The following is a 144179-nucleotide window of genomic DNA, read 5'->3' as shown; positions in this document are numbered from 1 at the left end:
CTGTAATATAATTTATGCAACCCTTACTCTCAGCTTTACATCTGGCAAAGGTTGTCCAGTGATTATTGAGTAGTCTGATATTTATATTGGTGTGATTTATTATTGCCACATGTACCAAGATACAGTGAGGTCACCTTGCATACTGTTCATACAGATCAAATCATCATATAGTGCATAAGGTATAACAATAAAAATTTAGAATGAAGTGTAAAAGCTACCAAAAAAGTGCAGCTCAGGTAAATGATAAAATGTAAAATCATACTGAAGTAGGTGGTGAGGCCAAGAGTGCATCTTATCATTCTAGAGGTCCATCCAATAGCCTTATAACAGTGAGAGAGATGCTATTCTTGAACTTAGTGGTACACAAAGTTTCTCTATCTTCTGTCCGATGGAGAGAATTTCTGGGGTGGGTAGGGTCTTTAATAATACTGGCATCTTTGATTACATTTGGAATGATAGTATTGAAGGCAGATCTGTAGTCAATAAACAATTTTCCTGTAGTCAGGAAGATGAAGCCCATCATGGACTTGTTTTGGTGCTAGGCAAATTGCAGTGGATCGAGATTGTCTGGAAAGCGGGAGCTGATGTGTGCCGTGACCAACTTCTTGAAGGACTTCATGATGGTGGATTTTAGAGCCACTGGATGATAGTCATTAATTCATATTATTTTTCTTGAGTACTGGTATGATAGTGGCCTTCTTAAAGCAGATGGGAACCACATCCTGAAGCAGGGAAAGGTTAAAGATGACTGTGTGGTAAACTATGTATACCAGCCCCTCTGCTGACTGCTCCTGTGGCTCCTCCCACAGACCCCTGTATAAAGGCGATTGGGGCACTACTCCTCCCTCAGTCTCCGAGATGTCGTGCTCCCTTTTACTGCTAATAGAAGCCTATCGTTCACCTCCCGTCTCCGAGAGTTATTGATGGTGCATCAATCTGCAAATTCCCCTGCCAGGTCATCCACACAAGATCGAAAGGACATAATCCTGGGTGATTGATCTTACTTTGTAGATTCCGGTAGTTAGAATGTGTGGTGACATACCCACTTCCTCTGTTCAATATGTCCATAGAATGCATTAAGCTCATTGGGAGGGGATCTGCTGTTGTCAGCAATGCTACCTGACTTTGTTTTGTAATCTGATATTGCATGTAAACTGTGCCCCAGCTGACGTCAGGAGTGGGATTCAACTTTAGACTGGTACTGTCTCTTAGTACGTCATCCTCAGCATGCTTGCTGATGAAGTCCATGATGGTGGTCACTCTTTACCCATCTATCCTGGCAGCTAGCCTTTGAATATGGGTCGGTCTACTGATTCAAAGCAATCACCTGAAAGCACGTTTCCTCACAACAGCAATATGCGACTGACTGTTTGCATTCAGGGAGTAAGAGCACAGTCTGGTGGTCTAACTTATTAAATTGTGGATGGTTGGCTTGGTAGAAATCTTTGATGTTTGTGCAGCAAACGTCGAAGGTATTTGGGACAGGAGAAGTGCTGGTAGTATTATGTTAACGCTTGCTGGCCTGGTCAAAGGCAGCAGCAAAGATGAAAAATGCCCCTGGGTATCCCGTCTGAAGGTTGTTGACCACAGTTTACTTCAGCGAGTGCAGGCTTTCTGTCCATCTGAGGTGGGATGTTGACTGCTTTCAGGATAATTGAAGTGAACTCCATGGCAAATAGTATGGGCAACACTTTGCCACTAGATATTCCAACCTGGGTAAGCAGGAGCTCACCAGAACCATCATGACCAACTACCTCTGCCCAAAGATGCCATACTGTCCATCTGGTGAATTGAGAAGCCCCCAGGTTGAATGGCACAGTCAAGTGAAGCAGGTGTAAGCCACGTTTCAGTGAGACATGGCACGTAACAATCCTTCAGTTCTCTTGGGTAAGTCAGAATTGCCCTTAATTCATCAACTGGAGGTTATCTATTGATAACATTAATGCAATGGGTTTAGCTGGTATTCCAGTGCCAAATAATGGCATTAGTACAATCAAACTTCCCATCTCTGCTAGATTTTTACTCAATCTCATGGACCTCCTCTGTAACCAAATTGAACCAGAACCTCTGGTACTAATGTGGAAGGTATAACCATTCTGTCTACTGTATATATTTGTGATTAACATTCTGGGGTCACTAGATAATCCTCAGGCCAAAACCTAAATGGTCCAGTGCTAAGTAACACAAGAAGTCCAGTTTAAGACAACGCTATCGAACACTTGCAACAGCTCAATGGTATATCAAAAGGCAAAATCTTGATTAAAAACATTACTAATAACGCTTTTCCTGAAGTAAATTGCAGTTAATTATCACTGCAAACATGAGTGAAGGCAAAGTGAATTTGAGGGATAAAATCGTCCTGGTGCATTGCAGAATCAGCGCAAATGGAGTGAGCCATTTGGAGAGGAGTTGCAATGCCTCTACAACTGGCCCAGGTGCGAGCATGGATTGTTCTGGGAGCCAAACCGATTTGGAGAAATCCAGAGCGGCTTCAGGCTGCTTGGCAAAATTAGGCATGGAGCCTATCGCTGCAGTGGTGACCAGCTGCTCGTGCAAGGTACAGTTTGCTGTTTGGGCAAGTTACATCCTAGCCCAGACATATTGGACAGTATGTCAGGATCAGAGACGAGAGCCACTTTCACTCACTCCTCTTTCCATGGCGCTGAGGCTATAAAGACTGCCATCTGTGCCCGCTAATATGATGGGCTGATACTGAGGCTTTGGGCCTAATTAGGGCTGCTCTGAGGATCGGACCTAAGGACTCTTTTTGGTTTGGAATGTAGTTGATTCAGCAGCTGATGGTGGCATTCAGTGGGAGGTGTTCTTGTTATTGATTGATCTGATACCATTAATTCATGGAATACACTGTCATTGTTCCTTCCCAGTGGAGACTGTGTATCATTGTGCTCTATCACTGTTGGGTTCATACAGCTTTTGAAATGCTGGAGGAGTCCGTAAACATGCCTAAGACATATTTAAGGGATTGTTTAACCAGTGTTTCCTTAAAGCCCTAAAATCAATAATCAATCGGAAGTCCACATTGAATCCCAAAGGACTCTTGGAAGTGCGGATCGAAGCCTGGAAATTGATCAGAATTCTAGAAGTTGAGGCCCTATGACTGTAGCCTGGGTCTGCAAATCTCTGCATGTCTATTGGGGAAGTCAAGGCCCAGTGTCTGCAAAGACCAAAGAAGGCAGCCTCTCCTGGGGCTAGAGGACTGTGTTTGTGCATGGGTGGCTGGAAGGGAGGAACGAGGATTGTTTTGCCATTGTTACTATGATGCTCGGTATGTTTGGCTTTGTTGTGTTCTGTGTTGTTCATGGGGGTGTCATGCTATATTGGCATCAGAAGGTGTGACCTCAAGGTTGACCTTAGCACATGCTTGGGTGTGTTAGTCAATAATGCAAATGACACAATTCACTGTATATTTTGATGTATAGTAGGCCTCCGTTAGTCTCAATAGACCATGGATTTGTGGCACCAGTGTCATCACAGAGCAAAGTGTGGTTAAGTGCCTAGTTTAAGGACACACACGCAGCCTCAGCCAAGGCTCGAACTAGCAACCTTCAGATCACTAGACCGACGCCTTAACCACTTGGCTACATGCCAACACATTTTGATGTATATGTGATAAATGAAATAAATTTAAATCTGAATCTGAAAATTCAAAGCAGACAAATCATATCTGAGTTTGAGTCCAATGCTAGGTTGATACTTAGGTGCTCTGTTCAGTTCCATTCATCCTTATAGCTAGTCTTAGCCCTGGACCTGTACCCCGCCACCCAGCCCATGGTCATACTCAACCTGACTTTCTATTACTTATACACTATCTTACTGAGATAACATGACATGCACAACCTTTAATTTCGGCAGGCTGAGGGTAAGTATTTCTCACCTGTTTTTCTCAGCATGGAAAAAGCAAAACCAAAATCTTCCTCAGAAGCAATTCTTTATGGAAGATATTGCCAAACAAACACAAGGTGGTATTAAATAGTTTTGAAAACTACAATATTCTGCCAATCAGATACTGCTGTAGATATTTGTCAGAATGGGGAGAGAGCTGAAAGAGAAAGCTGAAACAGGGACACATAGGAAATTGAACCAAGAGTCAACTAATCAGCATTTGAGTGTGCTTCTCCACTCAATAGTGTTCCTCCATCTTCATACCAGAATCCTGATTTCTCCACACAAATTAATGCTTTTTGTACCCAGAAGCCTTTCTGTCTTTTTTCTAAATATATTCAATGATTTAAATTTTACTGCCTTCCTTGGTAGAAAATGGCATGGGATCATCACCTTCTGAGTGAAGAAATTTCTCATCATTTTAATTTTAAGTTTCTTATCTGCATCATAAGGCAGTGTCCCCTCCTTCTAGATATCCCACATTTCTCGAGTCTTCCAGAATATTGTGTATTTCAATGAGACCCCTTCCCATTCTCCTAAAATCTAATGACACATGGAAACAAATGTGAGCCAAGTGAGGGGTGGGATATGTGTGAAGAGCAAGAGAGCTTGAGGTCCCTTCTAAGTCAAAACACCTACCCTCTTAAAAGTGACTCCACAAAACCCCATTACACTGCATTGTGCCCAGGCAGCCTGCCAACCAATTGAAGTGGAATAACAGTTTGAGACACCCCAGCAAAAGGATGAATAAACCATCCCTGCATCTACTCTGTCAAGCCCCAGAGGGATTTGGTACATTAAGAGAGGATAGGCACAGTCTCTTCAGAGGGCAAGCCTGTCCTGTCAGGAATTGATCTGATTGCCCTATAAATTGTAATGGGAGACTTCAACATGCAAGGGGATTGGGAGCAATCAGGTTGGTGTCGGATCGCAAGAACTGGAATTTGTTGAATGCCTACAAGATAGCTTTTTAGAGCAGCTTGTGCTTGAGCCTTGATGCACCGTCAATAACTCTCTGAGTCGTGAGGCGAGATATCGGCTTTTATCGACTGGAAGAAAGAACAAGCAGCAATTGACTACCATGCTACATCCTGGAGACTGAGGGCAGGGCTCAGGCCTCAATTGCTTTTATACTGGGGTCAGTGGGAGGAGCCACAGGAGCAGTCAGCGGGGGGGCGTGTCCAGACAGGTATATGTAGTTCACCACAAGCCTACTCGGAGAAAGGCTAACCTTAGATTGGGTGTTGTGTAATAACCTAGATCTTATTAGGGAGCTTAACATAAAGGAACCCTTAGGAGGCAATGATCATTATCAATGATCATTCTGCAATTTGAGACGGAGAAGCATAACTCATATGCATCAGTATCACAACGGAATAAAGGGAATTACAGAGGCGTGAGAGAGGGGCTTGCCCAGGTGGATTGGAGGAGGATACTGGTGGGGATGACGGAAGAGCAGAGGTGGCAGAAGTTTCTGGGAATTGTTCACAAGGCACAGGATAAATATGTCCCACAGAAGAAGAAGTTCTCAAATGAAAGGGGTAGGCAACCATGGCTGACAAAGGAAGTTAAGGACGACATAAAAAACCAAAGAAAGGGCATATAAGGTAGCAAAAATGAGTGACAAGTTGGATGATTGGGAAGCTTTTAACATCCAACAAAAGGCAACTAGAAAAGCGATAAGAAAGGAAAAGATGAAATATAAGGGCAGACTAGCTAATAATATAAAACAGGATACCAGAAGTTTGTTTCAGTTACATGAAGAGTAAAAGGGAGGTGAAAGTTGATATTGGACAAAAGGAAAATAATGCTGGTGAGGTAGTAATGAGGGACAAAGAAATGGCAGATGAACTTATTGAGTATTTTGAATCTGTCTTCACTGTGGAAGACACTAGAAGTGTGCCAGATGTCTGTGAGTGTCAGGGAGCAGGAGGGAGTGCCATTTTTATTACAAAGGGAAAAGTGCTAGGCAAACTCAAAGGTCCTAAGGTGGATAAGTCACCAAAGCCAGATGGACTACATCCCAGAGTCCTGAGAGAGGTTGCAAAAGAGATAGCAGATGCATTGGTCATGATCTTTCAAGAATCCCTTGATTCTGGCATGATCCCAGAGGAGTGGAAAATTGTCACCCCACTCTTTAAGAAGGGAGGAAGGCAAAAGAAAGGAAATTATAAGCCAATTAGCCTAACCTCAGTTGGGAAAGTGTTGGAGTCTATTATTAAAGATGAGCTTTTAGATACTTGGAGACTAATGATGAAATAAATTAAAGTCTGCATGGTTTCTGTAAAGTGAAATCTTGCCTGACAAATCTGCTAAAGTTTTTCGAAGAAGTAACAAGCAGGATGGACAAAGAAGAGGCAGTGGATGTCATTTACTTAGATTTTCAGAAGCATTTGGTAAGGGGCCACATATGAGGCTGGTTAACAAGATAAAATCTTATGGTGTTACATGAAAGATACTGGCATGGATAGCAGAATGGCTGACAGGCAGGAGGCAGTGAGTGGAAATAAAAGGGGCCTTTTCTGTTTGGCCTCCGGTGAGTAGTGGTGGTCCTCACGGGTCAGTATTGGAACTGCTGCTTTTCACATTGTTTGCCAATGATTTAGATAATGGAATTGGTGGCTTTGTGGCAAAGTTTGCAGATGATATGCAGACAGGTGGGGGGGGGGGGAGAGTAGGTAGTGCTGAGGAAGCAATGTGATTGCAACAGAACTTGGATAAGTTGGAGGAGTGGGCAAAAAAATAGCAAATGGAATACCGTGTTGGGAAATGTATGATAATGCATTTTGGTAAAAGGAACAATCGTATGGACCATTATCTAAATCGGGAGAAGGTTCAAATATCAGAGGTGCAGAGGAACTTGGGAGTCCTCGTGCAAGACTCCAAGAAGGTTAATTTACAGGTTGAGTCTATGGTAAAAAAGACAAATTCAATGTTGGCATTTATTTCAAGGGGAATAGAATATAAAACAAGGAGATAATGCTGAGCCTATAAAAGACACTAGCCAGGCCACACTTGGAGTATTGTCAACAGTTTTGGGCCTAGTATCTCAGAAAGATTGGAGAGAGTCCAGAGGAGGATCACAAGGATGATTCCAAGAATAAAGGAGCTAACATATTAAGAGCATTTGGAAGCTTTGGGCCTGTACTCACTGGAATTTAGAAGAATGCGGGGTAGCTCATTGAAACCTACTAAATGTTGAAAGGTCTAGATAGGGTGGATGTGGAGAGGATGTTTCCTATAGTGGGGCAATCCAGAACTAGAGGGCATAGCCTCAAAATTGAAGGGCAACCCTTTAGAACAGATGTAAGTAGGATTTTTTTTTAACCAGAGAGTAGTAAATCTGTGGAATGTTCTGCCACAGACTAGGTGGAGGCCAAGTTCATGTGTATACTTAAGGCAGAAGTTAATTGTTTCCTGATCGGTCAGGGCATCAAAGGATATGGCGAGAAGTCAGGTGTATGGGTTTGAGTGGGATTTGGGATCAGCCATGATGGAATGGCTGACCAGACTTGATGGGCTGAATGGTCTAATTCTGCTCCTATATCTTATGACTTATGATCTCACCTTCACTGCACTCCCTCAGACCTTGCCTTAGACCTGCACAAATCTTCTAGTTGCAGCCCCTCTGGGAGATAATTTCAGGAAGACATCTTCACTATTGTATTCAAAGACATTTGTCTTTCTCATTACTTGCTGAATATGCACATTAACTTCTAGTGATTTATGTGCAATGACGTACAGGTCCCTCTCAACACCAACAAATTTCAATATCTCATCATTTTCAAAAATTTCCAGACTTTTTATTTTTTCTGTCAGTTGGGATGACTTCACATTTTTTGAGATTATATTTCACCTGCCATACCCTCATTGATTCATTAGTCCGTCCCTGTCCCGCTGAAAACTATTTCCATGCTGCACTCAGCAAAGATTCAGAAAGGAAAAAAGCACAGCTGGAAATAGAAGTTGGGAAGTTAGAATAAGAGACGCTGCAGATGCTGGAAATCCAAATCAGTCCATCCAAAATGTCAGAGTAACTCAGCAGGTCAGGTGACATCTATGGAGAGAAATAAACAGTCTATATTTCAGGGCAACACTCTTCATCAAGAATGGAAAGGAAGGCAGAAGAAGCCAGAATAAGAAGGTGGAGGGAGGCAAAGGAGTATAAGCTAACAAATGATAGATGAGACCAGGTGAGGAAGAAGGTGGGTAGGTTGAGGAGGGATGATGAAGTGAGAAGTTGGTTGGAAGAGGTAAAGGGCTGAAAGAAAAGAAATCTGATAGGAGAGGACAGAGGACCATAGGAGAAAGGAAAGGAGGAAGGGCACGAGAGGGATATGATGTGCAGGTGAGAAAAGAAGGGTTAAGTGAGAAGCCAGCATGGGGAATGAAGAAAGAGAGAAGAGGGAAGTAGGATAAATCACAGTAAATTAGAGAAAGCAATGTTCATGCCGTCAGGCTTAAGGCTACCCAAACAGAGAATGAGATGTTGTTCCTTCAGTCTGAGAGTGGCCTCTTCATGGCAGTAGAGGAGACCATGGGCTGACATGTTGGAATGGGAATGGGAAGTAGAATTAAAATAGTTTGTCATTTTAGTAATGAGTAGTCAAGTAGTAAGAGATTTGGAATATAATGAAAACAAAGAGTGGAAGAGAAGCAGAGTTGGCATGTAATGGTATATGATTAGATACAAGATGTACAGTATATAGTGGGTGATAGGTGGAGCTACATCCCTACCAAAGGAGGTGTATGGCACTCCTTCCTTCCACTAGCCTGCAGATTACCCTTGGGTGAGGTGAAACACCTGCTTAGCCCCCTGATCAGGGTCATATGAAGCGATGGGAGCAGGAGGTGGATGGTCATATGGGCAACTGGTGCATTTCACAAGTCCTGGTTATGCCATCATTGATCTTAGGCAGACAAACTCTGAAGAGTACTGATCATGGCTAGGGTCACCCGTCTTGTAAAGACACTGCCCAGAAGGAGAGCAAACCACCAGAAAAATTTGCCAAGAATAGTCATGGTCATGAAACCACGATTGCCTACGTCATATAACATGGCACATAATGATGATGAAGAAGAAGAAGAAATCCCTTAACTCTGAGTGGAGTCATCAGGATGCCGTCATTACGGCATTTTTTTTTAAGCAGGCTTTCTTGTTTTTACAAGGCCAAGTTGCAAGCTCGACACTCGACCCAGTACAGATGGAAAGCATGCAAGGGAGCCAGCTGAATTCGAACTCGGGAGCCTTTGCTCCAAAGTCCGGCACTGATGCCACTACACTACCAGCCAGTGATGATGAGTGTATATAAAAAAAGGCATAAGAGCTGAGGCAGAGACAAGAACCCTGAAGAATGGGGATCCCTTAGCAATTACTGAAACTTGAAAGAGTGGCAGATTAACACTCCTGTCCACAGGGTTCTCCAAGCAGATTTGACGATAGATCAAAGAGGAGAGGAGGTTCAAAATTTTAAGTAAATTTATTATTAAAGTAGTTTATGGTAGGAAGTACTACCATCAGATTCATTGATTGTTGGTTAGAAAAATAATTAGAATTGTGAGAAAGAATGAATATTAGAAGGATCAGCAAATAAGACTTTAAGGGTTGAACTAAAGATGAAAAAAGAGGCAATCGCCTTTCTGGGAATAAGTTATATAGAATTATAAATAGTCTGTGAGAGAAAAGAGTGAACTTGCAGGCAAATTTTTTGGCAAATTCAGTATTACCCAGGTAGTCATGCCTGGGGATTTCAATAATTCCTAAAATAATCTGAAAACAGTGTACACAAGATTTCTAAATAACATTCAAACAATTCTGGATTCAGTTTTTGAGAATGAAGCTGAAGAGGCAAAGTGTACGCATGTGAGAAAGCATTTTTGTGGTTGTAATCTAATTCAGTTAAATTTACAGCATTAATGGAAAAGGATTAAGACAAAAATGAATAAGACTAAGGTTTCCAAATCATCAGAAGGCAAATCAGTGTTGGTGATTTGTAGGTGTTATTCAAGAAAGAATTCAGGGGGAAATCTTCCCACTAACCAAAAGGGAGGGGGTACCAAATCTAGAGCCAGCTGGATGTGAAAGAGCATAGAGTAGGACAAGACAAGGAAAAGGAAATTCGTCTGCATCTTCTCAAGACTAATAGGATTAGAAAATAAATATGGGCCTTGACTGAGGTGCCCAGATTCCAGAACGTAAATAAATAATAAACCCCAATGCTTTTTAACTCTCTAACTTACAAACCTGCTTAAGTAAATACATGGAGTCAAAGAGTATCTGGATAACTTGGAGTAGATATGGTGCTCTAGGCATTTTTCGTTCTGCTTAAACCCCAGAATTCAATAGGAGTAAGGTTAAAATCAACTTACCATCTCTCTTTCTGTCAGGTCTTGTTTATTCACATACATAATTTATTATGAGACATTTTTCAAAATGCTGATCAGTCTATCCTAGAAAAAATGTTGTTTGAGGAAATGGAACCAAATAATAATATACTTCAGCACATTCTATTAATTATGCAAATTGGATTTCTGCAATTGCATTGCTTTTGATCAGAACAAGGGAATTGGACTGACTGCTTACAGCAGATAAACTGAAGGGAGAAGGAATATCTGTTTCAACTCACTGCATCCAGAGATGAGCACTTGCAAGCTGCTTAGCATTTGAAATACATTCCTATCCCCGCTGTCTTGGGGTTTTTACCTGTTCTTTCCCTCAGAAACTCTGTTGAAGCCAATCATAATTTAGAACTTCAAGGAGAATAAAAAAGAACTTTATTTTTAAACCTCTGAATATTAAGCTCTGGGTATGATGCCATACAGTATATGACCAATGGGCCATCAAATGTAATAATGGAACAATTTGGTTATTAAATAATTGAAAGATAATGTGACCTTTGTGCTTATTTTGGGAACGAGAAAAAAGGCCTTTTTTTCTAACAATATTGCTGTAAATGCATTTTCCAGAGTTCCATAAAATAGGTAACTTCAGGTCCTAAAGGAATGGAAAACCACAACTGTAACATCACCATTTAAGAAAGAAGAAAGAAACTAGGAATAATGGTCTAGTTAGCACGGAATCCTAATTGGGAAAATCTCTAGGGAGGTAATAGCTGGACATTTAGAAGATCATAAAATTTACAAAGCAGTGTTACCATTATTTTATGAAAGGAAGATAGAGATTTACTAATTTACTAGAGATCTTTAAGTAAAATAGGCCAGGTAAAGGCACTTTACTTTCAGATAAATTGCACTTGTTTCTTCTTAAGCTCTTAAATCCGAGTTTGATAAACTCTTGATTAGTAAGAGTGTGAAAGATGATGGGGGAGAAGGCATGAGAATGGGGGTCAAGGTAAAATGACAGAGCAGACAGGATGGGCTAAATGGCCTAATTCTGCTCCTATGTCCTATGGTGTTATGGTCTTAAATCCTTGAGTTCTTGCCCAGGTAAAGCTAAAGCATTGAAATGCAATATACAATAGCAGATAACTCTCAAGAAGTATTGCTTTTCATATCTCTGTATGGTACCACAATCTCAATTGCAAATCGCTCAAATATTCTTCATATCCCCACTTAAAACTCCTTGAAGTAGTCATCGGTGTTATTTGGTATAAGCTATAATACAATCCACTTTGTGTCTTACATGGAAATAATGCATTCAGTACAACCAGGAAATCTCAGTGCATTTCACTGGAACTGATCTCTACACCTAATACACAAATTCAACGTACATCTATTGGCAATGACCTCTTGCATTTGGCTCTCAAGTTATTGCTCTTTCTCGGTGAAGTAGCACAGTGGTGTAGCTAGTAGAATCCCACAGCTTCAGCAATCTAAGTACAATCCTGACCTTTGGTTCTGTTTGGAGTTTGTACTTTCTCCCTATACAATATCAATTTGTTCCAAGGCTCCGATTTTCTCCTACATCCCAGAGAGATGCAGATTGTTAGGTTAATTGGTCACTGTAATGTGAGAAGATGAGTGATAGAATCTGAAGGGAGCTGATAGAAATGTGCAATAATAAATAAAAATAAATTTAGTGTGTATAAATTCTTGATGGTCTGTATTTTTCTATTCACATTTCATTAATGTTCTTAATGAAATAAGTAATGAAGACCAGCAAAACAGTACAAGCAGCTTTTCAAACATGCATTACATCACAACTATTTAATTCTTCATCAGATCATTTTTCAAATGACTAAACATTAAGTTAAAAAGTTCTGTAAACCACCATTTTATCATCAAGTTTATTTTCTAAAATAAACATTAGCTCTCCATTGTGATTATATTTTTCACATTGATCCAAGTGTGTCAAATTCACTGGAAGAAAATGTAGTCTCTGATTCACTAGTGAAGAAAGGCAATCAGAAGGGAAATTTAATCAAGCACATTCACATGAAGGACCTGCAAAAAAAAAATCATTGTGCTTTTAAGAGTAATAACAAAACCAAGAATTTGCTTTCCCTCTCTATTAGTGGGTTTAAAATGTAAAATTTCTGATGTAGGTCTGACTCTCTGAGCTTCCTTTCTGACAGTTCTTGCTCTTCTTTAAAATGAAATATTATTCTAAATCCTTGTTTGGTTAGTATGCAATGATATTAAGGTATAATAATTAAAAGGCACGCAGATAAATATTAGAAGAACAGGCAGAAAGAAACAACATGTATAAGCCTCTTTCAAGACTACAGAATGATCTCTAGTATTCACTTTCAATTAACTATTTTTGATGAGTCCTTATTGCTTCAGAGTAAGAAATCACAGTAGCTAACTTGTGCGCAGCAGGGACCCAGAAATAGCAGAGAAGTACATGATCATCTAATCTGTTTCAGATATTCAGAGAATTCACTGCTGTGCTTTGAAAATATCTATCCAAAATGTTAACTCTCTATGCCAACATATCTAGCTTCATTTTAGCATCTCCACTATAAGCGGAATATGGCCTAGAAAAATAAGCGCGCTGTCAGGTTCACATTTGCATTGTGGAGGACGTAAGAAATCAGAGTAGAGGAGAGGTGCGGGGTGGGAGAGGGTACACAACCCTTGTGCTTGCTTCTTCATTCCGTCAGGTCATTCTGATCCAGTTATCACACAAAAGAGCAAAGCCTACATAGCCCCCAATGAGAGGATTCCAAAGAGTAAAAATAGAAAACTCTCCTCTCTGTCCTGATTGGCTGTCCATTATTCTGTAACTATGCCCCCCCCCCAACCACTATTTCTACTGTTTTAAGGAAACAATGGCCCATTATCTACCCTGCTAGTATATTTTTTCTGAAATCCAAACAGCATAGCGAATCAAAGGACATCTTCCTCATCTCAGGAATCATCCAAATGAATCAACACAGCACTGACTTCCACAGCACACAAAATGTGTTTTGCTCCAGTATCAGCTTCACCAAATCCCTGCACAACTTGAATGAGATTTTCTCAACTAGAAACTCCATTGAACATTGCAATGCCTATGTGTCTAAAACAGGGGTTTGAACCTTTTTTTTTATGCCATGGACCTCTACCAATAATAGCGTGCTCCGTGGAACCCAGGTTGGGAACTCCTGGTATATGTACTTGATTTGATTATCTTAAGTGATGGTGCTACCATCTTTTATTTGCAAACATTGAAAAGTGAATTATATTCTTCATTTCAAAGACATTCAGAAACATTCAGTAATCCTAAACTACTGATTTTAGGATAGATTAATATGGAGGCATGAATATGAAATAACTTCCATGATTAGGATTTGTTTGAGCCTGCCTGCCTATTCATATTTGGGACACTGTGTCACATAGTGCCTTACTGGCTTTGGTCAGAATGTTGTTTCGTGAAGATCTGATCTTAGTGTGGACCCAGTAGAAGGGAAACATTCCGATAATGGAGGCTTGCCACAGCCATGAAATTTTGGGGCAAAATTCCCCAAAATTCAAAAGTGTTTCAGCTTCTCTTTAAAAAAAAAGTGACAAATCTTTCCACGCTGTTAGTCTTTTCCCTTAAGCACTTAACTAAGGGAGGTCAAAGAACCGTGGAAGCTTGCCAGATCTCAGAACAGCTTCTTAGAAATGACTAGACTGCTAAACCACTCGTCAGCAACTAGCACAAGGAATGTATGATTTAACTACATTCATGCTTGACATTTATAAAATGATAATGACTTCCAGTCTCAAGATACACTATGGCTTACAAAGTTAAAAAAATATTTCCTAAACGTAAAATTGCTCAGAATGACATCATTACAGTAGATGCAATATATAATCTTTCTTTACCAAACCTAAGAAAAACAGGATATAACCTGTTGGTATTTTGCAAAATTGCACTTACTTTCTGACTTGAGTTAACAGAGGAAAGAATTCAGATTCATATCAAGGATTTCTTAAGCACATTACACAATTGAGAATCTGGCAGAGCGTGCTGACCTATAGACTTTCTGGATGATAGTAGTGAAAATTGTTGGAGGATTGTGGTGAACTACATATACCTGTCTGGACTGCTCCTGTGGCTTCTTCCACAGACCCCTGTATAAAGGCGATTGAGGCCTGATGCCCGGCCTCATTCTCCAGGATGTAGTGTTGTTCATTCTTCCAGTCAATAAAAGCCGATATCTCGCTTCTTACGTCTCAGAGTGAGTTATTGATGGTGCATCAAGGATAATTTGGGTTCATATTCCATGAATATAATTTATTGCAGGAACAGGTAAAAATATCATGAATTAGGGGAGTATTTTTGGAAGATGAGAGGATGCAATTCTCAGTCCTCAGCACTGTTGTCTGGGGCTAGGTAAACTTTATGAGCACCATTGGGTATCAGAAATACCATTAGATGTGGGTGTTAGAAAGTCATAGCTGAATTGATTGGGAAGTCTGGCAGAGGAGTTGGGGCAAATTCATATGTTTTGGAGCTGGAAGCTATGGTGGTAACACTTTCATTTTACCTAATGGGGCTTAGAGATTGCAAACGTTATAGGCATTAAGTGTCCAAAGGCAAACCAAAATGTCAGCAGGAACCAAAAGAAGGGAATATCTTGTCTTCCTCCAAGTACATCAAATGCACAATTTTAACCTTGGGCTTCAGTCAGGGCCAATTAGAACTGACCCTGGACCAATCCGTAGGTCTTGTCAAACCCCAAATGAACTGAATCATCATGAAGTAACTTCAACAAAATCCTCCAAAGCTTCTCAGGCAAAACTAACTGGGAAAGCCAAGGACTGTCTGGAGGAGACATGACCCTCTATAAAACCTGGTTCCTCAACTCCAGTTTGTTGCATACTCCCATCAGTAGGGGTATGGTAGGATGTTTCAACTTGAGCCATATCCTCTTCTGCAACAGATGACCAAGTGGCACCCGTACAGAGATTGTTTCACTGGGCTGCTGCCAATTCTGCAGGACTCAAGGCAGGCAACTGCTCCATATCCGGAACGGTCAAGTTACAATAAGCTTGTGGAATGACATAAACAGAAGCTCCCAAATGATCCACAGCTCTACCACACCATGGCTTTGTCTCCGATTTCCCCACTGCAGAAAACTGACACATTGCTTTAACACCAGAGGCAGGAATGCTCTTCCTCTCTTCCCACAACTGGCCTGCCAGTCCATATCCATTCACATAGACTAGACCCAGAAGAGCTGGCAACCGCGAAGGCTGAGTTTGCCAGCTTGGAAAGGTTCAGCATTGTACGGCAGTTGAGTAGCCCCTGGGCTTCACCCCTCCATATATAGTCCCAAAGTCTAATGGTGATTGCCGCTGTGGTGAACTAGATATACCTGTCTGACTGCTCCTGTGGCTCCTCCCAAGACCCTGCTGACTACCCCTGTGGCTCCTCCCACAGACCCCTGTATAAAGGCGACTGTGGCCTGCTGCTCTCCCTCATTTTCCCCAGGATGTAGTGTTGTCCTTCAGTCAATAAAAGCCGATAATCTCACTTCCTAAGTCTCGGCGTGAGTTATTGATGGTGTATCAGCCGCCCATGTGGTGATAACTAACAGCTTAACAAGGCTACTTCCCCGGATCGTTACCCAGTCCCACATAGCCAAGACTTTCCTGCGTGTTTAGCTGGAAAGCTAATTTTTTCCAAAGTCGATCTATTTACAGGTCAGGCATCTGTGTGCTCGGAGGACATTCCCAAAACAACTGTGATAAACCGGTTTGTCCTTTTTGAGTTTCTGTGCATGCCTTTTGAACTGAGAAATGCAGCACAGACCTTCCAACGGCTGATGAACTCTGTATTTAAAAAAAAATAATTTTTTTTTGCTTACCTGGAGAACGTGCTTGTCACCAGTGTATCCAGATCCAATCACGATCGCATCTTCACACACGCTTCGAGTGCTGAAGCCAAAACGGGTTGATTATTAATCCTGCTAAATGTCAGTTTGGGCTGTCAACCATTGACCTTCTTGGCCATTGCTTCTCCGCAGAAGGTGCGAACCCCTCCCATCGAAAGTAGCTGCTATTATGGATTTCCCACTGCCCCACACTAGTAAAAAACTACAGGAGTTTTTAGGCACAGTAAATTTTGATAACCACTTCATTCTGCAACCTGCTGAACTTATGCTCCCCCATATAATGTGCTTGAAGGCAACACCCCTAATCAAGTGCTTCACTGGTCAGTGGACAAAACCAGATCATTTGATAATACCAAACGAGCTCTTTCTAACATGATCCTACTGGTGCACCAGCTCCTCATAGCCATTACTACTGTTGTCTCAGACTAGGCTGTTATGCTGTGCACGAACAGTTGATCGGAGGCGTGTGGCAGCCGCTCATCTTCTTCAGCCGGCAGCTCTGTCCCCCAAAAGGAAATACAGTACGTTTGACCGTGAGCTTCTGGTCTCCATCTGGCTTTCTGCCATTTTCATTTTCTTCTGGAGGGTTGCCACTTTACAGCGTTCATTGACCACAAGTCCCTCATGCACAAGATGGGCAAAATGTCAGGCCCTTGGTCTACAGGTCACCTGGCCTACATATCCGAGTTCACAACCGATATACAACATACCAAGGGGAAAAATAATGCCTTGGCTGATTGCATCTCACGGCCAGCCGTTGAGGCCATACACATAGGGGTTGACTATACTGGCATGGCAGCCCGCCAAGCTACTGAGTCAAAGGTCCAGGCTTACAGAACAGCAGTCATGAGCCTGCAGTTGGCTGACCTTAATTTCAGGGAAGCTAGGGTTTCTCTCTGTGCGATGTCTCAACCGGTTCCCCTCGCCCCGTCATGCCCGCAAACTGGAGACAGACTGTTTTCCACTCTATACATGGTCTCTTGCATCTGGGCCAGAAGGCCTCGCAGAAACTGGTTGCACAAATGTTTGTTTGGCATGACCTCAGAAAGGACATGTGTGATTGGAGTGCAGGTAAAAATTAAGCATCATGTTCAGGCACCATTGGTACCTTTAAGGTTCCTGAATGACGGTTTGACCACATCAATATGAACCTTGATGGGCTTCTTAACCCCTCCCGCAGTTTCATGCACCTTCTTACGATGGTCTACCATACCACCAGGTGGCAAGATGTCATCCCTCTAGCATTGACGATGGACGCAGATATGGTGCAGGCGTTCATTAGCACCCGATTTGCCCAATTTTACACCCCATCTGATTTTCCTCTGACCACAGTCCCCAATTCATTTCGGACCTCTGGGCTGCGATGGTCCAGAACTCCGGCGTTAGGCTACGTCACACTATGGTGCATCGTGCACAGTCCAATGGCCTATGCAAGCAGCTTCTCTGCTCCTTAGAAGCTGCTCTGAGGGCTTCCCTGAATGATGAGTGTTGGCACGCTCATCTCCAATGGGTCCTGCTTGGGCTCAGAACTGCTCCAAAAGAGGACCTGCAGTTGTCCGTGGCAGAGTTGGTATATGGGCAACCATTACGAGTGCCAGGTGATCCCATTCCTGACACCACAACCACCTGGTTGGCCTCTGAACAGAATTCCACCCCCCGCCCCCTCAGTAATTTCAGTTCCTTTTTCAAGTCAAGTCAAGTCACTTTTATTGTCATTTCAACCATAACTGCTGGTACAGTACACAGTAAAAATGAGATGATTTTTCAGGACCATGGTGTTTCATGACACAGTACAAAAACTAGACTGAACTACGTAAAAAACAATACAGAAAAAAACTACACCAGACTACAGACCTACCCAGGACTCCATAAAGTACAGAAAACAGTGCAGGCATTACAATAAGTAATATACAAGACAATAGGGCAGTAAGGTGTCAGTCCAGGCTCTGGGTATTGAGGAGTCTGATAGCTTGGGGGAAGAAACTGTTACATAGTTTGGTCGTGAAAGCCCAAATGCTTTGGTGCCTTTTCCCAGACGGCAGGAGGGTGAAGAGTTTGTATGAGGGGTGCATGGGGTCCTTCATAATGCTGTTTGCTTTGCGGATGCAGCATGTAGTGTAAATGTCTGTAATGGTGGGAAGAGAGACCTCGATGATCTTCTCAGCTGACCTCACTATCCGCTGCAGGGTCTTGCGTTCCGAGATGGTGCAATTTCCGAACCAGGCAGTGATGCAGCTGCTCAGGATGCTCTCAATACAACCCCTATAGAATGTGATGAGGATGGCGGGTGGGAGATGGACTTTCCTCGGCCTTTGCAGAAAGTAGAGATGCTGCTGGGCTTTCTTTGCTATGGAGCTGGTGTTGAGGGACCAGGTGAGATTCTCCGCCAGGTGAACACCAAGAAATTTGGTGCTCTTAACGATCTCTACCGAGGAGCCGTCGATGTTCAGCGGGGAGTGGTCGCTCCGTGCCCTCCTGAAGTCAACAACCATCTCTTTTGTTTTGTTCACATTCAGAGACAGGTTGTTGGCTCTGCACCAGTCCGTTAGCCGCTGTATCTCCTCTCTGTAAGCTGACTCGTTGTTCTTGCTGATGAGACCCACCACGGTCATGTCATTGGTGAACTTGATGATGTGGTTTGAGCCGTGTGTTGCAGCACAGTCGTGGGTCAGCAGAGTGAACAGCAGTGAACTGAGCACGAAACCTTGGGGAGCCCCCGTGCTCAGTGTGATGGTGTTGGAGATGCTGCTCCCAATCTGGACTGACTGAAGTCTTCCAGAAGTCTAGGATCCAGTTGCAGAGGGAGGTGTTCAGGCCCAGTGGGCTCAGCTTTCCAATCAGTTTCTGAGGGATGATTGTGTTGAATGCTGAACTGAAGTCTATGAACAGCATCCGAACGTATGTGTCTTTTTTGTCCAGGTGGGTTAGGGCCAGGTGGAGGGTGGTGGCAATGGTGTCATCTGTTGCGTGATTGGGACGGTATGCAAACTGCAGGGGTTCCAGTGAGGGGGGCAGCAGGGTCTTGATATGCCTCATGACGAGCCTCTCGAAACACTTCATGATGATGGATGTAAGTGCAATGGGACAGTAGTCATTTAGGCAGGACACTGAAGACTTCTTCGGCACGGGGACAATGGTGGCGGCCTTGAAGCATGTTGGAACAGTGGCGCTGCTCAGGGAGATGTTGAAGATGTCAGTGAGAACATCTGCTAGCTAGTCTGGACATCCTCTGAGCACTCTACCAGGAATGTTGTCTGATACAGCAGCCTTCCGTGGGTTGACCCTGCACAGGGTTCTTCTCACATCGGCCACGGTGAGACACAGCCTTTGCAGGAGGGGTGGACTTCCTCGCCGCTATGTCATTTTCCACTTCAAAACAGGCATAGAAGTTATTCAGCGCATCTGGGAGGGAGGCATCACCCACACAGTCATGTGATGTTGTCCTGTAATTGGTGATGTCCTGAATGCCCTTCCACATGTGCCGTGTGTCACCGCTGTAGATTCACTGGGCACGTGCACTCTCTGATAGCCCGGGACAGTTTGGCCCTTGCTGTTGTTAGGGCTGCCTTGTCGCCTCTTCTGAAGGCGGAGTCACGGGTCCTCAGCAGCGCAAGCAGCTCCACGGTCATCCATGGCTCCTGGTTGGCCCATGTGGTGATGGTCTTGGACAGAGTAACATCATCAATGCACTTACTGATGTAGTTAGTCACTGATGTTGTAGGTAGGCCTCCGTTAGTCTTGATAGACCATGGATTTGCACCTTGGGAAGTTTCCACGGCGCAAGCCTGGGCAAGGCTTTTTTTTAATGGAAGACCGGCAGTTGCCCAAGCTGCAAGTCTTCTCTCTCCACGCCATCAATGTTGTCCAAGGGAAGGACATTAGGACCCATACAGCTTGGCACCGGTGTCGTCGCAGAGCAATGAGTGGTTAAGTGCCTTGCTCAAGGACACACATGCAAGCCTCAGCCAAGGCTTGAACTTGTGACCTTCAGATAACTAGACGAATGCTTTAACTACTTGGCCGCGCACCAACCCACTGATGCTGTGTACTCCTCTAAGTTGGTAGAGTCGCCATCGGTTGCAGCCTCCCTGAACATGTGCCAGTCACTGTGCTCAAAGCAGTCTTGAAGAGCAGAGATGGCTCCTGCTGGCCAGGTTTTCACCTGCTTCTGAACTGGTCTGGAGTGCCTATTTTTACCTATGGCTTCCTGTCATCATGGCGTACAACATTCTTGGATTCCTATGGAACCTACATTCCACCTCCTTTGTTTTCATCCATCATCCCCTTAGGCTCCATTACAATAGCCCGTTCCACGTTTTGGAACAGGGAGAGAAGATTTTGGTCATAAATAAGAAGGGTAAACTTGAATGTATTTGGGTAGATCACCTTAAAACGGCACACCAAGATCTGTGGAGTATTCTGCTGCCATGCCCCTGCCATCACAACATGACCATGAGCGTGTCAACACACCCCAGGACAAGCCAGAGGCATCTGCTGTTCCTCCACCCATGAAACACAGGACCCAAATTGGGCAGCTCTTCCGAGCTTCAGACAGACTTACAGTGCCGATTTTAGCAAATTCCAGGAGGGGCCTGTGTAGGGTAAGGCAACTGGGGAAATTGTACATAATTCACAACCACCGACATTGAGTTAGGCTTTCACTTTAAGAGACTGGTCTGATGTGAAGACGTGATTATGTAAAGATTTTTAGAGCACTTTTGTGTTTAGGCTTTGGAGTTCAATAAAAATATGCTACAGGTTTCATTAAACATAAAATGCCTCACTTTATTTTATTTACAAGAACATACAGTGTTATATGAGCAACACACTCAAAATGCTGGTGGAACGCCAGACAACATTTATAGGAAGAAGTACAGTCGACATTTCAGGCCGAGACCCTTCATCGGTTATAAGAATGAAGAACAAACCAAAAAAAAAACAAAGTGGTAGTTGTCTCAGACTAGAGGTAAACAAAATTCTAGTGGTAACAACTAATATATGAAATGACAGATCCAAGTGGCATAGCATTGCTGCTGCAGAAAAAACAAGAAACTTCTTGAATGATACAGAATCAGCTAAACTGCAATTACTGGAAAGTTTTACTAAACAATTGCTTGTACATAGGCAATTACAAAGCTCCACAATGGGTCATTAAAACTGCCCAACACATCAATGGCACCAGCCTACCTACCATCAGGGACAAATATACAGAAAGGCCATAAATTTCACAAAGGATCCCACCTGCCCTTTTACGGGTCTGTTTGTCCCATTCTCATCAGACAGGAGGCTATGCAGCTTCCATGCTAGGACTACTGACCTCAAAAACAATTATTTCCCCCAAGCCATCAGGCTGATAAACACCTCCAACCATTGACACACCTCACCACTACTACATACATTTCACCTAGCGTCACTTTATGTACATATATAATCAATCATTGTATAAGTAACAGTTACTTATGCATATGTTTTATAGGATAGCATTTATTTTTATATTTATTGTGTTCTTTATGCTTTTTTTGTGTTTTTAATGGAACAGCTGGACAGCAAAGATGCTCTTTATTGACTGCAGCTCAACATTCAATACCATCATCCCCTCAGAACTAATCAATAAACTTCAAGACCTTGGTCTGAATACCTCCTTCTGTAATTCGATCCTGGATTTTCTCACTTGCAGACCCCAGTCGGTTTGGACTGGCAACAGCATATTGTCCACAATCTGCTTAAGCACAGGTGCACCTCAAGGCTGTGTGCTTAGCCCCCTACTGTATTAACTTTATACTAATCATGTTTGTTGATGACGCCACTGTTGTTGGCCGAATTAAAGATGGTAATGAGTCGGCATATAGGAGGGAAATTGAAAATCTGGCTGAATGGTGTCATAGCGAAAACCTCTCAACCAGTTCCAAGGAGAAGGAAACTAGAGGTCTGTGAGCCAGTCCTCATTGGAGGATCAGAGGAGAGAGAGTTAGCAACTTTAACTTCCTGGGTGTTATTATTTCGGAGGAATTATCCTGGGCCCAGCACGTTAAGTGCAATTATGAAGAAAGCACAGCAGCATCTCCTGAGGGGTTTGCAAAAATTCAGCATGACATCTAAAACTTTGACAAACTTCTATAGACGTGTAGTGAAGAGTATACTGTCTGGATGCATCACAACCTGGTAAGGAAACACCAATACACTTGAATGGAAAATCCTACAAAAAGTGGATACAGCACAGTCCATCAAGGGTAAAGTCCTCCCAGCCAATGAATATATCTAGATGAAACACTGTCGTAGAAAAGCTACACCCATTATCAGGGACTTCCACCACCCAGGGCATGCTCTCTTCTTGATGCTGCCATCAGGAAGAAGCTCCAAGAGCCTCAGGACTCACACCAGTATGTTCAGGAAAAGTTATTACCTCTCAACCACCAGGCTCTTGAACCAAAGGGGATAACTTCACTCAAATGCACTTGCCTCATTATTGAAATGCTCCCACAACCAATAGACTCACTTTAATCTCACGGTCTCGATATTTATTACTTATTGTTTACTATTATTGTTTCACCTTTTTGTATTTGCACTGTTTTCTTCTGCACTCTGCTTGATCGTCCTAGTTGGGCGGTCTTTCCTTGATTCTGTTCTGGTTATTATTCTATAGATTTGAGGAGTATGCCCGTAAGAAAATGAATGTCAGGGTTGTATATGGTGACATATATGTACTTTACTAGTAAACTTACGTTGAACCTCTCCAGGTGCAATAGTTCGTCCATATCCCATGCATCTTTTCTCTGATCAGAAAGCGCTGCTGCCTTTTAAAAGGCAGCCCATGCTAGCTAGCAATTCCAGCTCGCTAGTGAACTGTTGGACTTCAGAGGAGCTCCGTTGCTTGGGCTTACCGCCCATGCCATTGGTTGCTACAGACATCCGCCGGTGACACCATCAGAAGCTAAAGAGGAGAAGGTGTTTTGGAATCCAGGAAAAACTCAAATCAAAACCCTACAGGCCAGCTCTCCTTTTGTTCTTACTGCTAAATGTCCATGCACTTGAAAGCATACTGGACCACCTGTGCCTGAGACTGAACCAGCAAGAGATGAATATCTGTGCACTCAGTCTCACAGAAACTTGGCTTCAAGACCCCATACCAGATGTAGCTATCTAGCTGGAGGTGTTCAGCACTTTGGATCTTTGAACTTCGAACTAACGCTGTATCAGTGTGAAGTAACAATTCTGTTCTTATTTACACTTGTATTTTGAAGAATGATATTAGAAATATAAGGAAGTTTAAACTACAGGGAGAATACAAGCATACAGCAGCCACCTCTTCTTGTTAATGGCTGTGCATGTATATATGCATCAGTTAGGTCTCCAAAATTGTTTCTGTAACACCTGAACAATGACTGTCACTGATTCCATTTTCACACTATGGCTTTACTAATATGCATTCTTGCTGCTAAATATAATTCTTGTTTACGGAAGAAGAGGATTGTCTGAATGCTTGTTTATTATTATGAGCTTATTCCTTTAGTCTGATAGCACACACTGAGAACCACATTAAAGGAACTTTATTCAAAGAATACATTTTTGTCAGTGCTCCATTTACATTTGCAGACGTGCTGCTTATTCAGTCCGAATAAGAATGAAGCTGCAATGTTAATCCAAAAGCCTTTGGAAGGAAAGAAGGGGAACATGTTTCTCTCCTAAATCAGGGATTTTGAAAGTAATGTTTACTTTACTGCCAAAAGCAGTAAAGAACAGTCATAGAGTCAGTAGCTAATGCTCAAATTAATTGTTTATTAATTCATAGGTGCTGGCATTCTGGTAGATTCATACAACATTTTGTAAAAATATGTTAACAACTTTTCACAAATACCATTCCCATTATAATGCATTCTAATCATACTTATTAACCTTGTAAAATAGATAAATCAATCCAAATTTCAAAAATTGGCTTCAAAATTAAAACATGATAAAGAAATTTATTGCTAAACCCAAATCTTGTCAATAAATATTGAAAGACTCCTCAAGCAATTTCTACTTTGTTTCTCTAACCTCAGCTATTGTGAATAATAAAATAATGTGTTGGTTTAGTTGAAGATAAATATAATGAGGATGTGATAAGGATTTAGGATATCAACATGCAAATAAATTTGGAACCAAATTACTTCAAGCTTCGAATATCTGCAGCCATTTGCTTTTGTACTTAATTATGAATGTCAAATTTTCATTATAATCTCATGTTAAACAAATCCCAGGTCTCAACAGTAAGGCACATCATTCTTATCTGGATAAATGTTCCCACATTACCTTTTGCCTTTTTAATTGCATATACAAAATGATTTTGCCATTGTACTTTGTAAAGAAGTTTATATTTTTGTACGTATAGTTGCTCAGATGCCCTTGCAGATGTTAATTAGATTTGCTGAAAATTTATTTAATTTGCTCAACAGAATTTAGACCATAAGACATAGAAGCAGAATTAGACCATTTGGCCCATCGAGTCTGCTCTGCCATTCTATCATGACTGATTTATTATCCTTCTCAACCTTATTCTCCTGCCTTTTCCTCACAACCTTTGACACCCTGACTACCCAAGTGCCTATCAACCTGTTTTCATAGCTATCTAGAGCAATGAATTCCACAGATTCACCACCTTCTGGCTAAAAAAAAATTCCTTCTCATCTCTGTTCTAAGTGGATGTCCTATTCTGAGACTGTACCCTCTGGTCCTGGTCCTAGACTCATCCACTACAGGAAACATCCTCTCCACATCCACTCTGTCTAGGCCTTCAAAAGCTTTCAATAAGATCTCTCTCATTCTTCTAAGCTCCAGCACAAACACGGCCAGGGCATCAAATGCTCCTCCTCTAACCCTTTCATTCCTGGAATCATTCTTGTGAACTTACTCTGGACTCTCTACAATGCCAGCACATCTTTTCTTAGATAAGGGGCCCAGAACTGCTCATAATACTCCAAGTGTGGTCTGACCAAAAGCTTATAGAGCCGCAGCATCACATCCTTGTTCTGATATTCTCGATCTCTCGAAATGAATGCTAATATTGCATTTGCCTTCCTTACCACCAACTCAATCTGCAAATTAACCTTCAGAGAATTCTGCACAAGGACTCTCAAGTCCTTTAGCACCTCTGATTTTCGTATGCTCTCCCCATTTAGAAAGTAGTCTGTTATGTCTGAGTGAGTGGGAAGCCAGGTGGCCATGAATAACACAAGAGATGCACAAACGAGGAAGAAACATGCAGTTGTTTATCGTGCTTGTCTGTCATCTACCCAAAATGTCCTCTGGCATTACATTTGACAGCAGTGACCTCTTTACACAGCAGTACACCGCCAGCATTGGAAGGGAACATAACAATAAATCTATCATGAGGACTTGTCACCTCGTCACCAGCTTCAGTACATTTGTGAAACTAGGAAGCAGGGTGGCAGTGAAAAACATTCACGAGAGAAGGAGAGGTGAGGAACTAATGTTCAGCTCTTTATTTTTCTAGTAAGTCATCTACCCAGAATTCCCTCTCATGTTCCGTTCAGTACATAACACACAGGGAAGCTTGACAGCAACCCATAAGGGTCAAAATATACATGAACAGTCAACAGCCTACGCCTTTATTCCATCTACCAAAGTGCATGACCATTCACTTCCCTACACTGTATTCCATCTGCCACAATTTATAAAGCATTTAGAGTACAAATCCTAATTGCTTTGAAATGCCATATGGGAGTGCACCATAACTAAAGGGATTTTAATGCCCTTACACAACGTACTGCAGCTGAATAAAATAGAAAAGTGATATGAAATTGCTGAGTGAAAACTAGTTAAAATACTCAGGCAGGGGCTTTTCTGTTAGTGATGAATTACAGAAGATGGAAGTGTGCAGGACTAAAATTTTGTAACTCTATTTGAGGTGCCAAAAGAGACTTACAGGGGATTGAGACATTAATGCACTTCAGACACTGTTGCCAGCAGTGCTTTGTTCTACTTCCCGTCGTTTGACTTAAGTTGTAAGGAGACATATACCATTTAATGTTGGTTGACATCACACAAATCAAATCTACTCACGCAGATCATGAAATGATACATTTCAGAATGTGCCCTTCTTGGCTGTCATACACCACTGAAAGAGTTATTTCATTCTCCTCACTTCCCTGCTTTTTCCCTTTTCACTCTAAATCCATTTTTATCCACTAAACCTTAATAAAGCTAAAAAAAAGTGCATTAATCTCACTTGCAGTAGTATTATTTCAGATCACATCAATTTGTTATGTATATTTTATTGCTTTTATATTTTATATTTTTATACGCTTGGTTCTTTCAATAATTATCTGAAGCATGTCCCCTCAGGTTATATAAGAAAATAGCAGGAGCAGGCTTCTTGGTCATGAGTTCGCTTCAAGAGTTTAAATGATATGGTTCATCTCCCTCAGGCCTCAAGTCCGCTGCCTTGCCAGTCTTCCAAAGCCCTCAGCTCTCCAATTTAAAAAAAAATGCATCTATTTCTGCTTCAAATTTCTCTAATAATCTCTTTTCTATCACTGCTCCAACATGGAGAATTCCAGAGATTCAACACTTTCAGTGAGATGATCCTATGCATCAGTTAAAAATACTGTCTCTTAATGTCCCATCATCAGAGATTTTCACACATTTGGAATCATTGACATTTACTCTGTCCTGCTCCCAAGGATAGTCAAGCATAGAACACAATTCAAATTTTTTTTTTTAATTATCAAAGTTCATATATGACACTATATATAACTCTGAGATTCATTTCTTGAGGACATACTCAATAAATCTGTAGAATAATAACCATTCCTATCTACTTCCTGTACCAGTTGATAACTTTTTTTCAGTTTGTGCACAATAACAACCAGATCTTGCTTATCTGCAATGAGGTAGGATGAAAAAAATACAATGTGGTTAAGGATTCGCAAGTACTGTTCAAAAAGTGGTAGAATTGTAGTCGTTTTGAAGGCAATAACTTGGGGTATTTAACTAATTACCTCAAATAAAGGCAATAACAATGGTAGGAAGGTTGAGCTGTCTGACGAAGTAGGCTTAGGGAAAATTCAGTTAATGAATAGTACAGATATCAACATAGACATAGGAGCAGAATTATACCATTTGGCCCATTGAGTCTGCTCCTGCATGGTTGATCCTTTCTTTTCCCCTCCTCATCCCTACTTCCAGGCCTTCTTCCCTTAACCTTTGATGCCATGGCCAAAGAAGAACCTATCATTCTCTGCCTTAAATACACCCAATGACCTGGCTTCCACAGCTGCCTGTGTTAACAAATTCCACAATTTCACCACCCTCTGGCTAAAGAAATTTCTCCGCATCCCTGTTTTAAATGGACGCCCCTCTATCCTGAGGCTGTGCCCTCTTGTACGAGACTCCCCCATCCTTTCCACATCTACTCTGTCTAGGACATTCAACATTCAAAAGGTTTCAATGTGATTCCCCCCTCATCCATCTAAATTCCATGAGTACAGGCCCAGAACCATCAAACATTCCTCATATGGAAACCACTTCATTCCTGGAATCAACCTTGTGAACATCCTCTGAACCTAACACATCTTTTCTGAGATGAGGAGCCAAGAACTGTTCGTAATACTCAAGGTGGGGCCTCACTAGTGCCTCATAAAGCCTCCACAACACATCCCTGCTTTTGCATTTTAGACCACTTGAAATGAATGCTAACACTGCATTTGCCTTCCTCAGCACCAACTTAACATGCAAGTTAACCTTTAGGGTGTTTTGCACAAGGACTCCCAAGTCCCTTTGCATCTCAGATCTTAGGATTTTTTCACCATTTAAAATATAGTCTGCACATTCTTCTATTGAAGTGCATGACCATGCATTTTCCAACATTGTATTTTATTTGCTACTTTTTTGTCCATTCTCCTAACCTGCCTAAGTTCTTCTGCAGCATTTCAGTTTCCTCAACACTACCTGCCCTTCCACCAACCATCATCTGCAAATTTGGCAACAAAGCCATCTATTCCATCATCTGAATTATTGATATACAGCATAAAAAGAAGCGGTCCCAACACTGACCTCTGTGGAACACCACTAATCACTGGCAGCCAACAGAAAAGGATCCTTTTATTCCCACTCACTGCCTCCTCCCAATCAGCCAGTGCTCTAACTATGCTAGTAACTTTACTGTAATACCATGTGCTCTTAACTTGGTAAGCAGCCTCATGTGTGGCACCTTGTCAAAGGCCTTCTGAAAATCAGCATATACAACATCCACTGCATCCCTTTTATCTATCCTACTTGTCATCTCCTCAGAGCAGTCGAACAGGTTCATCAGGCAAGAATTTTCCCTTAACAAAACCATGCTGACTTAGCCCTGTCTTGTCTTGAGTCACCAAGTACTCCATAACCTCATCCTTAACAACTAAATCCAACATCTTGCCAACCATTGAGTTTAGGCTGCCTGGTCTATAATTTGCTTCCTGCTTCCTCCCTCCTTTCTTAAAGAGTGGAGTGACATTTGCAATTTTCCAGTCCTCTGGAACCATGCCAGAGTACAATGATTCTTGAAAGATCATTTCTAATGCATCCACAATCTCTTTCAGAACCCTAGGGTGCAGTTCAACTGGTCCGGGTGACTTTTGTACTTATAGATCTATCAATTTTTGAGCACCTTCTACCTTGTAATAGTAACTGCACTCACTTCTCCTCCCTCACAGTTTTCAACATCTGGCATACTACTAGTGTCTTCCACAGTGAAGACTGATGCAAAATATTCATTTAGGTATCTGCCATCTCCTTGTTCCCAGTTATTATTTCTCCAGTCTCATTTTCTAGCATTCCTATATCCACTCTCAACTCTCTTTTATATTCTTGAGAAAGCTTTTCCTATCTACCTTGATATTGTTTGGTAGCTTGATTTCATATTTCATCTTTTCCCTCCTAATGATTCTTTTAGTTGCTTTCTGTAGGTTTTTAAAAGCTTTCCAATCCTCCATCTTCCCTCTAATTTTTGCTTTGTTGTATGCCCTCTCTTTTGCTTGACATTAGCTTTGACTTCCCTTGTCAGTCACAGTTGCACTATTTTGCCATTTGAGTATTTCTTTGTTTTTGGAATGCATCTATCCTGTTCCTTCCCAATTTTTCCCAGAATCTCAAGCCATTGCTGCTCTGTTGTCATCCCTGTTGTCATATTTAAACAACTGGTTTATAAAATTCAGCAGAAATTTATCCCAATTATAAAGAGGGGTCCCAAAACTAAGATGAATCATCTATGATTAAAAAAGGTCTAGAAAAATATTAAATTGGAGCATAAACATGGCAAGTGCTTGTGATAGACCAAAGAAATTTTAAAAGAAACAGTAATAAGAGACTAAAAATGAATAAAGTGGAAGAAAATTGATTATGAGAAGAACTGGCAAGTAATATCAAAACAAACAGGAACAATTTCTCTTGCTGTATAAAAAGGAAAAGTGTGAGATGCCATGAGAGTGAGATAAGAGAAATTAGTAACAGGTAACAAGGAAATGACAGATAAGTTAAATTAATATTTTATATCAGTATTCACAAAATATCTTAAAGATTTCTGAAAGACTAGTTTCAAACAATATGGAAATACCTATAACAATCACTATCTCAAAGGACAAAGTATTGTGTAAATTAGAGGGACTAAAGGCAGGTGAATTGTCAGAGCCTGGTGTCATGCATCAGAGGAGTATGAATATCGAATGAATGGTGATTATCTGTTTTAACGAAAGTTCTGCTGCCCGTACCATCCTGGTGGAATGGTGAAAACTTGGCAACATGGACCTCAATACTTGTGTATGGCTACACAACCTCATTATTATGGGTGTTCCAGCTTTGCCATCCATCAGAAGCAACTCTTAAGCAGGAGGAAGAAGATGGAGGAAGCAAGTGAGAAAGGAAAATTATAGGGGGAAAGAGGGTGACAAACCATGCAACCACCAACTTGGTTGACCAGTAAAGCATATAACCAGTTCCCTATTCATTGGCTTCTCCTTAGTCCTGAAAATCTACTTCCCATAGTGCTACAAATGTAACACCATGATCCTGAAAAAATGTTGTCTCATTTTTACCATGTACTGTACCAGCAGTTATGGTTGAAATGACAATAAAAGTGACTTGACATGACTTGAAAAAAGCCAACTCTAAAATAAACCAAATGGATTTTATTCAGTCTAAGTATGCCAAATAGAATGAAACAGAAAGTAATCATCCACACACATATGCTTACTGCCTGCCTTTCCAGTTACCTTTGCCAGTTCTAGAGCTCTTCTTCAGTGCTGTTCTAGTGGCTGCAATACTGGCAGATGAAAATTGCTGACTTTTAATGAGAAAGAGTCCTGAAGAACGGGAAATTCCTGTCTTCAGATTTTACCTTCTCAGAATAAACAGCAATAGTTTGATTTGGCTGACAGGAGGCAAGAAGGGCACTGATGGGGTGTCAGTGGTGAAATTATTGAAGTTGTCATCCTCAAAGTGGGTGGTGGATCCATGCTCCACAGCCAACCCCAGCAATCTTAGTAATGCATTGAAGCACGCATTGTAGGAATGTTGTGAGACATTGCAAGCACCTTTGAACACTGACACTAAAAACTATAATGAAGGATGCCTGATCTCTTACTGCAGCACACAGCTCTTGGGAATCCACTGCTAGGACTACTGAAAACAACAAAGCTTTGGCCACCGGGTGCTGCTCGATGTCTGGTCTGCTAGAATGCTATTTTTTTTTAGAGCCTAACTCCTGTTTTGGCTTCTCACTCACTCACCTGTAGAACTTGGATATTAATGTTCCATTTTCTACAATTTCACTGGGAAACCATGGAATGTGCTTGCTCCTACTGTGCCATTACTGATCTATTCCTGATTCCCTGGTCAGCTTCATTTGGAAGTTGCCCAGTGCCGCTACATTTTCCTGATAAGTTATGCAGATTTGCAACCTATTCACGGAAGTGGCCTGCTGCAGTAAAAAGTTGATTAAATAGTGTCTCAGCCCAAAATGTCAACTGTCTAGATGCTGCTTGACCTGCTGAGTTCCTCCATCCCTTTGTACGTGTTGAAGTGAAATCATTACTCTAAAAGCAGACAGCCCAAATTTGATTATCAGTGGCATCTGCTCATTAGTTGGGGTTTATCTGTGCTTCAGGGTGGCGCGAGAGCGCAGCATGTATCACAATCACTTTACAATGCCGGTGGTCACGGACCGGGATTCAACTCCTGTCACCGTCTATAATGAGTTTGTATGTTCTTCCTGTGACCATGTGGATATCCTCCAGTTGCTCCAGCTTCCTCCCCCCCCCCCCCCATATTCCCCAGATGTACGGTTAGGATTAGTCAGTTGTGGGCATGCTATGTTGGCACCAGAAGCATGGCAACACTTGCGGGCTGCCCCTGTACAATCCTTATACTGCTTTGGTTATTGACATAAACAAATGGATTTTTACTGTGTATTTCAACAGTTAAATGTACACGTGACAAACAAATCTAATCTTTAAACTTCAGAAGCTCTGCTTCAGTGACTTTCAAGGTATCTATAATACTGACACATTCAAGTTATTGGCTGGAGACATTTACTTAAGGTACAATTTATTAAGCTATATTTCTCATCCGGAGTCCACTGACATAATAGTTAGAGATCCAAATTGTTCAAACTGACCAAGACAATTGAAAATTTAAATTCAAGCTGTTTATCTGTTTTTTTAAGCTGGTCTCAATAGTAATAAACATTAAAATCTTAGCAACTGTCTTGCTATGCCACCTGCTATCCTTACACTACACATTACTTTAAGCCTTCTAATGTGGTTGACAGTCTGAAGTGGATAATAACTGCTGGCATTTCCTGTGATGCCTACTTTACATGAACAAGCTTTAAAAAACACACAAAAAAAAAGCTAGGCTGACACTGGGTGGATAACTAAGGGAGTATTGCTTGTTGAAGACTTATTCAATTGAGCACGTCTGTTCACAGATGGGCATAAAAATCCCACAGCACTAGTTTAGGAGCAGAATAATTCCTGATGCCAGGCCAATGGTTATCCTTAATTCAACATCATCAAAACACATCATTTGGCCATTATTGCGAAGCTGTTTGTGGGAACGTAGGCACAAATTGTCTGCTACATTTCCTGCATTAAAAGAGTGATTAAACATCAAAGATATGTCATTGGCTGTGAAGTCCTTGGGGCATCTTAGGCATGTAAAATGCTGCATTTAAGTTAAAGTCTTTTGTTAGAACTTCGATGAAATAATGGCAGCGCAGTTGACTGCCATAGGGGAAATGTGCACCACGGGTCACATTTGCATCATTTTAATCCTACAAATGAACCCTACCAGAAGCCAGCATGGCTTCTTTATGCTGTTGACATGATTCTCTGAGTTTTCACAATGTTTCATAAATTGCATCAATTAAACAGTAGTGAATGCTGGCTCCATTTTCAAGCTGTTTGTAACATCCAATAAAACTTCTTGAATATTAAACTTTCATTCTGTGTTCAATAGACACCATGTCAGCATTGGCAATCGCATTATGCTCAAAAGTACACTTTAAGTATAATGCAAATACTAATTACACTCAAACTAGGCACCCACTGAATGTTTTATCTATAAATGTATTTCCCCAAGGCCTAATGAGATAAAGAGCACCGCCACATGTGGGAATTAAGTTACTGCATAGTAATTTACTTACTGTACAATCTGTTTTAATTCCTCTGGTCCTTTACTGCTTATGTGCTTTAGTGTTAAATCTGTACTTTAAACAGAATGAAAAAGAATAGGAAAACACATTCATTTCTTCGCATTCAGTAAAATGATTCTTGTGTAGAAAACTTCACTTGTTAACAAATTGCAGCAAAACCATCAGTTCAAAAGATGAGTTTTTAAATTACTTAAGTTTCATTGTCCAACCTAACATTGTGTATACATATTCTCATCTAAATTTCGGCAGCCCAATCAGTGGAGGGAGCAGCACACAGCAAGGAGGGTGCAGTGAAGTAGTCACCCCTAAGTTGCAAGAGGTGGCTAGCTGGGTGACTGTCAAGAGAAGGAGTGAGAAGGTGAATAGGTTGTTAGTGCAGAGCACCCCTGTGGCCATTCTCCTGAATAATAAGTATACCATTTTGGATGCTTCTGTGGGGGATGACCTTCCAGGGGAATGCCACGGAGACCAGGTTACTGGCACTGAGCATGGGTCCATGGTGTAGAAGGGAAAGAGGGAGAAGAGGGGAATGGTAATGATAGGGGTCTCAATAGTCAGAGGAAAAGACAGGAGATTCTGTGGATGTGAACAGGATACCCAGATGGTATGTTACCTCCCAGATGCCAGGGTCAGGGACATCTTGGACTGCACCCACAGCATTTTGAAGGAGGAGGGAGAGCAGCCAGATGTTTTGGTAAATATTGGTACCAATGATGTAGGAAGGAAAAGCATAGAAGCCCTGAAGAGAGAATTTAGAGAGCTGGGCAGAATGCTGAGAAGCAGGACCTCCAGGGTAGTAAATTCTAGTTTGCTACCTGTGTCACGCACCAGAAAGGCAGAAACAGGATGATATGGGCAGATTAATGCATGGCTGAGAAGCTGTTGCAGGGAGCAGGGCTTCAGTTTCTTGAATCATTGGGATCTCTTCTGGGGAGGTATGACCTGTACAAAAGGAACGGGTTGCACCTGAACCAGAGGGGCACTAATATTCTCATAGGCAGATGTGTTAGAGCTGTTGGGGAGGGTTTAAACTAATTTGGCAGGGGGATGGAACTGGAGTGAAGGGACTCAGGATAGAATGGATGGTAGTATGTAATCAAACTGTCAGGAAGGGCAGGGCAATGATAGGACAGAATTGCAGCCAGCAGGGTAATTATCAATGGATTGGGGATGCAGAATCAACAAAGGGTAGCAAATACAGTACTCAAAATGTTACATCTCAATGCACAAGTACAAGAAATAAGGTGGATGATCTTATTGCACTTTCACAGATTGTCGGGTATGATGTTGTGGCCATCACTCAATCGTGGCTGAAGAATGGTTGTAGTTGAGAGCTGAAGTCCAAAGTTACATGTCCTATCAGAAGGAAGGTAGGCAGAGGGGGGTGGCATAGCTCTGCTGGGAAAGAATGGCATCAAGTCATTAGAAATATGTGACATAGGATTGGAAGATGTTGAATTCTTCTGGATTGAATGAAGAAACAGCAAGGATAAAAGGACCCTGATGGTGGTCAGATACAGACCTCCAAATAGTAGCTGGAAGATGGACTACAGATTACAATGGGACATTGAAGGGGTGTGTTAAAAGGGCAATGTCATAATAGTCTTGGGAGATTTTAACACACAGGTAGATTGGGGAAAATCAGGTTGGCAATGGATATGAAGAGAGTGAATTTGATGAATGTCTAAGAAATAGCTATTTAGAGCAGTTGGTCGTTGAGCCTACTAGAGGATCAGCTATATTGGATTGGATGTTATGTACTGAACTTAGGTGATTAAGGAGCTTAAGGTAAAGGAACCCTTAGGAGAAAGTGATCACAATATGATTGAGTTCAACATGAAATTTGATAAGGATAAAGTAAAGTCTGACAGCAGTATTTCAGTAAAGAAAATTACAGTGGTATGAGAGAGGAGTTGGCCAAAGTAAATTGGAAGGAGATGCTGGCAGGGATGACAGCAGAGCAGCAATGGCTTGAGATTCTGGGGGAAATTAGGAAGGTACAGGATAGATGTATTCCAAAAACAAAGAACTACTCAAATGGCAAAATAGTATAACCATGGCTGACAAGAGAAGTCAACGCTAATGAAAAAGCAAAAGGGAGGGCATACAATGAAGGAAAATTAGTGGAACTATAAGAGGATTGGAAAGCTTTTAAAAACCTACAGAAAGCAACTAAAAAAATCATTAGGAAGGAAAAGATGAAATATGAAAGCAAGTTACCAAACAACATCAAGGTGGGTAGGAAAAGTTTTCTCAAGTATATAAAAAAAAGCGAGACGAGAGTGGACATAGAATCACTAGAAGATGAGACCAAAGGAATAATAATGGGGGACAAGGGGTGGGCAGATGAACTAAATGAGTATTTTGAATCAGTCTTCAGACACTAGCAGTATGCAATATGTTGAAGGGTCTGAGGGAAGAGAAGTAAGTGCAGTTACTCTTACAAGGGAGAAGGTGCTCAAAAGCTGAAAGACCTGAAGTCACCTAGACCAGATGAACTGCACCCAAGAGTTCTGGAAGAGGTAGTGATAGAGAACGTAGAGGCATTTGCAATGATCTTTCAAGATTCATTGGACTCTGGCATGGTGCCGGAGGACCGGAAAATTGCAAATATCATTCCACTTTTTTAGGAAAGGAGGAAGCAGCAAAAAGGAAATTATTGGCCAGTTAGCCTGACTTCAGTGGTTGGGAAGATGTTGGAGTCAGTTGTTAAGGTTGAGCTTATGAAGTACTTGGTGATACAAGACAAAATAGGATAAAGTCAGCATGGTTCCCTTAAGGGAAATCTTGCCTGACTGACATGTTGGAATTCTTTGAAGAGATTATAAGTAGGATAGATAAAGGCAATACAGTGGATGTTGTATATGTGGATTTTCAGAAGGCCTTTGACAAGGTGCCACACATGAGGCTGTTTACCAAGTTAAGAGCCCATGGTATTACAGGAAAGTTACTAGCATGGTTAGAGCACTGGGTGATTGGGAGGAGGCAGTGAGTGGGAATAAGAGGATCCTTTTCTGTTGGCTGCCAGTAACTAGTGGTGCTCCGCAGTGGTCAATGTTGGGACCGCTTTTTTTATGCCATTTATCAATAATTTAGATGATGAAATAAATGGCTGTGTTGCCAAGTTTGCAGATGATATAAAGATTGGTAGAGGGGCAGGTAGTGTTGAGGAAACAGAAAGGCTGCAGAAGGACTTAGACAGATTAGGAGAATGGGCAAGAAAGTGGCAAATGAAATAAAATGTTGGAAAATGCATGGTCATGCACTTGGAAGAAGAAATAAATGTGCAGACTATCTTTTAAATAGGGAGAAAATCAAAAAATCTGAGATATAAAAGGATATGGGAGTCTTTGTACTAAACACTCTAAAGGTTAACTTGCAGGTTGAGACAGTGGTGAGGAAGGCAAATACAATGTTAGCATTCATTTCAAGAGGTCTAGAGTATAAGAACAGGGATGTGATGCGGAGGCTTTATAAGGCACTAGTGAGGCCTCACCTTGAGTATTGTGACCAGTTTTGGGCTGCTTATCTAAAAGATGTACCAACATTGAAGAGGGTTCAGAGGAGCTTCGTAAGATAGATACTGGGAATGAAATGATTATCAAATAAGGAACATTTGATAGCTCTGGGTATGTGCTAGCTGGAATTTAGAAGAATGAAGGGCCATCACTTTGAAAACTGTTGAATGTAGGAAGGTCTAGACAGAGTAGATGTGGAAAGGATGTTTCCCATGGTGGGGGAGTCTACGACAAGAGGGCACAGCCTCAGGATAGAGGGGCACACATTTACAACAGAGATTCAGAGAAATTTCTTTAGCCAGAAGGTGGTGAATTTGTGGAATTTGTTACCACATGCAGCTGTGGAGGCCAGGTTATTGGGTCTATTCAAGTCAGAGATTGACAGGTTCTTGATTGGGTATGGCATCAAAAGTTATGGGGAGAAGGCCGGGGAGTGGGGTTGAGGATGGGGGATAAAAAAGGATCAGCCATGATTGAATGGCAGAGCTGACTTGATGGGCCAAATGGCCCAATTCTGTTCCTATGTCATTTGGTCTGGTCTATATTTTATCCCAACATGATGGTAAAAATCTGTTAATACTGAGGGTCTATACACAATGTGGTGGTAACGTATCTAGACATACAAGAGCAAAGAAATCTCTTTTAAATAGAGAAAGCAAGGTTAGAAGCACTTGGTTCCTGCCAATATACAGAATAATACAAACCAATGACTTAAGATTAGTGAATACAACTGCATCTTGTAATTTTATCCATCTTTTGACGCTAAAGGTTAATTTATTTCATTGGTAACTGCCAGCACAATCTTTCACTGCATTTATATCTTGTACAGCCTTTAATTCTGCAAGCCAACTCTTTATCCACTTTGCCTTGTTCTAACTTTTATCTTTTACGTGGCATTACCATGAACATTCAAGAAGTTTCCACTTAACCTACCTTTAGAGAATGTTAATAAATTTGTCTAACACAAACTTCATTTTTAAAATCAAAAAGCAACAAACTGGAAACCCAAAATGTAAAAGAAAACAGAAAATGCTGCAATTATTATAAATTTAGGCCACATGCATAGACAAGGAAATGAGCTAATCATAATAAAACACTATCTTCCTTAAACATTTAACTATTGTTTCTCTCTCCACAGATATTGCTTGACCTGCTGAAGTTTTTGATTTTACTTCCTTTCCATGAAACTAGATTAACTTTGCTAAATTGCATGATTTTTTCTGTCTTCCTAATATTAGTCCCCCATTCAGTGTCAGGTTAACTGCCCTATTGTTTCTTCCATTCTCTGTCCCTCCTTTGTGAATAGATTCATGTTTACCATTTTCCAGTCCACTGGGATCATTTCATGGCCTTGAGGATTTTGAAAGAACACAAGCAATGCAGTCACTTATTTTAAGATGCAATTTAGTGAGACCTGACAAAATGTCAGCCTTTGGTCCAATTAATTTACATCATATTTTTCCCTCAAATGGCATTGTTTTAAGCTTTGCCCTCTTGATTTACTCCTGATTTTCTATTGAAAAGATTAAAAAACCGAGGAAGAAATTAAACAAAACAAACTCCAATAAGTGTGGAATGAAAACATTGGAAATAGGTATAACTGTGAGATTCTTTGGAGAGGCAGGGGTGGGCAGGGGTAAAAAGACAATTTTCTCTTCCTGCTGAAACAATCCTTTAGTGTATCTACATCTGTTAACAACATGCCACCTCTTTCACATAGCTGCTGTCTTATTGTAGAAAATCTCAATTACTATGGGCTGGTAGCTAGATTATCATTCTTGAAATAAAAATGTTACATGAATTTTTTTTAAATAAAAATCAAAACCTGCTTGATTGTCTAGCTCTTGTAGTGTGAACTATTACCTTTTCTAAAAAGATGTGAAAAGCTTGAACATCATGAAACCATGAACAGACAGCTGACCTTACCATGGAAGGAAGATTGTTAACGAAGCAGCTGAGGACAGCTGGTCCCACATTTTACTAAGAACTCTGTTCTGGGGCTAGATTTATCATCCTCCTACCTTGCTCTGTGCAAAACATGACTCCAATCAGTGAAATGTTTTTTCTTTGATACTCAGTTTTATCAGGCTATTTTGATGCTACAGTTGCAAATGCAATCTTGATATTAAGAGCATCCCCAGAATTCAGCTCTTCAGCCCACGTTTCGCCCAAGCCTCTGCTGTGTATAGAGTTGCTTGATTCAAGAAAAACATAACTGAGGATCATAGATCAAGTTTGATGTCACCTTCCAATAACAAGACCTGCATCGTGTGGTGAAGGCGGCCCAGTGAATTGTCAGGATGGAGCTCTCAAGACTGGACACCATCTATTCCAGCAGACTCAGGAGGAAAGTAATCAGCATAACTAGAGACACCACACACCCTGGCCACTCCCTGTTTGATCCATTGCTGTCCAGCACAAGGTTCAAGACACTAAAAGCCAGAACAAATAGACTGAGGAACAGCTTCTACCCCAGAGCTGTGGCCTCCATCACACCACTCCCACAGAACAATGACTGAAACTGTGAGCATACACATGCACACACAAGGACTCAAATACTTGCACTAATGGCATTTGGTGCACTACTGTGATATTCTGGTGCTGCTGCAATTTATTTTCTGCTACTTATCTATTTAATACTGTTTTTCTATTACTGTCTTGTTTTTATCTACCACTTTGTTTGATTGCCAGAGAGGAAGCCAAACAGAGTTTCATTGTACCTATGTATAATGACAATAAAGATCATTCAATTCAACAGAGATCATGATTGACAGTTAACAGATTGGGTAATAGTTAACTATGTTCATTTGTCAATCTACTTTTAGAGATAGAGCCCAGACAATTTTCCACTTCTCAGATAGACACTGTTGTTTCAATAGCAATGGAAAAATTGTTTGTGGAATACATACTGCTAGCTTACTAATCTTAACCATCTTCTCTATCCCTAAATCTCAAACCATCAAAATATGCTCAGTTTGTGCATTATTTCCCATTCTTGGCTCCCACTATTAGAGCTGCAAGTTCTCTACCTGTGTCTGGGGCAAAGCCTCTCTGCTGCATTCTGTATTAAAAGACAGGCAAATCTATCAACAAACATGGCTCTGAAGAGGGAAGTTAAAAATCTAAAGTATGCAGGACAATCTGGCCCAGAACAGCCTCCCTCATTCCCACTTGTGGAATTCAACCAACTGTCAGGGTTGCTATCTACTTTTAATCTAAGGCAGAAGTTCAATTTGTGTTACTCATGTTTACTCGATCAGAATATTATTTATCATGTTCCCACATTGGGGATTACATTACAATAAATACAGTTTTATATTTACACAAATGGAAATTGTGTATTTGGTCCTCAGTGTCTCCTTTATTTAGATTGCTTAGCATAGTTCATTTCTTCCAATTGAGCCAAATAGAGACAAACTTCAATTAGTGCATTCACAACAGTGAAACACAAACCCACCTATCTATATTACATTTCCATCACATTAAAATTAATATAAATATCGATTTTTTGGAAAAGATACACGTATGCAGTATCATTCACAATTCTTTTCATAAATTTTAATTGACAATTTATTCAGAATTAAAACTGTTAAACTGAAACAAAGGAAGGAAGGCATGTCAGCAGCAGCAAGTTACCTTTCCAATTTGAGGAAGTGTCTGAGAATATAAATACAACTGTTTAGTCAAAAATTGCTCCCTCTGAATGTTTTAAATCCAGCAGCCGCCTGAAGCAAGCACATAAGTGGATGCTCTCCCCAACTGTCTCCATTCCTCAAAAACAGTGACGTTTTGCAGAAAAAAATACAGAGCAATTTTTGTTCTGAACATTGTAAATAATACAAACACTAAGAAAATCAAGGCCATTACACAAAGTACAGAAATAATAGACAATTTATCTTCTGTGATTTAAAAATGATCCCCATCCTGCTACAACCTGAAGCAAACAAATGAATGAAAAGCAGAAAACTGTTAGCCAGTGAGTAATTTGGGAAAATTTACCATTTGAGGAGTTTCATTACTGTACTTCAAAGACAGAGGGACAGAAACATATTCTCAAAGTCATGATTTTCTTATAGTTTTGCATAATCTTTAAGGATCATTTCAAGCTTCTGGCTGTTCATGATGTTTCCTTTGATATTCAGCTTGCCAGAAAAGAAAGCCTGTTTAAAAAAAACACAATAACTCAAGTAGGTATCAAGATAATAGAGAAGGTAACATTGTTGTCCTAAAACTAAAAAAAGTTGGATTCTAATTTTCATTTTCCACATGCAAATAGCTAAAGAAAGAACATTATTTGAACCCCTTTGCCATTTTGTTTTTTTTTTTCCTGTGGGTGGAAATGGCAGCAGGAACGGGCAAAAATAATTGAACGGAATGCAAACTGCCAAAAACATCACATGCCTTCCACCTTATTTCCTGGGAAGCCTGTCACAGTTACCCTCCGAAGGCTACATCCAGTTTCAGCAGCAACAAGACCATTTTCTGAGAGGGCACAAAACCAGCCACTGTTCCTGACGCATGAGGTTATATAAAATTGACCATTTTTGTGTGGTTAAGTGAAAACTTATTTTAAGTCCAGTATTATACAATAAAACTGACATGAATCCACATACAAGAACAAGATCCGTTTGGCAAAAACATTTTTCAAATTTATTAAAGCTGGAGAGGATAGATAGATAGATAGATAGATACTTTATTCATCCCCATGGGGAAATTCAACTTTTTTTCCAATGTCCCATACACTTGCTGTAGCAAATCTAATTACATACAATACTTAACTCAGTAAAAAAATATGATATGCATCTAAATCACCGTCTCAAAAAGCATTAATAGCTTTTAAAAAGTTCTTAAGTCCTGGCGGTAGAATTGTAAAGCCTAATGGCATTGGGGAGTATTGACCTCTTCATCCTGTCTGAGGAGCATTGCATCGATAGTAACCTGTCGCTGAAACTGCTTCTCTGTCTCTGGATGGTGCTATGTAGAGGATGTTCAGAGTTTTCCATAATTGACCGTAGCCTACTCAGCGCCCTTCGCTCAGCTACCGATGTTAAACTCTCCAGTACTTTGCCCACGACAGAGCCCGCCTTCCTTACCAGCTTATTAAGACGTGAGGCGTCCCTCTTCTTAATGCTTCCTCCCCAACACGCCACCACAAAGAAGAGGGCGCTCTCCACAACTGACCTATAGAACATCTTCAGCATCTCACTACAGACATTGAATGACGCCAACCTTCTTAGGAAGTACATTCGACTCTGTGCCTTCCTGCACAAGGCATCTGTGTTGGCAGTCCAGTCAAGCTTCTCGTCTAACTGTACTCCCAGATACTTGTAGGTCTTAACCTGCTCCACACGTTCTCCATTAATGATCACTGGCTCCATATGGGGCCTAGATCTGCTAAAGTCCACCACCATCTCCTTGGTCTTGGTGATATTGAGACGCAGGTAGTTTGAGTTGCACCATATCACAAAGTCCTGTATCAGTTTCCTATACTCCTCCTCCTGTCCATTCCTGACACACCCCACTATGGCCGTGTCATCAGCGAACTTCTGCACATGGCAGGACTCTGAGTTATATTGGAAGTCTGATGTGTACAGGGTGAACAGGACCGGAGAGAGTGGTCTTAGATGGATATTGAAATCTGTTGTAAAAGTCTACAATATATATAACTTCTGACTAGTTACCTTGTACAATTTTTTAAAGCAGCACAGCAAAACTCCCCATAAACCTCTGATTATGTAGGACTCCTAATAATTCAGCATTTACATACTGGTTGATATGTCCCTTACTCCTTTTTAATGCACCAGAATGGCATTTCCCATGCTTCCCTGGAAACACTCCAGGGACCTATTTCTAGCATTCACTTTAAATTTACTGTGTTCACTAGAAAATGTATTGTACTGCAGTGCAACACTGTAAAACAAGGAGAAATAAAAGTATTACAAAAAGAAAAACATCCAAAGGATCAGGAAACCTGCCAGTTCAGCACCAAAGTACTAAGTCTGCAAAATTAACGGAATTTTTGTCCGTGCTTTATCCATTTGACCTCAGATCATACTGATGCATTCTCTCTTAATGGCATAGTAATGCTTTCCTGAATCATTTTGTGTTGTCATAATTTAAAGGTGTGTAATTTTTGTTTTAATCTACTCCTGTCAAATAGGTTTTAGCACCATCTAACAGAGAAATAAAGAATTTGCTGCTCAACCCTTAATGAATTTGAGATCTTAAAAGGACAAACCCTGCCACATCCAACCCTTGGTTTAAGAGGAGGAACTGGATTGGTTGAGTTTGTTGTCCTTTAACTGGAATAGGCTGAAGGGATACTCGATACAAAATCACGATAAGCTTACACGGGTAGCTAATAGTAAAGTTTTCTCATTGCAAAGCATCTAAATCTATGGGGCAAAGTATCTAAAACTATGGAATGAGAAAAATAGTGGGGATCTGTGAAAGAACTCCTCTACCCAAGAGATGTAATCGGAATGCATTTCCTGAATGGATAATGTAGCCAGGTACTCTCACAATATTGAAGTATCACCTAAATGAGCCCTTGGATCATCAAGGCATTGGAGGCTATGGACCAAGTTTTGGTCAATGCGATCAGCTAAGTCCCTCTCAGTTGGATAGTTATACAATATACAGTCGGCCCTCCTTATCCGCGGGGGATTGGTTCCGGGACCCCACGCGGATACTGAAATTTGCGGATGCTCAAGTCCCTTATTTAACATGGATCAGTGCAGTGGTCTTTAGGACCCAGCGGTGGACATTAGGACCTGGCGTCGCAGCTCTGAATCCGCAGTGTTTCTGTTCACAAAAATAAGGTGGAAGTAATAAAGCGATCGGAAAGAGGTGAAACGCTATCCATCATTGGAAAAGCGTTAGGTTACAATTGGTCAATGATCGGAACAATTTTAATGGAGCATGTGAAAGGCCCTGCCCCGATGAAAGCTACAATTATTACTAAGCAATGCAGTGGTTAAATTATTGAAATACGTATGTTTCTTAAGTGTTTTATATGCATATAAAGGTCAAATATGTACTATATACTAAGAACAACGTTTGACTAACTGACGCTAAATAATACCGGATGTATCTGTTCCGACTTCAAATCCGACTTAAAGATGGACTCAGGAATGGAACTCATTCATAACCTGGGGACTGCCTGTACTTTTAAGTCATTTTTAGATTGCTTATAATACCTAATACAATGTAAATGCTATGTAAATAGTTGTTATACTGTATTGTTTAGGGAATAATGACAAGAAAAAATAGTCTGTACATGCTCAAGCAACAAGTGCTGGAGAGAGAACTTCCGGGTTTTCCCGATCTGCGGTTGGTTGAATCCACGTATAAGGAGGGCCGACTGTATTGTCCAAACTACCATGACACAGATGAAGGAGGAACATTTAGACCATTTTGCGTTAACATATTGTCAAGACATTGTCTCTCTTTTTTAATTATATTTTTAAGTTCTACCTTTTGAGGATTAAGCTTTCCTGATATCACTTGCATGAAATCTTCATCTGATAACAGCAAGGTAGTGTCAGCCTGATGCCGTGCCGCTCCCTGGTACAATTCTCCAGAACCATTCTTAAGATCAATAGCTGAAAGACACAGATTATTAGAAGACACATTGGGGAAAAAGGCTATTAGATTAATATCAACATTTTAGGAATTATTTTTGTATTGATGTTTGAAAATTGCATTGTCAAATTAAACATGCAGAATCAAATCTAGGAAAGTTGTTAGAAATTAAAAACAGATATACAATAAAACAAGTGTAAAAACAAATTGTTTCTATTCTGCGTTAAAATCTAAGGGACAACAGAGCTTTGTTAATTTTATAAAATAGCTGTATTTTTGACAGTAATATGTGTTAAAATGCCATATACAACAAGAGTAGAGGATTCATTTATAATGCAAAAATAAGTAATTCTGCACATATTCTAGGTGAAATATTTTACAATACAAATTAGAAGCGCAATCCAACATTTTATAGTAAACAGAATGCTTCAACAGAATTCCATTCTACTTCAAGATTTCCAGACAATAGGGAAAAGTCAACTTTGACTGTAAATGAATCCAATTGAATGATAGAGTATAATAAAATGGAACAATTATTATGAAATTTGTTCAGTTCTCTGCTCACCAAGTAAATGAGGAAAAACAATGAGACTCTTTATCATCAAGTAATTTCTCTCTGCTATTTCCCTTATGCCAGATATACCCAAATAATTCAATATTTTTCAAACAATGTTTTATGTTTTGGTCTTTACTGAGATTTAAACTGTTCTATCCTTTGATCAAACAAGCAAGCTGTATCTTTTGATTTTTCCTTCATGTAGTGCAGGTTGGAGAGCCTTATTGTCAAACAAATGCATTAATAACCTGAAAATGTTTAAAATTGGAATGAAACAATGCAACATTGGAAATGAAAATCAAATACCAACCTTTTCTTTTAAATTCAGAGGCATCAAGTTGATGCCTAAATCACTTTGAGCTGGACTACTTTTATTGTTCTTTACACAAAATCTTGTCAATATTCTAGAAGTCAATTCAAAATTCCTAAGGAAAGAACTTCACAAGGAAAATTGCCTTAAAGTCTGCTTCTAGACTTTAGAGAAGAAACAATTTACTCTCCAGGAGAGAATCCTCATTGAGTAGATGGAACCAACTAGTAAATAGCAAATTGAAATTTAAAAAGGTTCTATAGTCCCAAAGAGCTTCAAAGTCATATTTTTCAATCAGAAGGAAATATTTTTCTATTAAGTGAAAATGCACCAATTTCATCTAACAGAAAAGGGGAATTCCAATATTTTATATTCTTTCACCCCTAGATACTGTAGATGCTTATGTATGATTGAAATTGTGCTGTTTTCTTTCTGCTATGGCCAAGTAAAACTTAAATCATCCTGAACCTGCCACATTCACTTTCCCTACCCTCAAGGACAATAACTGAAGATGCTTCAGTTCAACTTGTCGTATACGACAGTAATGAGCTAAAAGGATTCAAATTATTTCTATAGCTGTCATTTCTACAGCTCACTGGTGCCACAGTGCAGATAACAGATCTTACATTACATGTGTGACAACGGAACTGAACAACACATTTTGCATCAGGTACATTACAGGCAGAAAATATCGATGAACACAGTCAATATTTTGCAGCCTCTGGGAGTAAGTAATTGAAAAGTATGTTGCAGACCATTAAGGAAAATATAGCAAAACAATTAGAGTTAATAATTGTTAAATATTAACCAAAGAGAGTTCTCCATTTGTGTGTCAAGTCCCCTACACCAACCTCACTTAAGTTTCTCACTTAAGTCTATTTAAGTTGTGTAGCAGAAGGTGCCAGCAACACAAATGGCCACTTCTCAGTAAATGGTCTGCAGCAGCTGGCCAGGGAGAAGAAAGGGGGAAGGTGTGGGGGAGGGGGAGGGGTCACACATCTTGTAGATCCCTTCGAGGGTTAGCTTGTCAAATATCTGGGAAAACCAAGAGTGAAATTCTGAAACGGGCTTATTTTTGCCATGGTATGGTAATATGGTAATATGGTGCTTTGAGAAAAAACTTGAGTACTGAATGTTAACATCAGTGTCAACGGAGTTTTTAAAAATCTTCACTACATGTATTAATTAATACACCAGAAATTTTGCATAAACTCAAATAATCTTCAAACCAACTGCAAGTTCACATTACAGTAATAAGCGACTAAACTCATTTGTTGTTATATAGAACACAAGTAAAATTTAGGAATTCCAATGTCAGCATCTACATTTTAATGCAAAGCACAAAGTTACTTGAACATTAGTCTTAATTCTACTTGATCAATTACTGATTAATCCTTAGGTCAAAACATCCAGAAATATGTATTCTGCAGATCGTAGTTAGCTTCAATGGTTTCACTAATCTTCGGTTGGGAAATCAAATGCAGAAACAAATTGATTTTCTCCTAAAATTTAATTGTGTTATTTGTGTAGGTCAGACTGTCAAATAGATGCTAAATTAAAATAAATATTACAATTTTCATTCACTCCTTGCAACTAAAGCAGAAACTCTTCACTAACTTCATTAAAATAAAAATAACACTAAAGAGTTAACAAGAGAAAATCTGCAGATGCTGGAAATCCAAGCAAAATACACAAAATGTTGTAGAAACTCAGCAGGCCAGACAGCATCTATGGAAAAAAGTACAGTCGACGTTTCAGGCCGAGACCCTTCAGCAGGTCTTGAAACGTTGACTGTACTTTTTTCCATAGATACTGCCTGGCCTGCTGAGTTCCTCCAGCATTCCGTGTGTGTTACTAAAAAATCATTCCTTTTGAGTTGCAGTAAATGAATCTCCACTGTGGCAGGATGCAAAATAGCATCAGAAAAGATTCACTGAAGTCAACAGACAGGGAAATCGTGTGAATGTAACAAGCAGCCAATTAACTGCTGCTCACTTTATAGCTTCAAGTGAATGTCTCCTCCAGGTAATTCCATTCAACATGACATTCCCCTCAGTATTAGTCTTATGCAAAATCCCCACATACTTGTACACCCATTTCACAGGGAACAAATAAAAACAACTTGAAAGCATTATGTAAGAATAACAAATGGAAAGAGAAAGCTGGAAGGCCATGAGCCACATTCAACAGATCTGTTTCCTTAACCAGAGTTTTCTGCTAATCCCACATTTCTAGATTCAAGTGGATTCCAAAAATCTGTCACACTTGGTCTTGAATGAATACAATGACTGATCATCAACAAGCCACTGGAATAAAGAATTCCATACAAGCTCTTCTTGGGCTACCAGCCGGGTAAAGGTATCAATTTTAACCGAAGTTTCAATGACAAATTCTGCCATCTTCATCAGGGGTGCACGCTGTAAACGGAGCATAGGAGGTGTAGCTGTTTCAATTACCTAAAGAAATCAGCATTTGTACCAGACACAGGATTGACTTCGATGGCACAAAAACTACTGTGCCATGCCAATGGCTTTTGGGACCACCTGGTGAAGGAAGGCATTGAAATAAAACTAGAGGAAAACAATTTTAACAAAGATGAAGGTTTCACTCTCAGGAAAGATTGGAATTTGATTGTAAACAAGGTGGGACAGCGGAAACTGACTAGATGAGGACTAACCAATCAGGAGGGACAGATGACAGGGGTATATATACCACCGGACTAGACATTCCAGGCATCATCCTTGATGAAGGTGGCAGAGTTTGTAATCCAAACGTCAGTTACAATACCTGTAGCCAGCCGGCAGCCCGAAAAGAGTTTATTTGTCATATATGCCAGGAAAGCACTGGATCCTTTTTCAAGAACTCCTTATGTTCACTACCTTATTAAGAAATTAATCTTAATTTCAAACTCCTCATTCTGAAAAGGAGTACAACCAACCTTGTGTTTTAATGAGATCACCTGCCATTCTTCTAAATTCCAGAGGAAGTAGGGTCATTCCACCATTCCACTCAGTAAGAATGCCCTACGTTCCAGGTCTTAGGCATACCAAATCCATCGATTCTCCTTCACACAACTTCTAACTCTGTAATATCATAAGCTCTTATTTCAATCCAATCATTAACTTGTTTAGTCAGCCATAAAATAACACTTTTGCATGGAGCTTTAATTTCTCAGTAGATTCCAAATTTGTTGAGATTATATAATTTTTTTTTGAAATTACTTAAAGGTCCCAATTTTCATCTATCTTTACCAGAAGTGGGAATATTCTCTGCCTGGTATTTCAAATATAAAGATATTTTGTTAGAATTTATCTCTATTAGGTCAATCTCAACCTCTCTTTTCAAAATAAAAAATAGGCTCAGCCTGACTTAAAGATACTTGGCATCATTCTATAAATAATTTTTACACCCTCTCCAGTACCACTAAATTCAGAACTGCACTTCTAATCAGATCATATCTAAAAATTAGACTTCACCCTTTCTTGATGCACTGGAGGTTTTCTGTGTATAGCCCGAAAACCCATTTGTTTCCCATGCATAAATGAGGCAAAAACAAGACTGAACTTCTGCTTGGAGATGTGGCATTGCTAGCCAATCTGTATGACAGAAAGCACTTCTAAATATGAAACTGCAGGGTCAGAATTTCAATGTAATTCAGCTAAGAAGCAGTGTCCACTATTATCGGAAAATTGGAAATACATAAGCAAAACATTGGGAAAAGAATGTTCTCACAGTTTCCCTGCATGGAAAGTATGACACTCTCTTTCTCAGAGGGTGATTTGCAAGAGTACTAGTAACACCTGCAGTCACTAAAGAAGGATTTTCAGAATTGATTCAGGGATGTGAACAATCTGGAAATTCCGGAATCCATTTTCTAGCAAGGTGGAAGAACAGGAAGAGAGCTCGCAAGAAGAAATTACCGAAATTCAGAATGATGATTAAGCACAAATGCTATTCAAAAATGTCAGCTTTTGTGTTATGTGACTACCCTTTCATTTGATGTTTCCCGGTGTTTGGAAACTGCTCTTCATTGCATTTCCATCCTCCTACCTTGCTGAAAGAGGCTTCAGCGCAGTGAACCACATACTCACCAAAAACAAACCACATGGACATTGTTATGCGTGGGGATTTAAGGGTTTTGCTGCCAAAACTTGAACCAGATATTTCAGCTCTTGCTAAAAACCATCAAGCTCAAGGATCACATTGACATCAAAGCTGCTGTACAGTGCACAAATACTGAGTAAGCTAGGTTTAAAGACAAATAGAAATTTAAAGCAATATCATTTTTCTCATGTTAACATAAGGTAGACATGTTTTTACACTATGGGGATGCCAGAAAGTATATTGTGCCTAAGAGAGGTATTGGAAATCATGGAAGTGCTTTATGGGGGTGATGGGCTAAAAAAGGTTGGGAAACACTGTTCTATATCAACCTGTCAAGAGTGTTCTCTACCATACATCCATAAAAACATTCAAGTCTTTGGTGGGCATACCAAATCCCCTCACACTCTTAACACAGTACAGCTGATGGAATGCCTTCTCCATGATTGCATCAATAGGTTTGGCCCAAGATGCATTCTCCAAAACGCTGACACCCAGAAACTTGAACCTGTTCATCTCTTCTATCACTGATCCTTCAATGAAGACCAGTGTGTGTTCTCCCAACTTTCCCTTCCACAATCCACAATCAATTCCTTGTTCTTGCTGACATTGAATGAGAATGTCACTGTTGCAACACCATTCAACCAGCTGAGATCTAGTTATCTATTTTAGTACATGTTGCCCAATTTGACATATTTTGATTTTATTTGCATTACACAAGTTCAATCTAAATGTAATTCATTGATCTTATTACTCAAGGTCCATGGTTTTTGTTATACCAATGGTATAAAAAAAACAGGAAAATAGCTATTTTAACTCTTGTGCCTTCTCTGCTATTCAAAAGGTCAAAGCTGATCTGTGCCATCTGCACTTCTCACCTGGCATTTCTTGATTCTCTTAATATCTAAAAATTTGGGAACCATTTGTTTTAGTATACTAAACAGGGTCTCTTCGGCCCTCTAAGTTAAGTAATTCCAAAGATTCACTACGAGTGTCGTGAAGAAATTTATTTTCATCTCTGTAACTGAAACATCATGCTTGCAACTACTCTGGTAATTTATACGTTTTAGTAAGGTCAATTAGCCCCCATTCTTCCGAACTCAAGATTTTAAAAGTTTATTTAGCTCAATCTTTCCTCAAACAACAAAGCAACCGTGCCTGGAAACAATCTGTGGTGCACCCTACAATCACATTTGGGCTTTTTAAGGACAACCCATCCAGCCCATCCTGGTTTACTTCACTTGCCACAAATGCTGTAATCCCTGTAGTCAGGAAGGTCAAAAGAGGAGAACATTTGTTACATTGAAAATACATATCATCTTATGGAACTGTACAACTTACTCCACTGTCTTGCTGTCTTCCCATCTTTCGTGATATCCCATTGGAATACTGCATTCACTTTTTTAACCATCTCCCTGCCAACATGTTTAATGCGGCGACTAAGTTCTGCAAACACTACATCACTTTGCAGCTTTGCTCTCTGTTAAAAAAAATACAATTTTGAGCATATTCACAAGTTCACAAAAAAACTACTTGTAATAAATGAACACTACCATTGGAACAGCAATGGCAGCACAATTTATAATGGTACTGCTTAAACATGACAATTTTCAAAACATAATTCTATTAGAATTGATGAATATTTGGGAACACAAACAATGCCATAACTCGGGATTAAAAATATTTCTCACTCTATAGACACTGCCTAATATCTGACTTACTACTGTTAATCTTAGAAAAATGGGCAGAACTAAACTAGGTAAAAGATTAAATAACTTTATCAGCATGGTTGTCAAAGTGCAAGAATCTTGACAGCAAGGCTTTCCGGATATTCAGCAGAAATTCCAGTATTGCCTAACCCTCCAATAGAAGCACTTCAATTAGGCAAACTGAGTCAAAAAGCTTGCCAAAAACTATCAAAGATTGAACATGTTATTACATATTATCATTTTCAAACTGGTAATAACAAATAAAAACACTTTAAAATCAGATACTTAAAACAATGAAGTTACTTGATACAGTGGATTTTGCTTAACACATTAGGGCCAGTACATTTTGGCCCAATTAAGTGATTGCCCCAAATAGCCAAAGGTTCAAGGAAATAGTTTAAAAAGTACAAAAAAGACAAACATCCATTTAACTGAGTAACAAATTATGTATTTAATTGAAATACAGAACAAACTAGACCACTACTAATACTACTGATGTTGGGTGGTTCTTCACTTGTGAAGGTCGGAGGGAAGAAGAATCCTCAGAAGCAATGGCATGATTGTTGATGACAGTAGAGGCCATTTCTGAATCTGCAGACTGGAACAGTCGGGACACAGCAACAGCAGGGCTGTGGTCTCATGAGTAGTAGGATCCTTCCTGTGTCTCCTCTTCTTTTCAGGAATCACTTTCCTGGATTCCTCAAAATTCTTGTCTGCTCTGTGGATGAGCGTTCTCCAATGGTCTCTGTCACAAGTCAGCTGCTGACCTCAATATTTGCCTGAGAGAACTGCTACTTAAGTTGGTCTGTGTAACTTCTGCGCGGGACACCGCAATCTCTCTTGCTCTGAGAGAGTTCTCCATAGAGTACTGCTTTCAGTAACCTGGAGTTGCCCATGCAAGATGTGTGGCTTGACCAGCAAAGTGATTTCAGTGCTTGGAAGTTGAGCTTTCTCCAGGACCTCTTTGTTGGAGACACAATCCTGCCAGCTGATACACTTGATGGAGCAGAGGTAGCATTAAAGGAATCACTCAAGCAACTAGGTTTGCTTGTGGTACAAGACGCAGGCTTCGGAGCTGTATAGCACTGTTGTGATGATGGTAGCCCTGTAGAGCTGGATTTTTGTGGACAGACATAGCTGGTGGTTCTTCCACACACGTTTCTGGAGGTGCCCAAAGCATTGCTGGCTTAGGCAAGTTGAATGTCAATGTCCTTTACTACCATAGCATTGTTGGAGATGATGCTGCTCAGGTAAGTGAACTGATCAACTGTGGTGTGAGGATAGCTATCACTGGTGATCTGAGGTGAGTTGTAAATGCCATGAGGTGGCTTCTGATAAAGGATCGTTGTTTTCTTCAGACTGACTGTTAACCCAAAAGCCCCTCCAGCCTTGGTGAACTGAATAACTGCAGCCTGTTGCGAGTCCTCTGTGTGCTTGAGGACAGCACAGTCATCCGTATATAGTAGCTTGAGAATGGGGTCTTGCATGGTTTTTGGTCAGGCAAGAAGGCGGCAGATGGTGAAGATACTTCCGTCAGTGTGGAATCAAATGTAGATGCTCTCCAAGATGGTCTCTTTCCCTTCCTTGTTTCACGCTGGTACTGATGGGGAATGGGACAGACAGGTTGCCATTGTGTTAAACCTGATCACTTTGGCCTTCATGGAGCTGCTGTAGGATGGTGAAGGATTTTGGGGGATAGATGCACTTCAACAGGATCTTCCAAAGACCCACAAACCTGCTCCCATCAAGTGGTGCTACTTAGACCTGACGACCAAGCCATCTACAAATTGCTGTATGTAGTGTACTGTCCAATTCATCAGATTCAAGCCCCTCTATGCTCATCCGATGGCTCCAGCCTGCTGACAGACAAGGAAGCCATCATGAAGTGATGTACAGAGCACAAGAAGAGCCATTTTGGGGATAATCGTAAAACATGACCCCCAGGATGAGAATGAAGGGTTTCGGCTCGAAACATCGTCACTACCTCCTCCCATAGATGCTGTCTGGCCTGCTGAGTTCTGCCAGCATTTTGTGTTTTTTATTAACCAGCTTGTTTATTTTCTCTGTCATGACACTTAAATACATTTGCAGGGCAAAGATACCTACACACCTCAACTGACATTGCCAGCCACAGAACCTTTCGTATTTTCCTCATTTCACCTACTTTATAAAGGAAGATGTACAATTATAAGAGCTCCAAATAATTTCAGAATGTTTCACAAGTACTTTGGAATTACCTATGAAACAAAAAAAAGTCAAAATACAAAAATTTGAAATGGCACAGTAGCACAGATAGTGGAGCTACCCCCTCATAGCCCCAACAACATGACTTCAACTGTGACTCTTGGCACTGTCTGGTTCGAAGTTAACAGCTTCTTCCTGTGAGTGCAGGATTTCTTCAGGATGCTCCAGTTTCCTTCTTCATATTAAAGTACACGTGCAGGTTGGTAGGTTGGTTGACTACTGTAAATTAAGCCAATGCAAAGGTAGAATCTGTGATCTTGATGGGAATGTGGAGAGAATAAAATGAGTCACGTAGCATCATTATAATATTGGATGTGTGACAGCTTGCAGAGCCTTGCTGGGTCAAAGGGCTTGCTTCCATGTGTATCTCTCTCTGACTCTGTTTCTTACAAAACTTTGGATATTTTATTCATGAGCGCACAAGGACCTGTTTAAATAGATGTGAAAAAGATCATGCCCCTGTCCCACCCATAATTTATGGGAAGGGGCATGAACTAGCATTAGAAACCAGGACATATTTAGAGGGGATTTGAGGAAGAGTTTTTCCACACAGAGTGTGCTTGAAATCAGGAAGGCACTGCCTGAAGAGGTGGTTACACAGGAACTGTCTCAAAACGTAGTTTTCAAATGAGCATCTGAAACATGGTAGAAAAGAACAAGTGCTGAAAAGTTTAGTGTAGAACGAAACTTGAAGGTCTACAAAACAGTCGATTGAAGGGCCTGTTGCCATTCTCTATAAATCTGTATTAACTTCAGTCCAAACATGCAATCTAGTTGTCTGAGAAAAAAGTTTTAAAGGTGAACACTTTTTATAATACGTTCAATACAGAACATCTCAAAACACTGCAAAAGAATGATTAGTGATTTTTGTTATTGCATGTTCATTCAATTCATTGTCTTTACATTCAAATATTATGACTAAAGTATTCTTTGTTTTAATCATTTCTGAAATAATTCACTCACTGTATTAAAAATGAATTTTAAGCATAGTGAAGAAATTCTTCCAAATTTTTTTTGAAGTGGAAGTATCTACTATCACTCACACATCCCTTGCAGCACTAAGTAATGTACTACACAATTATCAATGGCATTTGAGAGCAGGGTATTTTCCCCCCCTTTGAATAATACAGCTTACCATGCCAGTATCATTAGCTCTGGACACAGTGTCTTCCAGATCCACATATGCTCCAGTAAGCACAGTCTCATTGTTTTCTTTTACCTGAGTAAAAGAGGGGAAAAACAAAGTATGAAAAACAAATTCAAAAGGGAAATACTAGCTTTAAAAACAAAAATCGCAAAGTTGAACGTTAAGCAGTACAATATGAGCCGCTAAGTGTAATAGTACAATCACTCAAGTCGGGTATGATGCTCTGTTAAGGCGTTAATCCAGAATGTTAGGACAGATTTCCTTAATGGAGAATGCCTGTGTGCAACTTGTTTAACATGGGGAGGCTAATGCACAGTAGCCACCACATGGTTCTTGACAGACTGGGGTCAGAGTCCAGTGGCATGGAATGCAAGATGATTGAGGAACTTTCACTGCTCCAGCCTTCTTCCATTTTCACTGCCATTGTTTTGAATCATCATCTCCTACCAGCTCCACCACTGGGTTCTTGGTTGGATCGCACCTCACTTGCAACCTCCCCCTTGACCATGGGTGACCCTACTAGGAGCTAAGTGCCTGATGGCTTAACTCCAGATGGCATCGCACTTGGGATCTCAGGAACTCGCAAGCCTCTTCACCACAAGGTAATGACCTTTGGAGGTAGGTATATGATGATGAGTAATCTTTAGCAAGATATATATAGATTACTAAAACTCTCATGCTCTGTCTGTCTGTTTGTGACCTCCAATTAGCACAAATGGTGCATTACAGTGGCACTTTTTTTTGGCTAAATCGACTTAAAATGCACTAACTTACAGAATGCAGGCAAAGTTCAGGGTTATATATTCGTATAAAATTGCTCATTTACAAAAATCAACAGCCCCGCTTTCACCCGAGAGTCGATGTCAGCCATGATGGAAACCGCGATGCCTCAACACGATGTATGCGTACAGCCAGCCTCAGCAGCACCTCAATATACTCACAGCAGCCACACAGACCACAGCAAAAGTGCAGGGCTATCATGTCCATTTAGGAGAGCGCCAATCACGTCATCAAGAAAAATCAGCATCCTGGTGGCTTTGCTGTTACTGCTTCATATCTTCTATCCAGCATTAGAGTAACAAAATATGGACAGCCTAATTATGCCGCGTGGAAAGAGAATGTGGACATTATGGTCATGATGCCAAACGTTGTCGGGAAGCGGCAAGGAGAGGGAGAGAATAAGAATCGGATGAGGCCAGGGCCGCATGACTCCAAGATCAAAGAGTCAGGACAAAAAAGATGAGAGAAGAGACAGAGGAGAAGAGGCATGCACGTCTCCAAAATGACAACAGTAAGCACAGAAGGAGGAGAGAACAAGAATCGGATCAGGCCAGGGCTGCACGATTCCAGGATCAGAGAGGGAAAACAAATGGTAGAACAGATGGAAGAGATGAAGGATGAAAAGGCTGCGCGACTCCAGAATGACAAAACAGGCAGAGGACAAGGAGAGAGGAAGAGACAGAGGAGAAACGATCACCTCGAGAATATGCGCCAAAGTGTAACTATTGCAAGAGCTGCTGAAGATGACAATGACCGCTTTTCAATGACAATACCTCCACGGAGAAAGAGCAAGGCAAAATGCACGACTCATGGAGATGAGAACTATCAATGATCCTAACATCATGATCGATGAGAGGCATCATGGACAAGCTCTTCTGTATTTTCAAGAGAAACTTCAGAACTTGGGCAAAACACTTGAAGAATATAACTTGCCAACACCAAAAACTGGAACAGTTACTCAAAATGCTGGCAATTTGGAATTATTGCGTGAACTGCAATACAACAGAGACAAATAGCAGGAATTTGTTGCACAGAAGGAGCCCCTATTGAATAATGAGCTAAGAGAAGTATATGAATATGTGTGCAACTGCTTGAAAAGGAATCTCTCTTCAATAATTTTCATTGATGCACCAAGAGAAACGGCAAAGACATTTATCATCAACTTGATCCTCGCTAAAGTTAGGGGTGATGGAAGTGTTGCTATTGCTGTAGCATCATCAGGTATTGCAGCAACATTGATGCCTGGTGGTAGGACAGCGCATTCAAGATTCAAAATACCCCTCAAAGTCAATGAAGATGCCCTTTGCAACATCGATAAAAACACCAGTACTGCAAATTTACTCCAAAACGCGAGGCTTATTTTCTGGGATGAGTGCCCCATGATTAAGAGGGAGAGCTTCGAAGCCGTAGACCGGACTCTTTGTGATGTTTGCGGCAAGAATGAGGCCTTCAGGGGTATTTTGACCATTTGCTGTGGCAATTTCCATCAGCTTTTTCCGTCAACATTTGCTTGCATCCGAACTGCCAGAGGTGTACAGATGGTTTTGAAGCTAGCTGATTGCAATTCGTTCAGCCATTGACTAAAGTGATTCTTGTGTCATTAGCAAATGCTGAGGCCTGTGCACTGAAATTGTAATAATGAGGTAGAAATACGTATCAACACATAATCTGCTGGAGAAATTCAGTAGGATTAGCAGCATCAGTGAGGAGAAATTATCGATGTTTTCGGTTGAAACTCTGCATCAGAAGCATGCTGATAATAGCAAGAATTTATTCATAGAGCAATGCTCATACAATGTAGTTCAAAGTGCTTTACAATGGGATAAGGTGTACCAAGAAAATAAAATAAAAATAAAGACAAAAAGGTGTTAGTTAAAAGCAGGTTAAATAAAAAAGTTTTGAGTTAGCATTTAAAAGTGTCAACTGAGTCTGCATCCCTTATGGTTTTAGGTATTGAGTTCCACAGTTTAGGAGCACAGTTCAGAAAAGCTAACCTGCCAACTATCTTTTGAGGGAGATTGTTTAAATTTAAGACACCTGCAGAAGAAGACCCAAGAGCTCAAGCAGGATAATAAGATGAAAATTATTCTGTGATGTAGTCCGGTCCCAGACCATTGAGAGCTTTAAAAACCAGTAAGAGAACTTTAAAATCAATTCTAAAAGTTAGCAGGAAGCCAATGCAGAATAGTTAGGGTGGGAGTGATATGCTCCCTCATCCAGATTTTATTTAAAAATCTAGCAGCAGTGTCCTGAATGATTTGAAATTTGTCAATAAATTGCTTTGGAAGGCTAATCGAAAACGCATTGTAGGAATCTATTCCATGCAATAAGAAAGCACAAATTAGATTTTTAGCATTGCATGACAAAAATGGATGTACCTTGGCAATAGTCCTATCACGTATTTGCTGCACAAATCACTCTCTCACCTAGAGGGGGTCAGTTGTGCTGTGAGGATTACATTCCTTGACTTCTCTAGTGCCTTTAACACCATCCAGCCCAAGATCTTAAGGCACAAACTAACGGAGATGGGAGTAGACTCTCACATGGTGGATTGGATAGTGGACTACTTGACAGATAGACCTCAGTATGTGCGGTTGGGAGACTGTAGGTCTGACACGGTGGTCAGCAGCACAGGGGCACTGCAGGGAACCATACTCTCTCCGGTCCTGTTCACCCTGTACACATCAGACTTCCAATATAACTCAGAGTCCTGCCATGTGCAGAAGTTCGCTGATGACACGGCCATAGTGGGGTGTGTCAGGAATGGACAGGAGGAGGAGTATAGGAAACTGATACAGGACTTTGTGATATGGTGCAACTCAAACTACCTGCGTCTCAATATCACCAAGACCAAGGAGATGGTGGTGGACTTTAGCAGATCTAGGCCCCATATGGAGCCAGTGATCATTAATGGAGAACGTGTGGAGCAGGTTAAGACCTACAAGTATCTGGGAGTACAGTTAGACGAGAAGCTTGACTGGACTGCCAACACAGATGCCTTGTGCAGGAAGGCACAGAGTCGAATGTACTTCCTAAGAAGGTTGGCGTCATTCAATGTCTGTAGTGAGATGCTGAAGATGTTCTATAGGTCAGTTGTGGAGAGCGCCCTCTTCTTTGTGGTGGCGTGTTGGGGAGGAAGCATTAAGAAGAGGGATGCCTCACGTCTTAATAAGCTGGTAAGGAAGGCGGGCTCTGTCGTGGGCAAAGTACTGGAGAGTTTAACATCGGTAGCTGAGCGAAGGGCGCTGAGTAGGCTACGGTCAATTACGGATAACTCTGAACATCCTCTACATAGCACCATCCAGAGACAGAGAAGCAGTTTCAGTGACAGGTTACTATCGATGCAATGCTCCTCAGACAGGATGAAGAGGTCAATACTCCCCAATGCCATTAGGCTTTACAATTCTACCTCCAGGACTTAAGAACTTTTTAAAAGCTATTAATGCTTTTTGAGACGGTGATTTAGATGCATATCATATTTTTTTACTGAGTTAAGTATTGTATGTAATTAGATTTGCTACAGCAAGTGTATGGGACATTGGAAAAAAAGTTGAATTTCCCCATGGGGATGAATAAAGTATCTATCTATCTATCTTAAGTTTCCACCCTCTAACCCTCCATGTCTCCAACAACCACTACTTTATCATTTCCTGTCAATCACCATATGTAGACACTCTTGTACCTAGTTCACTTTATTAACGTACATTGTACATAAGCTATCTAACGCATTTACAGTATATTTATTGTATTTTTATTAGTATTATTGCATTCTTTATCTTATAGCATATTTTTCTGTGCTCCATCAGATGTGGAGTAACAATTATTTCATTTTCCTTTAAACTTTATACAGGAAATGACATTAAACAATTTTGAATCTTGAAGTGTAGAAATACTGCAATGGTCATACTGATGTTTATGGTGGATTTAAAATTCAAATTCAAATCAAGGATAACACCCAAGCTTGTTACTTCTCATTTTACAAGGCAAGCCAAGTTCCCAAGTTTATCAAGAAATGTATCTCTTTTGGCTTTGGGACCAACCAAAAGTATTTCAGTTTTATCTTCATTTAGTTTTAGGAAATTATTGATCATCTATTCTTTATTGAAGCTGTACCAGAAGTCAGAAAAGATGAAGTGTTACCATCATTAGGCTCAACTGAAATATACAATTGTGTGTCATCTGCATAAATGTGGAAATCACGTTTATGCTCTTCAATGCTATCTCCGAAGGACAGCATGTACAAGGAGAAGAGTACAGGACCAAGACAACTTCCCTGAGCAACACCAAAAGGTGCATTGTATCTCTTCGAAAATTGGTCTCCAAGAATGACAAAAAAAATTTCTCTCTAAGATAAATGAATGAAACTGATTAAGGGCAGTACCAAAGAAGCCATTCCAGTTCTCAAGGCAATCTAAAAAAACATTGTGGTCAATTGTATCAAACGCAGCACATAGATCCAGAAGGACTAGAACTGAGAGTCTATTGGCATCAGTGCTGAGCTTAAGGTCACTGTCAACTTTGGTAAAGGCCGGCTCCATGCTGAGGTTTGCCACAAAACCTGACTGAATTTTTTCTCAAATATTATTCTCATTCAGAAAGGTGTTCAGTTCATTGAAAATAACTTTCTCAAGAAACTTGGCCAGGAAGGGAAGATTTGATATAGGCCTGTAGTTAGCCAGTACCTCACTGTCAAGGTTTGGCAACTTAAGTAGGGGTTTGACAGCAGCAATTTTAAAGGCATCTGGAAAAACTCCAGTTTCAAGGTAAGGGTTAATAATTTTCCTAATTGAAAACACTATTAAAAGAGTCATCAGAAAATGTGACGGGTGAGATAGCAAGTTGACTGGTTACACTTTGTTACAATCTTGTAGAGCTCTGTAATGGAAATAGTTGGTTAATTTTGACACAGTTGCCGATTCTTTACGAAGCTGGCTATAAAGGTTACCAGTATCGGTACCTATACTTTCCCTAGTAGAAATAATTTTGTTGAATAAAAAAAAAATCACAGATTTCTCACACTTTGTGGCATATACTCAACTGAGGACATTACAGAATGGAGCAGTAATCAATAGTAAGTATATAGTTGAAAAAAATATTCTTCAATTGCCACTATTCTCTGTAATAATCTTGGAAAAACCCACTCTTCTTACAGAGCGTATAGCAGCATTAAAGGAGACTAGTTTTTCATCAAAAATATTGTGGTGGACTTCTATCCTAATCCTCCTCCATTTTCTCAGTTACTCTGCATGATCGCTTGAGTTTGTGGACAGTATTATTTAATCAAGCCGATGTTTTACTGAGTGATTTTTTTTTTAACCCTAGGTGGGGCAATTGTGTTTAATATATTTATCAAGTTATTGTTGAAAGAATCAACCATTTCATTTACTGAACAATTTATGTCACATGGGTCAGATAAACAACCTAGCTCAAAGAACTCAGTTGTACTGCAGCATCAAGAAACTGTTTTTTAACTTTTTTTTCATGGTCATGGCTCTAGGTATGTTGGCCAAGGTGGATTTAAAATATGGAAGAAACTGTCAAACGAATGAGTCATGGACAGTGGAAGCAGACAGATCAATTTTCTTTGTTCCTGCCATGTGATTGGAGATGGAGGCTGATATTTTCTGGAACTGTTTTATGTCCTCCATTTTGTGAGATGAAGTTGCTTTGCTTTCTGTGGTTTAAAGAAGACACAATGATGTTTCAGGTAATCTGCTGAACTAGAGATAATTTCCAATGCAGATTTGATGCCTGCCTGGAGTGATCCAAACTGGTTACTGAACAAATAGCCATAAATTACCATGTGTCACTTGCTGGGATCAGGCAATAAATGGATGCTGGCCTGGAGTAGAGCCAATAAAAAAGTGTTAAAGGTCAATCAGACGACCTACAGACAATGGCACTGGAATGCTGGTGGTGGACCTGAGGAGGGCTAAGGCACCGGTGACCCCTGTTTCCATCCAAGGGGTCAATGTGGACATGGTGGAGGATTACAAATACCTGGAGATACGAATTGACAATAAACTGGACTGGTCAAAGAACACTGAGGCTGTCTACAAGGAGGGTCAGAGCCGTCTCTATTTCCTGAGGAGAGTGAGGTCCTTTAACATCTGCAGGACGATGCTGAGGATGTTTTATGAGTCTGTGGTGTCCAGTGCTATCATGTTTGCTGTTGTGTGCTGGGGCAGCAGGCTGAGGGTAGCAGACACCAACAGAATCAACAAACTCATTCGTAAGGCTAGTGATGTTGTTGGGGTGGAACTGGACTGTCTGACGGTGGTGTCTGAAAAGAGGATGCTGTCCAAGTTGCATGCCATCTCGGACAATGACTCCCATCCACTCCATAATGTACTGGTTAGGCACAGGAGTACATTCAGCCAGAGACTCATTCCACCGAGATGTAACACTGAGCGTCATAGGAAGTCATTCCTGCCTGTGGCCATCAAACTTTACAACTCCTCCCTCGGAGTGTCAGACACCCTGAGCCAATAGTCTGGTCCTGGACTTATTTCCATTTGGCATGACTAACTTAATATTATTTAATTGTTTATGGTTTTATAATGCTATATTTCTACACTATTCTTGGTTGGTGCAGCTGTAACAAATCCCAATTTCCCTCGGGATCAATAAAGTATGTCTGTCTGTCTGTCAATATTTGAATTGGTAAGGAAGGAGCACAGAAATGGATACTTCAAGAGTGCTTCAGCGATAACTCTCTCAAGCGACACATCATCGCAAGGAAGAACCCCCATGCCAAGTGCTGGGCGAAGAAAGGATTGATAATCCGGCCAATGGAGATCCTCATTTCGGTGTTATAAATTGGAAAAGTTGTCTGAGTGCGTACTGGTACAGGGGAACAGTAGAATTCATGTACTAAGTTGTTGGCCTGGGGCCAACACAGTTACATTGCTGTTTGTGCACAGGGCAGTTGCGTAGTGAGCTTCCTAGCCTAGTTCTGTTGACAAATGGTCAACAGGTATGAGGGCATCAAAAAGTACACAAAGATGATCAAAGATGGTGTTATCAGACAGCGAGAACCTTTTGTCATTATTAAGTCAAGTGAATTTCAAGTCAGCTGGTGAGCTCACTGACACGCAGGGTAAGATCTAGGCTATCTAGTAAGCTCATGAATTCAGCTGCTATACAGTTCATATTTGAAAGATCATTATGAATATTGAAATCACAAGTGATGACAATCCTGTCGTAGTTCAATACAGTAAATAATAAGAATCCTCAAAATTTTGAGAAAAAGCAGGCATGGATTTAGGAGGGTGGTAAATGAGATGGCCAATATGGAGAGAAGGAAAAGGGGAGTGGCAAGAAAGGATTCTGAGGCAATTGGTGGACTGAAGAGAAATGTAAGATGACAAGCAGATAGTGCCAGGTAGGGAGGTGAGCTGGGATGTACTTGGAAGCTTGTGGCAAGTGAATGATAGATGGAAGCAGAGAGAGAGAGAAATAAGGCGAAGGATGGACAAGTCAGTGTAGGAACAGGAGGGGGAGCTGATATGGTCTGCAACCAGGAGCTCAGACTGAGTATATGTATTCTATGCAACAATCGCTGAGTCTGCTTATGTATGCTTCCTTCAAAAACGGAAATGAAAACTTGTTTGAATGCTTGTGTCTGTTTTCTAGTACTGTCCCATTTAGGCCTTTTCAAGTTTAAGACAGATACAAAATGCATTCTAAACTATTTATTATTATTAAAACAGTTCAAGAATTTACACATTTATTTTCTGTTAGAAAATGTTTACAGCAAACACTAATCTCAGAAAGCTGCAAATATTAATCACCTGCTGCTTGATATTTTCCACCAAGTGGCAGAGAACTGATGACTGGCAGGCATCCAACTTCCATGCTACATAGAATGTGCCTCACAAAAATACATAAAGCAGCATTATAGATACTTAAGTTTCCAAAGATACTTAAATATGAGTGCAACAACAGGAAGTAAGAAACTGCCCACTTTGACAGAAAAATAATAAATGCATCTACCTTAATAATGAAAGATTACAGAGCATTAAATGCAGATGGATGCAAATGTCTTTGTGCACAATTCCCAAAAGATTCCTATGCAGCCATACAGAGCACTGGTGAGACCACATATGGTAGTGGTCCCATTATCAATGGTAGGATGCTAATGCATTGGAAGCAGTTCAAAGATCTAACAGACTGAAACCTGAAATGGATGGGCTGTCAAAGCTAAGTTTAGATTGGCCTGGTTTGCATCTGCACATTTTTAAAGCAGAGATATTACATTAACAATATGTTGAAGGTTAGTGAGGGAGGGTGGAAATATGGAGTCAAAGCGACAATCAAATCAGCTTAAACTTTTTACATGGCAGAGGAGACAAAAAGAAATAAATGGCTCACTCCTGCTTGTAATTTGCACCTTTGTACTGAAATCTATTCTCTTTACCCTTACACATTTATGTAAATTTCACTTAAATAAATTATTCACCCTATCTTTCCTGTAATAATAAATTCACATCTCATAAGAAATTGGAGCTTGATATCTTGGTGCTGTCACTTTGTATTCATAGCTTTTGCTTGTCTAAGCAAAACTCAACTTTTTCTTATTCTATTAATTGTTTCAAACCCTTAAAAATTTTTGAAGATGGCTTTTAGGTCACAATTCAACCATTTATTTTAAGAAGACATCCAGTCTGTGTACGATTTCTTAGTGGCTATGATCTTGCAATTTTGATACTCTTGTTGCTGAGCTTTCTATATGTTCGCTAATTCCTCCTTATCTTGTTAATAATATGGCAACCGGAACAATGTTGAAAACTCACTGAATGAATGTATGATGCAAGTTTTGCTTGGCTTATGCTTTATAATTCTATCCTTCAGAAAATAATCCTTGAGCTTGGTTTAACTTTTTAAAAAAGTGTTTTGTAGTGCTTTAACCTCTGGTATCTCTGTAATATGGGTTAAAATGTGCTCTGTGCTTTCAGGCATGAACACAATTTTTCAACCAGGACTTTGTGAATTAAAAATATAAAAGTTATTTTTTCTCTCTGTTGATGTAATGAAGTATTTTTTGATTTATTCTCAGATAAAACTGAGGAGTTCTAACTTTTCTTTCAGGATATCTTACAGGCAGAGAGAGAAAAAAATCCCTAAAATTCTGACCTCTACTACTGTTGCTATCTCACATCTTCAAAGACTGGGACGAAGAGTTTCCATACACATCAGCCCCTTAATAAAAAAGCTGATTCCAATCAGGTAAAACAAATAATTAGGCAATGGTTGAAGTTTGTTTACTACTTGTATTGTTTTCGCTAATGAGGATGAGAAAGTTCTGACCTTTGACCGAAGATGGATGCGGTTTCCTTCTTTCCACATTTCAGTTTCTATTGTTTGTCCAGGAGTGACTGGTTTTGCAAAACGAACCTGTTGAAAAGATTATTTCTAACAGTAACCATTCTAATATCATAAAGAATATACAGGCACCAAAAAGGTGCATTTAGTTTAACGTACAGGCTTCTAACAAATGTCGTCTATTGCATCATAAATTGATACATTTCCAAAAAACACCAAAATATATATAAATGTGTAGTCCTAAGTTACTGATAATACACACATCAACATGCCCACAGATTTATATGCAAGGACAGTTTTTCCCTGTTATTCTTACACATAATTTTGCACATTTTATTCAAATGTATTATGGATTTTGTAATTAATAACAACTTACCATATTTCACTTGCAAACGTGAAGTCTGCAAATTACTTTGAATTACAAACCACTGAAGCAGGAAATATATAAACCCAGTTTTAACTACTGAGGCAGACAGCAAAATTATTCCAGAAAAGCAAGACATTTAGGTCATATCACATTGCCCAGGATTTGGAAACTGGATTCAAAATTGTTCTGATAATTGGACGAAAAGGTTGACAATCAAGGGTGTGTTTTGTGACTAAAAATCTGTGACAAGTGGCATGTGGCAGAGAACATTTGCATTTTGTCACATTAACACTCCAAATCTGATATATGAGAGTAACATGAGTAAGTTTACAAATCATATTGTAAACTTAAAAATCTTATTAAAATTGGTGGTACAGTGGATAGTCAAAAGACTAACCCTCAGCTGGAGAACAACACTGGTGAGTTAGTAACTTAGGCAAAGCAATGGTACAAAGAGCTTAATCCTGAACAGTGTGAGATTTTACATTTTAGAAGGACTACTAATGGCAGGAACAAACTGATATGATTCCAGGAAGTACAAGAACAAAAGTATCTTGGTATTAGTATCCATGAATCCACCTAGTGAAGTAGCACAAGTAGCAAAGGTGGAATCGGCAGTATATAAGAACTATCCCTTTATTAGTCAGAATATCAGAGCAAGAGGTTATAGATCAACTTCGTAATACACAAGTTAGATTACAGAAGGAATACCTTACGGATTTCTAGTCACCACAGTGCAGGAAGGATATTATTGCACTAGGTAATGCTGAGGAAGTTTATCAGGATGTTGCCTGGATTGAATAATGGAATGAAGGGAGATTGGATACACTAGGCTTTTTTCCTGGAAATGGAGAAAGCTGAAGGGACCTGATAAGTGTACAATATTATGAGGGGCTTAGATAGGACTGATATAGAGGCATTCCTGCCCCAATCCCAACCCAAATGGTAGAGATGGCTGAATCAGAGGTGGGGAAGGTGTGACTAAAGGGGTTTAGAAAGGATTTCAGGTGGAAGTTTTTCTCTCAAAAGGTGGATGAAGTCTGGAACACACTGTCTGAAAGGTTGTTGGATCAGGTATTCTAAAAATATTTAAGAAAGTAAACGAGCACATGGAACTGGCTGAATTCTGGTAACTATGATTATTATACATGTGCACTTTACAGTAAGCATGGGTATAACTTGAAAATCAATCAAATAAACATGTTCAAACCCCACAGTCTGTCTATACTGTAATTGATAAATATAACACGTTTGCACGAAGAGCTGAACCAATCCAGTACTCAGTTAATAAGACAATCCAGATGCTACATCAGATATAAAATCTGAAGCTTTATACCTTAATTGCTTTGAATTTTGTCACATCATTATTTGCATACTGCTTTAAGACATGCCGTGCAGCAAACCCCAAGGAACACAATCCATGCAGAATAGGCTTTCTGAACCCTTTATAGGAGAAAAAAAAAAGTTTTATCAATCTGATATTTTTTCATAATTCTAATGGACTAAAATATTACATAATATATACATTCTCCTGCCACTGTTATAAGCTTCAGTGTTTCACTCCAAGTTTTGGCAAATCACTGTTTTTCGTTCGGCTCACTGCCTATGCTGTTTGCTATAATCCTTTACCAAAGGACTGCACATATTGCACAAGTGTAAGCAGAGATGGTGCTCGGTGCCGGAGGGCTGGTCGGCGGCTTGAAGTTTTCGGACGGACTCAGAGTTGGCTGTGGTCAGGTGCTTCCAGGGGCTGTATCGGCAAGGTTGCGGCGCTGAAGGATCATTGCAGGAAGAGTTTTTCTTCCTTCCACCATCTGTGTGAGATGATGGGCTGTCGGGACTTTGAGACTTTTTACCGTGCCATGGTCTGCTCTTTATCAGATTACGGTATTGCTTTGTACTGTTGGAACTATATATTATAATTATGTGGTTTTTATCAGTCTTTTATCAATTATGGTATTGTCTGCACTGTTGCAACTAAGTGTTAACTATAACTATGTGGTTTTGTGTAGGTTTTTGGTTTGTTGGGTGGTAATACTGGTCTCTTGACTTGGTGTGTCTGGGTAGTCTTTTTTTGTCTGATGGGTTTGGAGTTCCTTTCTGGGGAACATGCTAAGATGGTAGCGCAATATTGATACGCAGCAGCCTCTCTGGGCTCTGGATTGGGGATTACCAAACTTTATGTGGTTTTTCTTTTGTGGTCTGTTTTGTCTTGTGTTTTTTTGTGATATCATTCCCGGAGAACGTTGTCTCATTTTTTAACTGCATTGCATTTGTGGTTTCTAAATGACAATAAACTGAATCTGAATCTGAAGTGTTGCAATTTTCTCATTCTACAGAGGAATGTATGCTTCAGCTTCAGGTAAAGACACATTTTGTGGGATCCTACCATCAAACATGTTTTTACTTCCACCCATTCTCTGCTTTCTGCAGGGAACACTCACTCCTCGATTCACTTGTCCATTCAACCCTTTCCACCGATCTCCCTCCTGGCACTTATCCCTACAAGTGAAAGAAGTGCCACACCTGCCCATTCCACCACTTCCTTCACCTCCATTCTAGGTCCCAAACAGTCCATCCAGATGAGGCAACACTTCATGTTTAAGTCTGTCGAGGACATCAACTGTATCTGGTGCAGCCTTCTACATTGAGGCCCAATGTAGATTTGGAGGCTGCTTTGTCGAGCACCTTCGCTCCATCTGCAACGAGCATTTCCTAATGACCAACCAATTTGTGAATACATAGCTCCTCTGCAGAGAGAGTTAAGTGCACTAAGTTCCTGGGATTTCACATCACAGATTACATCTTCTGGTTCCTTAAAATCACCTCCCTGAACAAGAAGGCACAGCGACAGCTCCACTTTCTAAGGAGATTGAGGCAAGTGAGGCTCTCCTCCTCCCCACCTTAACTGCATTTTACAGGAGAACCATTGAGAGCATACTGACAAGTTGCATCTCCATCTGGTTTGGGAGCAGCCAAGCATCAGACCAGAAGTGCTACAAAGGACTGTGAGAACACCTGAGAGAACAATAGGATTCTCCCTACCATCCACTGGGGATATTTATCAGGAGTGCTGCTTACCTAGAGCCCTTAGTATTAAGGATCCTATTATCCAGCATCCTCTTTGAGTTTCTACCATGAGGCAGGAGACTCCAATGCATAAACACAAGAACAGTCATGGTGGGAAACAGTTTCTTTCCTCAGGCCATTAGGCTTCTGAAATCCCCCTGCCACATTGTATTTGAAGTGTTGCTGGTTAACCTGTTTCATACCTTACAATGTTTAATTTGCACACTTTAGTTTGTCATTATGTGAGATTAACCTATATATATATATATATGGTTATATACGTTATATATACAGTGCCTTTAAAAAGTATTCAACCCCCTCTTGAAAGTCTTCATGTTTATTGTTTTACAACATTGAATCACAGTGGATTTAATTTGGCCTTTTTTTAGACTGATCAACAGAAAAAGACTTGTGTCAAAGTGAAAACCGGTATCTACAAAGTGATGTGAATTAATTAGAAATATAAAACACAAAATAATTAATTGCAAAGGTATTTTCCCTCTTTAATATGACACACCAAATCATCACTGGTGCAGCCATTTGGTTTTGGGCTGAGACCCTTCGTCAGGACTAACCAAAAGGAGAGAAATGAAAGGTTAGTCCTGCCGAAGGGTCTCGGCCCGAAACGTCAACAGCGCTTCTCCCTACAGATGCTGCCTGGCCTACTGTATTCCACCAGCATTTTGTGTGTGTTGTTTGAATTTCCAGCATCTGCAGATTTCCTCGTGTTTGTTCCCAATGATGAAGCATGGTGGTGGCTGCATCATGCTGTGGGAATGCTTCATCACAGAAGGCCACGGAATGCTTGTGAAGGTAGAAGGTAAAATGAATGCAGCAAAATCCTGAAGGAAAACCTGATGCAGTCTGCAAGACAACTGCAACTTGGGAGATCTGTTTTCCAGCAAGACGGTAACCCCAAGCACAAAGCCAAAGTTACACAAGAATGGATTAAAAAGTTAATGTCCTGACGTGGCCAAGTCAGGGTCCAGACCTCAATCCAATTAAGAATTTGTGGCTGGACTTGAAAAGGGCTGTTCACACATGATCTTCATGCAATCTGACAGAGCTTGAGCAGTTTTGTAAAGAAGAATGGGGAAAAATTGCAGTATCCAGATGTGCAAAGCTGATTGAGATCTATCTATTCAGACTCAAGGGTATAATTGGTGCATCTACTGACTTGAAGGGGGTGAGTAATTATGCAATCAATAATTTTGTGTTTAATAATTGTAATAAATTTAGACTGGCTAGTAGATATTTGCTTTCACTTTGATACAAAAGAGTATTTTCTATTGATCAGTGTCAAAAAAGCCAAATTAAATCTACTGTGATTCAATGGTGTAAAAAAAAACATGAAAATTTCCAGGGACAGGCGTGGAGGGGATGCTGGCTGAATACTTTTAATAGGCACTGTATATATGTAGTTAAATGACAATAAACCTGGCTTGACTTGACAAGATTTAATTTCAATCCCGATTCTCATTCTGACGTGTCAGTCCATAGCTCCTTGACTACCTAGAAATTACCTCCAACCTGACTGCATGAATATCAATTTCTGCAGCTTCTGGTAATTTCTTTCCCTTCCCCCTTCTCTATGCTTCTATTCCCTATTCTGGCTCCCCTCTTACCTCTTCTGTTTACCTCCCCGCCTATCAAATTTCAAATTAAATATATCAATGTACTGTACATGTCATGATAGACTAGCCGGAGATTCATTTTCTTGCAGGCATTTACAGTAGATACAAAGAATCACAATAGAATCAATGAAAATCTAGAAAGATTGGCAATGTGCAAAAGATGATAAACTGTAAATGCAATAAGAGAAACATAGTAATAAAAATAAATATATTAAGCAATAATAATATTGAGAACATGAGTTCTAGAGTCCTTGAAAGTAAATCTAAAGGTTGTGGAATCAGTTCAGTGTTAAGGTGAGTGAAGTTATCCACACTAGTTAAGGAACCTGATGATTATTGGGACCTAAGGCTCCTGTATTTCCTTCCCGATGGCAGCTGCAAAAAAAACCAGCATTGCTTCGATTATGGGAGTCCTTGATGATAGATGCTGCTTTCTTGTAGCAGAAATCCGTGCTGAATTGTAGGGAGGGCTTTCCCTGTGATGGACTAGGCTGTACCACTATCTATACTGGGCTTTTCTGTACATGAGCATTGGCATTTCCACACCAGGCTGTGCTGCAGCTAGTCTAGATGCTCTCGACAGTGTATCTATCTATATACCTTCATAAAGTATTAGATGACATGCTGAATCTCTGCAAACTACTATTGTTACGAATGAGGAACAACTCTGATAGGCAGAAGGGTACAGAATCGCCAATGCCCGCCCACCCCCCCCCCCCCCACCTTTTTGAGAATCGCAAGATCGCTATTATTTCGGGTCTGATATCCAGGAAATGAGAGAGAGACAACGCCAGAATACACAAGGTGGAATGTCTCCTACTGACAAGGAGAGAGATTACTGCTATTGTCTCTTGAAGGAGGAATTGTGTATTGAGTACTGTACTATTCATTGAAACCCCTCAGGGGGCAGCCAGAGTGGTCTGGTTGAGGGATTGCATCATCCCAACCTGATTGACACCTGAGACCCCGTGAGTCAGGATAAAAGTAGGGTCTGGGGAACACCCCTCAGACACACCAGGAGAAATGCTATGAGACAGGTGGGGGCTTGTGTGTGTGTCCACCCTTGCCTGGGTGATGAGTCCTCCACGGGACGGTCTAGCTAAAGGACGGATACGGATCAAGATCGTAAAAAGGAAAGTCAGCAAGTTTTTCTCTCTCTCTCCAGCAATTGCAACACAGTGAGCAACAATGACTGCAGCCTGTATGAACTGAACTGAACTTTATATTTCCATCGGACAATTCATTATCCCCTAGACAACGATAGAGCTCATTTCTTATTGATGATTATTATACCCGCACTTTTAGGTTTAGTATTGATGACGTATATTATCTGTATATTTGCATTGATATTATTTTTGTGTATTTTTACTAATAAATACTGTTAAAAATAGTATCACCAGACTTCAACGGCTACTCCTATCTTTGCTGGTAAGACACCCAGTTACGGGGTTCGTAACACTATGAAAGTAAATGAGTTGCCATCTCTTCTTTGTAATGGCACTTCCATGCTGAACCTTAGACAGATCCTCTGAAATAATACTGAGGAATTTAATGTTACTGATTCTTTCGAACTCTGATCCCCTGATAAGGGCAGGCTCATGGACTTTCAATCTGCTCCCCAATAATCAGCCAATAATCAGCTCATCTATCATCTACTAGTTATCAGTTCACTCCTGTGTCCCCTTCCTTCCTTCTTAAGATCCACTCTCCTCTCCTTTGTTAGCCCTTTAGTTTTTCCACCTCTCACTTCATTCTCCTTCCACCATCCATGCACCTTCCCACCTGCTTCACCTTACCTTCTAGCTTGCACTTTATCCTCTCCCTCCACCTTGTTATTCAGTCTCCTTCCCCTTTATTTCGAGTCCTAATTATGGGTCTCAGCCCGAAACGTTGTCTCTGTATTCCTTTCCATAGATGCTGCCTGACCTGCCAACTTCCTCCAGCATTTTGTGTGTTACGCTGGATTTCTAGCATCTGATGACTTTTTTGGCTGAGTGTCAGAATTTCTTTTAAGGTGTGTAAATTTGCATCTTTATAATCTGTTCCATATCAGTTACTGTCCAACTTTTTTAAAAATGAATTAAACACCATTTAATTTACAGAAGGGTATCAACTAGTGCTGAAAGCAATCAATGCCAAAAATTGATATTTTGATGATTAGTACAAAGATTTCAATTTTTATTCCTTTTGATCAGTTAAAGAAATAGTTATAGAGTTTAAATCCTATGAACCAGCATGCCTGGGACTTTGAAGGTGCTAGATAAGTATATTTTCTGGACTGTTAGTTGTAATTCCATCAATATCCAAGTTACTTTTAATTGACTTTTTTTTTAAAGCTATTGCACTGTAGTACAACATGTTTTTCAGTGAACCTGGTAAGTTTATAAAGTGCACAGGGACCAAGGTTCCAGTCAGTTGGAAGACAAGTCAGCATTCAATATCTGGTCAGTCATATGCTCAACACTGAGGCTTCTAAATAGTGTTAGATATTTAAGGTAATTCTGAAGCTGCAGAAGAGTAACCTGATCTTTTTACTAGAACACAGCAGATCGAATTTAGAGAAAAATACATGCTAAACTATACCACAGAACCCAATCTATATTCTCAACTTTCCTGCTGAGACTTTAGACCATAAGACATAGGAGCAGATTTAGGCCATTCAGCCCATCTCTTCTGCTCCATCATTTCATTATGATTGATTATATTATCATTGTCAATCCCATTCTCCTGCTTCCTCCCCATAACGTTTGACACCTGACTAATCAAGAACCTCTCAACCTCCACTTTAAAAATATCCAAAGGCTTGGCCTCCATAACTACCTGTGGCAATGAATTCCAGATTTCAGTACATCCCTATTCTAAATGGACAACCCTCTATTATGAGGCTGTGCCCTCTGGACCTAGACTCCCCACTATAGGAAAAAATCTCGCCACCTTCATTCTACCTAGGCCATTCAATATTCGATAGGTGTCAATGAGATCCCTCTCAATCTCCAAATTCCAATGAGTACAGACCTAGAACCATCAAATGCTCTTCATACGTTAACTTTTTCATTCCCAGAACCATTCGTGTGAACCTCTGGATCTTCTCCAATGCCAGCACATCATCTCTTAGATAAAACTGCTCACAATACTCCGTGCAGTGTGACAAAAACCTTATAAAACCTCAGCATTACTACCTTGCTTTTATATTCTAGTCCTCTTGAAATGAATGCTAACAATGCATTTGTCTTCCTCACCACTAACTCAACCTGCAAGTTAACCTTTAGGGAATCCTACACAAGGAATTCCAAGTCCCATTCTACTCTGATTTTTGGAATTTCTCCCCATTTAGTAAGTACTCTGTGCCTTTATTCTTTCTACCAAAGTGAATGAACGTATATTTCCTTACATATATTCTATCTGCCACTTCTTTGCTCATTCTCCTTATTTAAGTCCTTCAGCAGACTCCCTGCTTCCTCAGCACTACCTGCCTCTCCATCCATGTATCACCCACAAACTTTGCCATAAAGCTGTCATCCAAATCATTGATATTAACATGAAAAGAAACAGTCTTAACACCGACACCTGCAGCACACCAGTAGCCACTGGCAGACAACCAGAAAAGGCCCTTTTTATTCCCACTCTGTCTCCTGCCAGTCTCGCAATCTTATATCCATACTATTATCTTTCCTGTAATATCATGGGTTCTTATCTAAAGCAGCTTTATGTGCAACACTTTCTTAAAGGTCTTCTGAAAATCCAAGTAAACATCTACTGACTCTCCTTTGTCTGTCCTGCTTGTTATTTCCTCAAAGAATTCCACAGATTTCTCAGGCAAAATTTCACCTCAAGGGAAACCATAGTGACTTTGGCCTATTTTATCATGTGCCCCGAAGTAACTCGAAACCTCATCCTTAATAATGGACTCCAACATCTTCCCAACCATTGAAGTCAGGCTAACTAGTTTATAATTTCTTTCTTCTGTCTTCCTCGCTTCTTATAGATGCGAGTGACATTTGCAATTTTCCAGTCGTCTGGAACCATTTCTGAATCTAGCAGTTCTTGAAAGATCATTACTACTGCCTCCACAATCTCTTCAGCCACTTCTTTCAGAATCCTGGATTGTAGTCCATCTGGTCTAGGTGACTTATCTACCTTCAGACCTTTCAGCTTCACAAGCACCTTCTCCTCAGTAATAGCAACTGCACTCACTTCTGCTCCCTGACAACTCTCACTTTTCTGGCATGCTACTAGTGTCTTCCACAGTGAAGACTGATGCAAAATATTTATTAAGTTCATCCACTGTTTCCTTGTCCTCCATTACTATCTCTCCAGCATCATGTTCCAGCAGTTTAATATCTACTCTCACCTCTCTTTTACTCTTCATGTATCTGAATTTTCCTATAGACGTATATTTTCCCAATACTCCTTTGAGGTTTAAAATAATGTTTGGAGTGAACACAAGTTACTACTATATACAAGATATAAAGTAACTGTTAAAATAAGATGGATGAATTATTTTCTCATATGCATCCAACAAATTCATGAATAATTCTATAGAGTATCTCATGGCTTGGCCTTGGTAAGATCCCAAATTGTGTATGACCATTTGCTAGCTGCAGCTTTAACATGAGGCTGTTCTGCTTCTTGCAACGCACATATTTGTTATTCTTGAACTTAATAAGAACTTAGCTTATTAAGGGAATGATGGCATTTGATAGCCTGGACCTGTTATCAACCTGACCTGATATCAAGCTGTAGTTGATAAAAAGCATCCTGATTCATGCATCTTGCTGTCCATATGTTCCAAACTGAATGAAGAGCCACTGAGACAGCATCTGCTGTGGACCTGTTGCGTCAGTAGGCAAAATGAAACAGACCTATGTTGCAGGCAGGAGTTGATATGTTTCATCACTAAACTCTCAAAACACTTAACTGTAAATGTAAGTGCTACCAGGCTCAGGTCTTTAGTACATGGTCGGGTACCCATCTCGGCCAATGCTTTTCATGGATTCATCCTGCTCTTCTACATCTTCTCCAATGCTTTGACACTGTCCCTATAACGGGGTGATCAGAAATGAAGGCAATACTCCAGATGCAAGTTGAGTCAGTGGAAAGGAAGATAGCTGCAAGTAGATTCATTTCAAGAGAACTAGAATACAAAAGCATGGATGCAATGCTGAGGCTTTATGAGGCAGTGGCAAGACCTCACTTGGAGTATTGTGAGCAGTTTGGGCCCCTTATCTAAGAAAGGATGGTACAGCCTCAGAATAGAAAGGAATCCCTTTAGAGCAGAGATAACGAGGAATTTCACTCGCCAGAGGGTGGTGCATCTGTGGAATTCTTTGTCAAAGATAGCTATGGAGGCCAAGTTATTGCATATGTTTAAAGCAGAGGTTGATAAGTTCTTGATTAGTAAGGGCATCAACGATAATGGCATGAACTCAGTTAGAGGCGGAGTTAAGATGGTGCTAAACGGCGACTCCTTTGCTTGCATCTTCGGAACCTGTTCTATTTCCATCTTTAATATATTTAATTTTCCCTTTCAGGGTTCTTTTGAAGACCCTACCTGGAGTTACACACAGACTTCGGTTCTTTGCAGGAATGGGACCTGTTCACAGGGTTTCAGAACTGGACGTTGTTGTTCCGAACACCAGGCTTCGGCCTGAGAGTCCAGCTTGTATTTGGAAGCCTAAGATCTCGGGGCTCTGGAGACTTGCGGATCGAGGGTTGGTGTCACGGCAGTAGACTCGTGTGTCATCCGGGAGGCCGGAAAATCTTTCGCTGTGGGCCTGAAGACCCAAGATCTTTGCAATCTTCAGGCACAGAGCTCATAAAAAGTGACAAAAAGGAATTTTTAACATCGTAAACCAGCAGGTTGTTGTTATGTCTCCCGCTCACTATGAAAATTACTGCCCAAAACCTAGTCAGATCATTATTTCAACATCATGGCTACAAGGACAGAAACAGAGACTGGTAGCTCAATTTGTAACCCATCGAAGTCTTTCCCCTATCTGCAAAGGTTATATTCATCCCCTGCCAGAAACAATACCACTGCAACAATAACGAAGTAATGACACCACCCAAGCAGAAGCAATTTGCTCATATCAATTCTCAAGCCATTGCTATTGATATCCTTCCCCTCCTCCTCTTCCAGCCCTTTATCTTACAACCCACCTGGCCCCACCTATCACCTTTGAGCTAGCCCTCCCCCCAGCTTCTTATTCTGGCATCTATTGCCTTCCTTTCCAGTCCTGAAGCAGGGTCTCAGCCCAAGATGTTGACTGTCCATTCATTTCCACAGATGATATCTGACCTGCTGAGTTCCTCCAGTGTTCAGTGTTCCTCTGGAATCTACAGAATCTCGTGTTTTTCACATTCTTTAGCCTATCACAGCTGTAGGATAACTACCACATGTATTATTCTCAAGCACCATTGCTAGCTCACCAGGTTTTTACTGACACACCATGTCTCTCTGATTTATATTGCTAAGAATAGTGGACACAGCCTTATATCCCAAAAACCCAAGAGGAAAAGTGAAACACAACTGACAAGAAGAATTAAAGTTGGTATTAAGTCAACAGTATAAACCTATAAAGTTGCCAGAAAGTGCAGTAGTGCTGAGGATTGAGACAGATTTATAACTTGGCAAAGCAAGAATGAAGGCAAGATGAGAGTACACAGTCAGAAAACCTAAATATTTAGTAGAGCAACACATAACAAAATGCCAGAGCAACACATACAAAATGCCAGAGCAACACATACAAAATGCCAGAGCAACTCAGGCCAGACAACATCTATGCTGAGGAATAGAGCTGACGTTTCGGGCTGAGATCCATCCTCAGGACTGGAAAGAAAGGAGGCCAAAGCCAGAATAAGAAGGTGGAGGGAAGAAGAGAGCACACGCTGGCAGGTGACATGTGAAACCATATGAGGGGGAAGGTGGGTAGGTAATGGGGGGGGAAGGGGGATGAAGTGAGAAGCTGGGAGGTGATAAGTGGAAAATGTAAAGACTGTTGAACAATTTCTTCTCCTCCTCCCCCTCCCTTAACTTTCTTATTCTGGCTGCCTTTCTAATCCTGATGAAGGGTCTTGGCCCGAAACATCACATTGACTGTTTATTCCCTCTATGGATGCTGCCTGACCTGCTGTGTTCCCCCAGCAATTTGTGGATGTTGCTCCGTATTTCCAGCATCTGCAGAATCTCGTTTTTCTAAAAAAATTTAGACATTTCTATATGTGAATTAAAAGCAGAAGTCTAGCATGGACAATTGTGGTCGCACTGCAGAGAGAGGCAGGAGTATTAATAATTTATAATTGGGAGTAAGGAATCTGTAGTGAGATTAATTAATTTGCATCTGTCTTTAAGAAGAAAATACACAAAATGTGCCAAGTTATGAACCTGAAGAAAGATGTAAAGAGGATTCAGCAGGCATGCAGATGACAAGCAAATGGATAAAGACATAAGTGGAATATAATGTGAGTGTCAGATCATCCATTTTAGTGCACCTACATAAAAGCACACAACTTGTTAAATGGTGAGAGATTGGGCAAGTTCAATATTCAAAGAGACGTGGGTGCACTGATTTACAAGCTCAATTCACAGGTACAGACAGCAATTTAGGAGGGCAAATGGTATGTTAGCCTTTACCAAAAGGTATTTGATTTCAGAGGCAAGGAAGTCTTTCAAAGATAAAGAACAGCTTTATTTGTCACATGTACATCAATACATACAGTAAATTGTGAAATCAGTCCAAGCAGCAACCTACTAGATAGATAGATAGATACTTTATTCATCCCCATGGGGAAATTCAACTTTTTTTCCAATGTCCCATACACTTGCTGTAGCAAAACTAATTACATACAATACTTAACTCAGTAAAAAAAAAATATGATATGCATCTAAATCACCGTCTCAAAAAGCATTAATAGCTTTTAAAAAGTTCTTAAGTCCTGGAGGTAGAATTGTAAAGCCTAATGGCATTGGGGAGTATTGACCTCTTCATCCTGTCTGAGGAGCATTGCATCGATAGTAACCTGTCACTGAAACTGCTTCTCTGTCTCTGGATGGTGCTATGTAGAGGATGTTCAGAGTTATCCATAATTGACCGTAGCCTACTCAGCGCCCTTCGCTCAGCTACCGATGTTAAACTCTCCAGTACTTTGCCCACGACAGAGCCCGCCTTCCTTACCAGCTTATTAAGACGTGAGGCATCCCTCTTCTTAATGCTTCCTCCCCAACACGCCACCACAAAGAAGAGGGCGCTCTCCACAACTGACCTATAGAACATCTTCAGCATCTCACTGCAGACATTGAATGACGCCAACCTTCTTAGGAAGTACATTCGACTCTGTGCCTTCCTGCACAAGGCATCTGTGTTGGCAGTCCAGTACGTCCACAACTTACTAACTCATACATTTTTGGAATGCTCAAAGAAATCGGTGCACCTGGAGGAAACCCTTTTGTCACAAGGAGAATGTACAAACACGTACAAACTTACAAACTCTCTACAGATTCTCACTGCACTTATATAGTCTGCCTTTGAGAACATACTGGACATAACTAAACCAAAAGCCATGGATGAACCAGGAGATTCATAGTCTGCTGAGGGTTAGGTATTAATGCTTTTTGAGATAGTGATTTAGATGCACATCATATTTTTTTTACTGAGTTAAGTATCGTATGTAATTAGTTTTGCTACAACAAGTGTATGGGACATTGGAAAAAAGTTGAATTTCCCCATGGGGATGAATAAAGTATCTATCTATCTATTCATAATTGATGATCCAGAACTATACAAAAAGTCCAAGTGCGACCTACAGAAGGCTACTTTAAGAGTGAAAAAGCAATTCCAACTGAAGTTAAAGACCGAATAGGATGCACATCAACTCTGGCAGGGTTTACAGGCCATTACATAGTAAAAGGAGAAACTTAATATCATGAATGGCTGTGATGTTTCCAGATGAACTCAGTGCCTTTTATGCAGGCTTTGAAACAGATAATGAAACTACATCTATGAAAATCCATGCAGTATTTGGTGACTCTGTAACTTCGTTTCAGAGTTTGACATCAGAACCTCTTTCTCTCACAAGACAGCAGGCTCTGATAGTGTACTTGGTAGGGTGCTGAAAACCTGTTCCAACCAACTGGTGGATGTGTTCAAGGACATATTCAGTCACCCACTACTGCAGTTGGAGGTTCCCATCTGCTTCATAAGGGTGAAAATCATACCAGTGCCCAAGAAGAGCAGGGTGAATTGCCTCAACCCCTTGCACTCATATCTACTGTGATGAAGTACTTTGATAGGTTGATCAACTAGAATCAATTCCTGCCTAAGCAAGGACCTGGACCCACTGCAATTTGCCTCTTGAGAGATAGGTCTACAGAGGATACAATATTACTGGCTCTCCACTCAGCCTACGATCACCTGGATAATAGCAATACCTACATCAACTGTGTTCAAAATCATCATACCCTCTGTAGTCATTTCATTTCATAGCTTGTCACACCACAGTCAGCCGTTCTTGTCTGGCGCGTAGTGTCAGGATTGGTCTCCTTTTGGATTAACTGGGTCACGGTATGAACGCTCCTGACTCGACCCTTGTTTTTTTACAAGGCCGAGTGGCTAGCTCGGCACTCAACCCAGCACAGATGGAAATCTACCCTCAGTAGTAATCAAAAAGCTCTAAAACTTGGGACTCTGTACCTCCCTTTGCAACTGTATCCTTGTTTTGCTCATCAGAAGAATAAGTGTCAGTACAGATCGGAAATAGCATCTCCTCCTCACTGACAATCAACCTGGCAGACCACAAGGATGTGTATAAGCCCATCGCTTTACTGTCACTACACCCACAACTATGTGGCTAGGCACAGTTCAAACGCCACCTATAAATTTGCCAATGACACAACTAAGCTGAAACTTACAAAATTCTGAAAAGTCGAGATAGGCTAGTTGAAAGGAAAGGAAACCAGAATCAGGGGATATTGTTTCAGAACAATGGGTAGGCACTTAAGACTAAGGTGAGGAAAAATATCTCATTCAGTGTCAAACTTTAGAATTCACTATCCTAGAAGGCCGTGCAAGCTTCAAAATAGTGTTCATTCAAAGCAGAAATCAATATGTATGGACATTAATAGAATGAAAGAACATCACCTCCAAAAGATGCAAAAGTTGGATCTATGTGCAGAGGGTTCCAATCTCCACTCAGTCGATACAAAGCAGCCTGTAACAAAGGAATTATTCCCTTCTTATTCAGTACAGTATTCCATAACATTCAAAAGTGCATGTCATGCATTACAAGTTTGCATATTTCAGCACATATTTCATATTCAATTAAATTTGTCACGCTTTTTACATTAGTCTGATTTACTCATGTAACCATTATAATTAAGAAGCAGGATCTGTGGAGATTAAGGTCATAGCCTGAGTGTTATTAAGAGCCTCTTAAATATCCCTATAGTATCTACCTCTACTCTTGGCAGTGTGTATCACACACCTATCACCCTGTGTAAAAAAACTTCTTCTGACATCCTCCCATACTTTCTTCCAATCACCTTAAAATTATGCCCCTCATATTAGTCATTGCCACCTTGGAGAAAAAGTCTCTAGTTTTTCACTTAATCTATGCCTCTTATCATCTTGTACACCTCTATCAAGTCACCTCTCATCCTCCTTCGCTCCTAGGAGAAAAGCCAAGATCAATCTGCTTCTCCACACACTGCCAAGAACCATGACATTAACCCTATATTCTGGCATCAAGTTTGACCTTCCAAAGTGACTGACTTCACACTTTTCAAACTTAACTCCATCTGCCACCTCTCAGCCCAGCACTGTGTCCTATCAATGTCCTGGTGTAAGGCTCAACAAGTTTCTATCCACAACACCATCAAACTTCGTGTCATGTACAAACTCACTAACCCACTCTCCCACTTCCACCTTCAAGTCATTTATAAAAATCACAAACAGCAGTCGGCCCACAACAGATCACCGCAGAACACCACTAGTCATCAACCTCCAAGCGGAATACACTCTATCCACAACCACACTCTGCCTTCCATGGGCAAGCCAATTCTGAATCTATGCACACAGGTTTCTCTGGGTATGCAGGCAAACATTGTTTCATTCATTGAGGAACAATGAATTTATGCAATCATCAACAAATATTCACATTTTTCTCTTATGATGGAAGGAATGTCATTGAAACAACTGAAGATGATGCAACCAAGGTCACTGTCAAGAGCAACTTCTGTAGTGTAGCCCTGGGGCTGAGATAATGACCTCCAAAAACCACAACCACCTTTCTTTAAGACAAGGTATGCCTCAAAACACTGAAATGCTTCCCCTTTGATATCCAATGATCTTAAGTTTCACCAGGGCTTCTTGATACCAAATATTGCTTTGATGTTAATGGCTGTTCTACATGCAGTCAGTATTGTACCATAGGAATACTTTAGGTTTAAAATAACATTTTAAGCACGTATACAAGTGGGATGAAAGACAATGAGTTATTCAACATATAATGCAAAAGGACTGAATTTCCTTTCATCCAATTAATTGAGGCAACCCTGTGTTCTTTTTATTTTCTAAATTACATCTAACTTATAGGAAAACAACATGTTGATCCATATTTTACTCCCATCAATGGCACACATCTCACAACATAACATTTAGCAGAATTCTTAATGTCGAAAACTGAATGCACTGCTCCATATTTATATAGTTTCCAACATCAATCTTCTGCTCCTATAATATGGCAGATCTATAATAAGTATATTACAAAACAAAAGAATTGAAAGCATATTGGCTATTGTTATTAAAACAAAGAAGCATTTTAAATTCATCCTCATTACAATGGATTTTCTACTGAAATAAAGCTTATAAAACCGGCATAAGCAAGAAAGATATACCTGGTCTATACTAGTCGTATCACTGACCACAGCATCAGGCGGTCTATTGGGAGGCTGCACAATAACCTGGACAAAACAAAGACTTATTTTATTAATGTTTTCACAAAATATACTGTTCAACTGCAAAACCAATGAATAATTGACTCACACAATATGTACTGGGTGATATGCATCAGGTGGCACAATGTTGCAGCAATTCAGCTGCCTCATGGCTCCAGCAATTTGCCTTCTATGCTGTCTATATAGAGTTTATACATTCTCTCTGTGTGCTCATCTTTCTTCCCACATCCAAGGATATATTGACTGACAGGTTAATAGGCTGCTGTAAACTACAGTGTATGTGGCGGCATGTAAGTGAGAACTGTTTACATGGAACTAAGTGGGGAAATGTAACCAATGGAAAAGGTAAAGCTATATTTAATTTGCCTTCTTAACACCCTATACATTTTTCTCACTACTTTCAGGGATCAGTTGAATGCATTCCAAATGCCTTTCATTTTCCTCCAAATGCTTTAGCTTCTGATACTTATCATTTACTTCCTCACCATGGTTACTCTACCAAAACACAAAACTTCACACTTCTTCAGAATTAATTTAGGTGTCCATTGAATGAGACAACAGGTGCTTTCCTGCAGCTGGGAAATTATTCCTTGCTGGCAGTTTAATTTGTTGTTGGCATCCGTCTGTGTTGAGGTCAGTGGATGATGATCATCATCATCACAAACCTAGGTGGAAGACATGGAGATCTCCCTCTCGGCCTCACCAGTGTAGACCAAAGGAAAACTTATGAAGCAATATGTTTGGCACCAGCTCGGCTGCAGGAGCTGCTGGGATGAAGTTCAATAATGTCCAGCCGCCTTAGGGGCTCCACTCCGGATTTACTGTTTGGATTTACCCCCCCCCCCCCACCACTCGCCCGATAGACTTCGTCTCTCCCAAGGCTGCCCACAAGGCACAATTTATATCCAGGAACCATGATTCCTATGAAAAAGATGGAGAAATCCCAACTTTTCAAATGATGATATATCGGAGGAGGTGACAGAAATAGGGACTGACTGAGCCCCTGGAGAATTCAGGCAATTAACACAGATGATCATGCACAAAAGTGATGAATGAACAGGAGTGGGTGTAACTAAGGAGTGGCAAAGTACTGGAGAGTTTAACATCGGTAGCTGAGCGAAGGGCGCTGAGTAGGCTACGGTCAATTATGGAAAACCCTGAACATCCTCTACATAGCACCATCCAGAGACAGAGAAGCAGTTTCAGCGACAGGTTACTGTCAATGCAATGCTCCTCAGACAGGATGAAGAGGTCAATACTCCCCAATGCCATTAGGCTTTACAATTCAACTGCCAGGACTTAAGAACTTTTTTTTTTAAAGCTATTATTAATGCTTTTTGAGTTAGTGATTTAGATGCATATCATATTATTACTGAGTTAAGTATTGTATGTAATGAGTTTTTGCTACAACAAGTGTATGGGACATTGGAAAAAAATGTTGAATTTCCCCATGGGGATGAATAAAGTATCTATCTATCTATCTATCTATCTAAGTACAGTGGATTTTGGTTAATTGGGCCATTGATTAATCAGGGCAGCTAATTATTTGGGGCAACTCTTAAAGAACAAAAATCAAATCAAGGAAATAGTTGGAATTCCCTTTGTTTACTTGGGACAATATGCCACTTAACTGGGGCAGAATATTGTTGCTGAACATATTCTAACTAGCACCAGTCATGTGCAAGCCAGATTAGAGTAGCTGGCAGTTCTCATACCCCGGTCAGATAGGGACATGCCTATCCTAGCATGTGAAGTCATTTCCGGTGGACCGAGCAGATGTCCAAAGATTCTGCAACACCACATGGAGAGCAAATGACACCACAAGGCACAGAAGAAGTCACGGTCATCCACTACAACCAGGCAAGACCACAGTTGTGATGTCCGCTTGTCCCACTGGACCCAGACTTCTGAGGTCGATAGTGTGGAACTGCCCCAGTGGCTTTTCTGCTTTATAAATTGACTTCCACAGATATCCTGTCACTGACAGATAGACGGACAACAACCAGTAGTACTGATAATGTTCTAATTTGTTCTGTATTTCATTTAAATACAAAATGTGTTACTCATTTAAAAGGTGGTTTGCCTTTTATTAATACATTTTTAACTAATTCGATGTAGCTTCGGCTAATTGGAGCAGCCACTTAATTGGACCAAAATGTACTATCTGATGTGTCCTCATTAGCAGGAATCCACTGCATTTTCAGAGTTTTGAATGGTAAGCAAGATACAAGATGACAGAAAGCCTGGAGAGAATAATCAAATCTGTGAGGTAACAAAAGCACAGATAAGATTACCTGCAAATGAGCCAGTGTCAGACACAGGTAATATAACAAAGTGAAATATAGCAACCTTGATAATGATATATATATTAGATTGGAATTACAGAGGTCAAAAAGATCCTAGTAATGTAAAAGTTCTGGTTCAGCCTGTGACAATGGCCATATATTTATGTCAGGATGGGGCCAAAGATGTCAGTTCTGGAGATAACTGCAGCTCATCTAAGACAAAATGAGGAAGGCAAAACTCAACAAAAAGCAGATTACAGGTTTGACCAAGTATGTATTCCCAGCACTTGTGACTGCAGTGATTTTAACTCATGACGATAAAATGATACTGCTAAAATTTAAGAAGTCAAAGATTTTGGTTTATAACCAGTTCAAGAATCTACAGGCTTACAAATTTTACTATAAAATATTCCATGCTTGGTAAGACCAGTTTTTAATTGAATCACATATGCATTGTGCTTGGGTTGGAAGTACATGCTTTGTACTCACATATACAATATTATGATTGAATTGTTTGAAATTAACATGACAGAAGAGATTTGTTTTAAATTCTTCAAGCATACTTACCTTAATTTTATCAGATGTCTTTTTTCCACCAAAGCCTCCAGCTCCAACAACAAATACAGAGAACTGGTTATAACAGACCAAGTCTCCTTCATTGTAAGTATGAACTGAAAGTAAATAGCATTACTGTCAGTTTTCTATATATTCAGTCCACTGGAAGCTTCAGTAAATGAACTGAGAATAAAAAAACTCACAAATTTAATGGCTGATCTAGGCACACAAAGGTTAATATTTGTTTAATTGGCAAAGCACTTTATAAACTCATATCCTTCGACTCTAGAATGTACGAAATCAAAAACCTGCAGCCTGCTGGTCTAATCCCATTTCTTCTTTTCAACTGCAGGATACTACAGATATTTTCTATACAAATGCTTTCCAAACAAGGTGACAGTATCTCAAAATTGGCTGTTGGTCTACCATAGCAAACCTCACTTCACATTTTCCTTTGCAGGTGCAAAAAGAAAGCTAGATCTCAAAAGCTGAAAAAGTGGAATAATAGTGAAACCCAGCAGTCAAAGAGCTATGGGAGAGCTAATGGTGGTGATTGTGATTGAGGAGCCTGGAGATTGATCCCAAGAGACTAGCATGTCAGCTACCTGGAGATCAAGATGTCTTGTATCTGGGGAGTGAAAGAAGGGAAAGGGCTATTGAAAGAAGGAAAATTCAGAGCTGCAGCCAGCAAGACGGCCAAGATGGCCCGTTTCCGTGCTGTAATTGTTACATGGTTATAAGACTGTAGTAGCAGGGGCGGAGAGCCTAAAGGTTGAACAAAATAACAGGGCTTGCAGTAGCAGGGTCCCATACCAGAGAAACAAATTAACACTCATTTGTCTTATGGTCTATGCCCTGGGAGTGATCAATGATCAACTCAACATGAACCAATGTCCTAAGCAATGATTGAAAGGGGAAATGATAACATTTGATGTAGAAAGTGTGAATCTCACAAGGAAGTGCTCAATGAATTTCCAGAGTGATGCAAATTGACCAAAATATGGTTGCTATTGCATCTTGCCCAATGAAAAAGACTATTTCAGTACAAAGATAAGCACTGAAATAAGTAGCCTTTAATGTGTAACTTTCTGGGCAAATATTCAAATTAGAAGTATTTAACAAAATTTTTATCCAATATCCCATTTTATTATAGGTAATACTATATTTTCCTTAAGACTGTCATAGCTGTGGTAGACAGGGTAGTGGGGATAAGCTCTCACTACCTATTAAAAACTCCCAATAGTGTGTCTCTCACAGAACCTCTGACAACCAAGTCCAGCTCTTGGCCTTCATATATGACTTAGCTACAAGCCCAGCAGAACTGCTTTTATCTACAGGAGGAGAAGCAAAGGCAGGCTACTGGTGCCTTAAAACCAGCTGATTTGGGCAGATGAGGCTTCTCAGCTATGGTTGGTAGCTTATTTAGGAGAAGGAAAACTCAGGTCTCAAACCTCCGCTGCCTTGCAGCTATACCCACTCACGGGGAACGCTTTGGGAGTAACACCCCCAAAAAAACTCCAGCTACTTGGAGGGGCAGCCTGCTGCATAGGCAACAGCTTGCTGTCTATATAATATGACCCTGGCTTGCATATCGTCTGAATGTAGACATCTAGGATGCAACAGCCAAGATTGATCTGAACCAACAGAATGGCCTATATTTTTGCATTTTGACAATAATTAAAAACACAGCAAACAATCTTAAAGAAAATGAAAAGATAATTACCAAAAGCAAACAGAAAGTGTAAAACTGGTTTGAGTAGTTAATATACACAATGATAATCACAAAATGAAAATATTAATGATATTAATATTAATGAAACTTGCCATCTAGAATTATAACAGCACCGGATCCTTTATCAAGAATATCTGCAACGGCACTCTCTGATTTCAGTGTCCCTATCAATTAGAACAAACATAGTTAGCCTTTAAAAAAAACTTCTTTTCTCTAAAATATTTAGGCTGCTTAAGAAAACAGCTTCACTTTCCAACAGATCAATAGTCAGAGCTTCAATAAGCACCAATGTGAATTACACAACTTTCAATCCATACATTTCTAAATACTGGGAAAAAATACACAAGTACCCAAGAGGTACAAAGAAAATGTTTGACCGAAAGCAATAAAGAACTTTGGAGTGCAGTGGGAGTAGGATGTGCACTGAGTTCCAATGGAAGAAATTGAGTTTCAAGCAAGAATCATGAACTTAGTTTTCAGGGACAATGAGAAGCCAGGAGAGCTTAGTGAGGAGGTTGGTGTTTGTAAAGGCGAAGTGTTCTGAACAGGCTGGAGATTATGGATTATGTAAGCAGCAAAGCTTGCATTTAAGTAAGATTGGATGACCTACAAGTATCAGATATTCAACCATGGAGAAATATCTGTGAAGGTAATGAGAAATGAGTGTGAAAGGACAATTTTCATTACACAAGAGACTGCAGATACTGGAATCTGGAGCACCAAACAAAATGCAACCTGAGCAGGAATTTTGGAGGGAAGGTGGTTGGGTGAATGAATTGTCAACATTTTAGGTCAAAACCCTGCATGTGGGCTAAATGTGAAGATGGAATATAGCCTGCATAAAACCAAAAGTGCAACAAGAGGGCAAGAGGGAGGTTGTTAAAAAGAGGCCAATCTGTGAGTGGTGGAGCAAATAGAATTGAAGGCAAGAAACAATCCGCTGGTGGAACTCAGAAGTATATGGCTGTGTCCATGTGTATGTGTGGTGGAACTGTCAATATATCTAATCTAAAGATTACACATTGATGAGAAAAAATTCAATTCTTTGTGTTTAGCCTAAAGCTCTGCTAAGAAATTTGGAAAATGTTTTGGTCAATTAGTAGCTTTAATTGATAGATTGTTAACTAAAGGTATGAAGTAGAAACTAAGCCATAATGTACAAGCATGAACTCAGATCACAAATTATACATATACTGCATAAAAGGCACTGCAATATGATCATATGATTTAATTGCTTAATTCTTTGCTTGAAAAGCATGTTCACTGAGAACCTAAATTGTTCAGCACTGAGAAAGAGGTTGGATGTGATCAGGTTTTCCAATTTCACTGCAGTGTTTAAGAATCATTCATGAAGTGCAAGATTCCCATCAAATGATGAGTGGCAGCTTCTCTACCATGAAAGGCAACAATTTTGCAATTTTCTTGGTTCTAAGAAACAAGTTAACAGATTTATAAAATCAGTTCTCTAGTTGCAAGGCAAGTACCATGACCACTATAATACTCAGATGATCACTGCCAAATACTTTGTGTTACTTGTTGCAATTGATCTTCTTAGCCATAGCATTTAACTGTAAGCTCATTTGGTCTTTTCAAGGTAATTTATGTTTCTTTCCTTCTTTAAGGATTTCACACTGTATTCAAGGAAATCAGACTGGAAAAACTGACTTTATACCATGTCAGAACAAAGATCATTCAGCTTACTGTGCATATCATTAATGGTTATAAGGAATATTTATAAGACATTTAAGACACAAGATATAAGAGCAGTATTAACTTTTGACACCCTTACTGATTTGGTCTCTACATCCATCTGTGACAATGAATCCCACAAATTCACAACCGTCTCGCTAAAGTAATTTCTCATCTCTGCTCTATAGGGGTGCCTTTCTATTCTGAGGTTGTACCCTCTGGTCCTAGACTCTTCCACAATTGGAAACATTCTCTCTATATCTACTCTATCCGGGCCTTACAATGTTTGAGAGGTTTCAATGAACTGCCTCCTCATTCTTCTACTTTACTTTCCAAGTATATAGTCAACTTAGTTCAAGTTCAATTTAGTTTTGACAGTCACTATCTTCATGTAATGACTGCAGATCGTTAACATTTGTTATGTAATTCATCTATTATTTAGTACCTCACTGAATAGTTTGAATCAGTTCCCTCTGGTTACTGGACCTCCTGATAGAGCAAACAGCTTCTCCTCATCTACCTTCATCAAAGCTATTGCATTGATATTAGTTTTTCACTGAAAAGTACTATATTGGGATCATTTCAATCAGGAACAGCACTGCAGTAGTTCAATGGAGTAGATTTCTTGTGTGATTTCCTAAAAATTGCTGTTACCTGAAGTTGGCAGAGGCTTGTATAGCTCCAGATAGTGTTCCCCTTGTAACACCTATAATAAATCAAGAAAATCCAACACACATTTGTGAATCCCTTGAAAAACAAGAATTTAAGTCTTAAACAGGCTTTTAAATTATAGTACAATCAAGGGATCAGGACATAGTTCATGACAAATGCAAACCATTAAGGCACAAAAAGTCACCAGCAAAAGTGATCTGTTAGTTAACAAGTTGAAGTAATATTAGGTCAGATGAAAGAACTCAAAAAAAAAGCAGCAAGAAAGGCAACTGGAAGTTTCAGAAGCCAGTAAAGGGCCATTGAAATTTTAATATTGAAAGGGACAGGTACAACACAAAAACAGACAGTAATAAATTCTACAGGCAAGTAAAAAGGAGAACATTAGAGAAAAGAAAAGTGACTTATTTACAGACCCATAATGAAGATATTGTTTTGAGGGTAAAGGAAATGGCAAAGAAATTAAACAAATATTCTAACTCTGCCTTCAGAAAAGACGTTAAAAAACACTTAGAAATAGTGTGTTAGAAATAGTGTACAGTGTGTTGAGGAGCTAAAGAGAAACATTACAATATAATATTGGAGAAATTAATGGATCTGAAAGCAAATAAATCCTCAGGGCTGATGAACTATAACTCAAGGTGTGGAGAGAGTTCGCTATGCAGACAGTAGAAGCAGAGATTGGAAACTAGCAAATATGATCCCATACCTTAAGAAGGGGGAGGAAGGTAAAACATGGATAAACAGACACTAGTTAGCCTAAGTAAGAAAAAGTTAAGAAGGAATTAAGAAAACAAGAAATAGCATGGTTAGTGTCATCTAACCATGTAACATGTTACTTAATAGCAAGGGTCGGAAATTTAAAAAAAGGGTAAAACCAAGCCAAAACGATGACTGGCAGAAATTACTGGTTCTGATACAAATGGAATGAAAGAACTGTGGCCTCTGTCGGTTGTGGTCGACCATGGGTACTGAGCCTCTGGTAGTCACTGGTTTGTCGAGCAGCATCGAATATGGCTATTGAGGTTGATCCTGGAACTACGGTAGGCTCTGCCACAGTTGCTGCATGTGTAGGGCATCGTGGAATTGTTGTCCGCTGTGCTCTCCGCTCCTCAAACAGACTTAGGATCACTCTTTCGCCTTGCTCTAGGTGTTGCTGAAGAGTACCTCACCATTTGTTGCAGTCATCTGTTGTATCCTCTCAGCACTCTGTGTTGATTTTTAAGGCTTTCATGTCGTGCTTGCAGAGGTCCTTGAAGCAAAGCTGGGGTCTACCAATGTTCCTCTTGCCTGTTGCTAGTTCTCCATAGAGGATGTCCTTTGGCAGTCTACCATCCTTCATACAATGGATGTGGCCCAGCCAACGCAGTCTGTGTTGTCTTAAAAGCGTGAACATTGTGGGAAGTCCAGAGCAGGAGAGGACCTCATAGTTTGGGACTTTGTCTCTCCAGGTGATGCCGAGGCTGCGCAGGTGAAAACTATTGCATTTCCTCTCCTGTTTGGAGTAGATGGTCCAAGTCTCACTAGAACACTACAATACTACAGAATAGTACAGGCCCTTCAGCCTTCGATGTTGTGCTGACCCATAAATTAATTACTAAACCCACACTACCCTGTAACCCTCTATTTTTCTTTCATTCATGTGCCTGTCCAAGAAGCTCTTAAATACCCCTAATGTTTTAGTCTCCACCACCATCCCTGGCAAGTCCAGGCACCCACAACCCTCTGTGTAAAAAAACTTACCCCTGATGTCTCCCCTAAGCTTCCCTCCTTAACTTTGTACATATGCCCTCTGGTGTTTGCTATTCGTGCCCTAGGAAACAGGTACTGGCTATCCACCCTATCTATGCATCTCATAATCTTGTAGACCTCTATCAAGTCCCCTCTCATTCTTCTACTCTCCAAAGAGAAAAGTCCCAGCTCTGCTAACCTTGCCTCATAAGACTTGTTTTCCAAACCAGGCAACATCCTGGTAAATCTCCTCTGCACCCTCTCCATAGCTTCCACATCCTTCCTATAATGAGGTGACCAGAACTGAATACAATACTCTAGTGTGGTCTCACCAGAGATTTGCAACATGACCTCTCTACTTTTGAAATCAATCCCCCTATTAATGAGCCTAGCATCCCATAGGCCTTCTTAACTATCCTATCAACCTGTGCAGTGACCTTGAGGGATGTATGGATTTGAACCACACTCTTAAGTAACCAACCATTAACCCTGTACTCCACCTTCTGGTTTGTCCTTCCAAAATGCATCAGCTCATACTTATCCGAACTGAACTCCATCTGTCACTTTTCTGCCTAACTCTGCATCCTGTCTATATCCTCTTGTAACCTTCGACAACCTACAACTCCATCCACAACTCCTCCAATCTTCGTGTCATCCGTAAACTTACTCACCCATCCTTCCGCCTCTTCATCCAGGTCATTTATAAAGATCACAAAAAGCAGAGATCCCAGGACAATCCCTGTGGCACTCCACTAGTCACTGACCTCCAGGCAGAATACTTTCCTTCCATTACTACCCTCTGCTTTCTTCCTGTAAGCCAATTTTTAATCCAAACATCAAGGTTCCACTGATCCCATGCCTCATGACTTTCTAGATAAGTCTCTCATGGGGGACCTTGTCAAATACCTTGCTAAAATCCATGTAGACCACATCTACTGCCTTACCCTCAATTTCTTTTGTTACCTCTTCAAAAAAAAACTCACTACCATACAGAAGGGTGCTGATTATGCATGCACTGTACACAGCAGTCTTGGTCTTTGTAGTGAGTTTCGATTCTCCCAGAACCACGAGGAGAGTCGAGCAAGGATCGACGTTGCTTTGCCGATAAGCCTGTTGATTTCAGCATCAAGGGAGAGAGTGTCGCTAATGGTCGACCCCTAGTATGTGAACTCGTGGACCACTTCTAGATCGTAATTGTCGATGTTAATGACTGGTGTCTCCACTACATTCTGGGCAAGGACATTTGTTTTCTTTAGACTAATGGTAAGCCCAAAGTCCTTGCATGTCATAAAAGAACAGTTTACTCAAATTTGAATAATTTGTTATCAAGTTCTGAAAACTACAATGTGCTCAAATGAAAGAAAGACGTTGTTTGTCAAGTTACATTGAGCCTTATTGTAATAGTGCAGGAAGCCACAGACTTGTGCAGTGGTTCAACTTTCTGGAATATTTCTCCTGTCCCCTCATATTAAGCCGAAGCCTATTGAAAACGAACAGTACACCACATCCTTCAACTCTGTTAGCTACTACCACTATCTTCATTTCTGGCCATTGCTAATCCCACCTTCTGACCTATAACCCCAAGTCAACATTGCACTTACCAAGTGCAACAACTGTTTACAAAATCATGCCGCATGACTACATTACAGGACAATCAAGATGTACCCTAAACGGAAATATTTCAAACATCAAAAAGTGACCTAAAATGTTAACCACATTCTATAAGCAATCTATCTGAAAATAACAATTCCTACATGAAACAAAAACCCTAAGATGCAATGGACAAGGCCTAAGGCAGCCAGGTTGAACTCGACATGATTATAAAGAATAACTGTAGTTCAGTCAGATGAACTGGGTGAGTGGGATGGACAAGGGCCAGTTCAATTTTTCAGAAAATGGATCCCTCTTTCAAAGGACAATCACCACCTTGTCTCAAGTGAAGGTTTTATAATCAGTTAAAAGTTTTCACCATTATGTGGTCACCATTCATCTCCCCACTGCCCAACCACCCCCCCCCCACAAAAATATTCCTTCTTAATTCTACAGAATGAAAATGCTACCTAGACAAAAACCTACAAGTTTGAGGCTGAGCTAAGCTGTTGACAGAGGATGGCTTCTTCGAGCTGATGTGCAAAACAACTTAATTTCTTATCCTTAATGTCTCTTATCAGGGTGGCTGCAATTCTATCAGAGTCCATGATCTACAGTTGTGGTTCTTCACGACGGATAAGTTTGCCAACCGACCATTTTTGATAGCTCCAGGAGTGGCCTGGAAGACATGCACCTTGGAGATGCAGTTCTGCAGCCTTGTGGACAAACCGATTCCATGCCGATGCACTGTCTGAGACATTGCAGGAAAACAGAACATCACAACAGAGGATGCAGCTGTTGGAAGCCTCTGTACGCGAGTGATTGCTCGCTCTCTCTTGATGACGGAGAAGAGCTTGCTGCCGATTCTCAAGACAAAGAAACTCGGTATAAAAGTGACGTGTTGTTTTGTTGGTCTCCTCTCTCGCTGTGGAAAGGGACCTCTCTGTCCCTTGTCAGTGAGAGAGACAGCCAGTGGCATGTTAAATTATCAGGTGAACAACAGATTTTGGTCCACAGACCACAGAATATGGTCTCACTTTGGGGGCTTGGCTATCACTTGCTTGGTGGCTGGTGGGTGCTGATGCTTTCTGTTGAATTAAGTGGGGGAGGGTTGATGCTTTGCTGCTGCTTGTGTGTGGGAGGGGGAAGAGGGGTTTCAGGTTCTAACTTTTTTTGTCATTCATTCTTGGGTTCTCTTTTGTTTTCATGGATGTCTGCGAAGAGTAAGAATTTCAGCTTGTATCTATATGCATTCTCTGATATTAAATGGAAACTGAAGTTTGTACATTTGTTGAAGAATGTTAAACTCACTGGAATTGAGAATCAATCTGTAGCTCTGGAGCTACAGATTGGATAAGTCAGTGTTTAGAATAATCATTCACTCCATGTTACGTAACTGGGCTTTACTGTATGAATCTGATGGTTAAAGATCAGCTAAATTTATATACGTTAATTTCTGGCTCCAAGCATTAAAGGATCTCCTACACAAAGTGTTGGTCAGACAAAACCATATGAAACATCTAGTGCAAAAATCATTACTGCAAACTTTAAGAAATACACTTAAGCTTAAACAATAAAACAAATATAGTCAAAAAAGTTAGCAAATTTATATTAACTTTTACATTCAAGGTTTCTAAGTGTCTGCCAAGTCTTTTGTGAATCTTCATTCTTATAATATTTAATATCACATTCTTTAAGTACATCATATTTTTACACAAGGTATCACTGGTTATCCCATTAGCAACTGCAAATCATCTCAATTTGAAAAACAGGTATGGTCACAGCTTTCAGTTATTCCAGAATCAGTGGAATAATCAATTAGTAAAAGGAGAAAATTGCTTCCCAATATTTAGATCCGATATCTAATGGGTTCCTAATGCAAATAAATTATTTCCTTCAAAATAACAATTTATGAATATACTCATTATTATACATGTCAGGATGCATATTTGTAGATGGATGAACTGTTAACTGAACAAACTGACCAATTCAGGTAAAGCATTACAATCTCCATTTCAGCCTCAGGCTATGTCATTAATGGAGTTCTATATCCTGCAGCCCCATAAAGGCACAAGCATATGGAATTGTACTTCAGTATTAATGTCAAACCTTAACAGCAATAGGAAATAACAGAAAATTATGTGGTGGGAAAAAGCTGGATAACTAGCAGCGTTTCCAAAATGACCTTAGGTACTGGGGTTGTTAGCAGTAAAATACAAATTTCATTTTGTTCCTTTCACACAAAAAGAACAATGCACCTAGAAACATTCAATAACCAATACATAACTAAAGTTTTACATATGTTATCATTAAAATATGCTTGATCTTGACAGCATCAAAAGCACACACTAGTTTGGCTAAGTTATATTAACACGGTGGAGTCTTAATACCATGAAGTCTTAAATCCCACAATTACCACGGATGACAAGATCCTACAACAAACTAACTGTAGGAAATTTACACATGAACAACAAAAATGTGAAAGATTATTCAAAATCAGCACCAAACTTGCCTTTGTGAAGTCGATATTCAGTCCAGGAAGTGATCCAAGACCATCAATAACGGAATCTTGGGCAGGAATTACTCCAAAAGTAGGCAAACAAGAGAACCCTTCATCTCTTTCATAAAGAAATTTCAAGTGATCTGGATCCTTTGTGGTCATGCCAACACCAAGGGCATAGAGAATAGGCTGACGATTGTTGTAGGTATATATATTCACAGGTGTTTTTTTCCCAATAGCTTCAATCTGCATTAAAAAGATGCTGAGGTTGATTAAATCTGCAGTTTTCAAACCAATTCCTTACAAAGATTGAGGGGTGAATAAAACACCTATAATTTTTGAAGCACACATGTATCACACTACTATTGGGTTCCTAGATCAGATTATGGCCCTTCAAACTACTGACTAGGGCAACAGACTACAAACATTTAAATACTAATGTCTTCAAATACAGAAAGCAGTCCTAGACACCAATGAAATACAAAGAAAGAGATAACACCAAGCTACTGGTCAGCGGTAGATGCCATAGTACTTATGTGATTGGCCGTGTTAAATGGCAAGTCAATGGTAACCACCCTAGGGGATCGAGGGCATAAGATTTGACAGTGGTTACTAACTATCAAGGAGAAGAGATGTTATTCACCACTTGATGTTCCATCTGCATTCACACATAGACAGATTCATATCTGAGGACCTGAGCAACCAAGATTGACTTCATGCTAGAGAATTTCCAGAATTACATAGCTGGCTGAAAGGAAGCTTTCCAACTTTGGGAAAAGCAGCATCCACAAGAGTTTCAAGTAATGAAATATCATGGGTATGGAGACCGTCCTGTACTCAAACAAGGATAAGAAACTGAAACATTAAGGTGTTTAAGTACTTGGAACTGAGAACAATGTTTGAAAAAAATGCAAATGAAAAGGGAGATGCAATTAATGAGTTTAATTCCTTAACAAGTTAAATCTAAATGAGTAGAACAAAGAAATTTAGGTAACCTATAAGGCAGAGATTCAAGATATATCTGATACATCTGAAGAGTCCATTATAGATTTGAAATACTTTCGGGTCACTATCTATACTGATTTACTTTAGGACACGAGTAATAGGATAATAATGAAGAGGTCAATACTCCCCAATGCCATTAGGCTTTACAATTCTACCTCCAGGACTTAAGAACTTTTTAAAGCTATTAATGCTTTTTGAGACGGTAATTTAGATGCATATCATATTTTTTTTACTGAGTTAAGTATTGTATGTAATTAGTTTTGCTACAGCAAGTGTATGGGACATTGGAAAAAAAGTTGAATTTCCCCATGGGGATGAATAAAGTATCTATCTATCTATCTATCTTTAGCTCTTCCTTGATAACTTGGTAGCAGAAGTAGCGTACATGAAGATAAAGCACCATCTAAACTTCTTTTTCCAATGAGCTAACTATTTCAAGAAGATCCACTTGGATTATTTGGCATTCTGTAGCAAAACCCTTAAAGACAAATTTAAGAACAAAATTGCATAGATCATATTCTAGACAAGTATTTGATATAGAAGGACTGTCTTTGTGATAATTATTTTGGCAACATATTTACACATGGCACTTACTGGATTGATGCTTGACGTGCTAGTCTGCACTGGGCTACTGGTCAGATTTGTGGAGATATCTTCTTCAGTGTAAATCCTGCTTATTATGTCCTGAATTGCATCTGCAACAAAATACAAGGGCATAACCTGGAACTCATACTTCACGTTTTTTTTTAAACCATTTATAAAGCTTGTGAGCCACATTTGGCTAGGCAATTTTAAAAAATAATAATATATATAGATCTGCTTTAGCGAGTAGCAAAATAAAGTAACATTATTCAAAGGTTTCAAAGTACATTTAACATCAGAGCATCAGATACAACCTGAAATTCATCCACTTCATAAAAGTCCACAAAATAAAGAAACCCAATAGAATGATAGAAACATCGAAGCTCCGAAGACCCCCTCCCTTTACACAAGCAGCAAACCCCCTCCACTCCCACCCACACCAGCAGAAGAACCAAACCCTCACCCTTTAGTTACACACGGTTGGGGGGGGGAGGGGGGGGATGGATGTCACTTAATTAACATCTGAACATCGACGCAAGAAAGTAGAATTGTCTGTGAGGTAATCCTGAGCATAGAATAAGCAGATTAACTATGTTCAAATACGCACAGGCGTCAAGTGCCAGAAAGGATAGTAGAACCAATTCAATGTTAACTTTGATACAAGATTTAAGTACATCTTAAAAAGAACTATAATCATGAAATATCCTAATTCCTTGCTTCCCCGAGGTTAGTAAACAAAATTTAGCAGTAGCCATATAAAGTTATTACTTCATGACTAACATTTGGAGACTTTCACAGAGCATCATAAAAAAAGGTAAAGAAATTCAGGACAGGATTATGGAACTTAAAACCTAGGCAACTGAAGGCACAGTCAGACAATTAAAACTCAGGACAAAGAACCAAGAATTGGAATAGCACAGTGATATTGGATGGTTTAAAGGCTAGATTGCACAGAAGATAACAGGCGCAGCAAAGCTAACGTGGGATTCAACATGTGTACATACATAGGCGGGGCTTAGGAGGGATAATGGTGCCAAATGGCGACTCCTTTGCTTCCATCTTTGAAAACAGCTCTATTTCCACCCTTAATATCTTAATTTTTCCCTTTCAGGGTTCTTTTAAAGACCCTGATCTGGAGTTACACGCAGACTTCGGTTCTTTGCGGGAGCGGGACCCGTTCTCGGGGTTCCACAACTGGCCGTTACTCGACCTGCCAAGAGTTTGGCCTCAGAGTCTCGATCGTGTCAGAAGCCTAAGATCTCAGGGCTCTGGAGACGGGTAGATCGAGGGTCAGTGTCATGGCAGGAGACTCATATGTCGTCAGGGAGGCCGGAAAATCTTTCGCTGTGGGCCCGAAGACCCGAGGTCTCTGCGAGATTCAGACACAGAGCTGAAAAAAAGCAATGAAACGGACTTCTAACATCATTATCCAGCGGGTTATTATTATGTCTCCCACTTGCTGTGAAAATGGGGAACACCTCCCTTTCCCTTGCCAGGGAGAGAGGGAGAACCTGTGTCTTGTCGAATGTCAGATCAAATGTGAAGCCTTTGGGGTAACTTTGGTCTGTGTCTTTGCTACTGCTTAGCACATGCTTGGGCTCGGTGATGGTATCAATGCGCTTTTTTTTTGGTGGTGGGAGTGGGGGGGGGATCGCTGTTTGCTGCACCTTATGCGCAGGAGGGGGGATTTTGGGGTTCTCACGTTTAACTGTTGCTCATTCTTTGGGGAACTTCTCTGTTTTTGTGGATGTTTGTGAAGAAAAAGCATTTCAAAATGTATTTTGTATACATTTCTCTGGCATTAAGTTCGACCTTTGAACATACAAAAGTGAGAACAGTTAAAAATCAAAACAATACAGGTCAATAAACTGGAATGATAGGTTAATCAGATGCTGCGGGCTGGTATTTGGGGATAGTGTTTTAATTTGAAGAAACATTGTCTATGGAGTTATGCAAAGGTCATATTTCAAGAAGCCAATACATGCATAATAGGTGTAATGACCTCCCTCTATGCAATTCTGTAAATGTTTCATGTTACATTCCAAAATTGTGTCAAAAATCACCAAATGCCTCATTTCAACTCCATTATTGGTTACAACAACAATATTAAGTATCACTTTTACTGTTGATGGTATCAATGCACAGTGTTATTTATTTTAATTAGCTCATTAAATGTGGCCCATTTCAGAGCTCTACCCCGAGCAGATACTTGGCTCTTGCATTTTCACAAACTCTTAATTTTTTTTTAATTTTCAAGAATTACCAGGAGTACTTTTGGGTCTGAATGCATTATCAAAGTTACAGATCTGTTCCCAGTTGTCACGCACTGCTTCAGGGGTCATTTGTTGATTCTTCTGTGTTACCTTAACACCTCGAGTTCGCTCCCAACGCACTTAAAAGAAAACAATTAAAAAGGTTGCTAAGTTAAACCAGACACAATATAAATTGTTTCTAAGATTCCGACTGCCTTTGTAGGAGAAAAACTTAAACTTTTATATAATTTGTTCAAAATTAAGAGAGATTTGTTTCATTTCTAAACATTTTTCAAAAGTTTGAACACAATTATGCAACTTAAAACAAATGGCTCAAAATAGAGAAATACTAATTTTAATTTCTAAGCAAATGGTGTGTTATGAGGATTCAAATAACACTTGTATTATATATGGAGTATCTCATATTTAAAATGCTTTTACCAAACCAAATTAGATTCTAGATTAAAGGAACTTGGCACATGTCAACATCTTCATAATTTTTTACTGGTCATAATACTGACAAACTAGCTACTTCTGTCTCCCGTCTCAGGTAGTAGCACTTACCTCAAAATTGGCACACTAGAGCCTCAACCTCATCACAGAGTTTCAGCACAGAACCTGACTGAACCTTTTATATTTCCATATAGTACAGAAGGAAATTTGCATCTTGATATTAAACCAAGGATCTGCTGATTCTAACAGACAATCGGCTGTTGACATCTTGGCAAAATAAGTTTCCTCAAAAATAACATGGCTGTTTATCTTATATAAAATGCAGACTGGAATCATTTGTTTACATTACAGTAACTACTATTCAAAAACAATTCACTGGATGAAAAATTATTTGAATTGTTAACAAGACATGATGGCTCAGATTCTGAGAAGAGCTTCCTAATCACCGCTACTTGCAGCATCTGCAACCATGTTCTAATTTCCACATATGTGTGCAAACATGCTGGTCACCCAACACCACCCTTTGCAAATTAAAGAACAATGCCGGGAATCTTGTAGAATGCAACAGCACAGCTTCAAAATTACAGCAATTCCCAATCACATCCATGGGGGGGAAATCAATCCAAAAATTTGCATTTGTTGCAATTATGTAACTAGCTGCAAGGACCTTTCCTTTAAAGTACAGGAATACAAGGAAAGATCAAGAATGTAGAACCAAGTGTTTTTTAATTAACGAGCAGCTGAACATGGGTTGAATGGCCTCCTTCTGTGCCCCGTGATTTATTACCCAAGAGTCAAATTCTAATTTCATAAGGACAATTCAAAAATCATAGGACAAAAGCATTTAAGCAGAATTTCAAAGTAATAGCAACTAAATGCATGTGGTTGCTATCACAAATAAAGTGACTGGGTTTGTAAGCAGTAAAAATGAAAAGAAAAGTCACAAAGTAACAGTATACAAGAAAAGAACCAGGACAAAAGTCTGACCAAAACTTAAAAGATCAAGAACAAATGAAAAGTCAAATCCTCAAAATTATAGGATCACAGGTCCACAGGAGAAAGATTAGGCCATTCACTCCTCAAGCCTACAGTACTTCCTCTTTCAAAATCAGCATTTTAGTGTCAGTAACCTGCCTTGGCTTCTTCATCCTTCACAGCTTTTTAGAAATAACTGAAAAACTTACTAAGCTGGAAACTACTGCTTTGTGAGTGAGCACTGCATACCTTATCAGCCTTCATAGGCAGAAATTCACCCAATACCTCTCGTGAATAAGTAATTACCAATTTATTGCATCTCACTAAGTTTCTTTCCAAGTACTCCTTCAATTTCATTCAAAGTTAAAAACCTGATCACCCAGGTCTTCATGGAGGGCAGTTGCTTATTTGGCTGAGGTGCAACAATATTGAAAAAGAGCTTTGAGCCTTTCCGGTCCTTACAGCGGGCTGCAATCATAACAATCTACTCAGCAAAGGCCAACAGAAGAAGCGAGGTATAAGTGAAGCAGCCATTGTTGGAGAGAATGGTATTAGAGTGCTTCAAGAGGCTTTAGGGACAACAAATGGAGGCTCAAAGTAAATTTCTAGTATCATTTTCCTCTCTATCAATTAGTAATTGTGTGGAGAGAATCGATCCAGGGTTAGACGCAAGTCATTTGTGTGAAATGCGGGAATTCTGGGAGATCTCCAGTCTCTCTGATAACTATATCTGTATGAAGTGCATTGAGCTGCAGTTCTTTACAGATCTGGAGTGCAGCTCAAAGACCTTCAGCTCATAATGGAGAACAGGAAGGTGACAGAGAGGAGCTACAGGGAGGTGGTCACCCAAAGTAACTGTCAGGAGAGGGAAAGGGAATAGGAAGCTCATGCTGAGTAGCTGTATTGGGGGGGGGGGGGAGAGAAGGGGAGTGCAGTAGTGATAGGGGATTCCAAAATTTAGAGAAGCAGAAGGAGATTCTGTGGATGTGAAAGAGACACCTGGATGGTATGTCACCTCCCAGATGCCAGGACTGGGTATGCCTCAGATTGGGTCCACAACATTTTAAAGGGAGAGAGTGAGTACTCAAAAGTCATAATACACATTTGCACCAGCAGGAAAAGGGAGGAGGTCCTGAAGAAGAATTATAGGAAGTTAAGGTAGGAAGCTGAAAGCAGGACCTCCAGAGTAGGAATCTCTGGACTGCTGTGTGCCATGCACCAGCAAGGGTAAGAACAGGGTGATTTGGCAGATGAATGCATGGCTGAGGAATTGGTGCAGGGGGCAGGGCTTTGGGTTTCTCGATCATTGGGATCTCTTCTGGTGAAGGTATGACTTATACAAGAAAGAGGGGGAACAACATCCTTGCGGGCAGGTTTGCTAGAATTGTTAGCAAGGGTTTAAACTAAGTTAGCAGGGGGATGGGAACCAACATGATAGCGGTGAGGATCGGGCAGTTGGCATACAAGTAGGTACAGTGGGTAGTAAGATTGTGAGGAAAGGCCAGCAAATGATAGGGCAAAACTGAAGCCAGTAGAATGATTTGAAGTGTAACATAGGGGCAAAATCTAAAAAGGGTGTTATACATGAATGCACACAGTATATGAAATAAGATCGATGATCTTGTAGTGCAGTTACAGATTGGAGGGTATGATGTTGGGGCATCACTGAACTGGGGCTGAGAGATGATCATAGTTGGAAACTTAACATCCAAGGATACACATTGTATCAAAAGCAGATAGGCAGAGTGTCTCTGATGGTAAAAAAAAAATCAAATCAAATCCTAAGCAAGAGGTAACATAGAGTCAGAAAATGTAGAATCCTTGTGGGTAAAGCTAACAAACTGCAAGAGTAAAAAATACACTGATGGGAGTTATATACAGGCTTTCATACAAATAGCCAGGTTGTGGAATACAAATTACAATGGGAGATAGAAAAGACATGTAAAAAGGGCAATGTTACAGTAGATATAGGGGTTTTCAATATTCAAGTAGATTGGGAAAATTGGGTTGATGCTCAATTCCAAAAGAGGGAATTTGTAGAAGGCCCATTAAGTTTGAGCCCAGTTCAGAAAAGGCAATTCTACATTTGGTGCTGTGTAATGTACCAGATTTGATTAGGAAGCTTAAAAGTAAAGGAACCCTTAGGAAGCAGTGATTATAATTTGATAGAATTTGCCCTGCAGTTTGAGAGAGTGAATCTAAAGTCAGATGCATTATGTTACAATGGTGATTACAGAGGCATGAGAGAGGAGCTGGCCAAAGTTGATTGGAAGGGAATACTACCAGGGATAATGGCAGACAGCAATAGCTGGAGTTTCTGGGAGCAATTCAGAATGTGCAAGATAGATATACACTAAAGAGGAAAAAGTACTCTAAAGGAGGATGATGCAACCATGGCTGACAAGGGAAATCAAAGAGTATAAAAGCAAAAGAGAGGGCATATAATATAGCAGATATTAGTGGGATGTTAGAGCGTTGGAAAGCTTTTAAAAACCAACAGAAGGTAACTCAAAAGCCATAAGGAAATATGAAGGTAAGTTAGAAAATAATATCAAAGAGTATACCAAAGGTATCACCGTGTGCAGTCGAGGTGTTTCAAATGATTGTAGTAAAAAATACACTTTTATGTGGAAGGTCGAACTGCTGATGAATCAGTATCTACACTATAAAATCAAACGAACACTCCAAGCAACTCTCCAAAAACGTTATTGGAAAGCAGGAGATGGGTACTGAGAATTGGAAGAGCACACCATCTGCAGCTTTATGGGAAAATGGCAAAGAGAAAGTCACTGTTGAAAAAAAAACTACATGAAATCTCGGCCAGTTTGATAGAAGGCATGTGGGACACGCTGAAGTTAGCTGGAAAAGGTTCTATAGTCTGATGAAACTAAAATTGAGTTTTTTGGCCATCAGATTAAATGCTATGTCTAGTTGAAAGTAGAGGGCAAAATAAATGCAGCAAAATACAGAAAATACTGATGTAGTCTGCACGACAGCTGCGACTTGGGAGAAGATTTGCTTTCCAGCGAGACAATGACCCAAGCACAAAGCCAAATAATGGCTTAAAACAACAAAGTTAATGTCCTGGATTGGTCAAGTCAGAGTCAAGACCGCAATCCAATTGAGAATTTGTGGTTGGACTTGAAAAGGGCTGTTCACTCACAATACCCATGCAATCTGACAGAGCTTGAGCAGTTCTGTAAAGAAGAATGGGGACAAAAGTGCCGTGTCCAGATGTGCAAAGCTGAGAGAGACCTATCCAGAAAGACTCAAGGTTGTAGTTGCTGCCAAAGGTACATCTACTAAATACTGACTTGAAGGGGGCCAATACTTATGCAATCAATTATTTTGTGTTTGTTATATTTGTAATTAATTTAGATCACTCTGTTTTCACTTTGACACAAGAGTCTTTTTCTGTTGATCAGTGTTAAAAAGTTTTTTCATGACTTATTGTTTTACAACATTGAATCACAGTGGATTATATACCTAAACTTATACATATATATATATATATATATACACACACACATATATATGACACATAACATAGGTCAAAGTCAGCATGGGTTCCTTCAGAGGAAATATTGCTTGACAAATCTGTTGGAATTCTTTGAGGAAATAACAAGCTGAATAGACAAAGGAGAGTCAGTGGATGTGTGCTGAATTTTCAAAAGGCCTTTGACAAGGTACTGCACATGAAGCTGTTTAACAAGATCAGAGCCCATGGTATTACAGGAAAGATACCAGTATGGATAGAAAGTTGGCTGACTGGTAGGAGGAAAAGAGTGGAAGTTAAGGGGCCTTTTTCTGGTTGGCTTCCAGTGACTAGTGGTGCTCTGCAGGGGTCTTGTTGAGACCGTTCTCTTTCATATTATATGTCAATGATTTTGATGACGGGATTGATAGCTATGTGGCCAAGTTTGCAGACAATATGAAGGTGGATGGAGGAGCAAGTCGTCCTGAGGAAGTTGAGAGTCTACAGGACTTTAAGACAGATTGGGAGAATGGGAAAAGAAGTGGTAGATGGAATACAGTGTTAGGAAGTGTACGGTCATGCACTTTGGTGGAAGGCAGAAAGGCACTGCTATTCTCTAAGTGGGGAGAAAACTCAAAAACCAGATCTTCAAAGGGACTTGGGAGTCCTTGTACAGGATACCCTAAATGTCAACTCATATGTTGAGTTGGTGGTAATGAAGGCAAATACAGTGTTAGCATTCATTTTGAAAGGACTAGAATATAAAAGCAAAGATGTTATGCTGAGAAAAGATGTACTGACAATGGAGAGGGTTTGGAAGAGATTTATGAGAATGATTCCAGGAACGAAAAGGTTATGAAGAGCATTTGTACTTGCAGGAGTTTAGAAGGATACGGGGTAATCACATTTAAACTTGACAAATACTGAAAAGCCAAAAATAGAGTGAATGCGGTAAGGACTTTTCCTATAGTCTAGGGACAGTCTAGGGCCAGAGGGCACAGCTCCAAAATAGAGGGACATCCATTTAGAACAGAGATGAGGAGGAATTTCTTTAGCCAGAGGACACTAAATCTGTGGAATTCATTGCCACATTTGGCTATGGAAGCCAAGTCATTGGGTATATTTGAAGTGGAGGCTGACAGATTTTTGATTAGTCAGGGTATCAAAGGTTACAGAGATAATGCAGGAGAACAGGGTGGAGAGGGAAAATAAATCAAACATGATAGAATACTAGAGCAGACGCAATGAGCTGAGTGGCCTACTCCTGCTCCTATGTCTTATGGTCTTGTGAATAACTATCACCCGATGAAAAATAAAAAGTAAATTGATGGGGCTAGAGTCTCAGAGTAATACAGCACAAAAGAGTCCCTTGTGCCCTAATCGTCCCTGTCAACCAAGAAAGCCTTCTGTACTAGTCCCATTTGCCTGCATTGGGCCCATATCTCTCAATATTTTTTCCTATCCATATACCTAACGAAATGTCTCTTAAATGTTATTACTGTGCCTGCCTCAACTATTTCCTCCGGCAACATTTATCCATATAGTCATCACCATTGACCAGAACAGGGTTTCTCAACAAGGGTTCCACAAGAGATCACTAGGGGTTCCATTAGAGATCAATTTTAAAAAAGCATCATTTGTGAACTTTGTGCTACTCATGATGCTAGCGCTCGTAGCGATGTACTGTGACTGTGCAGCCCCATTAGCAGTCTCTCAGCCCAGTATGGCAGTGCATGGTAGGACCATGTTTATTTGGTTGAGTCCATTCTTTTTGATGCTAGATAGGGGAGGCTGTTGATAATTGATGAACACTTTATTGCACAGAGGAGGACGATTGGCTGATGAGGAGCATAAAGAGTGTTTTCCGAGTACTGAATGGACTTCAACCCTCCTCTTTCTCCTGGACACCGCCACCGGGCCTTCTACCTGCACTCGATCTTTTCATCTCCAACTGTCGCTGAGACATCAACCGTCTCAACTTCACCACTCCTCTCTCCTGTTCCAACCTCACTCCCTCTGAACGCACTGCCCTCCACTCTCTCCACAGTAATCCTAACCTCACCATCAAACCCGCAGACAAAGGTGATGCTGTAGTGGTCTGGCGGACGGACCTCTACCTCAGTGAGGCCAAATGGCAGCTCTCTGACACCTCCTCTTACTTACCCCGGAACAGGACCCAACCAAAAAACATCAAACCATTGTCTCCCGTACCATCACTGCCCTTATCAACCCTGGAGACCTTCCATCCTCAGCCAAAAAACTCATAATTCCCATACCCTGCACTGCTCGCTTTTACCTCCTACCCAAGATCCATAAGCCTGACTGTCCTGGTAGGCCCATAGTTTCAGCCTGCTCCTGCCCCACCGAACTTGTATCTGCCTACCTGGACTCCATTTTGTCACCCATAGTTCAGTCTCTCCCTACCTACATCCGGGATACATCCCATGCCCTCCACCTCTTCAATAACTTCCAGTTCCCCGGTCCCGACCACTTCATTTTCACAATGGATGTCTAATCCTTATACACTTCAATTCCCATCCAGAAGGCCTCAAAGCCCTCCGCTACCTTCAGGAGGATAGACCTCACCAGGTCCCCAACACCACCACACTCCTCAGTTTGGTGGAACTGGTACTCACACTTAATAACTTTTCTTTCGGCTCTTCCCACTTTCTCCAGACCAAGGGTGTCGCTATGGGCACTCACATGGGCCCCAGCTATGCCTGCCTCTTCATGGGTTATGTGGAACAGTCTATGCTCCAAATCTATACTGGTACTGCTCCCCAACTTTTCCTTCGATACATTGATGACTACATTGGTACTGCTTCCTGCACCCATGCTGAGCTCGTCAATTTCATTGACTTTGCCTCTAACTTTCACCCAGCCCTCAAATTCACTTGGTCCATCTCGGACACTTCTCTCCCCTTTCTTGATCTCTCGGTCTCCATCTCCGGTGATAGACTGTCCACTGACATCTTCTATAAACCCACTGACTCCCATAACTACCTTGATTATACCTCTTCCCACCCTGCCAAATGCAAAAATTCTATTCCCTATTCCCAGTTCCTCCGTCTCCGCCACATCTGCTCCAAGGATGAGGCTTTCCGTTCCAGGACACCCCAAATGTCCTCTGTTTCCCTTCTGCCGTCATCAATGACACCCTGACCCGCATCTCCTCCATTTCCCGCACTTCAGCCCTCACCCCATCCTCCCGTCACCACAACACGGACCGTGTCTCCCTTTTCCTCACCTATCACCCCACCAGCCTCCAGATCCAGCATAATATCCTCCGCAATTTCCGCCACCTTCAACAGGCCCCACCACTAAGGACATCTTTCTCTCTCTACCCCTCTCTGCTTTTCGCAGGGATCGTTCCCTCTGTGACCGCCTGGTCCACACGTCCCTCCCCACAGATCTCCCACTGGCACTTATCCCTGCAAGCGTAAGTGCTATACCTGTCCTTACACCTCATCTCTTACCACCATTCAGGGCCCCAAACAGTCCTTCCAGGTGAGGCAACACTTCACTTGTGAGCCTCTTGGGGTAATCTGTTGCATCCTGTGCTCCCGGTGCGGCCTCCTCTACATCGGCGAGACCCGACGCAGACTGGGGGACCGCTTCGTCGAGCACCTTCGTCCGCCACAACAGACAGGATCTCCCGGTTGCCACTCACTTCAACTCTCCCTCTCATTCCCATTCGGATATGTCCATACATGGCCTCCTCTACTGCCATGATGAGGCCAAACTTCGGTTGGAGGAACAACATCTCATATACCATCTGGGTAGTCTCCAGCCTCTTAGTATGAACATCAAATTCTCCAACTTCCAGTAATTCCCTCCCTCTCCCTTCCCCATCCCACCTCTACTCTGTCTCCTCTTCTAGCTGCCTATCATCTCTCATGACTCTGCCTTCTTCTACTAAACATAGTGCTTTCCCCTTAGATTGCTTCTTCACCTCTCCTGCCTATCCCATCCCCCACCCCTTGATCTTTCCTCTGATTGGTTTTCCACCCTCTCACCACCTTCTTTATAGGACCCCTGCCCCCCCTTCTTTAGTCCTGACAAAGGACTTCAACCCGAAACGTTGACTGCTTCTTTCAACTGATGCTGTCCGACCTGCTGAGTTCATCCAGCTTTTTTGTATTTCTTCACAGATAGGTGTTGATATCAAAAATTGATGAAAAAAGTTCAGAAATGGTTAACTTTATTAAACAAAGACCAGTTTACTTAAGAACATTTTAAAAAGTGTGAAAACCTGGACAAAGAGCACACCAATCTCCTGCTGCATACAAATCCGGTGACTTAGCAGAGGAAGAGTTCTCAGCAGGGTGTTTGAGCTGAAAGGTGAATTGCAGGGGTACTTTCAAGAAAACAGTAAGCCAGATTTGAAGATGAAGAATGGCTGTAAAAACTAGCCTACTTGGCAGACATTTTTCATTATATGAATCAGTTGAACAAGTCTGCAGGCCCTGGAGAAAATGCTTTGACTTCAAGTGACAAGATTCTTGGATTTAAAAGGAAACTGAATCTTTGGAAAAAAAATCGTGTTACAAAAGAAAATCTTGAAATGTTTCCACTGCTACTTGGGCTTGAGAGAGAGCAAGGATATCAGAAAGTCGAGTATTAGTGAAAACAAGTTTTTAAAATTTATGAAATGGAAAGAAAGAGATTAATTTCAAGAAAGGCAAGCTAAGCTTAACTACCTGACTTTTTTCAAGAAAGGCTGGCTAAAAATTAATTCTCTATTCAAAAGGGCACTGACAATTATTTTTGGATTATTATATCTATAACTTACTGATCACGCAAACATACCATGAGCTGTGTATATAATAATTTTTTTTATGCAGGGGTTCCCCGAGACCTGAAAATTATTTAAAGAGTTCCTCCAAGATAAAAAGTTTGAGAAGGGCTAGACTAGAGTGACAAATCCTCTGACTTCAATAGCCTGTTATGCAGGGTGGTTGAAAATTAGCTACAGAGGGTGTTTTTCCCCAAGTGTCATTTACAAATATAAATTTCATTTTTGCTAATCATCACCTATATGCTGGCAGCACATTGCATATATGAACCATCTTCTGAGTCAAAAAAAGGCCCTTTAGTTTCCTATTAAATTGCTCCCCTCTTAAATCTATGCCCTCTAATTCTAGATAACCCAACCCTGAGAAAAAGGCTGTACACACTGACGCTAGCTATGTCCGTCATAATCTTATACACAGCTATAAAATCACCTCCCATTCTTCTACAGGTAGTCCCCAAGTTACGAATGTCCGACTTACGGACAACTCGTACTTATGAACCAAGGAAGAAGAATGCAGTCTGCCATTTTAAGTCAGATCGCGATGCCGTCCACCATTTTAAGTCGGATCACGACGCTGTCTGCCATTTTAAGTCATTGCCGTTGACACTGTGTTGAGCGTTTAACTTTGTATTTGGCTTAAATTTTTCTTAGTAAGATTCACCCTGATCCCGCACCCGCACCCCCCATTCTGGTTGGCTGGTGGTGCAATGAGATCAGCGCCGGGCTCAAGAACGGAGGTTCCCGAGTTCGATTTAGTGACAAGACTACTCCCGTGCAGGGTTGATGTCGATCCAGTGACTCCCGTACCATCTGTGCCGGGCTGATGTCAAGCTTGCAACTTGACCTCGTAAAAAAAAAACACACTGTCACCTCCAGTTTAAATTCCCACGCAGAATACTGTGGAGGATCAAATACCCAAACCCAGCACAGCCCCACTTGTCCCATTTAACCTGTCCCAGAGCGGTGGAATTTAGGACCTGGGGAATTCAGTGCGGTGGTCCTTAGAACCCAGCGGACCTCAGGAGCCGGCGCAGGTCGGGACCTGCCACCCAGTGTTTCTGTTCCATTGACGGGAAGCGATCGTGATTGAAAATAAAGTGGAAATTATAAAGCATTTGGAAAGAGGTGAAACGCCATCGGACATTGGAAAAGCGTTAGGCTACAGTCGGTCAACGATTGGAACAATTTTAAAGGATAATGGATAAAGTGAGAATAATGAAGCATGTAAAAGGCCCTGCCTCGATGAAAGCTACAATTATTACTAAGCAATGCAGTGGTTTAATTATTGGAATACATACGTTTCTTAAGTGTTTTATATGCAGAGAAAGGTAAAATATATACTATATACTAAGACAAACGTTTGACTAACTGACGCTAAATAATACCGGATGTACCTGTTCCGACTTATGTACAAATCCGACTTAAAGATGGACTCAGGAACGGAACTCGTACGTAACCCGGGGACTGCCTGTACAGTCAAGTGAATTAAGTCCAAACTTGTCCAATGTCTCCCCATAATTCAGTCCCAAGACCTGGCAACATTCTCGTAAATCTATTCAGGCTATCAGCAACACTGGGCAATTCGCCAAAAATTATCTAATTTCTTTCCAGAAGGCTTATTAACTAGGATGTAGTATTTGTTAATCAGCAACAAAAGTGCAAATCAATTAACACATGCTGTTAACCCTGTTAATAAAAGCTGTATTTCATTGATAAATTGACAAACTTGGTTTACTCAGAAACCTCAGATCAGACCAAATAACATCTTGTCAAACATTTTAATGCTAATTTTGCCTTGGGCATTAGTTTCCAGATAATCGATTGTCAAAGTATCTGTATTTTATCCTCTGAAGGGTAACTTGTTTAAGACTGGATAGATTTCGGACTGTTTTGGGGTATAGGTTCTGCAAAGAACTGGTTTACAAGCTACAAATGATAACAAAGTTGGTAGAGAGTCTCTATGAAGAAGTAGCAGCACAGTGTATTAATTTTGTCTGTAATTACATTTCAAATGGTCTAGAGTTTATTCAAAGCAGCACAAATAAATAGCTATAGGCTATTTATGGCCTATATAGTATTTTGCTTTAACAGAAAAGTTAAACAATCCAGTAAACTGCAACCTTCAAAACACTTAATAGTTAAAAAGAAATCCCTATAGTACAATACTTCAGTGTATATAGTTGAGGAATATGATGTGGGGGTGGAAGGAAAAGCTAAAAAAGGGGTACTAGAAAAAAGATGGGAGGGTGGCCAATTTCAGTGCTCGATTCCCAGCCTTCTACCTTGAAAGATATTGATAGTACTGAGCAGTCTTTACCATTCAAAATAACCCCCAAATTAATTGAAAATATTATACTCTTTAATAAGAACTTTACAAGTAACTTAATACCATCACAAAAAAAAATGCAATTTAAGAGTTGCTGCATTACAAGCAAATCATGCATGGTGACTGCCACAAAAATAACATATTGTGAACTGTGGCTGACTTTTATAAGTCTTCAGTTTGCTTGTCAATTTGCAATTAAAACAAGCTTTCGCTATATCTTTAGATTTTCATTGCCCCAAATCTGGATGCAATGAGAATCAGTTTATTATTGTCACACAACCTGAGGTTCAGTAAAAAGTTTTGTTCTGCATGACATCCATATAGATTGATTCACTAGAGTAGAGCATTGAGGTAGTTCAAGGGAAAACAATGCCAAATGCAGAACAAAATGTTATGGTTGTAGAAAAAGTATAGTGCAGATGGACAGTAAGGGGCAAGGCAATAACAAGGTAGACTGTGAGGTCAAGAGTCCATACTGGTAGGTTCAATAGTCTTATAACAGCAAGATATAACCTGTCCTTAAACCAAATATATTGCAGGGATATAAGAAATAATCAATCTAACAATTCTCATCTTAAAAAAATTGGTATTTGCATATCAAACAATAATAACTGATTTTATACTTGGATTATTGTTATTTCATTTTTATTAAATGATGAAATACCTTCCTTCAAAAGATTGAATTTCACATTTCTCATATTGTTTCCAAATTCCACTTTTTTTTTTCTAATTATTCTAATTCACAGTTAAATCTGCAAATACTATTAAGGACTTTGTAATTATCTCTTTAGTGATCACATTTTCAAAGAGTGATTAATAGCATGCCAAAATCTGAGGGATAAGTAACTTACTATCAAGTGCATTGGCTCTTCTCTATCCAGTGAAAACTCTCAGGTAGTCAAGTGAAAATATACTCCACTTCTATTTCAATGTTGATTTGACAAGATGGTTTCAAAATATATGTAATTGCTACTATTCTGGACAAATCACATGATGAATGCCACTTAGCATGCAAAATGGTTGCGAAAAGATGATCATATTGTAAAAAATTGACCTATAGCACCACCCAGAGGAAGCTTCATTCCACTTGCAAAACAGGATCATTCAAACATTTCTGAATTCATATACATACATTTTTAAGTGTATCCAATGCTCAAGTCATCCAAATCAGTGTGTTAGTTTCAAATACTGTGCCAAAAGACTTACGCACAAATATCTTAGTTGACATTCAAATACACAACTGACTGTGTACTAAATAACAGAAATGCTTTCTTTTGGATGAAATTTTAAACTGAGCTTTAAACTTCTGTCTTTGACAGATGTAAAGGACCACATGGAACTATTTTGAAGGAAAGGTGTGGAGTTGCTTTCCGTGTTCCTGACCAATATTTATCCCTTAATCAATGTCGCTAAAACAGATCATCTGGGAGTTTGCTTACAAGATACCTTCCATACATTTTGAGGGCAAATTGACTTAAGAATTTCACTTTCAGACCAGTGAAAAGAAGCAGCACATATTAATAAACTAAAGTACAGTACAAGACATGTCAGTGAAAACGTAAAGAGCTGCACATATTATGCAAGATATAATACAAAAAAGGGGGACAAAGAGTCACATCCATGTAGGTGTAAAAGGTCTCACAAATAATAAACACAGAGGAATATGCCACGCACCTCTACAAAAGGACGTTAACATCAACAGTGACATTTAAATTTAAAAAAAATTTTTAGCTGCTTCTATCTTGTCCATCAATATTTTTCATACTATGAAGACAAAAGAGATTTGTTTATGGCCACCTCTGTACTGTGGAATCTGTACAAGCTGTGCACCACAATTCCTGAGGAGACATTGTATTGCATAGCAGGGGAAAGATTTCAAAAGGAGCAAGCAGGGTGGGGGAAGAGTCAGACATTCTGCATGCCACAGCTCCCAAGGAAACATTGAAGTGTGTGTAATTAGGCACTTGTCAAGGTCCAATAAAAAGAAGTTAGGTGTAAGTGAATGGCTATTGTTTGAGTGGGGAGCACAGACTTTGACTCCAAGGCTTCAGCAAGGAGAGGTGGAAGCTGAAGACAACTTTTTCTGTTTAATATTTCTTTCTTTCTTATTGCTGAGTTAGAGCAGTGGGGGTGCCAGGCACGATAGTAGAAAGGATCTCTTGCAGGATGTGGAAAAGCAGGTGCCCTGACAACTACACCTGCAAGAAGTGCATCCAGCTGCAGTTTCTTACAGACCATGTTAAGGAATTGAAGCTGGATCTAAATGAACTCCAAATCATTCTGGAGGCTGAGGACTTGATTGACAGGACATACATGGAGGTAGTTCTACCCGAAGGATAAGACACAAGTAAACTGATGACCATCAGGAGGAAGAAAGGGGATAGGTAGCGTTATGAATGTACCACAGCTCTGAGGGGCCGAAGGGTGCAGGACCAGCCCCCTCCTTCCGGAGAATCGCAAGATCGCTATTAATTCGGGTCTTGGACCCAGGAAATGAGAGACAATGCAACGGATTTGACCATTGTTCTTAGAGGCACCTGTGTGAATTGCAACTCTATAGTACGTGCCAGCTATCAGGGACATGGACACCCTCGGGCAATGTGGTGTGGGGATGGTATCACCCTACCTTGATTGACATTTACAAATCTGCCAGCCATGATAAAACGGAGACTGCAGGAGGCGGTACTCCAGCGACGCACCAGATGGAGACTCCATTGCTGATCGTTCCCATAAGAACGGGAACGCTGCTCAGGAGCCACGTGTGATTTGGTTCCCCTAGCTAGGGAATCGAGTGGCTAATAACCCCGAAAAGGATTCCGAACTGACAACGGGGAACTCACAGTCCCGAACCCGATTTGAGTCCAACAAGCTGGCAAGTTTATTTTCTCTCTCCAACCTGTGAACACCCAGCGGTCCCTCAAACGGTTAAAAGCCTTCATGAACTGGCGAGACTTTTTTATATTTCCATCGGACAATCGTTTTACCCCTAGACAACGATAGAGCTTATTTCTTATTGATTATTACTATCCCTGCGCTTTAGATTGAGTATTGACGACGTATGTTATCTGAATGTTTGTATTAACCTTACTTTTGTGCCCCTTTATAAATAAAAACGTTTAAAAATGGTACCATCAGACTTCAGCGGACCTCTCTATCTTTGCTGGTAAGTGATCCAGTTACGGGATACATAACAGTAGCCAGTGCTGAGTTCCCCTGTGGCTGTTCCCTCAATAACAGGTACACCGTTGTGGATACTTTTGCGGGGATGATCTAGCAGAGTAAGATCATAAAGATCAGATCTCTGACAGAGTCTAGCTCTGTGGCTTAGAAGGGAAATGAGGGAGAAGAGGCAAGCTGTAGTGATAGGGAATTCATTGGTTAAGGAAACAGACAGGAGATTCTGTGGACGACTAGATTCCCTGATGGTCTATTGCCTTGTGGGTGCTAGGATCAGAGACGTCTCGGATCGAGTCCACAACATTCTTAAATGAGAGGGTGAGTAGCCAGAGGTTGTGATCCACATCAATACCAATGATATGGTAGGAAAAGTGACGAGGTCCTGCAAAATGAGTTCCGGGAGCTAGGAGCCAAGTTAAGAGGCTGGATGTCCAGGGTTGTGATTTCAGCATTGCTACCCATGTCATGTGCTAGTGATGCCAGAACTAGGAAAATAGTACAGTTTAATATGTGACTAAGGAGATGGTGCAGGAGGGAGGACTTCAGATCTTTGGATCATTGGGCTCTCTTCCAGGGAAGGTGGGACCTGTACAGAAAGAACAGTTTGCACCCAAATTGAAGAGGGACTAATATCCTAGTGGGAAGGTTTGCTAGTGCTGCACGGTGGGTGGGGAAGTGGGGTTGGGGGAGTGGGGTTTAAACTAGAGTTGCAGGGAGATGGGAACCAGAGCAGATAGTGGAGTAATTGTGGGAAAAGACGTAATTAAACCTACATACAAAGTCAGAAGTCGAAAGATTGAGCGTTGTGGGACTAATATTCTGAGCTGAGTATATTTCAATGCAAGGAGCATTGTAGGAAAGCTGGATAAGCTTGGGGCATGGATCAGCTCACGAAAATCATTAATACATTTCCATTAAACTCAGAGTTCAATGGAAGATTTGTTAATGATTAACCTTGTCAGATGTACATCGACACCCACAGCATAATGTGTCGACAGGCAATATAGTCCAAGAATGTAAATTGAGTTGGAGTAATTGATAGGAATAACATCAATAGTCTGGAAAATATGCCTATCTAGTACCAAAGTTGTGAGCATGCCAGATTAATGGAGCTTTACTGTATCAGCATTTCTGAAGATTATTCTATAACACTCTAGCATACAACATCACTTACATTTCCCAATCCAGCCTGCTCCCACCTGATTGAAAAGAAAAAAAACTGAAATAAGTTATTTCTCAACATATTTGCATGAAAAAAGCAAACAAAAGATGAATCAAAATCTGATGTAAATTGAGATAAATATCCTACCTCAAATAAGCTGCCACTTTCTTTGCAACTTTCATGGCACAACCAGAGCACCAAAGGTGCTACAAACTCAGATTTGAGAATATCCTGCAAGTCTAGAAGGAAAAGAATACATTGATTTGTGTATCTAATTGAAAAGTGTAACTGTTTTTCAAGATGCAAGACCTATACCAATTCTTCAAACAACTAAAACAGAATCATCCACCCCCTCCCCAATCAACTACCTCAAAATTCCAAGCTCATATGCAGTATTCTGCAAATAACTAAACTTTAAAGGAACCTCAAAACAAACTTAAGCTGCATTTAAGCAGGTCTGCCTAATGAACTGGTGAAAGTAGAATGGCAAGTAATTTCCTCCCCCCCACCCCCTCACGATCTAGTCATGCATGGACACTTAACAGCATGATAGTGTCTCTATATTACAGTGTGATACTTGCCCTTTGTGACATTATCTTCATTGCATCAGATAAGGTGCCAAAAGGAACTCAGCTGAGCAAAAATACTAAGATTAAAATATAGTAAAGCCAAATTTACCTCGCTTTGGAAGGCTGTCCATCCAAAACTCTTCTTTTCATAGAGGATGAGAAAGATTTTTGGCTGGACAGCCTTCCACAGCAATTTAAAGGATATGGCTTATATTCCACTAATGGAAATCCAGACCTAACTTCTTTTGGCTTTTTATTTAAATTATTTTTGTCACTTTAGGTATTTAAATAGAATGATGCATCTCAGAAATAGCAACCCTAACTGGTGTGTCTAAGTACCAGATGCAGAGGCTTTCATGTCAGAAAAATGCACATTGAGACGAAGGAAAGCCAATTAAATTAAAATACAACATTAACTATTAACAAATAAAAAAGATTGCAGATAGAGTATGCTGTGCCTCTGTGCTAAAGTCAAGACTCATCTGATTTTTTTTTTAAGGCTTCTTGCTCTCTCTGCTGGCTAAAAGAATTATGGACAAAATGAGTTTCATCATTGTTCTCATCGCTGCAGCCAGAGTCTAGGAATACACATTGCCAAGGGAACAGGAACATTCAGTTTCCTGTGAAATGTCACTCATAATGTTGAGCCTAAAATCTTTAATTGATTGAAATCCCAAAATGACATCACATAATTAGTGGTAAAAAAGCTCCTTAAATTCAAAACATTGGCTTATTTAAAAGGAAATACATGTTTAAATATTCACAATAATTACCACAAATGAGATTATTGAAATGGGAATACTTCACAAACCACTAAAATGATATTCTATGGACATCTGCAGTTTAGCTGCAGCAGAGAGGGGACCTGCACTGGCACATATTTGGAGACTAAGGTCTAAGTCTACCTAACCATAGCAAAGGATGATTCTTAGACTCAACACCTGTCAAACAAGAGGTGCTGGCAGTACTAACATTGCCGTTGATGAGAATGGTTCACACCAAAAAACTGGAAAATGCAGACCACTCTTGAGATTGTGTAAAACACTTCTTTGCAAAGATGAAATTCACCATTATCTTCAGTGCACCAGCACAGCTTTGGTGAATTGAGCAAAAGGGTGTCAAGGTCAAGAATTCAAATGCAACAAAACTCACTGTCTGCGTACCATCTTTGATACCCTTGCTCTTCTATATTCTTCTGAGACATGGGCTACAGCAGGTAACTCAGGAATAGCATCAGAGCTTTCTCCTCAGAAACATTTGAATCCACTATAAGGGAATATGAGCCAACAATGGTGTACTCATCCAGCCAATTTCCCCACCACTGAGATCCCAAATTACAGTCAGCTATGTCTTGCAGGCCACCTCACTTGCACTTCTAAAGGACTCTATTATGAACTCTGTTGGAGAAAAAGACTAACAGAAGAAAAGGGTTCGAAGGATTTCACAAAGCTTCCTTGAAAGCATACAGATCCCCACCGTCACTTAGAAATCATTGGTTCATGACCAATCAATATGGAGGAGGAAATACACATGCGAGCCCAACATAATGGCAGGAGTAGTGGGCCACCTCACAAACTAACCAACTAGCCCATCCCATCAGGCATCTCATCTCCAGCATATGCCAGAGTTCAGTTGGCTCCATTAGATACCTCAGAACCCAAGCAGAAGTATGTCCCCAGAGATTGCCTAACAGAGGTTCTAAAGGAGATATTAGTGAACAACAATTCTTATTAACAATTAACTTTAGCAGCTCTCTAATGTTCCTACATTACTTACCTGGAGGAAATGAAGATTGAGTCATTCTGGAGCTGGCCAGTGGACCAATAGTATTGCAATGGATATTGTATCTTTGACCTTCAACAGCCAAGGTTTTTCCCAGTCCCACGAGTCCTAGTTTAGCAGCACTGTAATTTGCTTGTCCAAAGTTACCATAAATTCCAGAAGTAGATGTGATCATAATAATTCTAACAAAAAAATGTCAAACTCTAAGACTTTTTTTTAAAAACAGAATGAACAATGCAATAGATCTACAAAATAAAACTGCAACTAAATAAAAGGATTATATTTGTCAGTCTTTACCTGCCATACTTTTGCTTCATCATGTGGCTCCATGCTGCTCTTGTGACTTTGAATGAACCCCTCAAATGAACTCTCTGGATTAAATCTTAAAGGCAAGTATTTCTTTTAAACAGTGGCTGAATTTAAAAAGTGCATAGTAAGTTACAAAGACAAAATGCTTTCATTCGAGTCAAAGGGAATATTAATTAAAATGTTTAAAGTGCTGTGAAGTCACCAGGCTAAATACTTATATCAGGACTTTAAGGAATAATTGAATTCCTGCTTTTTACCAAACAAGATTGCAACGAGAGTATGATCACTCAGAGGTAAACAAGATAATATAAGGAATGGATACGGTAAATACAGAAGATAGCATTATATTGAATTGTGAAAGCTGAGCAAGAAAGTACAAGTTCAAATGTAAGGCAAGGTGTTTATATTTGTATAGAATTTTTCAAACACAAGGAAGTTCAAACAGCTTTACATACAAAAACAAATAAAAATCAAACATCAAATTTCAAACAATATAAAGAGATAAAATCACACATAAAAATAAAGAAATAAAAGCTATAGTGCAGGAGATTCTAATGAAAAGCTACAACAAAAAGAAGTTTTAAGCCTCTATTTAAAAGAGTTTAAAGTTGGGGCAGACTTCAGATCCTCTGGAAGGTTATCCCAGGTACGTGGTGCATAGTAACTAAAAGCTGCTTCACCATGTTTAGTTTTGACCCTGGGGACAGTAAGCAGACCTGCCCCAGATGACGAGAGCTCGAGAAGGTTCATAATGCAACAAGAGATCAGAGTTGTATTTTGGCCCTAGTGCTTTATAAACCAGTAGTAATTTTTAAGTCAGTCCTCTAATGGGCAGGAAGCCAGCGTAGTTATCTGAGAACTGAAATGATATGCTGTACTTTCTTGGTCTTAGTGTGGACTCTAATCGCAGCGTTTTGAATGAGCTGCAGCCGTCTGAGGGATTTTTTTTTGAACAGAGACCTAAGAAAACGCCATGACAGAGTAGGCAAGCCTACTAAAAATAATGCATGGACTAATATAGTACTTCAATTTTAGAACGTTTAATTAAACATTTACATATAGAGGAAATAGCTTCCTAAAGAGAGCAATAGATTTGAAAATGTTGGAACTGAGAAATAAGCTGTAGACTTAAAGGTGATAGACAGGAGGTGCTGTTGTTCATGTCTAAATTGATTTGAAAGCTTATTGAACTTTCCTGTGGAAATTTGTGTACTTTTAAAAAAAGTTGGTTTTAAACTAATTAAAAGTGTAGCAAAAATTTTAAGCCAATAGTGCTAAATAATTATATGTAGTCATCCGATCTGACATTAGTATAACAACACTTACCATGTCTGCTTATGCAGTTACAATAAATTCATATAATAGTTGTAAATAATTAAATATCTTATGAGAGATGAATAATTTAAATGAAAATCTAATAAGGGAAAATGATTCACATAAAAGCTTGACTGTCCAGCAAATCTGGTTACAAGGTTTAATTCAAACCACAGCTCATTTCTGCACATACTCACCCCAATCATAATCACTCATCATTGCAAAAGAACGGTCTCTTATAATCCTGGAAATATTAAAAGTAAGTGAAAACATATTTCAAACTAATCAAATATCACCAAATAATTTTTTTTAAAAAAACAAACTCAATTCTAAAGATGTAAAAGAAAGATAAACTTGCATGAGATGATTTTCCCCCACATAAGATGAAGAAGTGAGGGCGAAACTAGGGTGTAAAATATTTAGCTGGTCCATATTTGAGGAAATATACTATCTTTTGCAATGGAGGTAAAACTTGCACTAAGGAAATCCAGCCATGGGATATATGGACAACTAATTACTATGCTGTCATGCTTCAAAGAGGTTTCAAGGTACTTGGGTAGCTGACACACTTCACTAACCAGGAATAAATTATTCTGCACAGGATCTTATGTGCTGCATAATACACTGCAGATTTGAAGAGCACAATTAAAGCACATTGGAAGACTTTCTGGAATACTTCATTAAAAACTTAATAAGCATTCAAGTACTTTTTCAGAAATTCTCTGGGGCAATTTCTAAAAACATTTTGGGAGTCGTCTACAGGAAGAAAAGACACAGTCAAAAGTACCTTTCCGTGTCTTCTCCTTGATCTGTAGGATTGTGGACATACACTAAAAGATAAGAGCAGGAGCAGACAATGACCACTGTAGTCTGCTCCACCACTGAATAACAGCACAACTAATTCATCCTTGGCCTTAATACCACTTTTCCCATCTTAGTCACATCCCTCATCTCAGTCTGCAATTTCTACTTTGATTCTCCCTCCTCAGCTCCATGGGTTAACAAATTCCAAAGATTCACAATCACAAAAGCAGTAATTCCCCTTCATTTCAGTCTTAAATGGGCAATCCCATATTATGAAACTATGCAACCTAGTTCCAGATATCTCCACAAAAGGCAATTTCCTCTCATTATATATCCTGTCAATTCCACTCCAATTCTTATGTTTTGAGGCCATCCTCCTCAACCTTTCTTCAAATGTCAATTCCTTCATCTCAGTAATCAACATAATGAACCTTCTGCACTGTCATCAACACAAGCACATCCTTCCCAATAAGTCTAATGACTAAAATGGGTACACTGTATCCAGCTCTGGTAAAGCTGGATCAAATCTTCTGTCCCCTTATGCTCCATAGCCCTTAAGATTCCCATACCTTCCTAATCACAGTCAGTCCCCAGGTTACATTTCTTAGAAGCTGTTATGTACCTAGCAGCATTATAACAGTAACTTGTTACATACCCTCTACAGGGCAATACCTTACTTCTAATACTCCTTTATCCATTTTGGACTACATCCCACAAAACACTAAATTTTGTTTTAAAATATCTTTTCTAAAAGTCATGCTGAATTTGTCTGTCTTGTGCTTTTCTAAATATCTTGCTGTACCACCTTAATTAAGGAATCTTGTGCCCCTCCTTAAAAATGTTTCCTGCTCACCATTCACTCCCTTCCTTATAGTGGTATTATGTTTTCAGTTTTCCAATACACTTGTAGCTTTCCTGAATCCTAGGAATTTTAGATTACAATCAAAATATTCACCAGACAGCCACTTCCTATAAAACCCTACGATGTGAGCCATTAAACTAAGAAGGTTGTTGGACAATCATTCATTAATTTGCATGGTACTTTTCATTCTGCTTAATCTTTTTCCCCTCCTTGATTATCTATTATCATTAAATCTTTTACTATATTCTGCCATGAGGACTGAATTTATTTTGAATTTCTGGCATTCTTAACCTATTATCCATTATTTATTTCACAGTTCTATAATTTAAGGAAACAAAAAATAATTCTGACATAGATCAAATGAGTAGCTATGATTTTTTAATAATCTGCTACATTACTCACAAAACCTAACTTTCACTATCAATTTTTTCAGCACCTTTTGCTTGGTTCTAGTAATTTCTCAATCCTCTAGCCTACCACTAACATTCATAACATTGTAAGCCTCTTCTTCCACTCTGCTAGTAATCTCTTAAATTGCTTAGTTGATGCTACATCCTTCCTGTAGTACATTTTCTTGTTAGTGAGTTTAAAACAGTATCCAGCCAAAGCTTCAAACATTAAAATTCAATTCAAAATTCGATCAAGCAATGATTACTCTTCCTTAGACTTCCTTTACTGAGAGATCAATAATTAATCCTGACTGGGAAATTGAAAAGAGGTCAGGCAAAGCACGGCAATGCAATGGGACTGGGCGAAAGAAGAGAAGATTAATTCAAATAGCAAGTTATCTCAGGTGGGTCATCTCAGTGCCAAGGCCAAACAAACTTGTGTCATTTCACTCAGTTTTTGAGCCACACTGAATTATGCAACTTTATGGCAGGTTGTTCACATCAAATCTTCAGACTGAACATAGATACATAAGTCTACAAATATTGTAACCTGGAGCAAAACAAAAAATGCTGGAGGAACTCAGTATGTCAGATAGCTCCAGATGAAAGGTCTACTAAATATCAACTAAACATTTCCTTCCATTGATGCTGTCTGACCCACTGAGTTCCTCCAGTACTTTCAGTGTGAACATGCGCTGTTTCAAAAAAATATTTAATCAGTGCATATATGTCAAACGTGTGCACCTTCATCAGCATTTCCTTATGTACATTTATGGTAGTCAGCAATTAGGATCAAAATGCTTGGAATGAATGAATAAATGAATGAATAGATAGATAGATAGATAGATAGATAGATAGATAAATAAATAAATAGGGTCTTGCAGAAACTACTCACCCAGCATTGTTAACAACAATATCTACAAGAAAAAAAAAAGAATTTATTAAGTTGGAAGGCTGAACCAGAATTTAAAATCACTTTTTCAAAAGTGTTTTCAAAATATGACATAATCATCCAGAATACCAACTTTAAATTGTGGGGATGCAGACCTATAATATTGTGCCAGAAATATTCCATGAAAAAAGCGCACTTAAAAAAGATTGAGTAATCTGAGTGACCTGCTTGCCTGACTTTCAAAGCTTCCAAAATTAACATGAAAACCCCTGAAACTTCTCATTCGCCATTCTCCCTAGAGTAATGAAATCTTCTAAAACACAAGGTAAAGGCTGCAGCAAGGAGAACAAGAATGTCTGATGTAGCTGATAGTAATCCTGAATAGATATAAGAATGCTGCCAAGTCTTGAAGGGAGGTTGGGCAGGTTTAGACTTTATTCATTAGAGGACAGGAACAGTGATACTATGTGTATAAAATCACAAGAGGCTCAATGTGCATAGAATTTTTCCTAGAGTTGGGGAATCAAAAACTAAAAAAGGGCATAGGTTTAATGTGAGAGGGGAAACATTTATTAAAAATCTAAGGGGAAAGATAAATCAAAAAAACTGAGGAACAACTTTTTCCACCCAGAGGGTTGCTGATATACGCAATCTGCTACCAGAAGTAGCAATTGAATCAGTTAATAACATTTAAAAGGCATTTGGATAAGTACATGAATAGGAAAGGCTTAAAGGGATAGAGGCAAATGGGACCAAGATAGATGGAAATCATAGTCAGTGGGTCAAATGGCCTGTTTGCAGACCCTACAACTCTATGACTCTAGTGAATACTTCTTTTAAATGCCAATGAAGCCTATTGGAACAGGAATCCAGGCACAGAGTAATGAAACAGACAAGCTAAAGCACAGGTTTGTGAATGCAAGATAAATGAGTGAAGAAAAAAATTGCTCCAGCTCCAACTGATCACTCTCGTAATCTGTCACTGCTGATGCTATCAAATGAAGAGCACTCAAGCATTCCTGCCTGGAAGCAACAACAGAATCATGAATAGTAGTCACAGTTTGTGTTTATGAAACATGCACCACTATTGTCATCTTTAACATTCAACTCAATAATTATGCTTATTTTCCTAAAGGAAAAAGCCTCCCATTGAGTTATTCAGTAAGAGTGATATCACCACCATATTTTAAATGTATTAAATTTATACAACAACATACTCAGGAACATTATGTTTCAACACCAGCTACCTTTTATTCTAGAAAATACAAATGATTATAAAAAGTGACACATTTAAATTCAACACATAACAAATGCAAACAGCTCCGCAAAACGGGTTCCAACAATACTAACAAATCTCTTCATCCATGCTTTAAGGAAATAATCCCCATTTCTATAACCTCTCCCACAAACTACCATCACAATAAATAACCTCTGAAACTGTCGACAAATTACCCCACAGTGAGATAATCAGAAGTAGCTGCAATACATGAGTTAGGAACCTCCCTGCACTGACACTCTATCCTTTATTTAGCTTTTATTGATCACTTTCTGAAGAGTATAGCCCTCTTAGATAGTGAATTTTAAGGTTCAATACCCTGGGTGAAGAAACTTGTTTCAGGTCAGTCTGAACGATTAACACCCTTATTTTGAACCTGTGGTCCTAATTCTGAACATTCTACCAGGGGAAACATTATCCTTGTTTCTACCCTTTTATGCACAATAAGAATTATGTCTCAATATGATCACTTCTCATGCTTCTGAACCCAAGAGAGTACAGACTCATGCTACTTAATTTCTGGTGACAAGACAGGTTCTAGGAAGTGGGATCTATCTCACAAACCATTGTCCATTATCATTAAATAGGAATACCAAATCTTTTTTTATTTATTTAATTTATACATCTGAGTCCTTTCTAACGATATGAAGTCTTTATTCCTGTGCTCAAATCCTCTTGCAATAAAGGGTGGCATACCATTTGCCTTCCCAATTGTTTGCTTCATCCTGTGACAAATAAATCTGAACCTGAACCTGAACCTGAATCTGCCATTACAGGTTCAGGTTCAATATGTATAATGGCATCCAAGACCCTCTCGATACAATCACCTCCCAATCTCTTTGATTTAAACAAAAAAAAAATCCCCTTTTCTATTTATTCAAATACAGTGGATAATCACAAACTGTTCCCTTTTTTTCCCCCTACGTGCCTGGGGCTCGGTATTTCCGTCTACAATTGGATCCTCAACTTCCTCTTGGGAAAACCACAGTCAGTACAGACCGACGATAATATCCCCTCGCTGATAATCAACACAGACACACCTCAGGGGCTTGTGCTTAGCTCACTGATCTATTCTCTTTACACTCATGATTGCATAGCTAGGCACAGCTCAAATAACAACTATAAATTTACAGATGATGCTATAATCTCAGATGGAAATGAGATGACGTGCAGGAGTGAGATAATCTGAACCTCACACTCAACATCAGCAAGACAAAGGAGTTGATCTTAGAGCAAACACGAGGAAATCTGCAGATGCTGGAAATTCAAACAACAACACACACAAGTTGCTGGTGGAACACAGCAGGCCAGGCAGCATCTATAGGAGAAGCACTGTCGACGTTTCCGGCCGAGACCCTTCGTCAGGACAGTTGATCTTAGACTTCAGAAAGGGGAACTGAGGAGAACACACATCAGTCCTCATGAAGGGGGTCAGTGATATAAAGGTGGAAAAGCTTGAACTTCCTAGGTGTCAACATCTCAGAGAAACTGTACAGGGCCCAACACATTGAAATAAACATGAAGAAGCCATGCCAGCAGCTCTCTTTCATTACTTTCTATGTTTCTATGAGTTTGAGGAGATTTGTTATGTTGCCAAAGACCCTTACAAATTTCTATAGATGAACAGTGGAGACCATTCTGACTGGTTGCACCACAGACTGATATGGAGGCTCCAATGCATATGATCACAAGAGGCTACAGAGGGTTGGAGACTACCACAGGCATAACTCCCCCACATCAAGGACACCTTCAAGAGGTAGTGCCTCAAGAAAGAGGCATACCCATCATTAAGGGCCATACCATTCAGGACATACCCTCTTTTCATTACTATCTCTAATGATGAAAACAGAAACCTGAAGACCTACACTCAACAATTTAAGAATAACTTCTTCCCTTCCATCAACAGACTGCTAAACGGTCTATGAAAAATACCTCATTATTTCTTTATCTTGGTACTATTTATTTTGTAATTCATAGTCATTTTATGTCTTTGCACTACACTGCTGCTGCAAAACATCAAATTTCATATAAGATGGTAATAATAAACCTGATTCTGCTATTTCTACATTCTTTGTTTATGTTCTCAGGAACTGCTCCTGTTCACTTACTAACCAGACAACCTTGTTTGCAGCTTATTCGCATGGTCACACTGCTTTTACAAGTATCATCACACTACAGTTTTAATGAGCTTCTTTTGTCTACTTATTTCTTACAAAGATTTTCAACCTGAAATGTTAGCCATTTCCCTTCTCCAATATACACCCTACTAAGAAATATTTAGACCATTTTTGTTTCCATTTTAGATTTACAGCACCTGTTTTTTTAATTTTCACTTACTGGAGTAGAAAATGTTGGTCAAATGATATATAATTTCTATCTTTGATATTTTCCTCAGTGTTCTGAAATGCAATCCACCTGGCTAATGCGACCTTTGTACATTTTCATTGCTACCAACCATCTCCATTTTTATGCAATGCAAGTGAAGAGCCAAGTCCTCAACATCTAAATCAAACTTTCTAACTTAAAATAATTGAAGAGCAATGGAACTGTTTTTGTAAAGGGTTGAAGACCTTAAACAATAGTAAACAATTGCCTATTTGACCATGAATCAACCCAATCCTTATTTAACAAAAACTACTTAATTGCTGTTACAATGATTTGAGTGCTATTTGAGTTAGTCATTGATCTACTTTCACTGTGATTTCTTTTCTTCCCCCCACTCTTCCCATACAATTTTTAAATTCATCCAGATTCTTAAATTATGATCCCAAAATTTATCATAAATTTCATTTTGTTTATTTATATTTAATCTCAATATCTTTCATAAACAAAGAAGTTTTTACATTGACTTTCCTTTTCCCTTTTGTGGGAATGTCTCTGATTTTCAGTCAAACTATTTTCTCTAAAGGTCTTTTGTTGCTCATTTACTATTTTGCTTGTTAATCTTTGATTACAAACATGCCCAGATCACTTAACAACTCACTGAAATTATCCCTCCTCCATATCCCCTTCTTTCCCATATCACATCTAATCCTAATTATATGATCACCATTTCCCAAATGACTTCCCACCAGCCCATCCACCATTGAAATGAGAGCTTATTCCTCTATTTAACACTTCTCTCACTGGACTGGAAAACATACTGACCTAGGATGTTCCCTTGTAGAATTTCAGAAATTACGCTACTTTTCCTTTTACAGTGTTATTTCCATTATTAATAGGATAACTAAAATTCTCTCATTATCCCTACTACTCCAACTCCTGCATTTCTCCCAAGTACGAAGTGCACATTCCGCATTTGAGCCAGTCCTCAGTTAATGCCGTTGTATCAAAATGGCACGCAGTTATTTGAGCCTGCAGCCCACAATAGTATGACTAGACTTACAAGTATTTGTAAGTATACAGTATATGTGTAACACCTTCTTAGATAACCCTGTAACTTTTCATCTCATCCACCCCATTACTATATTAATACTTTCCTGAATATTTTCTTTTTCTTATCTCTCTCTGCTGTACTCTGTCTCGTCTCTTCTGCTTAAGCCCATTGCACCCATCTCCCCCACCCCCATCAAATTAATTCAACCTCCCTCAATATATTTCCTCTATTTCCTGAGGAGACTGAGGTCCTTTAACATCTGCAGGACGATGCTGAGCATGTTCTACGAGTCTGTGGTTCTGTTCTACTATGTTTGCTGTTGTGTGCTGGGGCAGCAGGCTGAGGGTAGCAGACACCAACAGAATCAACAAACTCATTCACAAGGCCGGTGATGTTGTGGGGGTTTAACTAGACACTCTGACGGTGGTGTCTGAAAAGAGGATGCTGTCCAAGTTGCATGCCATCTTGGACAATGTCTCCCATCCACTCCATAATGTACTGGTTAGGCACAGGAGTACATTCAGCCAGAGACTCATTCCACCGAGATGTAACACTGAGCGTCATAGGAAGTCATTCCTGCCTGTGGCCATCAAACTTTACAACTCCTCCCTTGGAGTGTCAAACACTCTGAGCCAATAGGCTGGTCCTGGCCTTATTTCCACTTGGCATAACTTACTTATTATTATTTAATTATTTCTGGTTTTATTTTGCTATATTTCTACTCTATTCTTGGTTGGTGCAACTGTAACGAAACCCAATTTCCCTCGGGATCAATAAAGTATGTCTGCCTGTCAGTATAACACAAGCAGCACCAGCTAACATCCCTAAGGACATGGACAACATACTGGTCCCATTAAAGAGCAACAAGCTCATTTTGTGTAGGTCCTCATTAGGTGTAAATATCAACAAATAGATCATCACTCACCAATCTTTCCATAGGCATCTAAAGCAGTCTGAACAACCTTTTCTCCTTCTTCAACGGAATCTAGAAATCACAGAAAACCACATTTAGAATTGCTAAATGAAAATCAAATTGCATATTGCTTGTAAAATATCCTCAGAATTCCAAGTGTATAGAACATCCATTGCCTTCTTATTGCACAACTCAACCATAGCTTTAATCTTACTTCAATTTTCTAAATGTTAATGCATTTACTGAACAAGTTTTTGAACATTTGCTACAGATTAATTAAATCAGTTGCCAGTGCTTTAAAAGGAATCAGAGCCCTGGTGATTGGAAAAAGAGGATGGGAATCACAGCCCTGTTGAGCAAAGAAGCATGGGAATGAGTCATGAAATGCTGGAGCAAGCACGGAAACCGGAGCCAGGTGAATGGAAATGTAGCTCAGAAATCAGGGTCTGAATGTGTTAGAATGAGCTGGGAACCAAAACCCAGGTAAGGGACAAGGGAGGGTAGAAAACATCTACTTAACAAGCCAGTTACCAAACCATTAGGATTTTCAAATAGTTGGACAGCAGACAGTTAAGAGTTTTACTGTATTACATCTATTTCCTTTATCATTTCACAATGTTCATAGTTTCAGGACACAGCTTGGTCCACACAGATCCCACAGGCTACTATAGTACAGTGGAACATTTTGTGGTTAAAAAAAAAATCTAAGCCGAACCTATCCCTTATTATTGGAACATAGTGTTAGCCTTATCCAAATATTACCTGGCATCTAACACAACCCATGCCTACATTCTATTTCAAAAATCAATAAAACATAATACCTATTTCTAACACAACAAATACCTCTACCGCAATTGTGCAAAAGAGAATAAATATTTACAGAAATCAATGATGAACTAAGCAGAAACAAGAACAGAAAAGCAAAATAATATTGAAGGCCAAAGGAAATGCTGTCACAATAACTTTATGAAAATATTGTGCTATATCAATCCTTACAAGTTTAACCTTTGTTTCTCTATGTGAAGTAAACTTACAAAATGCAGTGATTGGATTAGTATTCCATTTTGATTTTCAGGCTAATATTGTTTTAGGGCTGCTACAGCAGCTCTCTTTCCATCCTGGGTACACTTATTAATTTCACATAACGCAGAAGACACTGCTATAGTCATAAACTTGGAACAGACTTCCAGCCCAAAAATGTTTTGCTGGTAATACAAAGTCAAATAGTCTCATAACAATTCTGACATCCAGGAACTAAATCAGTTTAGAGACACAAGCCATGGAGAGTGAAATGTTAAAAGAAAAGCGCTGCAAATAATCACACAAGAAAGAAAAGCTGAATAAGCCATACAGGTTATAAGACCTGTTACGTACCCGTGGGTATCCTGTACTTTTCACTTGACAGTGGTGTTGAAGCTATACTGGACTTAAGGTAGTGGTCTTGTGATGGTGGACTTTCCCGCCAGTAGAGGTCATGTGACAGGTTTTTTTTAAAACAGGGTATAAAAGGAGGACCCCTCCCTGTGAGGAGGGGCAGTTCGTGGCTGGATTTGCCGTTTTGACTCCATGCCACTGTGTGGTCCAATATTATGACACAGCTTGGTTGAAAGATGGAGTTTTATTTAATGCCTAAAGTTTAAAAGGTCATTGCCAGCAGTTTCTTTATAATACAGCCAGTTAAAAATCAGTGGAGAGTGAAGATCGGAGTTCCAGAGCTAAAAGATCGAGGAAAGTCAATTTCGACAGTGAAACAGGTTCGACCTTGTTTGATCCTCATTCGGGAAGGAATTCGTTGGCTATCCCCGTGGTAACCCCTGTGAATAGCAGAAAGGGTTGGGTACAGTTTTGTAAAGGAAAGGTCAATGCCTCTAAGCCGTTTCATTTTCATCTTCGTAAATTCTCCGGGAAAAGTATAGTTCGACTGGGAACCGCAACAACACCACGTGAAAGAGAATTTAAAATCATCTAAAAAGTCTCTCCTTTAATGGACTGTAAGGATTTTGAACTTTTGCAGTACTACTTTGAAGAACTGTTTTTGCAACATCGCTTTAAGAACTGTTTAAGCTTTATTACTTTAAGAACTGTTTAAGCTGCCGCACAGCAGCTGATTTCTGGTTACGTTAGTGGTTTGTTTACTTTTGGGGATTTGTTTTTCAGTGTTTAATAAATGTTCCATTTGTTATAAAAAATCCTGTTTCACTTATATATTTATTGTTGCTGAATCCGTAACAGACCTTATTCTCTTTTCTCTCCAGCAACACAGACAGCCATGCAGAATATTTCCAGGATTTCCTGTTATGTTCATTGTTACAGACACATTGGGATCAAGGTACAGTGAAAATAGGGAAGGAAAGAGAAACAAAAGAGATGAGGTAATAAAAGCATGGAAACTGTAAAATTACTTATGTTGATACTAATAAACCTAAATAGGTACTAGTAAAAAGTAAAAATATAAAATAGTTTAATTCAGAAACAAACATTGGAAATCTAGAATGTAAACACTAAATGCAGATGATATGGAATAGCCAAACTCACGTGTGGCAAGATGTTGAGTCAGAAGATAATTTGCTGTTTCTTAGTTTTATGTTAGTCTTAGCTGAATTAGCAAATGTTGGACACCACTGCTTTCTTAATAACTTATATGATTTGTACTTTTTAACAAACTCATGTATTTTACACACTTACTGGCAGAAAGCAGTATAGCAGCTAAAGCAATGGTTTATCAACTTTCTCATTGTTCACTGGCTAAATTCAAGAGAGTTTAAGAGCCCTGAGGTAATGTTAGCTATGTAAGACCCCGGTCAGACCCCACTTGGAGTACTGTGTTCAGTTCTGTCACCTCACTACAGAAAAGATGTGGAGAGAGTGCAGAGGAGATTTACAAGGATGTTATCTGGACTAGAGAGCATACCTTATGAGAATAGGTTGAGTGTACTTGGCCTTTTCCCCTTGGAGTGATGGAGGATGAGAAGTAACCTGATAGAGGTGTACAAGATGATGAGGGGCATTGATCGTGTGGATAGCCAGAGGCTTTTTCCCAGGGCTGAAATGGCTAATACAAGGGGGCATAGTTTTAAGGTGCTTGGAAATAGGTACTGAGGGGATGTCAGGGGTATTCCACACAGCGAGTGGTGGGTGTGTAGAATGCACTGCCGGCAGCAGTGGTGGAAGCGAATACAATAGGGTCTTTTAGGAGTCTCTTAGATAGGTACATGGAGCTTAGGAAAATAGAGGGCTGTGCGCTAGGGAAATTCTAGACAGTCTCTAGAGTAGGTTACATGGTCGGCACAACATTGTGGGCCAAAGGGCCTGTAATGTGCTGTAGATTTCTATGTTCCAAATATTAGCACATTACCCATGTAATATAATTGTGTTAATTATGTATTCTTAACTAACTTATGAATAAGGAATTATTTTATCTTATCTATAAAACAGACAGCTGTCATACAATAGACCGACATACAAATCCAAAGCAAACTAAATAGACAGCTGTCTATTTAGTTTGCTTTGGATTTGTATGTCTGTTTGTACTCTAAAATAAACTAAAATCTTCCAATTATGACTGTTCACCATTTTTGACTCCCAGAAGAACCCTAAGGATCAGAAATTAAACAAAGATCCAATATGAAGGAGGCAAGTGTGCAGTGTGATAATACGATGAGAGACACTGGAAGCTCAGGTTCACATTTAGACTGATGGATGCATAACAGAGCTGCACTTGTCCATTCCATTTTTTCAGTCTTTTACCAACCATAAGGCTGTACGACCCAAAGTAATTTTTCTTACAGAGTATGCAACACATTGAGAAATCCAAAACCAGCGTATATGAGGCACCAGACTACAGTTAAGAATGATTTACCTTTTAATTATACTTGATTGTGCAGCAAAGGTGATTTTCAGTTATGGCCCATGTACAGTCAATAACAGCTGAGCCAAATGCTTTTATTTACTACAGTAACATAGCCACTTACCATTAAAAAAAAAGAGCCAATGATTTGGTGCTGAGAACAAAAGCATCAATCTCCATTAGGAACCCCTATAAAGGGAGACAGAAATAAAATATTCTCCAGGGAATGGGTGGATTCTTAAATAGGAGTAGCTTAGTATTGGAATGTGCTTGACGGTGTCACGTACCCCGTGACCAGGTTACCAAACCAGCAGAAATGGAATGATACGCTGCAGTCTGTTGGTACCATAACTAGAAGTGTTTATTAGTAAACTAAGTAATACCGTACAATAAAATGCAAATATACATATAAAACAGGTTAGCAATGATATATGTAGAACTGTGGAAACAGGAATCAAAACCAAGCTCTATCGATGCCTAGGGGTAAATGAATAGTCTTAGGATGGTGCTGAGTTCAGTTCAGTTTAGGTCGAGGTAGTTGCTCTTGTACCGTTGGAGGGGGGGGGGGGGGGAGAGAGAAATAGATGGAGAGAGCACGAGCGAGAGTTGAGCAGTTGCAGCAGGCAAACCTTCCGTTATCTTCTTGTCCTGTTGTGGTCACTGACTGTGACCCCTCCGTACCAAGCTAGACCATTCTTCAGTGGTGATCCTGTCACCCAGGCGAGGGTAGACACACACACAAGCCCCCACCGGTCTGCCTTCACACACTGTGAGCCTCTGATCGATTCCCCCCCCCGAATCGATCCTCCAAACCCCTACTTTCCTGTGGGTGCACAAAGCTCCTTCAGTGTCTCGTGGCGTGTCTGCCTGTGTCTAAGCAGACCTGCTTTTATCTCCCCTGATGGGGTACCAGCCGTCCATCAACTGTCCATGTCCATCCCCTGGCCCCGCCTTGCTGTCTCAGCAGGGAATCACACAAGCAGGCAAAAGTGTCCTCGGAGCAAAAGGAAACAATCATCGAAGAAGCCATAATACTAAATCATTCTCTCTCTCTCTCTCATTATCAGCATCTGCAGCAGGAGACCTCCCCCCTCTTGTTAGCAGCATAGTTCACAGGGGGGGTCAACCTGGACCCCATCTCCACCTGGTTTGCTCATCACACATCACAACAGATAAAATGTCAAAAAATTATTTCACACTACTGATAAAGACATTAGCACCAGAAAATGTTGATGGGGCTGCAAGTCCATTACAAGCTAGAATGAAACAGCTGCAGAAACTTATGTTTCATGTAAACACTCAGTGTTCACTTTATTAGGTACTCGTGTTTGTTCGTGGTCTTCTGCTGCTGCAAGGTTTGAAGTGTTGTCCATTCAGAGATAGATAGATAGATACTTTATTCATCCCCATGGGGAAATTCAACTTTTTTTTTCCAATGTCCCATACACTTGTTGTAGCAAAACTAATTACATACAATACTTAACTCAGTAAAAAATATGATATACATCTAAATCACCATCTCAAAAAGCATTAATAATAGCTTTTAAAAAGTTCTTAAGTCCTGGCGGTAGAATTGTAAAGCCTAATGGCATTGGGGAGTATTGACCTCTTCATCCTGTCTGAGGAGCATTGCATCGATAGTAACCTGTCACTGAAACTGCTTCTCTGTCTCTGGATGGTGTTATGTAGAGGATGTTCAGAGTTATCCATAATTGACCGTAGCCTACTCAGCGTCCTTCGCTCAGCTACCGATGTTAAACTCTCCAGTACTTTGCCCACGACAGAGCCCGCCTTCCTTACCAGCTTATTAAGACGTGAGGCGTCCCTCTTCTTAATGCTTCCTCCCCAACACGCCACCACAAAGAAGAGGGCGCTCTCCACAACTGACCTATAGAACATCTTCAGCATCTCACTACAGACATTGAATGACGCCAACCTTCTGAGGAAGTACAGTCGACTCTGTGCCTTCCTGCACAAGGCATCTGTGTTGGCAGTCCAGTCTAGCTTCTCGTCTAACTGTACTCCCAGATACTTGTAGGTCTTAACCTGCTCCACACATTCTCCATTAATGATCACTGGCTCCATATGAGGCCTAGATCTCCTGCTCTTCTGCTCACCTATGCTGTAACGCATGGTTATTGCCTTCTTGTCAGCTTGAACCAGTCTGGCCATTCTCCTCTGACCTCTTTCATAACAAGCCTTTTTTGCCCACAGAACTGCCACTCACTGGGTGGTTTGCTGTTTTACACATCATTCTCTGTACAAACTCTGGAGACTGTAGTGCCATAAAATTCCAGAAGATCAGCAATCGTTGAGATACTCAAACCACTAGGTCTGGTACTAACAATCCTTCCACGGTCAAATCCGCTTAGATCACATTTCTTCCCCATTCTGATGTTTGGTCCGAACAACAAATGAACCTCTTGACCATGTCTGCATGCTTTTTGCATCGAGTTGCTACCTTGATTGGATGATTAGGTATTTGTTTTAACAAGCAGGTGTACAAGTGTACCTAATAAAGTGCCCATTAAGTGTATAGCAAGGGAAAATAAGGGAGTTGCACATTAGTTCTAAAACAATACTGATTTCAAAATCAAAGAATCCCAACATTACATCTGCAAACCGTAATTCTAGATTTGAAAAAATAAATGTTGAATTTATCAGAATTGAGTCACCCTAGGCATAACCCAAAGAACCTCAGACTGAATATCCACATATTGCAGCTCTGTATGTTTGATTCATTTATACCTTGAGTCTTCAAGTCTGATGGCAAGCCTCCAGCATGCTTGACTTCTCAATCCAGCTGAGAGGCATCACCTGCTAAGCCAAGTAACCAGGTGCATTTTGTTTCACCTGTCCGATATTTACGCCTGCCATTGCTTACAGTTGGTGCAGCCAGCATGGACCCAGTCATTTTAACAGGTTACTGAACTTGATTACAAGAGGAACTGCAGTTAAGTCATTGATTTTATTTTACTTTATCATTCATTAAAATTAATTCCTAGTAGCTGAAGTAATTTTGCTTTTTTATAATTACTTGCACCTTTTTGAATAGAACTATTTGAATGCATCTTACCATCAAAGTGCTTTAAAATCATTAAGAAAGACCTCTTGACAGCAGAAAACAATGAAATGACTTCCATATTTTTTTTGGGGAGGTGTGGGAAGGGTGATGCTCAGGTTGCCTAGTGCCCTTTGACAAACTTTTGGCTTCAGGTAACAGTACAATTACAGTCATCCTGTTCAATTAATTGCACAGAATCACATGAAGCAAGTGCAGGTGGAAAAGTGCAAGGCTTCACTATAGGCAGAAAGCCACTCAAGCATGATGCTGCCAACACATTAGTTATCCTGGCAAAATTCACACTCTGTCAAACAACATTATTCAGACACATTCTTTACAATTAGTTAACAGCAAGTATTAGCCAGAATTTATCTAGCTCAATTACCTTTCCAAATACAATTTTTCCAACACTAAGAATATGGATGGAAAAAAATTAGAAATTTCCCCCTTTTATTGGTAAAGTCAGAATAGACTACATGCCAAGGCCATTTTCAATCAACATTGTCACTACTTTGTGTTTTAATTGACTGAACGACTGATAATTTTTGTTTCTTTTTTCCACTACAAATACCAAAGGCAAACAAACAATAAACAAAAAACCATGCCAAAAATAAAACTGCAACAGTATGACCACAACCTATTGTTACAACATCATGAAATCATCCTTCAGCGAAGGTTTCAAGCCTAATCAATGTTTTCTCTCATCTGTGATGACCAGTGTGTGCAAGAATTTTGTGCTGTGCATTTTTTGCCCAGTGACAACAATATGTACACACTGAATAATTTCTTCAATAAAAACAGTATAAATAAGCCAGTTCTAAAATCTGCAGTCATCGCAAATTCCATATAGTCAACACCATCCACATCAGAAAGCAGAAAAGGAAATGTAATTGCATACAATCGTGAAATATATTTAACATACCAACGAGGTATTGAGTTACAACCTTTTGTGCGGTTTAAATTCTTTGCGCACTAATAGTAAAAGATGTGTGCATGTGCACACCTTAGAGGGAACAATGGATATAATTAGTGAGGACATTTACAAAAGCTACAATTTGATGTTCGTTAATAGTTAAAAAGGGTAGTTAAGTTGTCTCAAATATTATATTCCTGGTAGTTAAACTGTTACGATCTTCTACAGCCTAGTCAGGAATCAGATACTGATGCATTTCTAAAGTAAAATAAGGGAAATGTTAAACTGAAATTTTAAAAAAAGATAAACACAATACCATAGTTGGCCACAGCATTGCCTCCTTTTGCCCTTATTTCTTCCACCACTCTATCTGCAGCAGATGAACTTTTGCCTTGTCCTTTGAAGTCACCACCAAGGTCATTTACTGAAGAGAAATAAAAGGACACATATTATAGATAAAAAGTATTATTTCAAGCTTCTATGACGTGGGCAGGGACACATAAGCAAGAGTAGTAGATTCAATCCCCAAACTCTTTTATTTAGAAATTTACGCTTCATTTTAACAGTATTTCTGTATGTCTCCTAAAACTAAATCATAATATCTCCTCATCTAAGTTCAATTTAATTATGTCATTTTTCATCCCTCTAAACTCCAGCACATACAAACCTGTCCATTATCTTGGTCTATTCTAGGTCTGCTAAACGTTTTTCAGACTGCATCCAATGCACCACTTATTCCTTAAATAAAGAGATTAATACATACATCTGTGGTTCTCGATGTGGGCCATATGGACACCAGGGAGTCACGCCGATGTCGTACTGGCCACAAGTTTAAAAAAAATACAAGAAACTAGGGGCCACAAGAGTTTCTGAATGGACCATGATAAGTTTCCTGTTTTAATGAAATATTACTAAAATATATAAATAAAAAACAAATGTATATAATTTAATTGAAACCTGAATTAAATGAATGTGAAAATATACTAATGATGCAAATAAGGCAGCAAAACAGCTTAGTCTGTGTGTAAGTGTACGTGGGTGGGGTGAGGTTTGGCCCATCAATCATTACCTCTGTTCCTGCTTAACCCTGCACAAATGACATCAACTTCATCAATACAAATGTATGGCTCAAGATAGTCTTTTTCATCAACTTTGTGAGGAAAATGAAAAAGATTTTGAATGGCTACTAATGTATACAGAGGCCCGATGGTAATCAAAAGGTAGTTGCCTTGTTGCACTTTGGGGTAGTACTGCAGCATTTCTAAGTGATAAGCAGCTTGGAGAACAAATTGCTGCTGCTAAGTGTGACAGATTTTATCTGTCAAATACATTTGAAAAACTGAATTTATTAATCAAACAGTTACAAGGAAAAGTCTGTAATCTCATATCATGCAACGAGGCTATTACCACTTTCCTTGGAAAACTCAAACTTTTCAGCAGCAATATTGGACATTTGAGTGTTTATGGAAGTCCCTTCACTGGCCACTTTTAATATAGAATTACATATGATGAAATGATTGTTTATCTTGATCATTTGAAACAACTGCACACTGATATGGAACTTCAGTTCAAAGACCTACTGGAGATGCATATTCCAGATTGGGTGGTGGATGCATTTGAGGTGAATGTGGATGATGTTGACACCACATCACAAGAATGTCTTATTGAGCTGCAGAGTGATTTAACAACTCAAGCAGAACTTGAACAGAGAAAGCAAAATTTCTGGATAATTAGTGATGTTCTGTGAGAAAGCAAAGTTGTTTATAACTGGATTTCCCAATACTCATCTAATTGAATGTGGTTTTAGTCAAGCTCTTCATCTGCTATCAGAAGCTTGTACAGTTTTGATGTTCTGAAAAGAGGTGATCTTTGATTACCCTTAACCAAGTTGCAACCAGATATTCAAAAACCTTGCTAGTTTGCATCAGTCACAAGGATCTCACTAAATACCCAAACAATATTAAACACTTCTTCATTAGTGTTGAAAGAGTATCATAGATATTATAAATAAAGTATCCGATTCAGAGCTTTGAAATAGTTTTATTTTTCATATACACCTGTAACATTATATTTAACATATAATACCTATAACCTGATAAAACAGAAATAAGGACCGTATATTAGAATAATTAGTATAGCTGACCAAAAAAAACTTAGGAAGTAATGGAAACAATGGAGGGTGGGGTTCATGGGGGTAAATGAAAATCATAAGAATAAATGGCAGGATACTTGGTAGTGTGGAGGAGCAGAGGGATCTGGGGGTACATATCCACAGATCCCTGAAAGTTGCCTTACAGGTAGATAGGGTAGTTAAGAAAGCTTATAGGGTGTTAGCTTTCATAAGTCGAGGGATAGAGTTTAAGAGGCGCAATGTAATGATGCAGCTCTATAAAATTCTAGTTAGGCCACACTTGGAGTACTGTGACTAGTTCTGGTCGCCTCACTGTAGGAAGGATGTGGAAGCATTGGAAAGGGTACAGAGGAGATTTACCAGGATGCTGCCTGGTTTAGAGAGTATGGATTATGATCAGAGATTAAGGGAGCTAGGGCTTTACTCTTTAGAAGATGAGAGGAGACATGAAAGAGGTGTACGAAATATTAATAGACAGAGTGGACAGCTAGCGCCTCTTCCCCAGGGCACCACTGCTCAGTACAAGAGGACATGGCTTTAAGGTAAGGGGAGGGAAGTTCAAGGGGGATATTAGAGGAAGATTTTTCTAATAATAGAGGAGAGTGGTTGGTGCGTGGAATGCACTGCCTGAGTCAGTGGTGGAGGCAGATACACTAGTGAAGTTTAAGAGACTACTGGACAGGTATATGGAGGAATTTAAGGTGGGGGTTTATATGGGAGGCAGGGTTTGAGGGTCGGCACAACATTGTGGGCCAAAGGGCCTGTAATATGCTGTACTGTTCTATGTTCTATAAGTGGGCCTTGAGCAGAAAAAGATTGAGAACCACTGCCGAGGTAGGACTATATTTGTCATCTCATCCATCCCTTCTCAAACCGTAATCCAATTCTTCTAGAAGTAAACAACATTTTTAGCTGTCCTAATTACTTGTTGCCATGTACACCAAGACCTCTTTGCACCTCAGATCTTCTGTTCCTTTTTCCGACTAAAAAATCCTATCAAAATGGAAGATTTCATATATACTTCATACTTTATACTCCATTTGCCAGATCTTTTTCCACTTACTTAACCCATCTACATCCCTTTGATATCATTCTGGTTAAGGTGCACTAAACTCATTCCTAAGACATTCATTCATCTTTTAATGAGGACAAATAAAACAAATTTTCTCTGGTCCATACCCTCTATAATTCAGTTGACTTCCTTACTATTGATTTCCAATCATCTTGAGAAATAACAATATCTACATAATTAATTCAGTATTAAAACCAGAAGCTGAAAATGTGGTGTAAAACTTATTAGAAGCAAGAATTTTTAAGAAAATAATAATATACTAAAGGCAATGAAATTATATGAACACAATATTGGGTGTTATATATTACAATGTTAAAGCTGCTCCACAGTTTAAAGTCTTGTATTGCAATTGTGAAAAAAAAAGTGCTTTACTGAAGCAATAAAACTCAATTAAATCATTCACTGGCAGTCCATCTAACTGTAATCAGCATTCAGAGAATTACTGCTTTGAGAACACGACTTAAGGCACTGAGACCAGGAAACCCTGGCTCAATTTTGAACTGTGCTAAGATGTTAATAAAATCTCAGCCAAGCAAGCACTTGGGAGAAAATTAAGCATCATTCTTACCTTGACTGCAGAAAATGCATTGCTTGTGCATACAGCACTAACAATCATAATGGGTTTACTTATGCCTTCTAAATTCATACAGGCAAATGGAATTCACCAATGCTGAGAGTACATGGAAGATGGTTTCTTGGTTGAAACATTAGTCATTTTTCATGCCCACAGCAGCACAATCCAGAGTGTCAACATCTCAGAAGATTTGGGGGTACTTAGCTCCAAATTAAAACACAAAATACACATTATGAGGAATAGGAATTTGAACTTCAAGAGCACTTACCAACAACAGAAGCTCCTCTTTCTGCAAATAATAATGCATATTCTCTTCCTAAACCTTTAAAAACAAAAAATAAACTTCAAAAAAAAGTTCATCCAATACTACCACGGCAATATATTCAATTCACGAATCACTTACTGTGCAAATTGTTCATGTCAGTTCTGGTTCTTTTCCCTGTCACTTTTGTTCTCTTTTCCCTAATTCTTGCAAAAGGTCGTCATGCTCCTGCCATTATCTACATCCACTCTTAAGATCCCTCAGGAATATGTGTTTTAATCACATCATCTTTCACTCTTCTAAACTAAGCAGATACAAAACAAGCCCGTCTAAACCTTTCCCTGTCCATCCCAGGTTTTAATGTATTGAACCTTTTACAGAATAAATTAAACATCCTTAAATAAGGAGACCGATACTGTAGGTAGTATCCACTGTAATCTCATCAATCCTCATCCCAAACCATAATCTCTTTATCTAATTCCTTTGACTTCCTTTTAATTGAATTTCAATTACTTTGAGAAGTAACATTTATCTTGATAATTATCTAGCTTATTAAAAACTATAAGCTGGAAAACAGAGTGTGAAACTTATTATAAGAAAGAAAATAAGATGATACTAAAACAATAAAGTCTATGAACACACTATTGGTTATTGTAATGTTAAAACTGCTCTACAGTTTATAATCCTCAATTTCAATTGTGAATGGAAGAAAATACAATCCTTTACTCAAGCAATACAATTCACTTAAATCATTCACTAGCATTCTAACTAATTATCAACATCATTCAGACAATTACTGCTTTGAGACACGACTTCAGCATGAGACTAGGAGATGCTGACAATACATTCCAAGCACTGACCACTCATTGCGTAAATAGATCATGTCAGTTTTGGTTCTTTTGCTAGACACTTTTGTTCTCTTTTTTTTCCCTAATACTTGACTTCTCCATCAATTAAATCAAGTTCTCTTTGACTTCATTGCTATGCCCTTAAATACCTGCATCAGTACCACTACCGGTTTATGGTAAAACTCGATTTCCCAGTCTCTCCGCATAACTAAAGACACCAAAAACTACAGGTGACGACAACACACAAAAAACCTAGAGGAACTCAAGAGGTCAGGCAGCATCTATAGAGGGAAATGTACAGTCAACATTTCAGGTTGAGACCTTTCATCAGGACTGGAAAGGAAGAAGGGAGGTGGCCAGTATAAAAAGATAGGGGGGAAGGGGAGAAGGGGTAGAGCAAGAATTGGCAGGTGATAGATCCAGCTGAGGGGGTGGGTGAGGAAGGGAGAAGAGTGGGAATGAAGCAAACAGCTGGAAGGTGAAAGGTGGAAGTGGCAAAGGGTTGATGATGAAATCTGATAGGACAGTGGACCATAAAATAAAGGGAAGCAGGTGCAGAAGGAATTCAGCGAGAGGATTGTGTGGGTGATGGGCAGATGGGGAAGGGGAGGAGAAAGAGTGATAGGCGCCAATCAGATCAAGAAAAGAAAGGTAAGGGTCAGAGGGGAATTGTTACCAAAGGTTAGAGAAATCAGCGTTTGTGCTGTCAGTTTGGAGACTAACACAGTGGAATTAGAGATGGTGTTTTTCTATTCTGCGTGCAGGCTCAACTCAGCAGAGTAGGCCTTGGGCATACATGTTGGTGTGGGACTGAGAAATAGATTTAAAATTGCTGGCCAGGACTAGGAGGATTGTTAGGTGCATGAATGGTAGTAACAGGAGGTGGCATAGGGGCAGGTGCAACTCTCAGCCCATTTGCAGGGATAAGAGCCTGGAAAGGGAAGGAGGAGCAGACAAGGGAGTCATGGAGAGAGGGTTCCCTGTGGGTGATGGTGTTTGGAGTACAGGGAAGAGTGCCTGGTGGTGGGATGCCACTGGAGGTGATAGAAGATGCAGAGGATAGCTTGTGTAGGCAGGTGGGGGGCCTGGGGAGGAGGGTGGAATGAGGTAAGGGAAGGCGAAGGTGAAGGCTCCATCTTTAGCAGTGTGCGGTGAGGAAGACGGAAGATTCCATTTTCTCTAACAGACAGAAGAATGGAGAAAGGGAATTACGTTTTTACAAGTAACAGAGTGGGAAGAGACATAATCAAGGTAACTCTGGGAGTCTGTCTCCTGAGATGGAGACAGTGAGATGAAGAAAGGAGAGGGGTGTTGAGACATTAATCAAGTAAATATGAGGGCAGGGTGGAAGTTTAAAAAGTTGATGCAACTGTCAATGCAGTGGAGAAAGAGTAGGGAAGCATTGCCAGTGTAGATTTGGAAAACACATTGCACCACAAACCCAACAATAAGGCAGGTATTTCTCAGGCCCATACGAGCGCCTGGGAGAACGCCTTTGGTCTAGAGAAAGTGTGAGGATCCAAAAGAGTTAGTGAGTATAAACATAAGTTGTGTCAGATGGAGGAGGTTAGAGGTGGCAGAGCCAGTGGGTCTGTTATCCAGAAAGAAACTGAGAGCCCCAAGGGCTTCCTAAAAGGGGAGGGGGGAATGAAAGCATACAAGGACCACGTATCCATGGTGAAAATTAGGCAGTTAGGGCAAGAGTACTAAAAACTGATCAAGTGGTGAAAGTGTACAGGGATGTCAGTAGGAAGAGACTTGATAGAGTATGGTGTCAAGATACAAGTTCAGTAGAGCAGAACAAGCAGGAACTATGGGCTACTTAACCAAAGTGCCTCGTTCCTGGAATCACTATGAAACCTATATTTCTCTTAATTCAAAAATTAGAGCAAAAAAGTTAATTTCCTAAAAGTAAATTAGAACCCCTCCAACTGTTATCAGCTTGCTGACATTAAGTCCTCTTTTATTTGAAGATTGTCTAAGTGACAAAGAGGACTGCAGGTAGAGGAACTTAGAGGAAAAAGAACCACTGGAGAAACTCAACAGTCAAACAGCATCTGCAGAGGCAAATACACAGCCAACATCCTGATGCAGGGTCTTGGCCTGAATTGTCAATCTTCTCTTTGCCTGCACAGATGCTGCTCAATCTGCTGAGCTCCTCCAGTAGATCACCTGATGAAAGGTCAACTCTGCTTCTATCTGCAAAGATGCTGACCAACTTGCTGAACATTCAAAGACACTACATTACAACCACAGAGAAGCCCTACACAACAAGCAAAAGGAACCCACCTCTTGTCCTGCCACTGGATACCACATTGGCCTCTCCAGAACCCCCATAACCAAGCAGATATCATCCTCAATCACAAGAGACCGCCCAAGAATGTACCACTTAATTTGTATGTTTAGTGTTTAAAAAAATAAATAAACCATTTGGGGAGTCAATTCCTTGTTATGTTTATTATTTATTCCATGTAAATGTTAAAACCAAACGTACAGCTTTTAGCTTAGTAATGCTTCCAAAATAGTTCATGAACCTGTTTAAATGCGAAGAGTTGTACTTGTGTTTTCGAATAAACAACAGAAAGTGTCATTTTAAACTCAAAATGGCAAAAACACATAGCAATAGAATACACGGATTTGGAAAAAACATATCGTCATCAAAGAAAAGCAAATAAAAACTAAACGTAGTGAATTCATGCAAGTTTGTAAACCCTGAGCACCATCAGTGATTGCAAGATTGGACAGGAGGAGGAGTATAGGAAACTGATACAGGACTTTGTGATATGGTGCAACTCAAACTACCTGCGTCTCACTATCACCAAGACCAAGGAGATGGTGGTGGACTTTAGGAGATCTAGGCCTCATATGGAGCCAGTGATCATTAATGGAGAATGTGTGGAGCAGGTTAAGACCTACAAGTATCTGGGAGTACAGTTAGACGAGAAGCTAGACTGGACTGCCAACACAGATGCCTTGTGCAGGAAGGCACAGAGTCGACTGTACTTCCTTAGAAGGTTGGCGTCATTCAATGTCTGTAGTGAGATGCTGAAGATGTTCTATAGGTCAGTTGTGGAGAGCGCCCTCTTCTTTGTGGTGGCGTGTTGGGGAGGCAGAATTAAGAAGAGGGACGCCTCATGTCTTAATAAGCTGGTAAAGAAGGCGGGCTCTGTCGTGGGCAAAGTACTGGAGAGTATAACATCGGTAGCTGAGCGAAGGGCGCTGAGTAGGCTACGGTCAATTATGGAAAACCCTGAACATCCTCTACATAGCACCATCCAGAGACAGAGAAGCAGTTTCAGCGACAGGTTACTATCGATGCAATGCTCCTCAGACAGGATGAAGAGGTCAATACTCCCCAATGCCATTAGGCTTTACAATTCAACCGCCAGGAGTAAGATATGTTAAAGTGCCGGGGTTGATTGTATTTAATGTATTTAAGTAAACTACTTAAGAACTTTTTAAAAGCTATTATTAATGCTTTTTGAGAGTGATTTAGATGCATATCATATTTTTACTGAGTTAAGTATTGTATGTAATTAGTTTTGCTACAACAAGTGTATGGAACATTGGAAAAAATGTTGAATTTCCCCATGGGGATGAATAAAGTATCTATCTATCTATCTAAGTTGCCGACCTTTAACCACAGCCCAGCTGCTCTGGCTCCCCCATTTCAACACTTCGCCGCTTCCCAACACGCAGAACCATTTTTTTTTTTAAAGCTCAGCAAACATAAAGTACACCGACCTCCTCCAGCCCCCGTCACCAGTGCCACCTTCCCGTCGAAGCGCAAAGGAACGGCCATTTCTCAGCCCTCGTTAGGCGGACGCCGCAGAGCAGACGCAATGCTGACGCGCACTGCGCACTGCACCCTGGGTGGCGTAGTTCCAAACCGCGACGCGTCGCCAACTGAGTTGTCATTCAGCGTTAACAACTTCTATTTGTAAAAGTTTAATGGTGATTGGCAAACCAACATAAGGTGCATTACCGGCACCTACTGAGTTAGGAAATCCACTTACGCATATATCATCAAATATATCCCAATTTGTTTTTTTCTTAATTCCATCTGGGGATGAGAACTTTTTCTCTGATACGCATCCATTCCCAATGTACATTCACAGATGGCCCCCGGTTTTCGAACGTTCCATTTACGACAACTCGCTGTTACGAAAGACTTACATTAGTACCTGTTTTCACTAACCAAAGAGGATTTTCGCTTTTACGAGAAAAGGACGCCCACTTTATACGTGCGTTTACCCCAAGAAAGACTACAATGACCGTGAAGCCTTGTGCGGGCAGATGTTTGCGCTTGCGCATGCGCGTGCGTATGCGTGTACGCGCGTACGCATATACGTGCGTGTGCGTGCCGATTTTTTTCTCCAAATCGATTTTGGCTCGCTGCCTTTCCGAGTTTTATAAGTGCAACTACACCGTACCTACAATATTTCTACTTTATATAGCATGTAAATTTATTATATAATTCCAGCTTTTACTATATGTTAGTGTTATTTTAGGTTTTATGTGTTACTTGCTTTGATTTGGTAGGTTATTTTTTTGGTTCTGGGAACGCTCAAAAAAGTTTCCCATATAAATTAATAGTAATTGCTTCTTCGAATTACGACATTTCGGATTACAAACTGTTTCATAGGAACGCTCTGCCTTCGGATTGCGGGGGGCGGGGGGATCTGTACTGTAATGGGGAAATGATCACTCCCCTCTGTTGTATCATTGCATACTTCCCAGTTACACACACTTGCTGTATCCTCAGAAAGTTATGTAAGATCTTTGACAGAAACACGGATGATAAGTAGATTTATTACTGCCCTCCTACCATCATTCAGGCACACCACTTTTCTTCCAGAAAGTTTCTCATTACTATC

At 40.0% G+C, this 144179-nt stretch overlaps 1 protein-coding gene across 1 annotated transcript; it reads right to left on the bottom strand.

Moving 5' to 3' along the window:
- Positions 1-39920: 39920 nt before the first annotated feature.
- hsd17b4 (hydroxysteroid (17-beta) dehydrogenase 4) lies at positions 39921-143182 on the bottom strand. Its single transcript, XM_073069210.1, has 24 exons — positions 143047-143182; positions 138461-138514; positions 134732-134839; positions 126604-126663; positions 121030-121051; positions 118277-118323; positions 116754-116838; positions 116451-116638; positions 114253-114344; positions 114118-114142; positions 97754-97882; positions 95503-95603; positions 93916-94149; positions 88068-88119; positions 85817-85888; positions 84005-84108; positions 81093-81158; positions 79339-79408; positions 65836-65942; positions 64118-64204; positions 54017-54100; positions 50270-50408; positions 43854-43981; positions 39921-40537 (listed from the first exon to the last, which is right to left on the bottom strand). Exons 1-24 carry the CDS (start codon positions 143102-143104, stop codon positions 40448-40450), a joined length of 2202 nt encoding a protein of 733 aa, XP_072925311.1. The 5' UTR covers positions 143105-143182; the 3' UTR covers positions 39921-40447.
- Positions 143183-144179: the final 997 nt, after the last annotated feature.

This window comes from Hemitrygon akajei, chromosome 2 (assembly GCF_048418815.1).
Source record: "Hemitrygon akajei chromosome 2, sHemAka1.3, whole genome shotgun sequence".
Classification (NCBI taxonomy): Eukaryota; Metazoa; Chordata; class Chondrichthyes; order Myliobatiformes; family Dasyatidae; genus Hemitrygon; species Hemitrygon akajei.
Note: the sequence above shows the minus strand (reverse complement) of the source record. Positions and strands in the feature narration are given on the sequence as shown.

Bases quoted from the DNA above. Each gene is read 5' to 3' on its own strand.
- hsd17b4 (XM_073069210.1), bottom strand. From the start codon at position 143,104: ATGGCCGTTCCTTTGCGCTTCGACGGGAAGGTGGCACTGGTGACGGGG. The intron at 118,324-121,029 runs GTGAGTAGTTTC...TAATATTTCCAG, and splicing joins ATTGTTGTTAACAATGCTGG to GATTATAAGAGACCGTTCTT. The intron at 97,883-114,117 runs GTAAGTGATGTT...TTTTCTTTTAAG, and splicing joins AGCAGGCTGGATTGGGAAAT to TGCGTTGGGAGCGAACTCGA.